Source organism: Amblyomma americanum, chromosome 7 (genome assembly GCF_052857255.1).
Source record: "Amblyomma americanum isolate KBUSLIRL-KWMA chromosome 7, ASM5285725v1, whole genome shotgun sequence".
In the NCBI taxonomy this organism is placed as follows: Eukaryota; Metazoa; Arthropoda; class Arachnida; order Ixodida; family Ixodidae; genus Amblyomma; species Amblyomma americanum.
In genome coordinates, this window is record NC_135503.1 from 51,530,913 (window position 1) to 51,673,113 (window position 142,201).

Consider the following 142,201-nt stretch of genomic DNA (forward strand, 5'->3'; position numbering starts at 1 on the left):
GTCGACGGTACTATCGATCCTATATACAGGGCCCTATGCGACATCCTATATATGATGTACAGGATCCAGTAGACTTTGTAAAGAGGAATCCTACGGCGGCTGCTTTGCCTCACCCACCTCACAGCGTGGACATCCCGCCATCAGTCCTCTGGCTGTTTCTCCAGATGACGAGGCATCCGCACGGCACGCGCTTGGCGGCCGCAATGTATGTTACAATGCAGGATGCAAAGCATACTGAACACCCCTCGTACGAGAAACCTGAACTGATAATTCGCGTCCTGGTCAGCATGCCCTAAGGGTTTGGGATGTCCATGGTCAGGACAGCTGGCTAAAAACTTTCACCAGTCGAATTTTCCAGAGCGCGTTGATGCGTTTAAAAGCTTTGCACTACTTGACTAGAGCAGCCTGTATAGGTCAAAGTGAAAAGCCATAAGTGTATGATGGATTTTCAAAGATTGTCTTCCCCTGCCTCGTGTATTGAGGCAAAGCCCGCTTGTCACGGTATACTGGCACTCGTGTAACTTCTGCATCATATCGCAGTGGCTGCGCCACTCGTGTGTGAGTCAAATACCGTTTAATGCATCTTAACGCGCGTTTCAGGTGCCAGCGAACAACAGTCTTTACTGCATTATAAGCTACTTACACTACGACTGCGTTCGCTCGACGCCCATAATTACCGGACGCATGCTTTACTGTCGGCGAAGTTGTCAGTCGAAATATATTAGCATCCCAGTCTCCATGTTTTAATTACTGCCGAGCCATGCGTGTACCGGAGATCGATTCGCCGTAGTGTTCCATATACAGGAACACTAATTCGCCGGACCGCTTAGCTCCATCTATCGGAGAGCGAGAGACAGCGCAAAGGGCGTCGTTGGCCGCGAAAGACGTCGCCTGATGACGGGGGGCGTCTCAGCCGCCGACGGCGGGCGGATAATGACGGCGTGACCTGAATTGTCGTGAAACTCGACCGCGGACAGCGGTAATCCGTCCGCATCATACGCCGCACCTGCAGAGGGGGTTGAAGTAACGGTGTGTGTGTGTGTGGGGGGGGGGGGGGGCAGAAAAAGGTTGGACCTTGTTCACCTGCCTCTCCTACTCCACAGCGGCGAAATCCCTTTGGACTAAACTACGTTTTTCGTGCATGCGTCGACACCAGAAGTTAGGAAGTTCTAGCCCAGCGTTACCGCATACTGCTACCGCCAGTCGACAATAGTGTGTGCGTAGATGAATGAGGAAACTGTTGTCGCTACATTTCGAAGGGAAGTGATAAGTTTGGGACCTTTACGTATTTCAATATGGCACATATCGCGCATGCACATTTAGAATCACGTAGCGGAAGATGATTTGTAGGAAATCTTCAGGCTGGGCTGGTTATTTCAGTGTCTTAGAACGGTCTTCTGCAGCGCAACGAGACGACAATGAGAGGGAAGACAAAAGTCAACAAAGCGACTATCTGTAGTGACAATCAAACCTTAGATTTCATAGCTAAAAAACAGTTCACTTTTTCATGGTTTACACTTCACTTCATGCACTTCTGCTCAATCACCCTTGGAGTTTACCAGGACGCAGGGATACAGCCTACAAGGAAGCGGCTGATATGCAGATTCGCACCCTTCAACACGGATGCGAGCTCCAGAAACACCCCTCAGAGACAACCGTGTTCCGTGTTTCGAGCACGCGAGGCGTCTTGTTTACTGCGCATAATTTGGCAGTTTAAGGTTGCCTCCAAATAAGAAAGGAAGAAAAAAAGATGTGGAAACGAAAGCCTGCACTGCCGGAGGTCGCGGTCGGGGCGAGCAGCAGAGACCCCCACGCTCGGTCGTCCGAAACGTCTTCACCGCCGTTTCGCCAGCCTTATGTACGCTGCATGGCTGCGTCTCCCACTGGAAGAGGTTAAAAATAAAAACGTAGAAAACAATACGTGCCAAAAGTGAAAGCGCCTGTCGAAGAAGAACGAAAACGGGTGTGTATCCCGAACATGTCAAAGGAGGTTTCAGGGTGAAAGCGGGCAACCCTCTTCACGAAGCAATGCAAACAACCTTGTCTCCAGCGCATGGAAGACGAAAGAAGAAAATTTCAGCAGTGGGCAGCTTTCTGCGGTGCGAATGATGTAGGCGTCGTAACCTAAAACTGCCGCGTTCCCCTTCAAGTCAGTAACGGTGCATCAAAGAACAATCGAAACTAACTTCATGTTCTCAGTGCAATTCAATTGTTTGTCCTTTAGTGGCTCCACGGGCGTTCTTGAGGCAGCAAAAGACGACCACCACTTTTAAGTGAATAGCGGTATGGTCTAGCCTCGGAAATCCTCGTTAAAAAAAAAAGATCTTGAGGCCATTGCAGTTTGCTCGCGAAACCAGCCGGTGGTGGCAGTACCTGTAGAAGTCTCTTTATAGAACACGGTAGTCACTAGATACGGGTCGACTTGCATTTGTCCTGTGTGTCCCTTTAACTTGCGCGTCACTTCCCACTAGAATGTGCCATCAGTCATTTTGTGATTCGGGAGGCCCAGGCCTGTCCTGGAGTCGGTTTACACTTGACCAACACTTCTCCCACTTCGAGTTATTGATCAATTCGCTCTCGCCCTACCATAAGCTTACCGTCCCGGTTAGCTCAGTTGGTAGAGAGATTGCTCCGGCGAAGCGGTGGTCCCGGGTTCGAACCCCGGACCGGGACGAATTTTTCTTCAACTAAGAAGTTTCTAAGAAAGCTGTATAGCTTTCCTTTGTTTTGGCTGCGCTCGGGTGGATATAAATGAGTAATTACTCCCTTATTAGAGTCGGTTTAATAATAATAATAATTGGTTTTGGGGGGAAAGGAAATGGCGCAGTATCTGTCTCATATATCGGTGGACACCTGAACCGCGCCGTAAGGGAAGGGATAAAGGAGGAAGTGCCGTAGTGGAGGGCTCCGGAATAATTTCGACCACCTGGCGATCTTTAACGTGCACTGACATCGCACAGCACACGGGCGCATTAGCGTTTTTCCTCCATAAAAACGCAGCCGCCGCGGTCGGGTTCGAACCCGGGAACTCCGGATCAGTAGTCGAGCGCCCTATCCACTGAGCCACCGCGGCGGAGCAGAGTCGGTTTACACTGTTTACACTGATGGCTCTGTGAGCAGGCATGAACAGACCTGCTCAGCCGCATTTGTAGAGCCTGGCCCTGAAATATCCGGGGTTGGACGCCTGCAAAGAGTAGTGTCGTCCACTTCGGCTGAATCGTTGGCCATTGCAAGGTCGCTTAATCGTCTCTCTTCCGGCAGACCCCAGATAGTCGCCGTTATGTCTGACTCAAAGTCGGCACTACAGCGCCTACGACGAGGGACACCCGGTGATAAATCTAGCCCCTGTGCTCTCTCCTGGCTGAGGAAGGTACAGTTGAAAGGACTTCAAGTTTGCTTCCAGTGGCTACCGTCTCACGTTGGAGTCGCTGGTAGTACGGCTGCAGACCTTCTTGCCCAAGAAACCCAGTCGTATACACCTTCAGTGGCTGTCCGAAAGGACGAGAACTTCGCTAGGAAGCTAGTGGTGCAACGCTTTTCTTAACTTCGGCCACTTTTGCACTTCCCTTACGTTACGCGAGGCATATCGCTCGACAGAGCCACTCTCTTGTATAGAGTGCATAGAATTCACCGCGCCCCCTCGTCTATGTGTGTACACTGTGATGCTGTGGGTGATGTGAACCATTTCGTCTTACCGTGCCCGCGTTTTTGTGCTGAGCGTGAGACGCTCCCGGAAAACCTGAGGAGGCTGAACGTTCCCATGGACGACGTCTCACGAATCGTGTACTCTGAGGGCTCCCGAATTGAGCGACGATTAGTGCCATGATCACTATCGAAGGTTTTAGAGGGCACTGACCTTATCGAACCGTGGTAGAGATGCAATCACTTAAATCAGGGACACAGGCGGAGCAGCTGCCGACAGACCACTGTAATTCTAATCATGCCTGTACATTTACACCATCACCACCATCGATACCAGTCTCATTAGGGACGGATGTGGGAAGGGGGTGGAGGTTGATTATCATGCAGTTATCCGTCCTTGCGAAAATTTCGGAAATCATAGTTTATTTGCGACTGCAAACACAGCGCGAAAAGCAACTCCGAGGTCAAACTAGAGTGCAGCCTTACAGCGAAAAGCTAATTATGCCACTGGCAAGAAAAGTCCTGCCATGTGGCCTCTGTGAAGAATGCACTTTTTATATGCATGCCTCTTTATTTTTATTTATTTTTTTCACTGGGCACATCCTGCAGATTAACCACTGGAGATGCGCTTCGCTGCTCGAATGTGTCGTTTTGATCACTAGAAAAAAGATAGGCAAAAAGAAAAACGCACCCGCGCAATTCGCAAAGCAGCTGCTTATTTGACCTAGCTGCTTAATTGTGCATGTTTTTGCGAACAGCGCCTGAAGACCGAGTCGTGTCTGTCACACACGGGCAGATGCACAGCTACCGCGTTCGGCTGACTTAAGATAGTCTCGCTACCGGGAACACGCATGCGCCGACCTTTACACACATCCTTCATTAATACGTTTATATGTTACAAGGGCGTCAGCAGAAGCCGCGATGCACGCACAAGAGCTCTTATAGACTCTCCTCGAAAGCAGCTTGTACACAGCTGTCTCCCTCCGCGCGCTAAGTGTTAGTCGTCGCTCGCGTCTTGTTCCGTATACGCGCGACCCTTCGTCGTTCACCGAAAGCGCAGAAATTGCGATACGAGCGAGCACAGAGAGTGGTGGGCGTGCGTGTTGTGTATGTGCGCCATATACGTCTGGGCATGCATATAGCGCCGTATCCGCGCGACGATTCCGCGAAAAAAACGAGCCGTCGTCACCCCCGCCACCGCCAGTGCCGAGATCTTTCCGAAAGCCCGTCGTATGCAGCGGGCAGAACTCCTTCCTTGACACCGATCGCGGCGCCCGCGCGCGCGGTTGACGTGCATACGACACGACGTCTGCGTCGTCTGCGTCGTCGTCGGAACTGTCTCCCGTTATCCGCGTTTTCGCGTGGCAAAAAAAGCGAAGAAACATAGAAACAAAAAACGGAGATCTCTCAGCAGCAGAAGCTGGAGAACCAGCAGCATCCAGCAGCTACTGCCTGCATGCATGCTATTCGGCTGGGTCGCACAAGGGGTCGCTGCTGTGTCTTCTCTTCATTTTTGTCGGTCCGTTCGTCGTCGTTTTCTCCTAACCGCCCTGCCTTTCTTCCCTCCCTCCTTACGCCGACCGTGGCGCGGTATATGGCTCTTCTATAATTCATGGTGGCTCTTTTCTCGAATGCCTAATTGAATGCAACCATGCACGCGCCCTCCTGTACGCGCGCCGGCGTTGGCTGCAGCTAGGTGTCGCGACGACCTTGACTGCCGCCTTTCGTCACACCGTGGCGCCACGCGTGAACCCTGCGGGCGAAAAAGAAAAAGGAACCCGCGGTTTATAACTACGCCTATGTGGAGGGGAAGGCCTGACTCAGCCGATTCTATTAATATAGATTCTCCCCGACGTTCTAGCTGGTCTCTCTGTGCCATACGGCGCGCAGCCTACGCACGCGTCTGAACCCGTTAGACCACGCTCGAAGCGTGCACTCTTCTTCGCCGAGTTGCCCAAGAGCCTTATGCCTACTGTGCCGTGCACTTTGCGTCGAGCCTTTAACTGCGGATAGAGGGACGTGTAAGTGCTGAGGACGTGCGTAAGTGCATCGGCAACGAAGCTTGCGAGACGTGTACGGTGACTCACAGCGGTGGTCTGACCCTGCCGAGATGAAGAAGAAAAAGAAGAAATTACATGGGGTGCGGGCGGATGTGTGTAGGCTCCAGGCGGGGTTTCCCCCGGAAAGTACGCCAAGTTCACCTGTTTATCCCAGCAATCTCATTACGCAAGGCGGGGCATTTGGGGGCTTACCAAAATATTTGAAACACGCGGTGGTGACGCCCTTGCTTCTTGGCAAATTTAGATGTTAGTTGTTATATAGATGTGCTAGAGGGCATGTGGTTTTGTGTAGCCTCATAGGGGAGAAGGAACTGACAATGTAAAGGCAGGACCCACATTTCATGTAATACAGTGCTTAGGCTATGTGTGGTCGCGGTTACCCGCATAGTAACTAAAACGAAAACAGCCATCGAGACAAGCGCTGCTGCTCATCTTGGAAAGCCTCAACGATTCAAGAAGACGAAGAGACTGTAGTGCGTAGATACGAAGAAACTACTACCCTTCTGACCATCGGTGGAAGCACAGATGTGACTTATAGACAGCGAATAGACTATCAAAGAGTTTGGAACAGGAAAGTTTGAATGGACTTGTACGGTCTGATAACTGCATACCGTGCCTTCAGAGCAGGCCGATGATTGTCAAGACAGGCCAGCGCGAGGAGCAGGCCAGGCGCGTCCTTTGTGCTCCGTTGTCGATCTCCTTTTGGCTCTAGATTGAACTGCCAAATAATGTAATTAGTGAGTGGTACGCAGTAATCATGGTACGCACTTATGAGCCGTCGCTTATGTGTCACCACAAGAATCTCTAGAAGCTTAATCTTAGCGCGGCTAAAGAGTTCCGGATAATAGTCAGGTGTGCTTGCTGTTGCGTGCCTAAGGTTGCAGCGACAGTCAAGCCTCTCATAGAAATGTGTGCCAGCATCACCCTTGCTAGGATGAACTTGTATTTGTGCATGGTGTGCATACCTCCGAAGAAAGACTAACAGGACAAATAGATTACAATCTAAGCCAGAAAAAACCGAAAATGGTGCAGGTGTTAGTTATCAGGAGACCAACTGCCCAGGCACAACTGACCCCTGAGAGCAACCATTACCATCCCACGTGCAGCGACTAGCTGCGAAAGAACAGTAGCTAGATTTAATGAGGATTTTGGTCTGGCCTAGTTGGTTCATTGTTTTTCGTCGACAGGTTACCACATCGCTATGGAACACGGACACAAGAAGACACGCCAGACAGGAAAGCGCCCGTCCTGTCTTGCGTGTCTTCAACTTGTGTCTGTGTTCCATATCGCTGTGGTAATCTGTGAATGGTAGCAAGAGTTGGTCCCTTCAGGGAATATCAGTTCCTCGCGAAGACTAAATGGTGAATTTAGTCCCATTTTAATAGGGATATGCGAATAGGGATTTTTAAAAAGCCGAAGTGAATACGAGTAGCACAGCTAAAACCAATTGAATACAAATCGGGTTTTTTTAGAAATATTCAAGACTTGAGCGAATATTTGTACAAAACGAATAATCTTGCGAAACAGCGAAACGCTTGAAGCGCTGCGGAGGTATACGGTGTGGCGTTATAACCATGTAGTATGAGTTGTTTTTCTTACGTACCTATAACCCATAGAGCGACAGCGATAACTGCTAAAAGATGGAACACTGATATCTACTATATAGGGTACGCAACCCTAATTCAGTATATTAATTCTATGACTAGCATTTCATACGAATACAGGAAGATCACTTCTTTGCTGCTGATGACAACGAATAAACTAGCACCACTTCTCAGTAGTTAAGGTAGGCTAGAGCTACGCATCAGCCACGGCATCTGAAACCAGGCATCAATACACGGTTCCTTAAGCCTAATTGAGCAATCCTCTATAACTCAATCTTATAGAGGCAGTGTATGAGCTTTGTGAACATGAACAGACCATGTGATGGAACTGTATCCTCCATCGCGCGCAGACAAATCGCGGCAGCATGTTTTATGGCGTCGGAGTGGAGATTAATTTTGAAACAATCGTCGGTGGAAACAACGGCGTGCCTTTTTTGAACTTCGCGGCAATTATTCGAAGATCATAGGAAGATCACGTAGGAACGTCCTGTTATACCGCAAGTGCCACGTAGAATGTAATCGAACGGTGAGGGAGGCAGCTGTGAGAAAACCCTCTTATGCTTCCTACGGCATCAATACTGCCAGAACCGCTGTCCTCGTTAAACTGTGCGCGGTTCTTTATGATCCACATTTAAAGGCAGCCAACAGTCATTGAAACCCAGGAAAGCAGAGGGTAATGTGTGCTTTTTTTTTTTGTAGAGTTGATCCCAGGTAATGTCCTCAGTAGTGGACTCAATGCCGTTCGCGTACGGGGTCGTCGCCTAAAAGAAGGCGCACTGTCAGTCTGGAACTTGAAGAAAGCGCGAGAACAACGACGTTTTTTTCCGGGAGAGAAATCTATCAGGCAAGCTCCGATAGAAATTTCAGTTCCCTCTACTTGACAAAAAGCAAACAGAACAGAAAAATAATAGGCATTCAGAAAACTGCTTGGTCGCGCCACAGTCGAAGTTACACCAGCCTTTCCTGGGTCAGAGGAGTGCCAGAAGCCTTCTATTGGTCGCGAAACAACATGCAGAAAGAAAGAGGATGATCTGTGGTCTTCTATCAGCTGTCAACACCTCCAGCATTTATGGACAAGAAGAAGATGGGAAAGGTAAGAATGTGAGGAGGGGCAAGCAATAAATCTGTGAAGCAAGAGTCGACTGCAGTCCTTCATCGTCCATAAGACCTCTCACCGCTCGCTCATCAACAGATTGCCATGCCAGCACCCAATGTTCCAAAGCACTTGCGCGCGATGAGCTCATTGTGTTAAGCCCGTGAGTCACGAAATGTCATTTTTTCTCCGTTGCAGCTTGTCAAAGACATTCCGGGCTGCAGCAGGGGCACAGGAATAGTACCCGCAGACAGACAAAAGCGGCTGAGCAGGTTTAAGGAGGGTCGAGTGAGGGTGTTGGCGGTAGGTCACCACCTTCAAAAGCGAACAAGACCCGGCGAAAAATAAGCCGTCTCCGCGCCTTTGTTTCCAAACGTCAATGAAAGGGGGGGTCCTGTTCGTTCGTCAAACTCCATTTGTCATTTCGCTTTCAGTAACGAGCCTGCGGTGGCCACGAGACCTCGCGGCAGGGTAGCAGCAGCAGAAGCGACGCGTGCGAGCGAAGGTCGCCACGGACCAGTGGCAAGTCTCGGCCCCCTCTCCCAACTCTCTCTCTACCCTTTAGTTCAGGGCTGCCTTGTGTTCTGCGCCTTTGTTTTGGACGAGACTAGACGGGTCGGGTCGGCCCGGCCCTTTTGTTTTTGACCGCGGGACAAATATTTGCAGCCGTATACGCTGTGGCCACCGCCGAACGACGCGTGTGCGTCTCTTGACAGTGAAAGGGAAAAGAGCGAGAGAGGAATAGAAAAAAAAAACTTCAGAGCGAAAGAGAGGTCAGGCATAGGCGTACTTACACCGCCACATCTGTCGCCGACTCACGAGACCGAACGGCGTAGCTGCCGCTGCTACTCGTAACTGCTGATGTTGCTAAAGGGTATCCATCACCGCCGCTCGCAGCCTCCTATTGCTCCGGGCGCGTGCGCACGGCGAAGTCCGACGGCAGTAGCCTCGAGAACACCGCACACGCGCGATCGCTGTAACGAACATTTCGGGAGCCCTTGCCAGACGAGCCTGCTTCCGATTGTTGTCTGTCGATTGTTCGTCCTTCTGCAAAGGAGCCGCGGAAAGATCACTTGCGTGTGCAAGACGGCCACTGAACGAAGAATGGTTCTGCGTCTATCCTCCGCCTGCCCCGCAACTACGGCACCGTATGGGAAGTCGTACGGAATCGTTGGCTGATCACGCGCTGTAAGAAGGGCCTTGGCATAGCTCGACGCCGCAGACCTGAATAGCGTGTTCAGCGCGCACGGCTCCTGTCGGAACCTTGCAGTCGTTCGTATCGTTTCCGTGCGGTCTTGCGTATACAGGGGAGAAAGTACGAAGCGCGGGTGGCCGACCTTGGACGATCGCTGACGAGAATCTGACAGCACCGGCGTTTGATGAAGCAACGGCGGAAACTGGCGCAAGCAAACTGATGGGCTGCTCTGGTTCGGGCTATTTGGTGGCCTGTGCTCATCTGGACTGCGCGAGTTCACGTCATTATTGTTTGTTGTACCTGTATGTTTTGCGCGTTGCCCATTCTATATCTAAAGCGAGGAATAGGCATCACCGGACACTCGGTCTATGCGCGCAGTAAAGGATCTCGTAATAGTACAATATACCCGTTCGCGTAATTCGCACTGTCGCGTAAATGAAACTTTGCTATTTTTGCTGCGCTGGTAACCTGTCCTAAGTGCTCTTCGCAATATTTCGCGTGTTACGGTAGTCTGTGTTTAAAAATTTTCCGGCGATGGCGGTATGTCACCGTTGTACTATACGTCACAAAGGAGAACTCCAGCTCTCAACTGCTGGTCAGCGTAAATGTTATCCGGATGCCCAGGAAACATGCTAGCACTAAAACCCCCAGTCTTAGATTTCGCCGAATTTTGTATTTCCGAAGCCTCTGGCCGGTGACAACCAGCGCACCGCCCGCCGTGGAGGCCACTGGTTTTGCCCAAGCAATTGTCTAGACTGAGTGCAACAGTAGTGTAGTTCGTTGTGCGTTGAAGTTGCCTGCTGCGTGCCCGTTGGATTGAGACCTTTTTTCGGGGTGTGCCCAGCAAGCAGTTTTACTGTTTCGTGTCCCTCGGGTGTGCTCTCGTTGATGCCAGAAGCACTGTGTGAAAAGCGCGGCGGAAACAAGAAACGCGGCACACTTCAGTTTAGAAAAATTACAAGTTTGACTGAGATAAATGCTTACTCTCACGAAACTTAATTGCCAAAATGCTATAGAAACTGAACTTTTTATGAGCATATGTGCTCGTAAAAACTCGCAGTGCAAAAAAAAAGTGCAACATACAACCGGGCCCATGGGGAATAAATTCATACGTCCAGAGAGAGTGAATCCACGGGACATCCACGGGTTCGCTGTCGTCGGGCATCGGCTGGTTAAATAACAGTGGACTTAGATTATTGCCAAGCAGATACATCCAGCAGACGTCCCGTGAACATCCAGTGCGACCCGCGGGCATTCGGTGGGCGGGTTGTGGGCAACCTGTCAGCAGTCTTTGCGGCCATCTTTATGGCCGCGAGTGGGTTTCGAACCCGAAGCAGCGCGAACAGATCAGCTTCTCTGGCCACTGCATTAGTCCACCGCGTAATTGCCGCAGCCAAACATTCCGGGTGTTTAACTGCCAGTCTCTCGCGCCGTGCTTTGGATGTCGTCGCTTTCATAAACTTCCATCCGTGCGAAGTATCCAGGACACACCGCTATCGCATTGCCATCTTATACCGAGCCTCGAACCAACACCGAAATCGAAGTGAAAACCGAAATGCGAGTGTACCTAATTCACATTTGGTCTAACCACGCTAAATCGTCCGTCATTGTTCTTGTTACTTGGTAACTCAGAGTAGTAAGCGACAACAATGCTTCCGTTGTTGAAACTGGTTATACACGGGCATTGCTAGGACGTTTGTTCGAAATTTCAGCGTATTTCTGCTCGAAAAGCACGAAACGGTTCGTGTTTTGAACTATAACCGGTTGTATTAGGCGGAGTTGAATCATGTGTCGAAAAGACTAGAATGGTTGCAGTATGTCATCGCCTAAAGCATGATTAAACGGCCTTAAAAGCTGAAAGCTAAATTGTGAGGGCGAAAGGTGAGCGCTCTGTGCATACAAAATCAATTTATGCATTAGTTGCCCTTTTTCTCAATGGGAATGTCTATGGGAATGTTGATTGCGGTTAAATCAAATTTTCGCTAATCCAATTATGCATGATTGTGATAGCGAAGATGTGAATCAAGTATTGTCGACTGTGTTTCGCACAAAGGGGATAGCTGAGGTGTGCAGCGTCTAAGCTAAGCCTGCAAAATTCTGCACTAACGATAATTAAGACCCTAAGAAGGAACTCTCCTTGACCCGCCGCACTGAGCCGGAGTGCTGGTGTTGGAACCCGGCCACGGCGGCCGCGTTTCGATGGAGGCGAAGCGCTAAGGCGCCCGTGTACTGTGCGATGTAAGAAGATCCCCAGGTGGTCGAAATTATTCCGGAGCCCTCCACTACGGCTACTCCTTCTTCCTTCCTTCTCTTTGTCCCCCCTTTATCCATTCCCTTACCGCGGTTCAGGTATCCGCTGATATGTGAGACAGATACTGCGCCATTTCCTTTCCCCCCAAAAAACAATTTAAATTTCAAGAAAGAACTCTGACACGGAATAGCCATATTCCTATGGTGCGAAAAGTGGACTGCACTGTTGAACAAAACAAACTAGGTACAGTTTTTTCCTTGGCGGCTACAATCGGTCTTCGCTGCAAAAAGGAATACCAGACGGAGAAGCTGCACTCGAGAGCGTTTGCACCGAGTAACAGACGCCCGTTTTTAAAGAATGAATTTTAATCAAGGTGAGTATTATTTTTTATGCGCTAGCACTAAAACCTCCAATCTCAGATTTCGCCTATGTTTGTCTGCCCAAAGCATCTGTCCGTGACCTTGAGTTTGCTCTGGAAGAGCAACCTGGGTCTCACAAACACCACCGGTGGCAGCACCTGCCATCGCAGGGCAGTGGCGCATTGCTTAACCGCTGCACCACTGAGCCAGCAGTTGTATGACGACTTCCAGGGATCTAAGTTTAAGTGTAAAGTCGTGAATGGCCAACTCCGCGTCTGTGGGCATTAACCAATTAACGCTATCACGTCATACCCTTAAGGCGGAGCCAGAAAAAGGCAGTGTTTGGTGCGAGGAGAGACAGAAAGGCAAAGGCAGCATTCTTCAAATCTTACTCGCTGCTTCAGGTGTTTCCGGGGACTTCAGCACCATGCATTCATTAGTAGCATTATCAGTGAGTTTGTCTGCGACGTCGCCTCAACAATGCGTGATTCAAAGAATTGCAATGGCGCTGATGCTTCCGGTGACATCAGCCAATTCGAAGAGATTCGAACCGACCGGGGAACTAGATAAACACCTATACAAGCGTAGACAGATTCAGCGGAGGAAGCGAACAGGACTGCGAATTTCCATTATCAAATGCGTGGCATTCTCACCTGGCAGACTGGTAGGCAGGCAGGTATATGAGGGCAGCGAGGAAATCGCAAAAGTCTCCGAAAGCAAACGTTTATTGGGCTAACCAACAAAGAAAAAGAATTGAGATCCAGTAAGGAACACATCAAGTGTCCGAGTATTTGTAACTTGACTTTGTTCGTTGACCGCCGTCCCCCAAAGCGAGAATTTTTCTGTATGAAAACCGCATCTACGCCTTTCTTTTCGACGAAAAAAGGTACAAGAAATGCGTGGTGCAAATAGGACAGCATCCTCCCACCCACCTACTCCAAGACACGCCGTATCAAATACATATGCTGAGGTGCAGCACAGCGATTCAGCAGTTTATACTGCCGAGGAAGTACTCACTGATTAATAATAATAATTGGTTTTGGGGGAAGAAACTGGCGCAGTATCTGTCACATATCGTTGGACACCTGAACCACGCCGTAAGGGAAGGGATAAAGGAGGGAGTGAAAGAAGAAAGGAAGAGAGAGGTGCCGTAGTGGAGGGCTCCGGAATAATTTCGACCACCTGGGGATCTTTAACGTGCGCTGACATCGCACAGCACACGGGCGCCTTAGCGTTTTGCCTCCATAAAAACGCAGCCGCGCGGTCGGGTTCGAACCCGGGAACTCCGGATCAGTAGTCGAGCGCCCTAACCACTGAGCCACCGCGGCGGGTTTACTCACTGAACGCAAGTGCTCATTTTTTGCTCCCATGCAAGTATGCTTCAGCGGCACCGGAAAAACCAAGACAAGAGAATTTGCCGCACCGAAAACGACGCTGCTCGCAGTGAGGAGCACATACCGCTCCGAAGTTTGTACCCGGTGAGTTCTACTTATTGCAACTACATTCTGTCTGACTCATCTCCCACGGTCAAGTCGCCCTCAAGTTTCGACTGCACTGTAAAGAAGCCAGCAGAGCGTACAAAAACCGGTCAGCTGGACTACGAAGTGTTCGGTGAACTCTGAATATCCCGGAACAGCTAGTGCTCTGATAACTGCACGCGCGCTCTAAACACGAATACGCCTATAAGGGGTAAGAATGGAGTAAGCTGCTCTGTAGCGTGTGCGCTACAGGGTAGCTTGCTCCATTTTTTACTCCTTTCTGTTTTGAGTGCAGTACCAAACGTGATCGTGCCCAGAGACACAACGCGGGTAGTCCAAATAGGGCCATATTCGTTTTAGGCCACGAGTGCATCAAAGGGTGTTCGGTTACGAGAGGCGGACCCATGTCTGCTCTACACTCTAAACAAGAATATGCCTTTACTGGAGTAAAAAAGAGAGTAACATGTCCTCTACCACACTCCCTTTTAAGTGAAAGGTATATAGGCTGCCTAAGTTTCGGAGTGGAGGAGGAGGAGGAGGAGGAGGAGGAGGAGGAGGAGGAGGAGGAGGAGGAGGGGGACTTTAATGGAACAGGAGAGGTCTGCCTGGTTGTCGGCGTGGCATGCTACTCCAGGTGAGGGTGAAAGAAGAGAATAGTAGAGAATAGGATGGTGAAAAAAAAAAGATTTCCATCACTAAATATGCGGAATGCTACCCCTTGGCAACGGATGTACAGTTCTACAGCAATTGGCATAGTCACTTGATGCAGTTAGCAATGGGAGGAGGGTTTTAAACGCGGCGCCGGAGGTCATGAGGTTAGCAAATAGAGGAGATTGAAACCTCGGTTAAAATACGTAACTGCTAGAGCTTCGCAAGTTTTGGTTAGGGAATTGGTTTCCGTTGCCAATCATAAGTATTGCGTATTTTTAGTGAAGAAAATTTACCCCACGGCTTGGGCAGCATACCCTGCCCCCTAACGAGAGTGCGCTAGAAAACAGCTTTCTCTCTTTTTTACTCATTTCGTGTTTAGAGTGCAGGCATCTTCCGATTCTCGGAACCTGTCCGTATACTACTGACATGCGCTGCCAATCACGGTTGCCGATCGCCTGCATTCCCTAGTTGCTCATGAAAACTTTCACGCACATAATAATAATAATAATAATAATAATAATAATAATAATAATAATAATAATAATAATAATAATAATAATTGGTTTTGGGGGAACGGAAATGGCGCAGTTACTGTCTCATATACTGTTGGACACCTGAACCGCGCCGTAAGGGAAGGGATAAAGGAGGGAGTGAAAGAAGAAAGGAAGAAAGAGGTGCCGTAGTGAAGGGCTCCGGAATAATTTCGACCACCTGGGGATCTATAACGTGCACTGACATCGCACAGCACACAGGCGCCTTAGCGTTTTGCCTCCATAAAAACGCAGCCGCCGCGGTCGGGTTCGAACCCGGGAACTCTCTGAGACGAGCACCCTGTTTTTAACTAATTTTCCTCTTGACGAGACTATAGAACACCTTCTTTATAACTGCCCTCGGTTTCAGCGTGAGCGTGCACTCCTGGCTGCAACACTCCGCCGTTTAGATCCTCGGCCCCTAACTGAAGCCAGGATTCTGGGTCCTTGGAGTAAGCCTTCATCGCAGAGGACAGCTTTGAAGGCACTTTTCAAGTTCTTAAAGGACTCAGGACTGAGTGCAAGATTGTGAACTATCCGTGTGTGTCCTGTGTACCCTTCAAGTAACGGCCAACGGACGTGCGGAAAAGTGATCATATCCCTTTGTTCTCTCCCCTTTCTATCTCTCCCTCCGTTCCCCTTCCCACGTGTAGTGTAGCATACCGGGCGCTGCCTAGTTAACCTCCCTGCCTTTCCATTTGACTTTCTCTCTCTCTCCTCTTGGCGCATAGTACGCAAAAACCGTTTCCAACTTTACCACAGAAGCAGCCAGAAAATTCGTCTTTTTTTGTGAAAACTGGTTGTTCCCTTTCATATTGGACGGACCCATACATACGCAGACACCGAGCATAGAGGCCGTAGACTTCTCTCTATTCGAAGCCGCGCGGTCGAGGACTGTACCGTAAGAAAGCCTCAACGTGTGCTTCATCGCGCTGATGGGAAGCTCCAGCCGCGTCCACTGCAACGCGATCGTTACTTTGTACTTATCACTGATCCTCACTTCATTCGTGTGTCACACACGGGCGATTGTCGAGATCACGAGGGAACGCCCGCAGCTGACGAGTAGCAGCTAACGCAGCGATCGACTAGCCGGACAAGAGGCATGGAATTTCATCGCGAAGGTAAGCGTTGAAATATTTTTCTTTCCTCTTTACGGATACAACTACAAAAAATGACTTTCTCTTCGACGTAGTAAGCCGTGGCCTAAAACTTTCTAGTTCAAATGCTTAACATTTAGTAGCGTATTCATGGGGGCCTGTGAAATTTTGAGTGAACGAGGCCGCTATCCATGTGCCTGGATGCTCTGGCCATCGAGGCACCCTAGGTAGGAATCGCCAGCTGCGGAGATGCTGTTTACATGTGCTTGGGCAGCGCCCAGATAGCTCCGAACATTAAAATAACGTTCTAAAACTTACGTAATTTAAAGTAACGTTCCATGTTTCATTATTGATATATTGATTATTACGATGTAATATTACGATATGCGAGAAAATATTGTTCATAAACAACTTCCCTTTGGAAAAATGCGCTTGTCCAGGTCGAATTTCTAGGCATGAGTATCTCTGGAGTTTGGATGCTGACCGGCGGAAAAAGTGATAACAGTTTGATCATTGAAATTGCAGAAGGTTCTAGTTAACTTGGAACAACTAATAAAATAAGAAGGCGCGTTTGCATCGGCGGGCACGCGATTTGTCATCATGGCATGCTTTTGGGAAATCTTCATATTTTTATTTCATTTACTCATTTGGCATCTCCAGCTGGATTATAGAACCGGCAATCGCGTCCCGGGTTCGAACCGGACCGCGGCGGCTGCGTTTTTATGGAGGAAAAACGCTCAGGCGCACGTGTGCTGTGCGATGTCAGTGCACGTTAAAGATCCCCAGGTGGTCGAAATTATTCCGGAGCCCACCACTACGGCACCTCTTCTTCCTTTCTTCTTTCACTCCCTCCTTTATCCCTTCCCTTACGGCGTGGTTCAGGTGTCCAACGTATATGAGACAGATACTGCGCCATTTCCTTTCCCCAAAAACCAATTATTATTATTCAAGCGCGTCTGGTTCAAATATTTATTTCCAGCTGGAAAATTTCTACTTCCAGCTAGCGTCAGTTGGAATACTTTCCACTTGCTGCTAGTAGTGGAAATGGAAGCGCCCTTTCCAGCCACTCCACCAGGAATACAGCTAGTAGCCCCGTAAAAAAAAAAAAAAACATTGGAACCAATTGGGAATTCTAAATGCATCCAAATGGAACTATGGACAGCCAAATTGATACAAGTGGACTTAAATGAGCATGGCTATCCAATTAGTTTGGCAGATTCCAACTGGCTATTCCAATTGGTCTCCACGATTCCAGTTGGAAGAGCTGAGAACAATTGGAAGTTCCAAAACTAGTTGGACAAATCTAAATGGTATTTGACGTTCCAATTGGCTACTGAGATTTAAATGACCGATGTCCCATTTAAAAAAGTTCGGCGCCAATTAGGCTTTGCAGTTATAAATTTCAAAGTTGTGTACTCTCAAGAAACTGGAAACTCCAACTGGAATGTCCAATTGGATATTTCAATTGGTTATGCACGACTGGAAATATTCTAATTGGAATTCAGTGATTACAGAAATTTTCCAATTGGAAAGCCATCTGGAAGTCACTGATTGCCTTGACTGGGATCTACATGTTGCTCTTTGTCAACACACAGCACTGAACTAATTACTAATCAAGTTTTTTGTAAAAAAGATAACACCTTTACTTGCTGAATTGTTTCCATCGTTTCCACAATCAGTGCAATAGTGGTTAAATGAAATAGCTTCGCTCAACGGGCAAGTACCACTGGCTCCAGCAGAAGGAAGCAAAAGTGTGGTATGTGTACATTAAGGGACCCGCCGCGGTGGCTCAGTGGCTAGAGCGCTCGGCTACTGATTTGGAGCTCCCGGGTTCGAACCCGACCGCGGCGGCTGCGTTTCGATGGAGGCGAAACGCATAGACGCCCGTGTGCTGTGCGATGTCAGTGCACGTTAAAGATCCCCAGGTGGTCGAAATTATTCCGGAGCCCTCCACTGCGGCGCCTCTTTCTTTCGCTCCCTCCTTTATCCCTTTCTTTGCGGCGCGGTTCAGGTGTCCGCCGGTATGTGAGACAGATACTGTGCCATTTCCTTTCCTCAAAAATCAATCATTTCATTTCTTGTTGAATTAGAAGAGCGCTCTTTTCGGCATCATTGACAGCGGCCAAGTACATCAGAATACAGCTAAGACGTGTGAACTAGCAGGCTCGCTAATTAATATTGAATAGTTAACTTTTTAACCATTACTGTTTGGGTTCTTAATTATTGAGAGGCCTCTAGCTCACCTTAATATCCACATTGGTTGGAAATGACGCTGTAACTGTCTCACATATCTTGGTGGACACCCGAACCGCGCCGTAAGCAAAGGGATAAAGGAGGAAGTGAAATACAGGAAGAAAAGAGGTGTCGTAGTGGAGGGCTCCGGAATAATTTCGACCACCTAACGATCTTTAACATGCACTGACACCGCACAGCACACAGGCGCCCTTATATGTACTATACATATCAGTTTATATAATTCTGAAAAGGCGGTTACCCACGGCGCTGTGGCCCAAGAAATTTTGGCTATTTCGACGAGTTACGTATATGCACTGGAGAGGTTGCTTTGCGTGCAATCTTCTCGAAAGCGCATGTATTTTATCGCGATGTAGCCAAAATTTGTTGGTCCACAGCGTCGAGGGTAACTACGTTCTCGAAATTCTAGGAACTGATATGGATAATACTTGCGGTTGGCTACAGGTCTCAATAATTAAGAAGCCTAACTGTAACAGTTAAAAAGTTGACTATTAAGTATTAGTTTACAGCCTGCTAGTTAGGACGTCTTAGCTGTATTCTTATGTACTGCGCACCACTATGCCGAAAAAAGCGCTCTTCTAACTCAAAAAGCCTATTTTTAAGGAATGTGTAGTCTTAGGTGAAACGCCCTGTATATTGAGCTTATGTTCCTTCTGTATTATTCAAGCTTGTTTCTTTGGCAGCACTTGCCTTCAATTGCCCTGCAAGAATGTTGGCACAGACACAATGTCCCCTGCAGTCCTGCAAGGAAATCCAGTTGGTTCCGATTGGAACCAACTGATTTTTGGACATCACTGAAACCAATTTTATCCCGCTCAAGATTCTGAGATAAACATTGAAACTTTATGACGCGACGAGAAATCCCTCTCGCTCTCTTGCTGATAGTGATGTATCACGAGAGCCTGATGAACTAATGCCTTTTCTCCTGATCAGGGGTTCTCTCAGGAACTGAAATTAGAGGGGCGTCAAAATTTCTAGGGGGGAGGATGTCTAGAAGGTAGAGGAGAAGCTGTAGTCATTTTTGGTTGCCGTCACTGCAACAAAAAAAAAATCCTTACGTATTAAGAAGGTGCCTTCAAACGAATAATGGGGTGTGTAATGAATCAGTGCTCCTGGCGCAACACCGGTACCGACGAGCGCCCCCGATAACAGCGCCGCAAGGCAGCGCTTCCGCTCTGATCACGGTGGTGTTCCGGCATGAGCATAAAAACGAACACCCTTTTATAAAACGGTGCACGGTAGAGGACAGCTTACTCTCTTTTTACTCCTTTCTGTTTAGAGTGGGCCACGGTTGCGGTCGGGTACAAAGTTTTTACGAAGACTATACTATGTCCCGACCTGTCGTTACTGTGACAAAGCAACGTGCGCAACGTCCGCTGAGTACGGAGAACACAGCTGACGATTACCGGCGTACGCTGGAGGCAGATGGCCATAGGCACCTGTGCGAGATAACTGCAGGCCGAGCATGCACGCGATAACGATGCGATTTCGACGAGACTAGGATTCGAATTAACCGGAAGTGTTAAGAGTTCAAATTAGCGAGGTCCCGCCTTGCTTTAGACAGAGCGCAAGTTATCAAACTTCTGTCGAACGCTGCCTCGAGGAGGTTATCCTGGTATGTCTCTGACCATTGCTGCTGCTTTTCGACGAGGAAATACCCAGTGGAAAGCAGCCTGGTGGCGCCATCTTACGAACAACAAGCGAGACTAAACTTAGCGCGGGAAGTTTCGAAAAAAAAAAACGGGGGGAGGGGGGGTCATATTGTTGAGACCATATCTTGGCTGCCCTTGGTTAAATTGTATGCACAAATACTTAGTGGTACGACTATTTTCTCCAAACTAAAAAATAATCTATGCATGTTTCTAATTAACCCCAATGTCCCAAGGCATGCCTGTAGACCCTTATCAAATGAAACTACGATTTCACAAACGACTGTAGTTCAACTAGTTAGGCAACTGAAGGATTCTGCACTGCAAGTGGCCAAACAACGCCTCAACAGTGACACACCCACTCGCTAACTTATCTACAAAAGGGTTGCCCTTTTTGCTATCAACCATAACTGTTTCCTTGCAATGTAGTGTGTTGAAACAATGCTACACCGCAAAGCACTGCAGCAACAGATGCAGTAAGCATGACCTTCCCTTGAAAAGTTTTGATACCAAGTAATGCACACCAATTCTATCCACTCCATAAGGCTAAAGATGTATCTAAGTAGGACATTTCCATCTTTGGTGACGTTACTTTTACCATTCTTGGGGACATCATAGTGAATCCCAGTTACGTATATGGAACCTTTCTGCCTTGTTCCTTAGCTTTTGATTTTTAAAGAGTTTAACATCCCAAAGCAACTCTGGCTACGAGGCAGGACATAGAAGGCGGCTCCAAATAATTCTGACCATCCGAGGTTCTTTAATGTGCACCAACAACGCCCAGTACACAGGCCTCTAGCATTTCGCCTCTAACGGTTCCTTAGCTTTCATCTGTTGATACACAAAACCTAGAAACAAAACTCCAGAAATCCTGGTTACTCGGACTTTTGAATACCGTAATTAATAAAGTGCATGTCATTTGGGCTGCAGTATCTTCAAATTTGTCCAAGAAAGAGTGTGACACCAGCAGTCACCTTGAAAGTGTCAGAAGTACAAATTTCCCCATTGAAGTTCATCACAATTTTACCATCACATTAATGAAGAAAAAGAGCGCAAACGATCAGTATTCCATCACCACTTACCGTACCATAAAAATTTTAAACTAGCTTCAGTAACACTGAAGACATCAGCGATTAAAAATGATGCTGCTCCTTGCTCCCGTCAACTCATACAAGCTGATGTGCCACCAAAAAAAAAAAATAAGCAAGTCAAGACAGCAACCTGCCATGCCCAATTTGGCCCATGTCAACTGGGCAGGCCCAATGGGAAGGCTCACCCAAATTGCCCATTCATGTCACCGGGGCAAGGATGGCTAACAATGCATGATGACGGGTTGCCCCATCTGTTGGGGGTAGCAATTTTTAATTTGTAAATTGCAGCGTGCACAGAGCTTTCAACTGTGAGACCACCCATGCACATCTGTTGCATTAGAATATGGCAGCCCTTCTCGGTTGGTCGACGTAGAACGTGTGCAGTTTTCCCATGAGTAATCGCAACTAAATGTTCACTGTTCATCTTATGGCCAGCTTGCAGATGTTGCTCCAACTCAGTTACAAACGTACACAACCCACATAAACTGTGTGCCTCTATGCCACATAAATTCATGCTCCAGTACACCTTGAATAACTGGTTGACTTCTCACTCTGCTGAACACAGTAGCTGCGTTACAGTCTACAGAAAAGACCGGGCCTGTGCTTCTGAACTGTAGCCTGACATGCTAAATTCCTCAGGCATCATGGCAGATTTAAAACACTGGGCATGCAATATTAAACTGGCCAATATGCAAAGATAAATTTTTGTCAAACTACAAAATTTTCAATCAAACAACAAATTCAGTATTCGCTATACAACTCATTTAAACCAAAGAAGGCCAAAGTAAATACACAAAGAGTCAGAGGCATAGGAGCCATCCAGTGTTCTTTCACTGTTGTGTTGGAGGTCAAATGTGATTTGTACAAGGGCAGCCAACAAACTACAAGCAGCAGCTGGGAACAGCAACGATGGCTACTGGGCAGCCCTGGCCTAAGGAGCCTCAGGATCAGTTCTGGGCCTTGGCCAGCTTGTCCTTGAGCGACTGGGGCATCTCGGGGGGCGGGGGCCGCGGCAGACGCAGCCACACCTTCACACCGTCGTAGATGAACCACTGCAGAGCCGTCAGCGTACCGATCATGATGATACGCGGCGTCAGACCCTTCCACAGACCTGCGGAAGAGAGAGGGAACTGTTAAGCCACAGAGGCAGGACTTCCCAATTAAATTGTAAACTCTGGTGCTTAATGTCCCGAAGCGATGTATGGGTGGGTCACAAGCGACACCATACCAGAAGGTTCCCTTGTGCATGGTCAAGAAATTTTGGGTACAACATCTTGAAATAAATAAAACTCAAAGTAAAGCACCAATTTACTCGACTAACACACACCCTTTTTCAAGGTGAGAAAAAAAAAGCAAGAAGTGCAATGCCTTCAACCACAGCGCACACCAGACTTTTGGTCTTCGATAAAGAAATTAACCTTCTCACAGGGAACAACCAACCGCAACCACTCTAATGTCACGAACTAAACAGTGCCAACGCTTCACTCGTCTTTCCCTATCTGACTAACAAATAGTCATCCCTCATTATCACTGTCGGAAGCCTCCTTTTCACTCTAAACAGCCCAAAGCATTTCATCCTCTGCGCAGTTCACGGCATCTCAAATCCCGCACTTCTTGAAACCTTGTAGACCACGGCAGACAGGGCTGTGCCCCATGCTTCCTTCACCCATTCCACAAAATCCTGCAATGAGGCGCGCTTCATCCAGTTGCCTGGCGTTTCTGGAAAGTGGCCCTGCGGGCTGTCGAAACGCTTCCAAATTTCCTTGCTGGAGAAAGTCTCCCTGTCTTTGCTTCCGCCAATCACCCACAAAAGTTTCAAGAACACCGAATGCATGTGAGGCAGCCCGACTGAGACTGACACTTGCTTCTGCGCACAAAAACACCTTTCTTTCAACCTGGCATCGTAGTGAACACGGCGTGTCTTTGCAACCGGCACTTCTATGTTGGATCAAGTCCATGTCGAACTGATGGAACACTTCCGATGTTTGAGTGGCCCATCAGTATGTGATATGGCAATATGGACCATGATACTGATGCATAAAAAATACCAAGCCACCATTTGTGATATTATTGACAATAAGGTGTCACTGGCAGTTTCATTTTTGTGTTAGATTCTAATGTGCATGTCATTTGTTGATTACTTTTTTTCTAGAAAAAAAGGTGCGCATTAGAATAAATACGGTACTCCATAACATGCTATAGACTACTTTCGTTCAAATGTGTTAGCCACAAGTTTCTTCAATGTAACATAAACATACTATAAACACCATTCACATCAATCATTCCGGTGAGGTGTACCTCCTGCGCACAGAATCAGCAAAATAAATCTGATAGAAGATAAATACGGTTGCGTGCCAGCTTTCAAGAATGAACAGAGTACTAATATTCGTGGCTATATATATATATATATACATATATATATATATATATATATATATATATATATATATAGAGAGAGAGAGAGAGAAACAGACATCACTTAACTAGCAAATCGCGATTTTATTCTTTCATCGACTTTTGTGCCTGGATGTGAAACCTTTCCGTGCCAAGCCTACACATGCAAACATGCAGTAAAGCAAATCAAGCCTGAACTCACCAGCCATGCCGAGCTTCTTGGCAGCCTCAATGGCAGTGCTGCCCTTCTCCTGGTTCAGCTTCGACACCACAGTGTCAGCGGGGTGGGACACCACGGCACAGAATACGCCAGCTGCAAGACAGAAAAAATGAAATGTCAACAACTGTTCATTAGTCACACGCCGTCCCAATGATAAAGAAATTGTCTCAATCTGGTTAGGGTCTTTTCTCATCACAAATTAGAAGCTCAACCAAAGAAAACTAAAAGAGATGCTACAAAATTCGCCCACAGTAAACCTCAACGCACATTAGAATATTAACGGCAAAGACAGTGCTAAAGTACACCGACAGTGCACTTTAGTAGTCTAGCAGAAACAGCCTATGTAACCAGTAGTCATCAATTTTGATCAGCACAGTATTTGCATGAATATGACATCAGTTTTTTTCCCACAGTTCACTGGCTTCAGTATGCTTCTCATGTTACATGTGGAACAAGGTGCGAATATCATGGGTTACACGCATCGTCACGAGCGCCATGATTGAGTCTAAGGCATAGGCTCCACAGTGCAGGCAAGAGCAGGTGGCGATAGGCAGATCAGGAAAACACACAGGTTTCAGCCATGTTCCTGGTCTCAAACATGACAGCTGCTATGATGCCGGTGAAACCCACTTATAACGAGATTTTCTTTTTCTCGCTACTCAAGACAGCTAAGGACTTTCACCACAGGACTCTCGAGATATTAGGAGAAGCCAACTTTTTGATGACCTTTGGGACGAATGGCGTGCATGAGAAAGTAGAGGGTGGCTATGAACATGGAAGGAAGGCAGCGCTAGTCAATAATAAAGAGGTGGCACTGAAAGAGTTTAGAAGGAAAAGGAATGAAGGAGCAGTGGGCACAGGACTGGGCAGCGCTAAACACGGAACGGCAGTGGCAGACTCAGCTGCATACAATAAAGTGTTGGAGGCTTTTCAAAGTGCTGAATGGTGTCGCGTGCATTTCTAAAATGTGCCCTCAAAAACCAGTACCGGCATATCCACTGCTTCTATACTTTTGCGTGCTGTATATGTCTTTCTCCGTGCCCTCGGTTGTAGTTAACTTGAATAGGCCGAGATCGTGTTATAATCAAAATGCTTTTCTCCCGTTTTCATGAGGTCTCGAACACCCACTTCACAAATTTGTGGTCATGCTACATATGTGTAAATATGGTATACTACTTTGTTTCATACAGCCATCCGATATCACCACTCGAGAAGTATCCTGTTTGAGATTAGCATTTAGCTTTTTCTGGAAAGCAAAGTTCTGAAGAAAACCAATGCTCGATTACACAGCAACAGACTTGATTGCTGACGCAGCTGCACACGCAACAACTTCCAATTGATTTAGCCTTTCAAGTAATGTGGCTGCATACCAATGTATCCGGCAATGAAGGTGACAACCAGCTGCTCTGGCTTGGAGCACTGGTCACGTGGCTTGGGCACCACATGCTTGTAAAGGAGCTCCACGGTGCGCTCAAAGCAGGCGAACTTCATCATTGTGTATGGGATCTGACGCATCCATAGCGGGCTGATACCCTTGTAGAACCTGCAAGGTTTCATTACTACATTAAAAAGGCCCCTGAAAAAGTATTGTGCACACATACACACTGTAGCACTCTTCCTTTCAACCTCTAGCCTTTCTTCGACTCTGTTGCACATCAGGGTGCCTCATGCCACCCAGGTGCACGCCACCAGGTGCAAGCTATTTCATTTGTGGTCATTTTGGGTCTTGAGGGAGAGGCGTAAGTGTTGCAGTGAACTAAAACGAAGCAGCAATAATTCTGCAGCTTTTTGTTCAGGTTTCAGTTGTTGAAACTGAAACCAAAACAGCCCGAGAGAAGAAATTCGATAACAAATTATTTAGCAGTCATCGGCTGATATCACAAGGTGATCATGTATACTTATGTCTTAAGCATCACTGCAAAGAAAACATGGAACCAAACATTTGATGTCTGAATGCTTTTAACGCTTGGATAATGATGATGGTGGTGGGCAGCTCGCCACCAACTGGTGCCCCACACGGAAAGTTAGCCGCAGTAATTGAAGCATTGGTAAACTAAATGAAGCTCCCACAGCTACACTATTCCAACATTGCTCAACTACTTTGCCCACTGCCCCCATCAGTTAGAAACACCACTCGAAGCATTTAAGCTGACAGCCCCTCAGGTTGAGAAAGATATTGTGTTTCATTACAAGTTTCAGTGCAGTTTCAAAACATTGCCTCATAGCCAGCAAAACATTACCCCTAAGCATATAGTGCTAAAAGGAATATCTCCAAACTTTGCCTGGTCGAAATTATTCCGGAGCCCTCCACTACGGCACCTATTCCTTTCTTCTTTCAGTCCCTCCTTTATCCCTTCCCTTATGGCACAGTTCAGGTGTCCAACGATATATGAGACAGATACTGCGCCATTTCCTTTCCCAAAAAACCTATTATTATTATTATTATTTATTATTATTAACTTTGCCTCTACCAACCTTCTACTATTCATCTCAGCAAATCTGATGTCAGGACATCGACACCAGTGATTACTTAAACCTCAAACCTTAAAGGGACACTGAGGAGAACCCTATCAAAATTTTTTTGTTAGCAATATCTGATAGTTCGACATTTCATGGCTTTGTTGACGCTTGTCCGGGAACGAAAGATGCATTTATTTCAAAAAAATTTGGATTCGAAGTTGAAAAATTTTTTCCCGCCGCTCCGATTCAAACTCGAGAACTCTTATGACGACACGGAGAACTCTTATGACGACACAGAACGGAGTGACGTGAAATGTGACGTAAACCTTCCGTGCGCAACTTTCCTTTGCAAGCCTCAGAGATTAGTGACATCCATGAAGTAAGGAAAATTCCTCCATGGTGGCGCCTCTTGTCCTAGGAAGTCATCACGCTTGTACTTGCGAGATTGGCCTGTGGCGGCGATACCTGTATTTTGGTTCTTGCTATTTTCTACATTACAAGAGCTTTGTTTTCAGTAAGAGTGGCGTTTTTGTGATCAGGAGCTGGTATTCTATGGATACAAGCCAACTTCAATTTCTCCTCAGAGTCCCTTTAACAGGTAGGCTTCTAGTAAAACAGTGCTATTACTAGTTGCTACAAACTGGTAAGAGTGCACACTTCCTACATTGTAAGAGCAAATGGTACCAAGGCAGACACTACACCCACTCAAGCATGCAGTAACTCCGCAATGATGACGCTTGACCTGCAAACACCTACCCACGCAGTCCTTCCTCTTTGTAGATCATTGGCGCAACCTTGGAAAGGTATGGAGGGCAGCCAGCCAAGGTCTGGATGCGCACTTTAACCGCTTCCATGGGGCACAGGGCAATGTCGGCAAAGAACTCTGCCGAGGCACTGGCTGCCAAGTACAGGGATGTTCGCCATAGATAGGACAGTTCCTAGTGAAAGAAGGTATGGTGCGAGCATTAAACACAGCCGGGCCCTTTTGAATAAACACAAAACGCCTCATATCTGTACCCAGCGCTTTGAAAACACCTGCACGCAAAGGTTTACGGTTTAAGGGGGTTTAACGTCCCAAAGCGACTCAGGCTATGTGGGACGCCATAGTGAAGGGCTCCGGAAATTTCGACCACCTGGGGTTCTTTAACGTGCACTGCATCCGTTTAAATACAGCCTAAACCTCCTGATCAAAACCCACCTGTGGGCACAAAACAATGCCACAGGATCCCGAGACCCCCCCATTATACAGTGAACATACAAGAATAATGTTCTCAGTTTCTTGCCCATAATGCATAATGATGTCCTTGGAACTTCCACGTTCCATGTTTAAAGAAGAATTGGTTCTTACTGCCCAATCAAGATTTTAAATTTTTTTGCACCCATTCAACTCAGTAGGAAATGACTACCACAAGTGATTTCCGAGGACAAGTTGAAACAAGGTGCTCAGAAGTTAAAACAAATATGCGAGCTGATCGGTGCTCAGCATTAAAAACTGAATATTACCTCTCCTAGCATGTTGCTGTACAGGATCTTGAAGACCTCATAGAATCCAAACTTGCCAAGCCCTTGCAACGAGTAGCCAATGGCTGTTGGCGCCCAGCCGCGGCCAAGACCCCTCGTGCCTTCCTCTTTGATGGTTACGCTAAATCCTTGAAATATGCCCTTGTATTTCCCTGGATTGGTCTGCAAGGCAAACACAAACAAACGAACAAAGTAAACTTGAGAGACCAGGCTCAAGAAACAAAAGCATAGGCAAACGCCAAAGGAATGAACGCACGCGCTTTACCTGTATTCTGCATTTCACAAGGTCCAGAGGGACGATGGCGGTGTGGGTGATGCCGCAACTGAGGATCCCTCCGAACCCGCACAGGGCGTAGTACTTCATCGAGCCGAACACGACGGGCTCTGGGCAGCAAAAGAATCGCGAAAAGGTAAACGCAATGCACTACAGTCGTCACCCAGCTGCATGGACATTCGCATTCTGTCATTTTCTAACGCTTTCCTCGTAGGTAGGGCGTAAAATCCACGCAAGAAAGTAGTCGACAAATCTCGCAGCGGACTTCACAGTATAGAAGGAGGGAGAAACCCATATCCCCATCATACACTGAATTAATACGCTGGCATAATCAATCTCTTCCGTCAGAGTGAAAGCTTATTTGTCATTCAGAGGGTCGCCCCCCGTCGGCTACCTGCCCTCTATAATTTTAGTACAAGGTCAACCAACAACTTGCACTAATATGTGCTTGATGCGCAGAGTTAAACATCCTAGACGAAACAGTCTGATGAAATAGAAAAGTACTCGGCAAAATGCTTCAAAGAGCTTGAGTCCGGCTCACCGTCCGCAGCGCAAGCGCTGAAAGTCCTTGGGACCACAGTCGTTGGCACCGGCATCAACTCGGCCGACGAGTCGCACTTTGCCGAGAATGGCCTCGCAAACGGGCTCCGCTTAGCGGTTTCTAAAAGCTGACTAAAACTGTTCATCTTGGAGTGTAATAAAGTCCAATTGTTCGCAGACCAAAGCCAGAAAAACACAGGAGGACACTTTGACCGGGTGCTCAAGCCCGACCTTATGCCGAACTTCTGTGAAAATGGCTGACGACCGGGCAAGAGGACACGTGATGTAGTTTTTCGCGTTGCCAGCCCGTCTCGCACTAAGTTCCCGCCAAAACTGGCGCTTACAACTCCTTAATTGGCGCGCCAAGTCAATGGTCTTCTTTTCATTCTCAATCGTCTATGAAAAACATTTTAGTTTGAAATTTTGAACTTGCCGATTGTATATGTTCAAAAAGCATTTTTTTCTTTTTGGTTAAGCTTTGATATTTTGGTTCCACCGGTTTCAACAACTTGATTACTGCCGCTCTTCACAGGCGCACTGGCTAAACAACCGTACAACCTGCACTGTGAAGTAAAATCGGCATAATATTTTATCATGACTGCACGGGTTTCGTAGTCTGACAGACCACTACGAATGCCACTCCTTGCGCCGCTTCGCAAGGGGCATAGCCAGCGTAGCCCCATCTACATGGACATCTAGCAAGCAGCAGGTCATTGCAGCAGGTGGATGGGCGGCTTTAGCTTTAGCATCGGGTCGAGTTGTATGGGGTTCGTTTACTTGTCTTGAACTGTTCCGTTCAGTGTACAGCGCTTTCCGTTCTCGTTTCTACAAGATAATGCAGCTGGGCTGAAAGGGCCCTTCGAAATCGAAACGAACGAACGATGGACAAGCTGAAGAGAGCGCTGAGCGGCGGCGAAGACCGCGGCGATGAAGAGCAAGGCATTGTGACCCAGGTAATACGTCGACATATGCGAGACGATGTGCGGGGACGGTCGGCTTGAGCCTCATTTCGGGCTGTTTTCAGATCGTGGACACCTCGACCCTCAGCTGGTCGACGCGGGTGAAAGGATTCGCCATCTGCTTTGTGCTGGGCTTCGTCTTCTCGTTGATGGGTGCCGTGGCTATGGCGTTTCCAGGCGGCCTCAAGATGTTTGGCGCCTTCTACACCCTGGGCAACATAACAGCCCTGTGCAGCACGCTGTTCCTCATGGGGCCTGCCAACCAAATCAAGAAGATGTTCGCGCCGACGCGAGCCATCGCCACCTGCGTCATGATAGTGGGTAGACCCTGTGTTATATAGATTTGGCCGATGACATTTGTCCATGTTACCAGCTGGCGGGCTCTCCTCGAGACTTCATCGAATGAAATATAATCGCAATGAAACTTGCCGTAAATGTGCCGGTTGACTAAAGAGCCTTTGAACAAAGTTGCCAAATTCACTGCTTTGTAATATGAGAACGGCATGACTGCTGATGAGGTAGTGTGCTTGCTTAATGGACACAGCAAACGAAACGAGCGTTTCGGCAAGCAGACCATTTTGCTGTCGGGCATGGCTGTGATGTCGTACTCATCATGTGCTCGCTTTGCAGGGATTCTTGGTCCTGACACTAATGGCTGCATTTTGGGTGAGACACTTTCACTTAACACATATTCAGCGCTAGCAGTATTCCTTGGGGAAATCAATTGGTCATAATTTTTCCGATAGAAAAAGTTCAAGAAATGCATTGTGCTTATAGAACCACCCCTGCCAAGAGTTGCCAATGAATCCGCCCCTATTATATAAAATAACCCTGAATGAGTGATGGGTGGGATATGTGACTTTTTACTTCTGGGTGTGGTACTTCTATGCTGTGGTGTGACATTATGTTGGTTGAGCTCCATTAATGAATTCAGGGTATTACAAGAGCCACCCCCTTTCCTTTGTGTGTGTCAGCCCATACGTGAACATGTACCAGGCTGCACCCCCTATTTGGCTCTTCTGAAGGTGCACTGTGACATTTTAGCTGTAGTCACCAGAATCACTTCTCATAAGATCAGACACCAGGGCTAAGTACGTTAAGTAGTTGAGTGCTCAATCGGTTCATGAATGTATGTGTAAGCAACATCAATACAAATTGCTCCCATTCTATAAACCTCTTTGGTGCACCAAATAATTTGCATCGGCTATCAGTAGCATTGTGTAAGGCTACTACTCAGCTAAGTGCCACACGCCAAGTTTGACATTACACTGGCCATTGTAACAGCTTGAAATCAAGGCAAAGCTCAATGCTTTACTTTCTATAGGAGGTATTCACTCAAGCCATAGTGGTCGCCATTTTGGTGTCGACGTAGCACGGCAAAAGGCTACAGTGCGTGTCTAATCGGGCTTATCCTCCCGACTGCACAGCTGAAGCTGGGCGTTGAACACCAAAATGGCGGCCGTGACGTCACGTGAATACTTTCTATAATTCTAAAAAGGGCATCTGTTAGGGGTGCTTGCACTCACGTTTTCACTTTTTGGAATTTAAAAATGAGTTGATTGCTTGAAGGACATCCATGCCTTGTGTGAACACTGTGACATTCACTTTTCCAGTGGAAGAATGCACTGCTGACTATCATCTTCTGCATCATCCAGTTTTTGGCAATGACATGGTACTCGTTGTCGTACATCCCCTTTGCCCGGTAAGCAGCACTCAACCATTAACCTGCTGGGTCCAACGTGTTCAGCCAGTATGCAGTGTTCAGCTAGAAGCAGAAAATCTGCTCTTTCTAATGGCATGGTGAAGTCAGGGCTGGATAAGAAGCTGAAGACTGGTAAAAAAAAAAAAAAAACGTGCATTTGGCAGACTTTTGTGGTGCGAAGGGGTAGTTGCAGTAGTGTGTGAAATGGAACGATTGAGAAGACATTCATAGCTTGCTTCCTCTGGCAAGAAGGTAAGATGCCTGAGGAAGGAGCTGTGAGCTTGGTGTTCTCAGTTGAGCTCAGGGGACCTTTGTGTTGTCTCACAACTCAGCTGAGATGTGAACTTGTTACACTCACTTAACCTACATGCTGGGCATGCTGAGCCAATGACAAGTCCAAACGTTACTTCGGAGTCTGTGGCGGTGGCAGCGGTGCTGTAGTATGTGTTAGCCAAGAACTTCGCACTTACGTGCTGGCCAGGGAGAATTTTCATAACCTGGTGGACACAGGTCATTCGAACTGGAAACCAAATGCTCACTTGAATTGGCCACTGTGGTGGTGCAATGCATGTAGAGTACCAGAATGGAATAATAAAAGGAGGAAAATCATAAAGTGGTGAAGTTTAAGAACTGGGTGAACTCTGGGAAAGGAGCCATGCAAGGATTTGTATAGAAGGGGTAAAGGCATTTGGAAAGAAATCTCTTTATGATAATTTGTTCGTATGAGATCACGGCACCCTAGAAGATGGAGGCACAAGAAATATACTCAGGAGGATGACTCGTGTAGACTGTGTGGCAAGTCTGAAAAGGCATTGAAAGGTATTGAACATATTCTATTGGAATATCATTTCATTTATTATTAATACCCTCAGGGCCATTACACCAATACCCACATAGTATCCATCGCAGTGTCAATGCCAGCCAGATCAGCATCTCTGAGGCACTAGGGTTCATGGGTAACAGAGGTAACCTGAGGGTGTCCATGTTGGAGGCCAGTGAAGAAGGTGTAAAATTAAAGCAGGGAGCATGCTTTCGTGTTCAGGGACAGGGTCTACAGGAGTCAAAATCTGTATATCCTTGAAGCATTTGGAATTTGTACTTGAAAGAGTGGTTAATTTCATGATAGTGATTGTTGAGGCTAAGAAAAAAGATTAAATATTGAATTCCGAGGCTGGTGGCATCTTCCACTGTCCCATTTCAAAGGGGGTGCTCATATGATCCATCTATCCAGCTGCATTGCAGTTTTTCGCGAGCGTTATTGTTCTGGAATGAGGGTGAAAGTCGGGGAGCTTCTAGCCTATTACTCATGTTATTAATGCAAAAATAATTCTTTGCTTCTGCCCTGTGCATATTTGAGTACAGCGAAAACTCTTTCAGTCCTGTTCATCGCTTTCGGTTTGTCGCCTTCTATGTTTTCGCCGTGCAGCCTTGTGACAGGCATGAATGTGGAGGAATGTGTTAGGCGTGCCCTGTTCGTGCGTCGTCATCCGAATCATAGCTCCTTGGTATACCCTACCACATGCTTTCGTATTCAGCTGTTAAAAGACATGACGGTTCAACAATGCCAAAGAGGAAGGCTTTTGCACAGCCATTAACAAAGCTGCCCTCAACGTATTGCACCAAATTACTAATTTTTAAAAAAAAAAAGTTCATGCCCTGTGTAAAATATGAAACAACCTCATAATCCATCAGCTTTTCTTTTTAGCTGCTGTATCCTTCCTCTCTGTGCCTCGCTCTCTCTAGCTTGGCATTTTCCCTCTGACAGGTTAAAGATCCCCAGGTGGTGAAAATTATTCCGGAGCCCTCCACTACCCCACCTCTTTCTTCCTTCTTTCACTCCCTCCTTCATCCCTTCCCTTATGGTGGGGTTCAGGTGTCCAAGGATACATGAGACAGATACTGCACCATTTCCTTTCCCCAAAAACCAATTATTATTATTATCCCTCTGACACTACAGTGTGGCACTCTGCTACAGCGTTCCCTTTCTGCCCTGTATATTTCTCTCACACTGCTTGATGTCGTGGCCCTCCACCTGCTCTTTCTCCTTGCCATGCTCTACATTGCATCAAGCTTCACACTCTTATGCCGCTGCTAGGGCGCCGCGAAGCTGACGGATATGCTGATTAACATCTATCGCTTTAGAAGGAAAGAGTGAGGGCAAGAAAAGAAAAGGACTGAATTTTTATTCTTGAAGACTGCATCAGACATGTGTAACCCCGAAACATTCGGCATATTTAGAATAGTTTATGTGGGATGCAGCTTTGAAATCCACAAAAATGGCCGAGAAAAAATTGCTTTTTTAAAAGTTGTTCTGTCCGCTTATTTACGTCGGTTTTTATGCTGTCCCGAGGTTTCATTGCTGAAATCGGCTGGGAAGTACCCTAAAAAAAGCTCTGCATTGCGGGCAAATGCTCGAACAATGGGTGTTTTTTTTCCATTATGGGTTTCTGCCTTGATACCCACTTTGCAGAGCAGATGTCTTCTGAGCTGTTTTATCTATTTTCACCCAGTTTGTTTCGTTGCACTCCTGGACTGTAACTGCAGGTCAAGACTTTTTGTATCTCAAATTTCTTACTTTAGATGCGTCGACAGACAGCGCACCGCAAAAATTCAAAATCGAAATTTGTGCTTTGCGAAGAGAACAACTAATAACGTCTCCTGTAACACACTGGAAGGAATGCAGTGAATATTGAGCCAGCCTTCTGCCTCATTTTCTGAACTCGGCACCCTTTTCAAAATATTCAGAGGAAAACTATATAATAGAAAACAATTTACTGTGGATATAACAGTGAAATTCTGTGAGAGTAGTAGCAAAATTACTCCCAGTGTGCTTTAAAAATTTGGTGTATATACATCAAGAAATAAAAAGAAATTGCTGAAAGCCAAGTCCTCCCCACAAGTTTTTCCACATTGCAATGGAGTGCAGTGGCCGAATTAACCAGCTGTTGTCAATGCCTCTTTCTAGGGACGCCGTCAAGAAGTGCTTCCAGTCGTGCATGGGCTGAGCTGACATATGTGTCGTGCAGTGGTGCCTTTCCCTCAAGTTGTCACATTTCCTGGGGTTGTAATTTTATCTGTGTGACGTCGAGTTGCTGTTTGTGCACATTATACCACACAGTCATTGATTTTTCAAGAGACTTATTTTTGATACAGGACTGTTGTATTTCAGCCAGGAACAACACAAGTGTTGCATGATCAGGGAATAAACTAATCTGTGTTGTGTGTGTGTGCCCTGTCATTTTGCACTAATTAAAGGAGTTGTTGAATGAGTCAGTGGAAGCAGTGTTGTTCTGTTTGTACACTTTTTAGTATCAGTCAATGGAAGTGCAACAGTCCATGCTCGCACTGTTCAAGTGTATCGGCCAGTTTTTTTTTTTTAATACATACCTTATTACAACTAAGCCATCTGAATGCAGCAGACTCCCATTAAGACAAACTTGAATAAAATTAATAGCGGATAAGGAACAGTATGAAAACATTTGGTTGGTTTCAGGACTCTGTGCAAAAAAAAAACCCTTCGCGTGACCCTCTGCTAAGTTAAACTTTCGCATCGACCAGGGATCACTGCTCTCCATCAATGGTAATTAGATAGCATTCACATGTTGCTTCCAAGGCAAGAAAGCAAGAAAAAATGCTTTCCTGAACATTCGTGGTAGGTGCGGGAAGCTCCTACGTAAGCCATTGGAACCCATGTATTTCGCTCATTAATACGGACAAAAATGCAAATCTCTACTGTCTCATCCGGACGTTTCCTGTATTTTGAAAGCAGGATGCCAACGAAAGCCAATGTGAAAGTAAGAATGCCCGAGTGATGTCCTTTTTTTTGTGCTTTCATGTTTTATATGGTGCCCAGTTGGTGTGCCTTACCATTTCCCGTATAGCATAAATTAATGGGAAGAAAACTGTTTGCAGCTTGTGGTATGCTGGGAGCCGCATTAAGCAGCTACCAGCCGAGAGTACAAGCATGTACTGCATGTACTTGAAAGTTCCAGGATGTGAACACTCTTAGTAGAGACTTATCGTGAGAAGCCATTAAGAGTAATGGACCACTAAGCACTTTGAACTGCACTTCACTATTTAGAAGATAATTGCAACCAGAATAATTCACTTGCAGCTCCCCAGTTCACTGCCAACCACTATGCACAAATGCAGACCTTTATAAAAGTTCTTTTTTTTTACAATACAATTCAGTATTATGTACGACTCTCTTTATGAATAGTTTAGCTTGGGGACCAAAGTGTACACAAGGCGCGACTACAGTAGAACCCTGTTAGGACGAAATCTTTTAAGACAAATTCTCAGATAAGGTAAGCAAGGAGACCATTCGGTTGGTTTCCCATATAATTCGATGCAAAAAAAATTGCTTCAAAACTACCTTTTTCGCACGATTCTGTTATGCCAAACTTTTGCAGTGGCTACGAACCCCGGAGACCGCACGTGACAGCACTGGTGGGTAGTCGGCTCTGCAATTTCAAGCAGAGCAAAGAATATATGAAACGCTTCTTCCTATTCTAACACCATGGCTTCCACGCAAGAAAGCGCACCCCAACAAGATGGCTTTCGCGCAATCTCGCACAACTGTGCAAAGAAGCTGTCTTGTGGGGAAGTTTTCTTGCCGTTGGGGGAAAAGGCAGGACACCTCTCCTGCCTCTGCGTGTCAGAGATGCCAGATCTCGGTACTGTGCGCGTGTCACGTGCCACACATTGCCACTGGCGGACTAATAGGCACGGAGTGCACCCGCTCATTGACTTTGGTCCGAAGTGGTTGGGAGCCAAATATTCAACCAATATGGCGTTGCAACGCATTATTGCGGTGTAGAGATGGCCAGATATCGGCGCTGCATGTGCATCAGCCTCAGAGATCAGGACAGCCACCCTGCTGAAGAAGCAAAAAGGGCACACGGCTACCTACACCACTAGAGCACTTGAAGCCTCAAGAACAAAGTCAGCAACAAAAAAAAATTTGGCACAGACACACAAGACTGCTTACGTACGAGAATGCAAAAGCATTGCTGTCCCTGGGTGTATTGTTTGTACAAGTTGTTTTCTACCAGTTTGTGTTTGCACATTGGCTGCGCACCAGGCCGCAAACATTCGGACCCTCTCGCTGCATGGCGACGCATGCACACACGTGCACATGGCACCACCCGGAACACTGTGCAATGGTCAAAAATTTGGTATGAATGTCGGGGAAAACTGGTGCCACATGGAGGTTGGCCAGTGGCGAGTATTTATAAACAAACAAAATGTATAGGATTGTCTGAAGTGGTGGTGCTCTGCTTGCTGTGTGCATCATACGGCCACTTGATGACATAACCCTATTTTTCTTGCGATCACCGGGATTTTCTGTACCATCTGCGAGTACACACGCACACATTAAATCAACTCACTTCATGCGTACGCCATATACACTATTGCAACTTCAATGCAAGGTCATCTTATTGTTTTTATGTAACATATTTGGACATGCATTGCATGCTCTTTCTTTGAGGGCACTTCTGTCAAGACAAATTTTCTGGTCCCTTCAAGTTCAATCTTAAATGGAGCCTAAGAGACTAGCTTCATTTGCAAAGCTTTAAAGCACGCTTGAGTTCTGCACCATTTGTATGATTATGCAGTCAGATGCAAATTGGCAGAAACACCACACCCCCAATGTTTGGAACAAACCAAGAACTTAATAAAGATGCTCACTTGCCTAACAAGCGAACTCAAAATAAAAACCCATTCAAAAATTAATCAGCCAATGAAACAAAAGGCAAGAATTGGGCCATGCTGAACCAGTGCACATACGTATTAGCCAGTGCCAATAGCATCATCATCAGCTTGACTACACTCACTGCAGGGCAAAGGCCTCTCGCAAGTCTCTCCACTTAACCCTGTCCTTTGCCAGCTGCGCCCACCCTATGCCTGCAAACTTCTTAATCTCATCCGCCCACCTAACTTTCTGCCGCCCCCTGCTATGCTTTCCTTCTCTTGGAATCCACTCAGTTACCCTTAAGGACCAGTGGATATCTTGCCTTCGCATTACTTGCCCTGCCCAAGCACATTTCTTCCTCTTGATTTTGAATAGGATGTCATTAACACATGTTTGTTCCTTCACCCACTCTGCTGCCCGCTTTCAGAAAAAGCAAAAAAGAAAAATGCATGGCATTATGCCAAGGTGACAGTCGGTTTGAACGTGCATCCGAAAAAAAAAAAAACATCTTGCACAGTGTGTGCGGAAGTGCCTCTTGCACAATCTTCGTTGCATAAGTGAAGAGAATAGACCTTTCACACTGGAATAGATTGACTTTAAAACACAGAATTTTAATCACAAATCTAGTGTGCACAAATGTCTGGTTTTCAATGCACCATAGTGTGCAAGGTATGAAACGGGAGCAATCACAGTTCAGGAAATGAATTATATAATTATACCATTACACACTTTCGAGTAGTCCATCTCAGAGTAGGCGAATGCACAAGATGCAATGTCACACTACTAATGTGGAGGATCTGCAGCTTGTAGGTCTTGAAGAAAACTGCACCACAAATGACACCAACACAAGGGCTTACAGTACAGCCCTAGCACTCCAAACTCCTATCATGCAAACAAGTCTCCATCACAGCATAAAAAGGTATAGCCATAAATACCTGCAAAAATGCGGCAAATCGAAAGATCTGCGGTTGGTATTTATTAGTCAGGTATACAAGACTGTCGCATAGAAGAGCCAGCAAAGCAGGACGAGACGTTCCAATTTCCAGTAGTGAACATCTTTAATACAAAGTGTAAAAAAAGCAATAGAAAGGAATCGAAAGAATAGGGAGGGGGCTTAAAACCGATGCTATAAACATTCTGTACATCAAGTGCTGTACAACACTCAAAGAGAGAAGTGCTGATCTTGTGTTGGTGCCGAAAAGGTGAAGCCCTCGCTGCTAGCTTCAGGCGCCAGGCTGTAGTCCTCCGTCTGCAGAAATGGGGGGGGGGGGGATAAATGCATAAAAATAGCTCCTCCTGCAAATCCACTATTTCCCTCAAGTGAAAGGGAGGGAAGCAATTGAACACGAACTGACCAAAAATAGAGGTGTGCAAATATTTTAAAGCGAGAGCGTTAGTGCTCCCATGTTCGAAAAAACTGTCCAGCGGCGGCGACTGTTTCAAGTGTCACAGTCGGAGCAACCGGCCGTTCCGGCAACCTAAGGTGGGTCACCTAGGTCATGTGACCTTGTGGCATCGCCACAACCTGCCCACTGGATTGTGAGCAAACAGACTACCATGGCAGGTGGCAGATAACAATGATTGGCCACGAAAGGGTGTTGCGGAAGAGCAACCTTGGACGCACAAGCCCCACTGGTAGCAGTACCTGCCATCGCAGGTCAGTGACACATTGCCCAACCACTGCACCACTGTGCCAGGAGTGGTATGAGGACTCCCAATGATCTATGAATGTAAAGCGAAGAATTACTAATTCCACATATAAGAGCATTAACTCTTTCGCTACCGCGCCTATTCAAATCGATCAATTTGATCGACGCATTTTGAGTTCAAATTCTCGCGCGCTCGCGCGGTTTACGGACGCCTAGCGCCATCTAGGTTAGAAAGGGAGAAACAAACGACGTTTTCCGCCTTGTTTTGTCGATGTTTTGCTTTTGGGCTCTTCTCCCTGAGCCGCGGAAAGTTTTGGGTTGACGGGGAGCGCTTCGATCATGGCGTCGTCATCACGTGCGGCCGCTCCTAGAAGACGTTGTGTTTCTAGGCGATCGAGCGCTTCAGGAGCAGATTTTGCTGATGCAATCAGCAGTAGTGAGCCGGAAGAAGACGTGGACACGTCAGATTTCAGCGCAGATGACGAGGATGCGTCAAGTCAAGCCGGAACATCCAGCGGGTGAGTGTCGGCTCTATGTGCCGCGCACATTTCGATTACTAATAAATAGTTATGAGCGGCGCAGCATGTACTCACGGCTATATAATTTATTTTCAGAGTCTCAACGTCATATGGACGTTGAGACTCTGAAACGCGTGCAGTTTTTGCCTAGACGAATCCCGGGAGTCGAAGTTGGCGGCACGGTCCGGAGTAGCGCACGGCACTTCGTGCGGGCCGTCGATGTCTTCAAACTCTTTTTCACCGCAGAGCTAATCAACATGATCTGCGAAAACACGAACAAATATGCGTGGATGCATATTTTAGAGAGGCAGACGTACGCAGAAAAGGACGGCTCATGGAAAAATTTCAGTCCCGATGAAGTGATGCAGTGCATAGGAATTCTGATCTACATGGGAATTGTGGAACTGCCTCGCCTCCATCTATACTGGAACACCTCAGCGTTATTTTCGGGCCTCATTCCTCAAAGATTATGCCCAGGAGCCGATTTTTCGCGTTCCTTGCGTTTATCAGTGTCATGGACCCGGAGAAGACTGACCCCGTCCGCGATGGCAAGCTTCACAGGATCTCACATCTACTGCAGCACATGAATGACGTGTCACGTCAGCATTTTCAGCCATACAGAAATTTGTGCGTGGATGAACGGATGGTGAAATCAAAAGGACGATCGGGCATTCGGCAGTATATGCGTGACAAGGGAGTCAAATGGGGGTACAAGCTGTGGGTCCTTGCTGACTCTAGCACAGGCTACACTGTACAATTCAGCGTTTACACCGGGAAGAGAGAAACACCTAGCTCAAAGGGACTGGCTTATGATGTAGTAACCCGCCTGTGTGATGAATATTTGGATCAAGGCTACATTATCTACCTTGATAACTTTTACACGTCTACCTCCCTCTTTGAACACCTTCTTGAGAGGAAAACTCTCTCTTGTGGAACAACGCGCAAAGATCGTCGCGGGTTTCCCTCCCAGTTGAAAGACACCGCTTGGGAGAAAAGATCAAATCGAGGGGACATTCGCTGGCTGCGCTGCCGTGATGTGCTGTATTTGCAGTGGAAAGACAAGCGCATTGTGAACATGATGAGCACAGCACACACTGCCAACAATCACGTCACAGCAGTGCGAAAAGTGAAGAGAGGAGACCAATGGACAAAGATACCCGTCATGAAGCCGCTATTGATAGACGACTATAATAAGGGCATGCTTGGTGTTGACAAGTCAGATCAACTGATAGCTTCTTACAATGTATTGATGAAATGTGTCAGGTGGTGGAAGACACTGTTTTTCCACTGCATTGACATTGCTGTCGTAAACAGCTTTGTCATCTTCCAAGGACACAGGGAACATCACAGCGAGATAGAGGAGCTCACCAGACAGGCTGGTTTTGACCACCTCGGATTCCGAATTGAGCTGGTCAACCAGATTTTTGGGATGGACGACAGAGCTGTCCACCCTCCACCTCCTCCAAAGAAGCCCGAGCACAAGCCCCAGGTGCAAGAAAAGCGTCACAACTGCAAGCTCTGCTACGGGAAGAGCAAAGTCGAAAGAAAGACGGCAGTTTTTTGTGAGCCATGCAGTGTGTATCTGTGTTTCATCCCGACAAGGGACTGCTTTGGAGAATGGCACGCCACACACCCATGCTAACTTTTTTTTTTGCGGGAAGAACAGTTTTCGGTAATACCCTCTGCAAATTGTGTTATCGCTTTATGATATAATTACCTACAGAATGTATATCTTGAATTTTTTTCACTCTTGATATTTTTAAAGTTGTGCTCCTTTTTTCAAGCAGATCGATACCATTACTGTATAAATTTTGACAATATAAACTTTTTTTCATTAACTTGTGTAATAAATATATAGGCAAGGTTTACGATCCTGAACAGCAAATTCTTTTAGCTACATTTTGATATCAAACAATATAAATGACGCATTACTGTCTAGCCGCCAAAAAATATTTCCTTCCACCTAGTGAAAACTGCCCTTTTTCCCGTGGTAGCGAAAGAGTTAATCACATCATACGTTTCAGGCAAAATTTAAGTGTCCTTGCCAGTATTTTTATTGTGCATTCAAATACAGTAGCCGACAGGTAATTCAGACTCCAATAATTCGGTCTTGTAGGATATTTCGGAGGACCTCGATGAGGCGCCGTCAGTCACCCCATAGAAGCACATACATATTCGCGACAGATACTTCGGACATCAAAAGTCTGAAAGTTCGATTTTTCGGACTAATTTGAGGTGCCTCCGGGCGAAAATCGGCCATCTTATCCCCTTTTCGCCGGCGCAAATGGTGCCATCTTGATTGAGGTGGATTTACGCTGCAGTTGGATTGGCTTGACATACTTTTGGTACCTCATTGTTGCCAGTAGAGGTCCCGCGATCTCTGACACTTCGAGGTGGCAGCCGCATCGTCATCAACTTGTTTTTGTCGCCGACGTTGTCGCGGGTAGTTATTGCTTGTCCCATACGTTGAAAATTGGTTGTTGGGGGAAGGAAATTGTGCATGAGCTATCTCGCATCTCGGCCGGAAGGAATAAAGGAGGGACTGAGAGAAGGAAGGAAGAAAGAGGTGCTGTAATGGAGGTCTCCGGAATAATTTCGACCACCTGGGGATCTTTAACATCGCACTGCACACGGGCGCTTTTTTTCGCCTCCATCGAAACGCGGCCACCGCGGTCGGGATCCAACCCGGGTACTCCGGATCAGTAGCCCTAACCACTGAGCCACCGCAGCGGGTCTCATACGTTTGCCATTCGTCATTTTGTCACTTGGGTTTCTCTGACCGCGTCGACCGAGTGGCGCTCAGTCTTCACGAAGTTACATCCGTTCGCCGTTTTGTGATTGCGTCCGGCGGTTCCGCCTCTTTGAACGAAAAGTGCCTTATCTTTGCGTGTGTTTGACGAGCAGTGTGGTGCACACTCAGGTTGTGGACAACATGGCCCCGACGGGTCCGTCAAAGAAGCGTGGGAAGTATTCCAACTAAATGCGGCGACCTTGCTGTCTAGCGTGTACAGTGAAAGCACAACTTTGGCGCAAATACAGGCACAAATCGTCGCCAGCAAGAGAAATTTGTCGCGAGGTAAAATCAGTGACATTTTTAAGCCGATTTCATCTCAATAAAGTTGTTTTTTTTGTACTTCACGAATTTTTCGGAATGTTCGATTATTCGGACCATTTTCAGGGTCCCTTCGTGTCGGAAAAATCGGTCGGTGTCTGTATTTAGGGGGGAAGCTGGTCTTAGAAAAAAAATGTTTATTAATGAAGTCACGATTATGCAATCTTTGGGGAACATGTATTTTTGCGTGCCGATTCCAAATATGGAATTTAATTTAATGTACAACAAGTCCTTGTGGACTTGATGCAATATGTTATGTAACTTTTTGTGGAGAGCTTTAACAAAATTTTGCTGCAGAGAACTTGCTGGAATGTATGCCGTCCGCTTTTTTTGACAAGTTGTGCAATAAGGGCAAAATTATTATCCTGCCTATCACAGAAGTTGAGTTACAGGGTTTTGAACTTCGTACTTTACAAACGGGAAGAAAAATTTGTCTTCCTGTTTGTGAAGTGACAACTTCAAAATTCTATAACTCAACTTCTTTGACAGTCAGGATGATAATTTTAGCTTTATTGCATAGCTTAATGCCAAGAGAAACCAATGGCATGCATTCTAGCAAGTTTCCTGCAGCAGGATTTCTTGAAAGCTCTCCACAAAAAGTTACATAATATATTAAATAAGAGCTCAAGAAATTGTTGCACATGAAATTAAGTTCCATATTTGGAATCAGCATGTAAAAATACATGTTCCCCACAGATTTCATAATTGTGACTTCATTAATAAAAATTTTTTTCTAAGACCCTCTTCCCCCTTTAAATTTACCGCGAATTGAACTCAATATTTTCAAATAATTTTGAATATCAGTGCAGGTAGTGCATAAAGACGAATGTTTTTCCACAGATCACAGTAATGAAAAGAAACATACCGCATACCGCGGGAGTTGGAAAAATCCGCATTATAAGCGGTACTGTACTGTAACCAAAACGTAATTTTTCCATGCATTCGCAATTTCAGAATGGCCAGCCTACCTTTCAAAGTGCACCTGACAATGCATCAGACGCACAACACTGCAATCAACATAGAAGTTTATTTGATATTTTTGTCGAAGTGTCGTCCGGCGCTGCGACTGAACTGCGTTGCTAATGGCTTCATCTTCAAAAATAATGAAGCACTTAAGAGCTTGCTTGCTGAGGTTTCTCTGAGCGCAGTTTCTTGCAACTGTCAAGCAGGTCTTTGCACGAAACTTCTGTTGCACTTTCACTCACTTCGTTCGGCTCATTCTCGGATAGAGGCTCATCGCGACCGCGCACCGCTGCCACGATGTCTTCATCTGATGCGGCTACTTCACACGCAACGCCATCAGGGTCGGCGACGACGAGCTTATCTCGTGCCGGTCCTTGAAACGCTGAATATAGCCATTCATTGAGTTGAAACCATCATGCCCCAAAATGCTTGCAAGGCACATGGCCTTGGCTTGCAATATCGAGCCACTCACAGGAACACTCTGGGCCCGGACCTCGTGAAACCGTCCAAACAAAGCGGCGACATCATTTTACTTTGACGCGCGGAGTCTTCCCGCAGCTGCTGCCGCAACTTGTTGCTGTTCTTCCAAATGGCAGACACAGTAACGTTGGCGACACCGTACTTTTTTGCCACCGTAGTCTTTTTCAAACCGCTCTCGACGTTCCTAATAATGCTCTGCTTGGTGTCGACAGCTTGCCATTTCTTGGCTTTCGGAGGAGCTGACGCCATCGGAACTCAAGACAGCCGAGGCTGGTAGACTTGCTTACATTGTCAACTTTTCGCTACATGCGACGACACAAATCTCGCTCATCGGCTCAGGCGTGACAAGACACTGCTAAACGCACGCGTGGTACGAGCAGCGCTTGCTGCGTCATGGCGCGCACTCACTGCCGCCGCTCCAGCATGCTCGCCTGGCTAGACTGGCCGTGCCGTCAGGTGCTTTCAAGTTTTGTCCAATCAGTGTGCCCAACGGAGGCGCATAGGAGAGCGAGAAGAAAAACGCCTGCTTTGCGACTTCTATTTTTTTTTCTATCCTCTCTTTCTTTCTGCCTCGCTTTGAACCCCGCTGACAACGCTCCCCGCCCCGCCTGTTGCCGCCTTCTGGCGCAATCTAGGAAGCACCCGAGTGATAGGTTAAGGGTGCGCAAATTATGCGCGTAAATACGGTAATACACTGTTCATGATTCCTCTGACGACTGCAGTCAATGAAAAAAGTCCAATATACCACTGTTTGCCTTAATGCCCACATCACAAAGCAGCTGAATGCCATCACGAAGCACTGTAAGGTAGACATGTTACCTCCTTACCAGAGGAGTGGTGTCAACTGTGGATTATGGATTATGGGAGGGGAAAGGCGCAAGGCACTGCCAGAAAAACCCTGCAAGACAGGTCACGAAATGGGGCTCACGAAACTGAGATAACAGCAACCTGAACTACAGCACGAGCAGGCTGCGGAATTTCGTCCCAACAGCAGCGTTCACAATGACACACAGCCCACGTAGCCCTCGCGTATCACTTTCACCGGACTACAGGCACCATGAAGGGCCAAACGCTGTTGCAAACTAAAGCCGCAAAAACAAAACCACGTTGTTAGATACCCCAGCACAAGGCCAGTGGCATGCTAGCTTCCAGCCTGATGTATAGTCACCCCCCCTTTTCTTTTCTGTGGCCTAGTGCATGAAGTTTCTAGGTTCTAAATGACAAGAACTGGGATCGATTAAAGCGGTCACAGCTAAACAACCCCAGCAGCAGACACGGCCCGCGATTTTGCCCCTTTCGCTATCCTCCACAAGCCGGGCCACTTCCCCATATGTGCCCCATCTCTCATTGTAGTGATCTAAAAATGAGAGGTTTGCAGCCAGTCAGATTCATAGGCAGATGTGGGCTGCATCGTGGCATGACGCAATGACGTGCCACATGGCGCTGCACTTCTTTCACAGACCCACGAGCACATAGCAGCCACGCTGAGACAGTGCACTGAGTCAGCACACTGATTTATTCAAGGCCGAGCATTACCCCATGTGGACTCTTGCCGCGGGCTGGCAGTAGATTCTATGAGGACAGAACAATTAAACCCGTGTGGTAAGCGCAAGATAATGCCATTTCAAAAAATCGCCATGTGTTGCCGAGAGTTTAGAGGAAGAAGAAATTCACAACTTCTGAATGTTTAGGAGGTTCAAACACTTTTCAAACTATTCGAAGTTTCAAATATTCGCACACCCCTATAATAAAGAACTATAAGGAGAAAGATACTCCCCGGGACCCTGTCTGAGAAACCCTGCCCTAGACCACTGCGCTAGTGGACAGTTAGTGCACAGAGCTTGCTTGACTTCACATCAAGCATGTGCATCATGTCCTCACCTCATCAGAGAAGTACTCCTCAATGATGCTCAAAGAGGCACGGTAGACATCCGGGTTCTCGTGATGCTGTAGTGCTTCGATCTTGTCGAGTCCGCCAGCCTCCTCAACCATGACACAGACACGTGAGCGCTCGTTGAGCCGGTCGCCGGCTGCCAGCAGGTTGCGGATGGCATCCAGAGCCACGAGCAGAGTCTTCGGGTCTTGAGCCGATAGCAGGTCACACACCGGAGGCAGCACGCCTGCTTGCAGCGCATAGACCACCTGATGGTTGGTGCCAGGGGTAAAAGAAATACAACAGAAGACACTCATTAAACGACTGCAGCAAACTTTAAATAGAATAAAAAATGAGAAGAGATTTAGTGGCCTCATTTAGACAGGTGGCGAGAGTCGGGAAATCAACAGCTATGACAACCAAGGAACACCGACCTGGTCAAGGGAGCCGCCCGAGGTGAGATTGGTGACAGCCCAAACTGCTTCTTTCTGGCTGCGGGCGTCGCCCGTGGCGAGCACCTCAATGAGGGGCTCGATGAGACCCGCGTCCACCACAGCCTGGATCTGCTGCTCGGTGCCTGCAGTGATGTTGGAGACAGCCCAGGCGGCCTCCTTCTGCAGGTTGGTCTTCTGGTGGCGCAGCAGGGAACGCAGGGGCAGCAGGGCGCCCGCGTCCAGCACTGCCTGAGTCTGGGCGTCACTGCCTGTCACCACATTGCCTAGGGCACGCAGAGCAGGTGTCACCACCGACACAGGCTGGCCCAGCAGCTCCACCAGCCGTGGGATCACGCCGGGCTGCTGCACCACTTCCTCAATCTGCTCGTTGGCACCGTCCGTCAGGTAGGACAGGGCCCAGCACGCATCTGACACCACCTCACGGTCTGCAGGGCAGGAAGGGAGAGCAGCACAACACAGCACTCTCAGGGCGGAAGAAAAGAGAACACGGAAAAAAAATGATCTCCACTCAACCGCAGAAGACAAGAGGACATGGAAAAAAATGATCTCCACTCAACCTTCTTATGGCGTTAGCTACTGTAAACCTGATTAATATGTTTCTAAAAAAATTGCAGAAAAAAACAAGTATTATCTTGGAAAACATGTGATCCAAATCGCCTAATTGTGAATGTAATTCTTAAATGAGGTGCGAAGACACTAACAATTTCACTTCATAAATATGCCGATTAGCATTTCATGGCACAAGATCTGAACTGATAATTTTCTAGTGCTAGCAGAATTCAGTCCGCAACTGCGTTGTGCACGGAAAGAACTTTGCAACACAACCGGTCCATTGACAACAATAGCTAAAGTAACCACGATCTCTTCCTCGTCATTTTCAAAGGCTTCGCCCCTTTGCACCAAAGCACTGCGAAGAAGCCACCGCGGCAAGCAACTGTCGCAACGATTCTATTTTCTACACTGCACTCCTCAGACCCGGCCCACTCGTATGTAAGCACATCGTTGTAGTTCGTAAATGCTTCACCCCCTTACCCTTATGTGCTGCGGAGAAGCCTCAGCTTTTCTCCTCTTCATGTCACATCCCCAAGAAAAAGCAGCTCTCTCGAAACAGCAGTTTTTGTTGCTGCTGTTGTTGATGGTTTGGTTTTTTGGGTTTAACGTCCCAAAGCGACTCAGGCTATAAGGGATGCCGTAATGAAGGGCTCCGGAAATTTCGACCACCTGGGGTTCTTTAATGTACACTGACATCGCACAGTACACGGGTCTCTAGAATTTCGCCTCAGTCGAAATTCGACCGCCGCGGCCGTGATCGAACCAGTGTCTTTCGGGTCAGTAGCCGAGCGCCATAACCTCTGAGCCACCGCGGTGGCTTGCTGTTGTTGTTGTTGGTGGTGGTGCTTTGCCCCTAAGCACAGAAGAGAAGCTACCATGGCGGTTGACTAGCTACATTCCGGCTCTTCATGTTGTGTACCCTCATATTCAGGCCACTTGTATGTTTGCACACGTGCGGTAGGTCAGTAAATGTATTATACAACCACAATTTGTCAAAATTTTAAGCGTACTAGCCGAGAAATCGTGTTATCCAGGAACATATTAACTGGCAGAAATATAGTGAGACTCAATGTCTGCAATTTTGAGCATACGAACAAGGAACTCCTATGACCAAGGAACGTATCAACAACTCAGTGCTTATTTAAATCTTCAATGGTCCTCTAGATGCCCTGCTGCCACAGTGAACTTCAAGCATCACTGAGTAGTGAGCATGCGATCCAACAGGTGGCGCTAGGGGTAGCAGCAATGAAAATGCTAATACAAGTAGTAATGAAAACGATCCTAATAATGAAGTAACTGTTATTTTCAATTTAAAATTTCTTTGAAAAAAGCCATTCAAATACTTCACAGTTTAGCACTATCCACAGACTCGATGGCAGGGTGACAACGGGCAACGAACGATGTGGACTTAGTTTTCAGAAGCACTACTCCACTGTTCCACTGCCCTAGCCAGTCAGTATGCACCGCTCGAAAGCAGCACTTATTGAGGTAGAAGTAAAAACATGCGCCCAGGTTATGAGCAGAAGAAACGAGAGGCCCAGTGGGGGCTGCAAATGACCTGGTCACTGAAACTCACCAGTGTGGTGGATCAGCTGCGCCAGGGTGGGCAGGCATTCGCGGATGGCTTCGAACGGCGGCGGCGGATTCTTGTTGCGGCACAGGTTGGAGAGGGACCACGTCACGTTCCGCAGAAACGGTGCCTGCACCAATGCCTCATTACATCAACAAAGGCCACCAGCACTGCAGATGCCAGCCCACACACTAACTGTTGGACTACTGGTGGGGCAGGTGCAGACAGTTCTGTTAAAGAGGCCAGCTCAGCTGCCCTCTTGGCTTCACACTTGTCAGTGCCTCAAGGCTTGGGTACAATACCACATTTTGGCTACACTGTCTGCCAATTTCGTTAAATAAAGCGGCCAACTACAAGCAGCAATACTTACTCAAAAGTGGCAAATCTGAGAGCATTAAGGCAGAGAAAAATGTGCTAGAAAGTTGAAATGCTTGCCGTTTTTCTTGTTGCTTCCTTAGGCTGGCAATTCACCACACTACGAGCTGACTGCAGCAGCCAAGCTGACAGGCAAGCCCGAAAGTCTGACATGGGAGCACACAAAAGCCTGCAATTTAGATAGGTAACTACTACAACAGCAGGCATACTGTACCACTGAGAATTAATATGAAGGGCCACAACTTCACCCAAAAAAAAAAAAAAAAGATCAATAGCATCGTGGGCAATTCAAACAGCTCAAGGAAGTCGCACAATGGCAGCATCAGGCAGCCTGCTACACAAACATCCCCTTGCACTTGGTGCATTTTTTTTTTTTCACAGTCCAAACTTCTCACAAAGAAAGGCATTAGAATTTGTTATTACGCATGTGCAGACAACTAAACACAGCAAGCAATCTGTACCGTCACCACCCATGAAGCAAAGCGCAGTGTGGAGAGCTCCTGTTCCCAGCCATCAGGAGCTGATAATGCATATGACCCCTTCACTTTGCTTTCCCATCACCTCCTCGTCCTCCTCTGAATAAAAGGAGCTGCCCTCTTGTGTTGGTTGTAACTGAGCTAGCTTGCACAGAACAGTAATGGGAACAGCTCAACGAATGGGCAGGTATACCGAAACAGCAAGACACAAAGCTATCACGTCACTTCTATATTAGCTGAACAGACGACAGGCCTGTTTAGCAGATTCCAGCAACACCATGCACCTCAGTTATAACCACCACAGTTTTCAGCCTTAGGACATGTCTTTTATGACTGCCTGCACATCAGTTCAGCTGATCACATTCAGAGGGCAATATGTTCCTACCTCATATTCTGCACATAGATCGCAATTACCCGAATGTACAGCAACCGAGATTGTAATGCAAGGGCTGCTTTTACCATCATGAAACAGGAAAAAGGTACTAAACTGTTCAGTAATATTAATCATATTAAGCAGTAACTTTTCACTCCTATCACCATATAAAAAAAAATTATGGTTGATTAGCGTAGTTAGGTCAAATGGAATTAGGTGCTCTAGCTGTTCAGTTTTCCCTTTGGTTCCCCTTTTCAGATCCAGAGTTCACAGATGGCATAATGGGTTAGTGTCCATATACGCAAAATTGGTCATTCTCTACATTCATAAATCCCTGGGTGTCTTTCTACCAATCCTAGCGCAGTGATGCAGCGGTCAAGTGACACGCCAATGCTCTTCTAAGGCAGGTGCTGCCATCGGTGGGATTTCCGTTGCTTGGGTAGGGCTGCAATCCATGTTGCTGTTCTCGAGCAGCCTCTCACCTCCCGCCTGACATGGTGCGCCTGCCACGAAACTGGCTTCAGACAAACACACAACGGCTAAATGCGGGGAGTAGTCACTGTAAGCGCTAGCGCACTAAAAAAATTGGCAGTGGTTTACCTCTGGTTAAACCTGGAGTGACGCGATAGCTACAGCTGGCCGAGTGGAACTTGCTCAGCTGAATTGCAAAGTCAGTCTTTCGTCACTCCGTTTCACTGGGCGTTCCTTTTTCATCTTCGTCCCACTTGACACGGCGCATGCGCACAGCTGTTGCAGCTCCGCTTCGCCGGCAGCAGCAGCTCCTCCACACCACGTGGCTGGTCATGTGACCAACCACGTGCCACCACCATGCTGAAGGCTCCCGTAATGCTACCGTAATGCTACCGTAAATGCTACTGTAATGCAGCTATCGCTGCAAAATTGTGTTTTATCCGAGCAATTATAGTAGACAGGTGTACTCACAGGTGCATCTGGGCGGGCAAGAGCCAGTAGAGGCTTGAGGATGCCCGCCTGCAGCACGAGGTCCCGTAGGTTGGGGCCGTCACCGGCAATGTTGCCCAGCGCCCACACAGCCTGCTCACACACGTTGACGTGCGACGAGCCCAGGAGCCGCACAAACAGTGGCACCGCGCCAGCCCGGACGATAGTGTCCGTCTGCTCGGCCGTCCCCGAGGCTATGTTGGTCAGTGCCCATGCTGCCTCGAATTGGAGTGACGGGCTACACAGATGCAAAGCAATAAGGAGATCAGGGAAGGGCAACATGCAGAGGTAATTACAGAGACTTGTTGAACTCTGCAGGCACACCATGCACTGCAGAGAAACACAGCAGTGCTTGTATTGCTGCTGGCACGCACACACAATGCGGATGACCATACGGTTTCTCAAAACTACCTATAAGGAAAAGGGGCACCACTGTCTACGAGTTTCTTCATGAGCACTTCATCCACTGTGAGAATAGGAAGATGCGGCTTTTTATTTGGCTTTGCTGGTGTTGGGCCGGAAATGCAGATTCTGCTACAGAATCACTGCTGTGCCGCGGCATGGTCACTAAATCTGGCCACCTTAGCCACGACGGTCTCCACTGTGTGCACATTGAATTCTCTTGGCAGGGCATTCCTTTTTCTGTAACAGACTTAACATAAATGAATGACTGATATTAGGTTTGTATGGAAAGTAGCAAAGCATTGCTTTGAGGCTTCCATCGAGAAAAAGTCTTATTGTTACAATTTAATCTACGTTTTCATCCCAACACTAGCCAAGCCAAATATGAAATACCATCACTTCCCCGCATTCCTGCAAGTTACGGTTAACTGAAGTGCCGCGTCGCTACATTTCTCTCTAGGTACGCATCAGACGCTCTATGGCGGCAGACGGCCTCGTGATGAGCGAAAGGCAGCTTTATGCATAAACTGCCTAATGCACTCTGCTTCACAGGCCACAGGTTTGACAGTACCGATATCCACAGCACATCATTTACTTAGAGGACGTTTCCCAAGCTGAAAAATAGACTCCGTGCAGGCAGTTAAAAGAAAAGCCTAAGGAACTGCCCAGATAGCCGGCTAAGTCAAAACAGAACAGCTCACAAAAGGAGCCGGGTCACAGAGCATTAAATGGTGCTGGTGAGCAATCTGCAGAAGTGACCTGGCCGGGCCAGTGTCAAAATAGACAGTAGAGCAGAAGGCAATTGGCGTCCAAGGATGACGGAACGTGGGAAAGAGCTCACTGCCAAGGACATGCATAATTCTTCCATTCAGAAACACCAACAAACTTTAACTGAAAGATGAGGAAAAGCACGAAGTTATAAACAAGGCTTGCACTGCTGACGCTGACTTCCAAGCTAAGAAGTCCTCACACAAGTTAAACTAGATAGGCAACCAACCATGCCCTGCTGTACAAAAATTAAGCACGTGGGAAATCTTATCCGCCTGTTGTAGAACTGTTCTACCTGGGTTGCCCCAATGACCAGGGGTCCTCCCATCAGCTAACCAAAAGAGAGGCCCAATTTGAAATCTGAGATGAGGACATCCCAGTAGTGCTCACCATGAATCCTTGGAGAGGGCATTCACCAGGATGGGCACCACACCAGCCTGGATCATGGAGTCAATGGGTGGGTGCCGTTCCCGTGACAGCATCTTGCGCACAGCCTGTGTCGCACCCAGCTGCACCTCGGGGTCGGGGGCAGTCAGTCCGGCCACCATCTCATCCACGGTGTTGAATCCGCCCTGTGCCACAGACACCCAGACGTAACACAACCACTAAGGCGTGGAACGGATCACGGGGTTTAGTCCCACAATGCACGCCGCACCGCATATGATAGAGATGGTAGAAGTGGCAACAGTTTGTGTTTGCAGTTTACAAAACTCCTCACAGCATTGTATAACCATTTTCCCCACCGTATTTATAGAGATGGTAGAAGCGGCAAAAGTTTGTGTACGCAGTTTACAAAACTCCTCACAGCATTGTATAACGATTTTCCCCACCGTATTTATAGAGATGGTAGAAGCGGCAAAAGTTTGTGTTCGCAGTTTACAAAACTCCTCACAGCATTGTATAACGATTTTCCCCACCGTATTTATAGAGATGGTAGAAGTGGCAAAAGTTTGTGTTCGCAGTTTACAAAACTCCTCACAGCATTGTATAACCATTTTCCCCACCGTATCTATAGAGATGGTAGAAGTGGCAAAGGTTTGTGTTTGCAGTTTACAAAACTCCTCACAGCATTGTATAACCATTTTCCCCATCGTATTTATGAAACAAAGAAGGAAATGTCAGCTGCCAGGGTTGCACAAGGCATGCTGAAGGACCACTCACTCAAAAAGCTATCCCTACCAGCAAAACCACAAAATTTCAATGACCGTACCGCCAGAGTGGCAAACGATGAAATCATTTTGAATATTGGCACTTCATGCCTGAATACGTGTGCAGTTTTATCGTTAGCCTACTGCTAATTTTATTTTCACAGAAAGCATGTCTTCTTTTCTTTAATGCACTAGTGTTTCATATTCCTGCAACACAGGAGCCACTAGTAATGAAATCCTGGATGTTCATGACCATTACTCGATGCTTTCATGCACACTCACCTCGAATTCAACGGGAGTACTAATGGCATTCGGCAACAGTAATCTAAAACTACAGTAGTATTGAATGTCAAACCGCAGCGGTGGCCAAGTGGTTGAGCATCCGCCTCGCATGCGGGAGGTGCGGGGTTCGATCCCCGGTGCTTGTACCGGTGATACAATGGGTACAAGCTTTCGCCTGTCCTGGTGCTCGGCTTATGTGGGGTGAAATGCTCCGAAAATGGGTCTCTGACCCAGATATATATAGAGGTAACAGAGTGCTCATAAAATGGGAAAAAAATGTATCAGGGCCTGTAGAGATACAGCGGGGGCTTAGACAAGGATGTCCTCTGTCCCCTTTGTTGTTCATGTTGTACCTGCAAGGTTTGGAAGCCAAGCTAGAGGGGAGTGGACTAGGCTTCAACCTATCTTTTTTCAAGCTAGGGGAATTGATTAAACAGACATTACCGGGACTAATATACGCGGACGATATAGTGATAATGGCTGACAACAAGGAAGACCTGCAGAAGTTGTTAGACATATGCAGTACAGAGGGAGATAGATTAGGCTTCAAGTATAGTAAGGAAAAATCTGCAGTCATGATATTTAATGAAGAGGGCGGCGAGCATAGAATACAGGAATTCGTGCTAAAAGTAGTGAATGAGTACAAGTATCTTGGGGTGTGGATAAATAACAGTGCTGAGTATCTGACAGAGCATGAAAAATATGTAATGAATAAAGCTAGTAGGAATGCAGCTGTCATGAAAAATAGGGCACTGTGGAATTACAATAGGTATGAGGTGGTAAGAGGGATCTGGAAAGGGGTGATGGTCCCTAGCCTGACCTTCGGGAATGCGGTCCTGTGTATGAGGCCAGATGTTCAAGCAAGGCTGGAAATTAGGCAACGGGGAGTAGGGAGGTTAGCTTTGGGAGCACATGGCAATACACCAAATCAGGGGGTACAGGGGGATATGGGATGGGCGTCTTTCGAGAGCAGAGAGGCTAGCAGTAAGATAGCATTTGAGGAACGATTGAGAAGGATGGAGGAAAAGCGGTGGGCTAGGAAAGTTTTCAGATACCTGTATATAAAGAATGTTGACACGAAATGGAGAAAGCGAACTAGAAAATTGACAAGCAAATATCTGGACAGCAGTAAGGGGGCAAATCAGCAATTATCGGTTAAGAAAAAGGTTAAAGGAACAGAGAGAGCGTTGTGGAAAACAGGGATGCTGACGAAATCGGCACTGGAAACATACCGGACCTTTAAACAGGAAATTGTCAAAGAAAATATCTATGATAATTGTAGGGGAAGTTCTTTGCTGTTTGAGGCCAGGACTGGAGTTTTGCGGACTAAGACGTATAGAGTCAGGTACCAGGAGATAGACACTTTGTGCATTGCGTGCGGAGAGGAGGAGGAAACGGCTGAACACTTGATACTTTTCTGTAAAGGGCTTCACCCTACAGTGGAAGGCAGCGGGGCTGACTTACCCAAGGCATTGGGGTTTAGGGATAGTGAGGGGAAAGTGGATTTTAAGAGGTTAGAAGTAACCAAGCGAAGGTTATCTGATTGGTGGCTAAAAGCAAGACAGGAGTAAAATTTCACAAGACATGGCTAGGTGGCTTGAGCCACCGCCCGATGTAAAGGGTTCAGCCGTATCCATCCATCCATCCATCCAGCTCCTGCACATTTGTTCAAAGTATTCTCGTTAAGTCAGGATTTCGCGTAAAATCTTGTTTGGGCTAGAAGTTTTATGTGAAATGTGAAGTTTATAAAATTGTTATCGTAAGTTGTTAATTCTAATAATTAAAAGCAATGGCCATGAAGTAACGGCAAAGTAACGTGCGGTACTTTATTTCGGTAGCGGTAACGTGTTACCTTTTTTTGTAGGTAACGTAGGGCGGTAACGCGTTCCTTTTTTTTTAGCGTAATGAGCAACGTATTTAGTTACTTTTTTCGGTAACGCTTACAACACTGGTTTTTGGTAAGTTGTCAACCAGCTTCCACAGTTCATCGAGGACAGATTGATCATTGGCATGACTGAAGTCTTTAACAGTTTTACAACCTTTAATGTCTTTTTTCTTGTAGTTATCAAGGCTGCAACTGAACAGCCCAAGCTTATGGTCAGATATTCCCTCCTCCACGCAAACCTCGAACTCTAATATTCTTGCTAACAAATACAAGATCCAATATCGAGCTAGTGTCACCATTTTTGCGCGTTTTCAAGTATGACTTGTTTTAAGTCACTTGCAAGAATTATGTCAAGAAGAGGGCTATCGACAAGCTGCATTTCAGGCCTATGTAGCCATAATAATTTGCCGGTTTTGCAGCGCAGACATGTAGTCATGCACTGAGATCAAGAACTCGAGAGGGGATGACGGTGGCCTATAAACTGCACATACCACAACTACGTGTCCCCAACGGTTAATCTTAACAGACTTTCATGGTTATCAATCTGGGGAACCATTTCCGGACTAATCCTGCTTTTTAAATTGATAGCAATACCACCGCCCTTGTTCCGAAATATCTGTCGCTGCATGTAGCCACGCTTCTGTGACAATTGCAATGTGCGGGTCATACTTGAGGAGAAGGAATTCAAGTTGTTCTGCCTTATTTACTATACTTCTAGCATTGAAATTTAGAACTCTCAGATTTTTAGAAATGATGCAGGTGTTGTGTCATTCGTTATTAGAAGTTTGGCATTTGCAGCTGATGACAATTCGTTGATTTCAATTATCATCCCAAGCATAGAAGCAGCCATCAATTTTCAGTTTATTATTGATAAGAAAAGCAAAGAATTTTGCCTCCATTGAAATTCGACCACCGCGGCCAGGAATTTGTCAGCTGAGGCATCTCTACTGCACTTTCGATGCAAAGAGCGCCATGTTTACCTGCACCTCTGACACTATCAGCGTGTGTGCTGATACGCGAGTTTAGGGCTACTTTTTCTGGTTTTCAAGCATGAACAGCGACATTTCTTGCACATTTTTAATTACATTATAACGACTTTGCCGAGATATTGCACTCGTTAGAACTGTTTATATAATGGTGAATTTTGACTGCCTTGTATGCGTTACCGTCATCGTAACTTTCGCGTAATGACATTAAATGTGGACGGGTACCATCAACTTCGAAAATAATGACATTAACAAACTTAAGGTCTTAAGCACCCATTGCAATTTCTTGTGCGCGTGTGGCACGGGCACAACATTCAGCCACTGCAACTCATTTCGCTATGAAGAGGAGCGGTTCAAGGCGGCACAACAGCGTTCAAAATGGATTACCAGTAATATACTAAACTTTTTAAACAAATGGCGATTGTCCGGGTAACAAAGTACCAATTTGTACTTACAATTCTACTCATCTTTTTTTTCAATTTTGGTCAAAATTTTCACGTCAACTAGCTGGATATCTACGGCGATTCACCAAATTGAGCAAGTATTAAACGTTTAACATTTAAACCAAGTGGCTAGGGCAACTTGTGGGTGACACCGGTAGTACGCGAGCAGTGCGGACTGTTACGAGCATCCGACACAATGCACGCCACCATACCTTGTTCTGTTCTTGCAGGGGGCTCACAGGATCCTCGCTGAAGCTGACATTGCGTCGCTTGAGGATCTGCTCATCCTTGCGCTGCTTGCGCAGTTCCACGCTCACTTCGTTCCTTCGCCGGCGCATTTCCTGCAACAGAGCGGCAGCCGCTCAAACTGCCGCTACTTGCTACCACAAGGCTACAATATTACCTGCTGGTCTTTTCCCTTGTTCTTGAAGTTCACAATTCGGTTTTGGGTCGGCATGGTTAACCTGCGCAGTAAACAAGCCGGCCGTCACCACGCGAGCCGCAAGGCAGCAATGTGTCCCGAGCTAAATATTCACCGGCTGCGGCAAAAAGCAATCGCAAACAACTTCCACAGGGCTCAAGTCCAGCGACAACCACAGTGACGTTCTTCTAACCAAGTAGCGCGTTCTCGCTAAAACCAAGCGACCAGGCCCTGGGTCACAAAAGATTACGGGTTCACGCAGCCAGCACACCCTACGCACGTTTTATACGTTAACCCTAAAGGCGGACTACGGAAACAGTTTTCGGATAGCAAAACGAGTGACTACTTACAGATTTAGATTCTGCTCCGGGTGTAGAGATGGACACAAAGAAAGCTTCGGCAAAGTCGCCTGGTGTCAAGATCTGCGCGCCAAGCTCGCAAGACAGCTAGACGGTCAAAACGGGCGAAATTTCAAACACCACCAGAGTAGCAGCTCAACGCCAGCCGCTCTCTGATTGGCCGAGACGCAGAACCGACAAACAGAGCGTCTTTTGTTATGTTAGTTGCGAAACTCCTTATTGACTTTACGTCCTTACTAAAATGCGAAACAACTCCACGTCTAAATTTTGCAGATTGCAGCGCTACCTGGAGAGTTTAATAAATACTGCAAAATTATTAAATCGTTGATGTAGCTTCTACTCACGAGACGGCGCAGTGGCTTCTTGATATCAAACGTATCAAACGCTCAAATCCACTGATCTCTACTAGCCCCCTAGTGGAGATCAGTGCTTAAATCACTCAAACCTTGATACATATGGCCGGCTTCCGAAGTAATTGTGCGCAGCGCGTTTAAATAGCCGAAAAGCTCTTCCGTTTATCGCGCAGTTCTATATCTAAATGAGCTTAAAAGAGCAACATTTATATGCTATTTATTTTTAAACCTTGCTAAAGAGCAGTTTAATTTTATCCATATATGGGGCGACAGCTTAAACAGCTGCAGCCTTTTTGTTTGTTTTGTTGGATATATTTTTTTAACTACTGCTGCATGACTGCTAGGATCCGAGCGAAAATGCACTGATCTCCACTAGCCCCCTAGTGGAGATCAGAGGAAAAAATGCGGACTGAATCAATGCGCCCCCTTCAGGCATAAACGAATCCACGCTGTAAATACAATAGATGGAAGAAATATGCAAGCTTGTTGTGGAGTGGCATAGTTCCTGTGTTGAACGTGGGCGATTATTTAATGGGATCAAGTGGCATTAGCGGCACCGCCACTAGAAAAGCATTAATCGCTTTTGGCCAATCACAATGGGGGTTGAAATTGTTCAGCGTGGTTACATAATGCGTATTGCTGGTCAGATTCCGGCCTAGCCAGTAGTTGAAGCAGTTGTCTATCGCTGGCGATCAGTTCATTCAAGTAAAAGTAGCAAAGCTTGCTGCTACTACCTATACCACCGCTAGTAATCCACTACACTGCCCACACTACGCCTGCGTAACTAATCTAGCTCGCCGCAATCTCTGATCGCTGCCTCCTGTCAAGTGGTCCGGAGAGCTGCCCCTGTGTTTACATCACGTGGAAATCTGGCTGGCGTCACTTCCGCACACGCCAGCTTGCAGCATGGCAGCGATTCTCAGCAGCATGTTTTAGAACAACCCGCGATCGGTTTTCCGATGCAGTAGGCGCCGTTAGAGGCTCGGTCGCCGACCAGCATGTTCACTCGGGTCAAGAATGCCCTGTACAACGTGGTGGGCGGCCTCGACGCCCTGCCAGCGGTGAGGGACGGCGAAGCACCCGGCGACGGTGACAAGCTGCCACTCAAGTTCAAGTACACGAGGCCTAGCTTCCTTCAGCTGACCACCGACGACGAAGTGCAAGTGTCGGCCGACCATGTCATCCGGCCCATCATCGTGCCCAGGGATGTGAGCAAGATTCCGTGGAACGCTGGATATGCAGAGTGAGCATCGCGGGAGGCGGGAGGGGAGGGCAGATGGCGGGGGGGTTTGATCCAGTGCGCCCATTCATTCCGCGCTGGGGGTGGTCGCTGCTGCCGGTGCAGGACCATCAATGCAGGCAAGAGCCTGCGCAACGAGGACCAGGCTGCCGTGTACCGCGGTGCTGTGCGGCGCGGGGCACACGGCGACGGCGCGGAGCTGCCGTGGGTCTACTTCGCGCTCTTCGATGGCCACGCCGGGTCCGGAGTGGCCGTGGCCGCGTCAAACGTGCTCCAGCGGGTGCTGCAGGTGAGATGCAGCTGCAGGTACCAGGCCGTAAGCCACACGTCTTGTGATTCTCCCGGGCTTGTAGGACAAGCTGATGAGCGTGATGGAGCTGCTAGTGCCGGACGGCGGTGGTGTGCCGGCGGCGCCCGAAGGCGGATTCCTGCCATTCGGCGACCGCAAGATCACCGCCGACAGCCTCGTGATCGGCGCCCTGGAGACTGCCTTTTGGGACATGGACCAGCAGATCGCGCGCGACAAGAAGCACTACAAGATGACGGGCGGCTGTACCGTGCTCGTGGCGCTGTTTATCCTCGGAAAGCTGTACCTGGCCAACGCCGGTGACAGCAGGTACGAGGACCGGTGCCTTGTCTCTTTGCACCTGCTGCTCGCGATCAAATGTTGACCCACTGGCGACCAGCTGTAAAGCAGCCCAGCTGTTTATGAGACTATTCCACGCGGTTCCTATTCAAGTGCCGCACTGTTTTCCAACTCCAAAGCTCTACGGTTCCTCATAAACAGAAGCCCTGCTATTAGATTTTGTGTGGGGGAAGCGTTAGAAGTGGGCTGTGCAGTGAATGCATAATGCACTGTTTTTATTGGCGGCCAATGAAGCACAGTGGTCACTGGGAAGTCACCTGTCGTGTCACTTCATATTTAGCAGTGCCTTTTGACGGTGCATAGTTTGGAGCAGATTTACAGCAGCTGTGCTGTTTAACTCGGTGAATACTTTGCTGGGGTGATGTGACGTAGTGTGAGGCACTGGACTGTTTAGAATCACCAGATAAATCCTCACGAAAATCTCTCCACTAAAGTGTGCAAGACATGATTGTTGAGCAGATTAATTGTTTTGCTTAGCAGAACAGACTTTTTAAAAGCTCCATTTCAGGCACTGGTATTCTACTGCTTAATTTTTATACTTTCAATTTTTTGGACACGACAGACATATCCTCCTTGTTGAATACTAGCTTTTAAGCTAATTGGTCATGTGGTGACTTGAGATATGAAGCCAGTGCACATTGGCATGATGTCCTTTTCTCAAGCTGTCCATCAGTTTCGTTCCTTTAAAACTGAGCAGCCAAATGTCATATAATTTGCCATCTCAGGGCACGTGGATTGAAAGATCCAGTTAATCTTGAGAGTTTATACTGTATAGAGAGATGGTCTTTGCGATTAGGAAACTTCCCGTGACCCAGTATGAGAGCATAGCTCAGCACCGTGTGCATACTCCTGTGTATTGGTCATTTCTCATAGCATGCGGATTGTCAGTGTGCTTCGGTTTCCGTGAATCAATTGTAAATGTTAAAAATTGGATAATCAACAGCTGCGTCTTCTTCCTTACTGCTGCATTTAAATGGTGATCATGGGCTGACATTTTTCAGGGGTAACTGGAGTGGCTCGACATCAAGTGAGCTAACAAACATGAATTGAATGCCAAAACGAAGTTATACTATACTGGCATGTGTAGTTTGGAGTATTTCTGGGTTGTAAGAGAGATGAAAGACCTCATAGGCAGTACAACATGTAATCACAACTTACCATAATGAATGCTGTTCTGAAGACGTCTCTGAGAAATTCATTTTAAATGCAGAATTGATATATGGTTCCATGCACAGGGTTATTGATTTTTTATAGGTTATGTCAAAATGCAGTGAAGTACACAGTGCGCAGTATGTAAATCTGTAGAGAGGATACTGCATATGCTGGAAATAGCGAAGGTAAAAACTGCTTAGTTTTTTGCTGGTGTCGGGGCATTTTTTTTTTTTTTTAAGAGGAAGACGTAATCTACGCTTCATCTGGTCTGAACAGCAGACGGAATCGGAAGAATGCGGGTAATCTAAGCCAGGATATTCTGCATGCAGTATAAGCATGCATATGCACACAATTTTTTTAATTACAAGATTTCCAGCAGTTACCCTTTTAACCTGAATTAGCAGATATCTGGCATGTTTTCGTTTCGGCTCTTGCTGTAACTATATATGTGCTTTACACCTGTTCTCAATCAGCAATGTTACGATTAATAGCATTGTCATTTCTGTGAATGACAATGTGTCTTCTCAGAAGTTAGGGATAGCTAGATGAGCTCATGCAGTTTGTTTTAAGCATTGCACAAAGTAGCCAATGGACCGAGCACATGATGTGACAGCATTGTAGGCCTTTGTCTTGTCATCCTTTTTCCCCAGCCCATTGTGTGGTTTGCACACTGCCCTATTTTTTTTTTTTTAACTTAGGGTTAAGGGGGCTTTTTTTTCCTGGCATGGCATCTTTGAAAATTGTATACTTTTATTACTTTTTTTTTGGCCGACCAAAAACAACCTTATTGCATGCATTTTGAGACCGAAAATTGTAGGGAATACTTGCATACACAACGGTGACTCTGTGTCTGTGCTCCAACCACTGGCTGTCGAATGGCAACTGTTGTTTTTGGATTCATCTGAAAAACTTGTTTTTGAATAAGTGCGGTGACATAGGTTGGATTGGGCAGTCTAAAAAGAAACAAAACTAAAGCGCCCTGTTCACACCACCATAGGCAACACGGCCTCAGTGGAGTTACATTTGTCAAGCTGAGTGATAAAAAAAATTGAGAACAGTGCTCCGCCCGCACCACCTATGTCAGTGCAGTTACACTGGAGTGCATGGGGAAGACTGGAATGCTTTCTTTATCATGCACATTTCCAACTTGGACGTGAATCTGAAGACGCATGTTTTGCCCACCTCTGTATCTTGTATAACTGAAGCAATGCGAGTGACAGGCAGCAGTTTTAGCAAGTTTTTTTTTAGAGTCGTTACCTTGATTGTGCTTTATGGGAGTGGCAGGTAGAAGACAGGCTGCAAAGACAACTTGTGTACTGCACTTTAGGTGCAATTGAAAACCCCCAATATTGAAAAAATTAACCAAAAGCCCTTCTCTGCAGTTTACTTGTGGTAACCAACATGTATTTGGCCCCGGGACACAACACTTCTCCTGTTTGGTTCAAACTACTAGAGCATGTTTCAGGCATTGTTATACCACTTACTGTTGCACCACATAGCAGCTATCAAGCAAGAATATTTAGCGGGATATTTTAAGTATTGAAAGGAAGGGCTGCGCAAGAGGCACAAAAAAAAAAAATGAATGTTGTTTCTGAACCCCTTCTACAACATAAACGAAATCCACTTTCTCCTAAAGTCAGTAATAAACACTTTTCACAAATCATCTCAGTTAACTGTTTAAGCAGAATATAAAAATACTCTGTGGAGCAGCACATGACATCAAACAATACTTTGTTGGTTTCATCTAGCTGTGGCTGACCACTTTTTTTTTTAATCTTTGACTCAAGGTGGTGAAACATCATGTATATGATGTTTCACCACCTTGGGTTAACTAGTTTTTGGGTGCCAATCTATTGGCACCCAAAAACTCAGTCAGTAAGGGAATGTCTCTGTTTGTGTCATCAGGTGCTGCCAGATTGGCACATACATTTCACAGTAAATTATTCAGTCATTTGTCTCTGCATACCATGTAAATCTTTTTACTTCTGTACATTCTTTTCTTGCAGATATCAGAATTGTATCAAAAGAGACTACCACACTTTTTTAAATGTGTCTGTGTGTCCCACAGTGTCAATTAAGTGCCTGTTGGCAACAGCTAGCCTAATAAAAAAAATTATATGTTTATGAGCAGTTTGTCAGAGCTCTTTCCAGTCACTAGATGCCACTAGCAAGTGGGCCAGCAGCTGTGGCTTGCTTGAAGCGCCTGCGGCACCATCAGGTTATGCCAAAAAGCAGAGTTTTATTATTCTTCTATCCTTGTGTATCCTCGTCCTCTGAAACTTGCTGTTCTGCCACTGTTACGAATGGTCTGTGTGTATGCGCATACTGTGTGCAGGGCCATCATCTGTCGTGGAGAGCAGGTGATCCCGATGTCCTGTGATTTCACGCCTGAAACAGAGAGGTCACGAATCAAACACTTGGTGAGTTTTAACCGGCCACTGATCCGGAGTTCCCGGGTTCGAACCCGACTGCTGCAGCTGCGTTTTTATGGAGGTAAAACGCTAAGGCGCCTGTGTGCTGTATTAAAGATCCTCAGGTGGTCGAAATTATTCTGGAGCCCTCCACTACAGCTCCTCTTTCTTCTTTCTCTCTCTCTTTTATTCCTTCCTGTATGGTGCAGTTCAGGTGTCCAAGGATATATGAGGCAGGTACTGCGCCATTTCCTTTCCCCAAAAAAACCAACCAATTTTAACCCTAGCAGCAACACATACCCAATGGCTGTGGCAGGTGAGGTACGGGACGACGGTGCACAGATTGAAAATTAATTTTTGTGTGCTCAAAATTTAATTGCATTTTTTTTTCTCGTGCTCGACTAGATCAGCAGTACCCTGGATTGTGTGAGCTGACAACCCATGCTGGTTTAATAAAGAATGACTGCTTGTTTATTCAAGAATGCAATTGCTAACACTGTATAAATAGCAATATTTTCAAACTACTCTGCTCATTATATTATATTCTGTTGTATTTACTTTTGTGCAACCGCTCCCCTCTTTAATGTACACTTCTCTATGGAAGTTGTTTTTGAGCTGCAGATGTCTTACCTTTGTTCTCATGTGATCACTATGGCATATAGGCAGCACAATGTTTTGCATCACGGAAATTTGTTTCTTAAGGTATTAAATTGGTTGCTGTTCTCTCTCGCATTTTTAGACATCGTGCCACTTAGCTCAGAAGAATTGTGAATTTTTGTCTGGTGTCACAGAGCTAGAAACGAGAAAGATTAACTTCCTCCACATCACGCACATATGATATGCTGCTGTAAGGAATCATAATCAATATGTATATCCCATTTTGTGTCTTTATTTCTCCTTTTTTTTACTTTTACTAGTACCATTGCTTTCATCTCGTATCATCTCCAAGTCCAATCACCAAATAACTTTATTTTTCTAGTGCCACTAAGATGTTGGCAGGCACCCATCTCCATTCTTCTTGTTCCGCATCACGCAGCTTCATTCCACAGTTTTAGCTTGTAGCCAGAGCCAGTGATGTTTAAGTGTGCTTACTTTTTATCACTTTCTTTTGTACACACACTTTCTCTCTGAAGCTACATCATGTGATCAAACCCACAGCTGTTCGCATTGTTTAGTCGAGCAGTTAGTGCAGCTGACAATCGTGCCTACCTGGTTCAACTACTATCGTGGGATAAAACTCAAGAACAGAGCAGTAAATGCCCCTCAAAGGAAGCTCCCCAGCCAGGCACATAACCAGAAATTTTTTTTGGGAGGAGCCCGAGGCAGTTGTATAGAGCGAAGTTGTTTGTGGCGCCTTCATGGAAGAGTGTGAGAATTCATCTTCTGCACAAAAAAAAATGGTTGAAAACGCGTATTTAGGAACACTGCCGGCTTGATCCATCTCCACGGGGCACCAACTACATGTACAGGATGGCAGGCTTGCGCTTGCAGCTGCTGCATGCACCTATTGCCAACACGGACCACATATGCATGCTAAAAGCTTGCAGTTTTTTTTTTCATCCAGTGGACAGGAGTAGGCGATGTGGGAGAGACACATGCGCAGAGTAGTCATGTGAGAAAGGAAGATTGGCTGCGCGTGATTGATTGATTGATTGATGTCCCAAGCCACAGCTTCCAGTGTTTTCAAGCTTTCTGTTCGTTCATCATGTCTGCGATCTGTTCAAGCCCTGACCAATGTGTGGGGAGTTTCAATATGTGATGGCTCTGGTAAATGTGTCCAGCATATTGTTGGAAGGCAACATTCGCTAGTCACACTTGCCATGTTGGTGTTTTTGCAGGGTATGCAGTGTCCCGAGCTGCTGGGCAGCGAGTTCACCCACCTGGAGTTTGTGCGACGTCCCGTGCGAGCTGACCTGGGCAAGCGCCTGCTCTGTCGGGATGCCTTCATGACTGGATGGTGAGCTGCCACCCTTTTCGGGCATTTGGGTTTGGGCGGTTCAGCTAGTAAGACAGCGGTGCCTCAAAGCCATTTTAGTTACAGTCACAGAGTGAGAATGAACAGAGGAGGAAAGGGCGATATTTACTTGCCTAATGAGCGCACTTTTTATTTTTGACAAAAAGAATGGCGCTAATTTAAAAGATGCATTTATTTAAAATTTGTACTGGTGAATTAAACTTTTTCCAAGTTTCAATGAGTAATGCAGGGTATATGTTTATTATGCGTGTGTGTTCGTTGTGCAAGCAATTGTGGTACCCATCGATGCAGACGTGAGAAAAAGCTTCGTAAGATTACATAAAAAAAGTGCTAATAAAAGTGCACGCACAAGCAGCACTTGCAGGTGTGAAACGCAAACCTCCCACATTGTGCTTCAATAGGAAGGCAACACCCCAATGTGTACCACAAATTTTAAATTTCAAACAAAAATGCAAAACAGATTTTCTCATGATAAAAATTTTTCAGCACAGGTGTGGGCAGGTGTGGAAAATGCAGGGAAGCAGTTATCTTTCTAGTTGCTTGGCCCAACAGCAGGGGATTAGTTTGACTGCTCGAAGCAGCTGTGGCATGTTTCACACCTTGCCAGTAGGCAAACTTAACCATCCAGTATATTTCTGATACATAAATGCCATTCCATTTCATGAGTGTTGGCAGTGTAAAAAGCACTTTGCTGTTAGTGCAAGCATTTTCTCAGTACCTCACTCGGTTACGGCAAGTCGTTTTAGGTAATTTATGTGGCCTGGATGAGTCCCTGGAATCGTTTTTCTTCTCATTGTTCATTCCGGTGCTTTGTGGCAGCCTAAGGCAGCAGTGCTGATTGATTGAACCAGAAGGGTTCTGTACAGGATAAGATTCATGGGCAGTATAGATTTAATGTTGCAAAAAACCTGCATCCAGTGTGTAATCTCTTCACAGCTGTACTATTTGGCAAGATGGGCTTTCAGAACAGGGAGACGTTTGTCCGAGAGAGTTTTTGAAATGTGTTGATTCAGTTTTCAAATTACCCACCTCAGAGCAGCCCATGTCTATGCAGAACAACTTATAAAAAGCCTATTGTACATGTGGCTTTCTTGCACAATTCTGATAACTTCTGAAAGGCTTCAGTTCCGTACTTTTCATCTTGTCATGTTCTGCAACAAGCACATGGTCGCAGTGTGCAGAAGTTGGTGTGCAGTGCCATATTGCAATCTGCCTGAACTTAATGTTGCTTATGCCTTTGCCACTGAAAAGAAAGAGTGTGGTTGATACTTGAGCTTGTTATTGTTTATAATTTTGGTCGTGTGTTCTTTCTTTGTAATAATACTTAAGCCAATAATAAGCATTAATTAGTACTTGGAATTTGCCTACATCCAGTGGATAATTTAGAAATTCAGTTTTTCTCTCATGTTTCAGTTTTGGTTTCAACAGCCAACAGTGGCTGTGATGTCAGTGTTCAGTTCAGATCACGTGAGGTGGACATAAACAGCAGTATAGCAGCTGCTTCTTCGTTGGTCATCATTTTGTCTCCTATAACAGGCCAGCATAAAAGTTATATTATATCAGAGTTCTTTTATACTGTACACAACCTGAACTGAACTTTGACCCATCATAGCCATTGATCAGCTACTGAAACCAAAACTGAAACAGCATGAGGGAAGAAATTCAGTTATAAATTGTCTACCAGGTATAGGCGATTTCAAATCTGTGGTCCATGTGCCATTCCAAAGAAGGAAACACTCTGTCAAGAATTAGATGTGCACAGCTTTGGGCAGTTCACACAAATTCAGTCGGCAGGTCTGTTATCCTTGCTGTAAAGTTACCAACAATACATGTAGTAGTGAAGCATGCTGTTCTGATCCTCAATGTGCAGGGCCTACAGGACAGTGACACCCGAGGACCTTCGCTTTCCACTCATTTACGGAGAGGGCAAACGAGTGAGTGATTCTCTTTTTATGATGCCTTTCAACGTTTGTCAACCTCTTATATGTTGCTCATTTAGGGAGAGCGTACAACTTGAGTAGCTGCAAGGCCTAGACCTAAAAGCTTGTTTCCACTCTAGGGATGTCTTTCAAATTGTGTTTGAAGGGGAAGTGAAAGAGCAGTAAGGTTTGCTTGCCTTATGCTTGCAGGTAAACTTTTTGAATCTTGATGCATTGGGGTTATTAGAATCTATGGTCAGCATTGTTTTCTGCGTTGTGTTCACGGCAGTACCGACAAAGGAAAGTCTTACTGAACTTTGCTGCTGAAGGAGAGTCAGAGATGGTTTATTGATTTTTGTGTTCTTCCTTAAATTTTAACATCACCTTAAAGCAATACTATTGAAATTTTGGTTTATTTGGCCAGCTTTGTGGCAGGCAGTGCATGCCACTTCTTGAATTCATGGCCTATTGCATTGCGTGCATGTTTTCGAGTCGGGCTAGTAAACATAGGGTTGGTGTGAGCTCGTGCCTTTGGTATCCTTGACAGAGTCGAGTTTTGGCAACAATCGGAGTGACACGAGGTTTTGGAGACCATGATCTCAAGGCTCAAAGCAGCAACGTTGACATCAAACCATTCCTGACCCCCGAGCCTGAGGTAAGCCTCCAGTGAATTGGCTGCTTGCTCCAGATTAGCCTGTCGGGTCAGCCAGATCAGTCTGCCAATTCAGGCATGAACAGAGTGAGCTCAGCGGTGCAGTATTAGCAGTGTAACATGTGACATGTATCGAACTGTTCAAATGTCTCTTCTCAAATCCCATGCAAAGGTAGAGCAGTGTCGTTCACATTTATCCAATTCCCGTTCAGCGGAACATTCAATTACAGTGTAATCTTGGTATCGGATAAGAATCTCACGGGGCCAGGAACAAATTTGTATCTTCTGAAATTATGTATCATTCAAACGGAACAAAATTCATATGCACAAGCATAGAAAATCCATTCAAGCAAATCTATTTATTGTTGATGAGATTTATTCGCGACCGTGCGGCCACAGCTCGCTACTTGCGGTGAGTACAGCGCGACTGGCAATCGCAGCGTGCCTTTGATTATGCACGGGCAGCGCTTAGTGCTCAAAAGTGCGTTCGCAGCTTGCTCAATCATATCATCCCGAGTCGCGCGGGAGAGGTTTTGGAACATCCGGAATTCCGCACATTGTGCACAATGCGCTACGGCTGGAGAATTTTACGAATTTGTATCATCACAAAATATGTATCAACCATGTCCGTATCGGTAAGATTCTACTGTACCAAACTGCGCGTTGTGCCCGTGCAAGTGGCGCTTCTCCAAATGGCACTGCCACGATCGCTTTTCGTGCATGAAGCCGGGTCAACTGCGTGTCCTTGATGACCTGCTAACAGCGCTAGTGCTGTAAAACTGCGTGATGAGGTGAATGTGGAGTGTGCTCGAGGGTGGCCTTCAGTCCAGCATGTTTATTTTCCATATGACACTTATCCCATGAAGGAACACAGAAATCAACTTTACCCTAGCTTTAATTGAGATATTATTGCGTTTGTAGTGTACCAGTAACAGAATTAGACCTCTTATGATTGGCAGTGGCTTTTTTCAAAGCGCCGTTTGCTGTGGCTTTGACGTTAAGTGAGCTAGGCCTAGTTACACCCAGTGAGTGCTGCAGAAAGCATGCCGCTAGCTTGGGTACAGCGTGTTCACTTCTTTGGGTTACAGGCTGACCTGTTGCTATGTTTTATATAAGGAGAACGGTTCTCCTTAAAAGAAAACTTTTTTTTTTTTTTCAGCCTTCTGTCATGCCACCAGTTCTTCCATCTTTTTGTGCAGAAGAGTGAAGGTTCATTCGCACTTGTGAACTGGGCTTACCTTTGTCTTCTTATCAAATGAACTGGAAGTGCAGACGTTGCCCTCTGCCTAAGGCTTCCATCACCATTGCATTGTTATTGTAGCGACAGCGTGCAAAGATTGTCTATTTGCTTTTGACCACCATAATTCTAAGATTATAACCTCATCCTTTCCTGCTTTTTCCAGCCAGTAAACAGAAAAGGTGAAAGGTATTTATGCAGGAAAAAGAGTCCATTGTATTTATTGAGGATTTGAGCAATGAACACGGTCAGTTCCGACTTGATTCGCGCACCCTGTAACATTGGTGCAGACCTTTGTTGACAGGTCATGGTAAGCTTTAGCCATGTCATTTCTTGCCTATCGTGGTTTACATTTCTGCGTACTAAGAAAAGGTTCCGAGGCTAAACAGTTGGTAATGTGTTGTCTGGCGGCTCCGCACATGAGCACCGCACAGGACCAAGGTGGTAAGCGGCTCTTTCACTGTTGGGCTTAGAAATAAGGAAGCTGCGGAAATGACTCAGGGGGAGTCGGTCGGGAACTGCAGGGGAATAAAGATGGTAGCTTAATGTAATTTTGTTCATCAACTAGACCTGATGCCATGACAGTGCAGCGTGGCCGGTGTTGCTGGTTTGAGGTTTCACTGCTTTATCAAGCCTTCGGAGGCAAGCGCTTCCAGACACAATTTCTTGCTTAGGCATAAGTGGTAAGTTAGCACCAGCTCAGTCACATAATTTGATCTGTTGCAGGTTCGAGTCTTCGACGTCTGTTCGGAGGAGCTCACCGATGGTGACGTGCTCGTCATGGGCACGGATGGTCTCTGGGACGTGCTGCCCAATGATAAGGCAGCCCAGATTGTGCTCAAATCACTCGACCACTTCCCAGCAAGTGATACTCAGCGCTACAAGTTCAGGTAGGCCGACACACTTTGATCAGCAGCACACACCAGAGTGATTGCAGGTCCACTGGAGCCCTAATGCCATATATACTCAAGTGATCACTTTGTGCGACAATTCACATGGTGCAGCATCCAGCAGATTGCTTTGCGATGAACGGTGTTCTTTATCATGACTGCATTTCTGTTGTTGCTGCTAAATGGCCCTACAGCAACCTGATAAAGTTGGGCACGAGAAGTAAATCTAAGTGCTTTAGAAGGTTCCATGTGTTGTACCATTGGCTCACAGACTAGACTCAGCTGATCTGCACAGAATTATACTACCAGTGCTGCGAGTACAGCAGTGTCGTCAATTGCAACACAGTTATGAATTTAAGGATCATCATCGTCAGAACAACTACATTCACTGCACGACAAAGGTCTTGCCTATTCAGATCCAGTTAACTTTCCAATCTCATCTGCCCAGCTGGCAATCTGCCATACCCTCCTCGGTTTGCCTTCTCATGCAGTGCATTCCTTTTCTATCCACAGTGTGATAGAATGGCTAGAACGTAATGGCTCAGCTCTAAAAATGTGTTGGAATGTAGAAGGAAACTGCAACGAAAACACATGCAAAAAGAATTTTTTATTAGTTTCAGTTTATTTTTTTTAGTAGCTGCTTTATAATGACAGAGACAATACATTTACAAAAAAGAAAAATGGATATTTCATCCTTGTGCCATTCTTCAACGCAACAGTGGGCAAGAACGTTGGGGACCGTATCATCCTAGTGTTTCACACATTATAACAGTGCTATTAGCTGTTTGTTATTTCCCCCATCATTGCAAGGTTAATTCCCCATGCTGCTGAGCTGCAAATTGTTGCATTTGAGAAATTGCACGGCTTGCTTCGTGGATTGTGCTGCCTGACATATTGCACACAACCAAGACAACTATGTTTGCTTCGGTTCGCCTTTCCTTTTTTCACATGCCGTGGAAGCTGCCAGTTTTCTTGCTAGGAAAGCACTCATTCTTCCCTGCCCCTCATTAATTCCTCACATCATGGTTGTCAGCCAGGATGTTACCGTATTTACTCGCATATTGGTCGATACATTGTGTAGGTTTACCCCACCCCCTTTACCTCTCCCCAACCTCTGGGCTTGGAAAAAAGGAAAACAGTTGGAATGTCATATAGATTGACCAGCAAAAGTTGCCAGCATGCAGTTAGGGTGACTGGCGCAGAGTGTCACATAATGAAGATGCAGTGGCGCAGTGATATAAACTTGCCACCAAAGACTGCACATTTCTGTGCTGAGCATGAATTCAACACTGTCTCAAGGAATGCGCAATGGGACGTGCCAGGCATAAACACTTCATTTCACTCTGCTAATGCTCATGGGCTGCGCATTTCTATTTTTAGTACTTTTTTGGGACCCCACCCCACTCTGTTTATAAAGTTTGGCGGACACCGAAGCATAGGTAATCTTTGCTAATGGCGGTAATCATGCATGGGTGTGTTAAGAGCTTGATATTGTTATTTCAAGCGAAAATGTATTTTCGCCGCTTTCCCCAGTATCTGGCGCTTTTTGGTAATGTTGAACTCGCACGCTGCCGTGCAATTTATTTACGACTCTGCATGTGAGTTGACAGCTACCGAGAATGGTCATCAATGTTTGGGAAACTTGATTCGCCGCTCGGCTGTGAAACGGCAAGTTTTGTTTTTACAATAAGACCATGGTTAGCACGACTTGACAACATGACAGGGCTGCGTGGTCATCTTCACATTGGCCTTCTCTGAGAATCCTCTGCACAGTTCTCTTGGAAAAGGAAGGGTGCCGAAACCATTGTGCAGCTTACAGTGGCCGCAGCTGCTGGTGAATTCTCAAAGGTGACCAGAAAGTAAGGCCTTCTGCTTTAGAATCATTGGCATCGCTCTCCCCTTTCTGTTTCTGTGTTTGGAGGTGCATATGCGGCATGGTGTGGCCATCATTCATGTACTGGTCAACCGCCGAGTTTAGAGAGTGCTATGTAGGGGGAAATAAAAAAAATAAAAACAGATAAACCCATACGTGAGTGAACACTGTACCACCTCCACCATTCAACGGAAACCCATCCCACTACTAGCAGCTCAATTCAACTCTGTAGGAACCATGGTGGCCGCAGCAATTCACTCGTATATTGTTCAAAATATTGTATCGGTTGACCCCCTCCCCCCACCACCAACCTCTGGGCCTGGAAAAGAAAAACAGTTGGAATATCGTATAGATTGACCAGCGAAAGTACTGTGACAATGGAGATTCCAGAAAATTTGTGATGGAGGGGAGCAAAGCTTCACGGGCACAATGCCACTGTTTTAACTGACTTTAACCTAAGGCATGGAGGCAGGGAAACACTGGAAGGGAAACTCCCATCTTCTGGCGAGACGCAGTTAGTGTCACATAGGCTTAGGTGGTAACGACGACAGTGATGGTGCCTGTGGCTGCTCCTTCGAAACAGGCGGGCACTTGTGTTGCACCCTGACCCTAAGAAATACACACTGACAAACTGGAAGGAAGAAAGCGAGAGAGAGAAAGAAATATAAAATAAATGCGCATACAAAAGGAAAATGAGAGCAAAGAAGGTAGGAGAAGTGGTTGCCTTATAGCAGGAGACAATGGACCAGACACTGTTCATTGGCGGAGCCACTACTTGACATGCAGGCTGGAAGCACAGCTGAGCCCTTACAATCTTTGCCCTTTGAAGTCTTTTTTTTTTTTCATATATATACACAACCTCGGTCAACTGCCTGCTCGTGCTTGTGGAGTTCCCCCTTTGTGCAGTCTTACTGCGTGGTTGGCCTAAGGCTAATGATTTCAAGATTGTTAAGTGTCGTAGATTCTGAAAAGGATAGCGGGCCTGGCTCGACGAACACCAAAATGCCCTCTTCGTACCTTAGGAGTCTAGTGAGCAAGTGAAAGGATTAAATGGCTGAAATAAGTGTGGGACAGTGCCTGTCCTCTTGCCTTCGCATTATCCACCTCACCTCTGTGCATTGTATATTTGCTTTGGTGTGAAGTCACGCAGAACTTTAGACACATAATAGGCATTAGCCAGCAAGAGTGCCATTAAAGGCCTGAGATAAAAAATAAACTGTGTCCTGACAGTACATTTATAGTAATGAATCTTTGCTTCAACTTTCTCTGTTAGAGGTGCCATAAACTTTTATCCTAGCAATTTCATTGCTTTTGCGCAGTCAAATTGTTCGGGCCCCTTACTGTTACCTCTCTGTTCGCTTGGTGCAAAAAAGCTTTCTTTCTTTTTTTTTTTTTCTTAGTAGTCTGCTATTCAGAGAATGAATTCGTATTTCACACTATGGCAATCAAATTTGTGACCTTTAGTGAGCCACATGCTACAACCTGGCAGGCCAATGTAGCGTTCTTTTTCGCGCTTATCAGGCTTTTCTTTCTTTGTGATTTCTGTCACGTAATTCTTGCCTTGCTCTAAAGGAACTGCTCCAGGCAACACGAAGCACTGTAATTTAGTGCATACATTTCACAACACACAGCCATTCAATATGCTGTCGGAAGTTGCCATCATGCATAGAGTGGAAAACTGTATAGTAGTTCACTGTGCATGTATGCATTTACAAGTCCCTTTAAGGAGGTTTGACTTGAGAACAGTACAAAGGATAGGAAAATAAAGGGAAAGTGCTGTGACAAAGCTTGCCTGCCCTTCTGCCCCCTCCTTTCTAAAGAGCTCCGTTTGCATTGGGAGATAACCTTGATAACTTTTCTCCAAGGAAGTGTAGGAATGTGTGAAAAGAAGTTATTGCTGGACTGAATGTTCGCCCCTGCCTCAGCTATGTGGAACTACCGTAACGAGCACCTTATGATACTGCATTATGACACCTGAACTCTGTGGGCTTGCTTATGAGTAGCTTACAAGAAAGTGTTTTCCTTTACTCGGTACATTCTGGCTCATCGCTGGCACTTCCACTTTCCACCTTTCTGTCAGTCATAAAACTTCCGTATCCTATTTCTGTGCCCCCTAAAATACAAAGAGCTGTGAAGACAAAATAACAGCCTTTTTTAAAAAGCTCGAGGAACAACTCATCACTTGTGTTACAAGTCGATAAATGCATAACTTGTGATAGTGGTGCACCTTGCATGGAGTAGCTGGAAAGTGACTTAGTTACGTAAGGTCAGCAACCCTAACTTCGCCGACACTGTCGAAGAAATATAACTGCGGATTATGTTCACAACCAGGTAACTCTACAGCTAACTAACTTCGTTGCACTTTGAAGGCAGCATCCTGCGATAATTCTTGGCTCCGTACAAGCGCTGTGCTCTTAGGTTGGATGAAGTACTATTAGACAAAGGGCAAAAAGTGTGCCTCGGTTGCTCACACAAGGCGCAAGGATGCATTCCGCTTGGCTTCCTCTTCTTTTATGTGTTCCCAACCGGTCTGTGTCATCCATCCTCTCCCGACATCAAGTGTTGATATCGCGGACGCTGTCATTTTCCTTGCTAGGTTTTGGCAGTAAGGCTGTCTTCTCAAGCAGGAGTGGGAGAGAGGGGACATGGGAGTAGCCGGAGGAGACACCAGGCAACTGGGAAGAGAGCACAGACTACCAGTTTTTTTTTATTTTTCCCGAAGAAAAACGCAGCAACAGTTTATTCACCCGAGACGGGAGCAACAAAACGGCAGAAAAATTTGCGTCTGTTATTTATACACATGCGCTAACTGGCTCGCCACTGCGGGGTACAAGTTGAGGTAGCCAATCTCATCCTTGTGCAGCAAAACCGAAGGCGCGCTGATGCACTGAGAGCAGTACCTTCATTGATATGAGCGGCCATTAAACTTGATCAGCGAGCGAGTAATTTGACAGATACTACAGGCCAGTTTGCTCAGCACGAGTTATTCTGTACATGCATAATGCGTCTCCTGCTGTCTCACGTGCAGCCATCTGGGGGTCTGTCTTGAAAGCTTTCTCAGGTCTACCTACTACATATGATGAGCAGTGACTGGCTTTGGAGAAAGTGAATGCATCCGAAAGGCCTTTTTTAGATTAGCATGACGGGGGGACTTTTTTACTATGTTCAAGTAGGCAAGCCAGGCTTTGTACAGTGAGTAAGCTTGAGGGAAGTTGACGTGTTGCGAGTTACAGTGTAAGTAGAGGCGTTTGCCCGAAAAACTGCTCATGCCATAGATGCTGACTGAATTTCAGCTGCTTGCAATTTGCTGGAAGGGAGTAGAGGCAATGTTATAGCTAACCAGATTGTCCTGTGTAACTGAAATTACACCAGAAAGAAGTGTCACTTCCTTACACACAAAGTTAAACCTTTGTCATCTCTGCAGTAACAAAGGAAACATACTGTCACACTTGCCTTATTTTACCTGAGACTCAAGGCTTAAATTTTTAAATCAGTGGTGGACGGAAATAACTTACAAAATTTGAGGCATGGTACAGAATGAAGTTGATAGCAAAGAAAAAGCCTTTGTAACATCCAGAATATACATTTTCTGTAATTAGCATCCTTTACAGAGTTAAAAATAATTGCACTAAACTGAAGTGAATGGACAGTGTGAGCGCCAAGTCTGTGTATTGTGCTAATGCACACTATGCATCGTTGAGGCGCTTGCATGTTTCAAGTAAGAAATCGACCAATTCCAAGGTGTGTTAACTGTCACCTGCTGCAGAAAATGCGGCCAAAGTGGCAGAGGTTACATATCACGTCAAGGGCACTGTCTTCGGAGCAAGCAAGCAGCCTCATGCATGATGCAATCCAGGGAACAAGCCTTGTTTTGTTTGCATGTAAATATGGTTGTCGCCGCCTTTGCTGGCGAGACGATTGCACATGCGACATTTTGAGCGTACAACATGGAGCAGTCGCTGTTTAATTGGGGGTGGCTTTGGAGATAAAACATGTGGGCCGGCCCAACTGGGCACTTTTTACCCCCCTTCCCGTCGTGTGTGTCAGCTGATTTGCGTTGTCATCATCATCATCATCATCGTAATCATGATCAGTGTGGCGTCGGTTGCGCTGCCCAAGACCGCAGCCTCAGCTGTGGAGAAGGTGAACTGCGACAGAGGGAGAGCACACACTGAGCACAACGCACACTGTGGCGGCGTGTGGTGCAGGTACATCTCCGCCGCTCAGGACTTGGTGATGCATTCCCGGGGAAAGCTGAAGGAGCGAAGCTGGCGGACGGCCGACAACCGGGCGGCCACCATTGACGACATCAGCGTGTTCGTCATTCCGCTGAGGGGCTATCAAGATGAGCACCGTGCTTGGATAGCCAGCACGCGTCCACAGCCGCAGCCAGAACAGCAGCCACAGCAGCAGCCACAGCCGCAGCCACAGCAGCAGCTACAGCAGCAGCCCCAGCAGCAGCCCCCAGCGCAGCCTGAGCCGCAGCCACAGCAGCAGCCTCAGCAGCAGCCGCAGCTTCAGTCTCAGCTCCAGTTGCAGCCCCAGTTGCTGTCCCAGTCGCTGCCCCAGTTGCAGACCCAGTTGCAGCCCCAGTCTCCGCTGCCATCGTCTTCATTGTCGTTGTCAGTGCCCACTCCGGCACCACCTCCACCGTCACCATCAGCGGCGGCCTCCTAGGTTTTATTCCTTCTTGTGATCGCGCGTGTGTGTCATCCCCTGCTCCTCTGTTCAACCCCATGCTGCGCGCAAGACACTCCCCTGCCGCCCACTCGGTGCGCATGTTGCGCCTTTGGAAGAAGAAAGGGGCCCACCGCGGGCCTCAAGGCACTTGCACTTTCCTCCGACCCGCCAAGGGATCCGGACCGCGCCGCCGCCGTGGCTGTTGCTGCTGCTGATGCTGCGCCACCGAAGACGCCATCCTGTGGGTAACATGGCTGCATCAACTCACTGGCCAGCTTTTTTCTTTTCCTTTTTTTTTTCTTTTTAACTACTCGGGACCCTGCTCCGGACTTTTGGCACTCGCCTATAGTGAGGGGGCTCAGATCAAAGACATTCTCTTTTTCTTCTTATGGTCTGTAAAGAGTGTGTGAAGCATATATATATATATATATGTATAGTGGGAGAATACTTCCATGATGCGCAAACGAGCCCTGTTCCTCACGCTTGCCGACGAGCATCCCTGTTTCCATTCCAGGGGCTTAGGTAGAAATTGCACAAGAGGAGACGGGTTGGTTGGGGGTGCCGCTGGACGTGTACAGCGTAAGCAAGCAAATGTGATGTATGTGATGTTTTTTTTTTTTTTTTGGACAGAAAGGAGAGAAAGAATAAAATGGAGTGCTTGAACCGCCACTATGCCTTTGTTCTCTTTACGATTTCTGATAATGGAGATAAGTATGGGCCAAGTCTGGCCCAAAGGAAGAATGGGAGCCTTGAGCGTAGTCCACACATGAAACAAAAAAGAAAAAAATGTGCATCTAGAATAAAGGAAACAGTCTAGGTTTCCAACGCAGGCTGAAGGCATCTGAGCACAATGATTGTACCTTGTCCCTGTCCCTTTCTTTCTGTACGCAGTTCTTGCAGCGCACAACTAGGTGCTGTTCTACTTTGTAGGCCAAGCTGCATCCTGCACTTTTAGCTATTGTTGACTTTCTGACGACTGTCTTTGCATTGTGTGGTACTTGCCGTAAGCCAGGTCACTCGGGTCTGGGGCAGAAAAAAATTACTGGCCAGGATGGTGTTAAAAAGTACTTCAACAGTATTGCCATTGCCCTGTATGCTAGCTTATCTACATCAAAAGCGTGCACTGTGGCACGAAGCGATTGGTCCGATGAGCTACGATTGAAGGCATGCTTTTTTTTTTTTGCCACGCTTGTATGTGCATTCTACGAGAGAGAGCAGCTTGGTCACAGTTACTAATCATCACTGGATATGTTGTACATGGAAGGAACACATGAGCAGTTGTATGCCCGTCTTGTATGCCCCAAAACCTGAGAGTTCATTTTGAGATATCACGATGAGAGTCCATCTTAAAACCAGTTTACTTTTTGGCTATTGTCTTCCGAGCTCTGGAATTGGGTAATATTGGTGAAGCCTCCCTCATTGGCAGAGAGCCCTTGCTGGCAGCTCTCGCGTGCCTATGTTGTGCCTTTTTTTTTTTTTTACAGCGACAACTGTTAGTAGCTCAAACCGCGATATCTCGGTCGTGGTGATGTCAGCATCACGTGCAGCTGCGAGAGGGCAGTATGAAAGTTCGTGCCAACTGGATCCTTCCCATTCAACGTTACCATGGCTACCATCTCACAGTGGTGACGGGTAGAGTCACTAAATAAAGACTTAGAGTACCGGCACTCTTTTCTCCTATTGTTCTGTGCCGCCGCCACGATCATTGGTCAGTTTGCATCACGTGATATTTATTTGCACTGCAACGGTTCATGGGGGCTGCCATTTTGTGGCTTATGCGTTTCAGTCGGGCAACTGTGGAAGTCCTAGTGCTGCGACGCTGCGAGTGCTGCCAGTGACCGACTCAGTGACCAGGGATCCCGCGCCTCGCAGCATTTCAGCTGCACAAGAGCATACGAGGATGCCGTTTTGCTGTGTTGTTGGCTGTTTCAACTCGCAGAATGATGGAAAACGCTTCATGCGCTTTCCTCCATGCCGTACGGCTACGATCCCCGCTGCAGCGCAGGGTGGCTAACAGCGTTGTTTACAAAATGGCCGGGCCAAAGTTAGCGGCGAGGTCGCCGAAGCGGCAATCTGGCAACAATGATAAACAACAAAATGGCCGCCCCTGCTTACCGCCGTGCTGCAGTGACGGTACTCTAAGTCTTTATTTAGTGACTCTAGTGACGGGTTTCTGGGAGAGGTCATGCTCGGGCCTTCTCCGTGTTCTAAGCAGTGTTGATAAAAGCGCAGTATGTGGAGAGAGGGGCTGACAAATGCGGATGCCAGCTGTGGTTGGTGTTATACTCAGCAAGTTTTCTTGGCAATGAAGAGAAAGCCATATCGGAGTGGAGCACCTGTAACTGTGTCACTCCACCAAGTAGTTAATCTGCAGACCTGTGCTCCTGGTGGCTTCCTGCACAGTTGCCTCTCTCCGTCACAGGTGTAGCTGGCATCACCTATGCAAGTTTCTTGTAACAGGACATGGCTTAAAAATCTATTGTAGTAAAAAAAATTTTTTGCCATGACTTTCTAGCATTTAAAACTAGCAGCTATGTTCGAAATATTACCAAGATGCTGCGGGTTAAGCAAAAACGATTAACTGGAACCAGGGGCTACATTCCCCCGCATAAAAAAAGGGGGCGTGTTTCTGCTACGTACCTTTCGCTCCATTGCCACGAAAAGTTGTCATGGAGTATAGTGGGGATTGGTCACTGTTGACATGTACGATGCGAAGAGGTGACATCAATGCTCCGGAATGGAACAGCTGCATAACGTTCTTTGTCTCATGCATTAAAGAGGCCAGTTATAACAGACCTTGGAGACCAGGTACGTTCATTGCATGAACTGATGGGCGCAGAGAGACACGGACCAATGATTTAGAGGCTCTGAGGTCTACACCCGCAATTAGCCGTCTATCCCTCCTTCAGTTTTTCTTTATTGTTATTTAAATGTCGTCTATCCCATCTGCATTGAGACTATGCCAAGTTTCTTGAAGATCCAATGAGTAGAATCCTTAACAGACTCCTAGATGGGTGTGTGTCCTCTCTTTCTCATTCGAACCAACAGGCGTACTAGTTGGTAAGAAAAGTTGGCGATAAAAAACACTCTGGGCACGCGACAGGAAAATGTTCGTTTTCGAAAAACGTCTTAAAACTCAAATAAAAGCGGCGCTTGTCCTGTATGTGCCTTCCTATGTCTTTCGTGTCCCATTTGTGCTACATCTTTTTTGCCATGCTGTCCATGATCAAATCGCGTTGCTTCAATAATCACCGCATCAGCTAGTGCACGTAAAGGTGCTTCGAGTCACTGTGCCCTTACAAAAATTTTTTTAGACAGTCTATAAACTGTCCACAGACTTGTCTACACAGTCTATAGACCATTTATAGACAAACCCCAGAGAACAGTCTATACGCAATACAAATCTATAGATAATCTATAGATTTGTGGCCATACACTTTTAGTAGACTTTCGTCTATAGAGAAAGAATAAACAAAAAGAAATATCTATAGGAAGGCTATAGAGTCTATGGGAAGTCTGTAGACTGTCTATAGACCATTTCTATAAGGGTGTCCCGGTCAAACGAGTGTCAGCGCCCCTACCAAATTCACTTCCGAAGTGCACATATGACTGACCTGTAGGGGCGTAGCGATGCTGTCGGCGGTGACGCCTGCAGCATTTCAGCCGTCGACTGCGGCCATTCGTTGGGTGGGCTCCACTCGAACCGCGTTCGCCTGCCTGCACAGGAAGAACCAGCTTCATCAGCACGCCGATTTTTGTATATGCCGTGATAATGGTGAGACTGACACAGAAAGCGGGGAAAGGAACACGCCAGCAACTTCCACGTGAAGAGCAGTGCGTGGTTCTTTATAACGTGCACTAACCTCGCACATACTCGTGGAAGTAAAAGAGTACTGCAAACTCCTTTGGCAGGAGTAGACCTTTGTCCCATATTTCGCACCGCATTCCTAGCCAGTGTGCAGTACACACCCTATAGAGGAGTGGATATACTCCTATTACGAAACATTTTAGTCGATCCCGGATATATAGAATTATTGCCTATATCGAACAGTTGTAAAATCTCCTTGGGAATCACATGCAAAAGTAGTACTTTTTTTTTTTTTTGCGTTTATCGAGCTTCCATGCACCCCATATTAAGAACTCCGTGCCACTGCGCGCCCCCGCAAGTGCGCTTCTCCTAACACGATACACCCTGGAAGTGGGCTTTTCCCATCGCTGCGACCCCTGCAAATAGGCTTCTCCTGATGGAGTTCACGATCTTCCCGAAATCTCATCTCATCTGCGCGGCGCTGGCCTTGGGCACCTTCGTGCGGAGCTGCACAAGTAAGAGCCACGTGATGAGAACTCTGTGGGGTGGGAACGGAAATGGGAATGGTCATAGGGGCATGCAAGGGGCTGGGAAGAGGGAAATCGTGCTGGCCGCTGGCCCACAGGCGCCCCATTTCTGCATGCTAGTACCCCGCTGGCGTAGCCAAAACAAGTGACGCCAACTAGCTGTCACCAACGTTTTGGCCATTTTGGCTTTCACTGCTGTCGGTGCTGCTTTGGCATGTGACTGGTGCGGTACGGTGCGGTGGTCGTTCTTTTCGCTTTGTTCGCAAGGCCAATATGAGTTCTCCTGTGACTTGTGTGGTGCCGTGCGTTTTCTTCTCGCTTTTGAGGCCGGCGAGAAAAAGTCGTTGGGCGCCAATGCGTTGGGAATTCTTCGCAACGCGCGGAGTACATCCTGAAGAACAAAGCCGACGTGAAGCTAAGGGCAGCGCAATCCATTCACCCTGGAGCGTGTCGTATGCGTGCTCTGACCTAGGACAAGGTCGAGGAAGCTTTGTGCGCCTGGTTTTTAGAGACATGTGCCAGAAAAATCCCTGCCGACGGCCCTGATGCTCATGTAGAAAGCTAAATTGTTTGCTGTAGCCTTCAGAGAAGAGAGCTTCACTGATGGCACCAGTTGGCAGCGTTGTTTTAAGAGTCGCTACAGCATCGTCGGAAATACCCTCTCTGGTGACAGAGAGGCGACCAGCAGCACTGACACGGAGAAGTGGCTGTCCGAAGAGTGGCCAGAGATTTGCGATAGCTTTTCGCCGTCGCAAATGTTCAGCGCAGATGAGACAGCATTGTTTTGCCAAATGCTCTCAAATAAGGCTGTACCTGATGGGTGGTGCATGTCATGGTGGAAAGAACAGCAAAGTGCGCATCTCGACCTTGCTCGCTGCAAATATGGGTGTGTCATGCAAACTGCGGCCACTGGTTATCGGCAAAAGCAGGTCACCACGCTGTTTCAAAAACACGAAAGGCCTCCCGGTTCGATACGCATTTGAAAAGAAGGCTTCGATGACACCCGATCTTCTCACCGATTGGTTCCGAACGTGGAATGCCGAACTGGAGAAGTCGGGCTGCAAGGTTTGTCTTCTTCTCGACAACTGTTCTGCCGGTCGTCTGCCAATTGAAGCAGATCGCCATCAAATTTCTGCTGCCAGATACAACGGTGAAGCTTCAACCTCTTGTTCAGGGCATAGTGAGAGCGTTTAAGGCTGGTTGCAGACGGTGACTGGTGAATCGAACTCAAGGTGGACCTCCTCGGAGCCATACAGATGCTAGCTCGTGCCTGGAATGAAGTGAAGCAAAACACAATCGTGAACTGCTTCCACAAAGCAGGGTGTGTGGTGGCTTCAGACGACAGGTGTATAGACACAGAGGACTAACGGCGCTGGATGCCTGGACAGCGAGTTCCGTGATCTCTCAGCGTTCGCAATCGCCGTTCCAGACGGCGTAACAGCACAAGATTTTGTCAGTGCCGACGACGACGGGCAAGCCGTTGCGGATCGTGCTGATGCTGAGATTGTGGCTGACGTCATAGATACCGAGGAAGCGGACCCGAGCAGTGGCGAAGATTCAGGCTGAAGAGACCCAGCCGCCATGCACTGCGGTTGAACTGGCATCTGCATTCAGCGTCATTCGTCGCTGTTGTGGCGCAAGGGAAGGCACTGGGCTTCCTCATTTGGATACCATCATGAAGATTGAGGACAGCTTAATGAACTTTGTGGTGCAGAAGAGGCAAGCTAAGCTCACGGGCTTTTTTCTTGCCAGATTAAGTGCGGTGGTCGTGGAGCTGTGCTTTCGTTTTTTGTGGACTTTGGAGGAGCAAATCGATAAGTTCCCACTTGTCACGATCCCGCGGAAATTGTCCGATATGTGCGCAATTTTGCAATAAGCATCTAATAGGCGTATTTTGTATTTCGAATTATCGATATGTAGAACTTTCTCACAATCCCCTTCGAGTTCGATATATACGGAATCGACTGAAAAAAACACTGCAGCCGAACGTGAAATCGAACTACAGAACTCGGGATCCAGACCAGGAGGTCAGTGGCTTTTGACTACCACTGGGCTGCTTCCTAGTTGCGCACATTTTGCGGACTACAGTGGTCAAACTGGCCAGTAATCCACAGATCTCTGCCACATGCTGTAGGTTATACGGCTCACTAAAAGATGGAACAATCCAGACAATAGCTGCAAACCACAGAAAATATTCATCCGGCAGTAGTTTCATGGCGTACGGTGTGTAGAAGGTTTGCCGTTCGTGAATGAAGATCACTGGCGATCTCTTAGAGGGTTCACTGTATTTTTTGTCAGTGTATCTTCATCAGCGCTCACATCGAGCATTCGTGCTGTACTAGCGCTGCAGTGTGAAGTATTTAGAGTGATGCTTAGCGACGAATTATGAAGATTTGCGCGGAGTTATTGGAGGCGTTTTCCTTGAGCCAAAGCATCACTCATTTTTTAAGCGTTTTTCCTCGGAAGGTCGCTAGCTGTTTTGAAACAGATTAACAAAAACATGAATGGCGCCCCAAACAGCTTGGAATCTTTTCATTTAACAGCATAGCTATAATTGTATCGCGAAAACTGCGACAGTTTGAAGAAAGCCTCTTCTCAAACTTGCGTACGCAAGTGCATGCCTTCGCCGAATGGTACTTATTGAGAGCCTTTGCTGAGTTGGATCACTTTCTGCCGCTCAGAAGGAGGTCTCTTCATTCAGCGGAATCGGCGACAGAAATGTTTTACTAGAGGTACAGGTGACCACATATCTCTTCCGCGTTATATAAGCTAGGAAAGGAGAACCACCCTCCACCCCCAACTCGTTTTTCCCTTAGAGGGAATGTACATACAGGTCTACTCTCTGCCCGCGGAGTCATTTTACTCGTTAGCCAACTTTGGCGGAGTGAACTGCTTCAAAAGAGGGTAGAGCAGCCAGTTTACTCTTTGGGAGTATCAGTTTTTAAGAGTGCAGCACGGCAGTCTTAGCATTTCGCTTTCATTGAAATGCCGCGGCCGGGATTCGATCCCGCGACGTCGTTCTCAGTAGTCGAGCGCAATGATATAAGACCGGGAGTAAAAAACAATACGCATTAATTTCACTCTAGATCTCCTCCCGCGATTCTTCTTTAGGCGACTTGGTGAGGCTGTATGGTACCCGGCAGTTTATCAATCATGCATGAAAGCGTTAAAATCCAAAGCAACTTAACTAGCGTAACTACCCTCGCCGCACCCCTTTCACAGGAAAATCGTCAAAGAGCGAAACAATCTCATTCTCTTTATTTTCCAGACAGACCTCATATTTCGCTTTTACATGTGTTGACATCATGTGCCCAGAATTTTATGCGATAGCATTGTTACGCTCGGGTACCGGAGGTGTGTCGGAGTGTATCACGTCACTTGACGAAATGTATCGCATGGTCATGCGGAGACATGTTCATGACTCGGCGAAAAAACGACGTCACCAAACCAGAAGGAACTAGGACCGGATGTGACGTTCCTAACCGAAAGCGACGACCTGAAATGGCGCTACCAAAACCAGTGTTCCCACAACTTGCCATCACGGGTGGCGTGACAGTAAGTTACCATTTTGAAGTCTTATTTGCAAAACCGCCGCAGGGCTAAAGCACACTAGCTGAGTGAAGTCGGAAGTATAAGCAGGTACCATAGCACGAAAGTTCTGAAATCAAAACAACGCTTGCCGCATCGCTTTCAAAAATTTGAACCACTTGTAGAAATACAGCTTAAGTCAGGGTTTAGCGAAGACTTGTAGCTGCTGAAAACTCCTCGCCTAAAATGTATCAGTCTGCTATTTGTGCACTTCATGAACTTCAAAGTAAACGTTTACACCTGCCCCCAAGGCCCTAATTTTGCGCGCATAATGCGCTATGTCTTCTCAAGTCGCCGCCCTACGCGCGGTGCTACGATCGATCTGCAAGCTGCAAAAATACCACGCGCGAGGGTGTTCACTTGGCGCAGCAGTGCCAGAGCCATTGGAGCTTGCAGTCCAACTTTCTATATGACGGTAATATGACGAACGCGCAGCGTTCGTCAAATATATACATGAGGCTAAGGTCACTTCTGAGCCGGGCGGTGTTGCTCGTTCTTCGTCGATCGCCAGCACACCAAACCTTTCTAGGTTAGGAGGGACTATCGTCCTCGCCGCTGCAGAGGTGCCAGAGTTATCAGAGCCCCGCTATGTAAACGAAGAGCAAAACCGCTGGCCTGTACATTTTTGACAAAGGGTGTACTTACACGTACGGGCAATACGAAGAGGAATCGAACTGTGTAGCAGGAGCAAGAAAAAAAAACTGGTCATCACTCATGTTGGAGAGCAATCGCTTACTGCATGCAAATCGAGTGTTTCCTTTTATATTGCTTCTAACTGCATACTTGTCCGATGAGGCTTACCATGTTGGCGGCGCCGCTGAGTCGGTACGGGGCTGTCGAAGGAGTCCCAGTCGCTGCAAAAATACGATAACATTCGTTTTGGTACTACGCCTTCGCAAGACGTCAGTAAGCATTCGATATAATATTGAAAGTGTTTATGTAGTGCAATCCGCGTAAAGATACAGAGGAATAGAATGTAAATGAAATCTCTTTGCAGTCTAGGACCCGTAACGGTACCTTCAGACCTTTTCAATGAGGGCTTCGTGGGTGTCGCCATATTGCTCGATGGACTGTTGTGTGCATCTGGCGCGGCGGAAAGCGGAAGCGGCACCGGTTTTCAACAGCTCAGAGAGGAACCGTTCCGACTACTGCCTGGAGCGTAGCACGTGCGGCACGGCGACGTCACATTGGCCAAAGTTGGACGCTTTGTGGTTAAAAGGACCATTAACTGATATTTACTGGGGTTAGGAAAATCGCAAGAGCGATCCGTATTCCATCACTCGTCAGCACACCGCAAAAAATTTTTGAGCTAGCTATATTAATACCGACGATATCGGCGATTAAAAATGATGCTCTCCTCTTCCCCCTCAACTCATACACGCCGGTGCTCCAGAAAAAAATAAAGAAAACAGGTCGGGACTGCACCGCGCGCCCACGTCATTTGGGCACTGCCAATCAGAAGGATAGCCTAGACTTCCCACTCTACGTCGAGGAGGGGGACGGGTCGAAGAACGGTGAGTTGTCGTCCTAATTGGTTGCAAGCAGCAGTTAAAAAGTATATAAATTATTGGGTTCACACAGAGCTAAACATGATTCGAATACTCCCAAAGACCACCTCTACACATTTGTTGTATTGTAATATGACCACCAAAATCATTTCAGGGCCCCTTTAACAGGGCTTCGTGCTAAATAACACGGTGACACCATCTGTCGACAAACATTGTAACGAAGGGATTGTACGATTGGCATGTTAAACGGCTTTGTTTTCGTTCGTTTTTATTCACTCACTGAGAGAGCTACGGCGGAGATAAGATTGACGCAGCGGCACCCGCGTTTCATTAGGGTGTAACAGGGTGAAGTCGCGAGCTTCTTTTTTTTGATTTTCTCAGCAGCGCAGTCTACTTTTCGCGCAGAAAAAGAAAAAAAAACGCTTGTGGTGTGCCCGCAAAATCCGTAAGTCCAGCGTAGCCTCTTGTTTCCGCTGATGTTTCCCTCTAGTGTCCCTTCAAGTAATTTTCTGAGGACCACATTTGAAAAGCATGGAGTTCCGAGTGTTAGTGCAAGTTTTGTGATGCGATGTGTAACTTTTGTTACGTCAGCAGCACAGAAACAAACTTTTGAAGGCGGCAGAATGCGTTGCGCAAAATTATTAGTGGCGGTTCGCCAATCCGAGCTGTTGCAATCCGTTGGCACCGGCCGCGAGGCAGCGGAGGCTATCTAGGCAGATCGGAGCGCACGGCCCCGGCCTAGCTGCGGTTGAGTGACGTCATGGTTGTCACGTGACAAGGCAGAGGCGAGCGCTCGGTTTCGGCGGCGGCGGCCGAGTGACGTCATAGCTGTCACGTGGTTTCTCCTTTATTCAAGGTAAAAGTCGCGCACGCGGAGAAGAAGCTACGGAAGATAGTAAAAGTTTTCTCTTTTTTTTTTGCTATGCCCACGAATCTGCCTTGTCTTCGTTCATGCAAATCCTCCCAGAGTCATTTACTACTCGAGAGAGACTGGTCGCTTGAGTAGTGTGTGTTGTTAGTGACAATTTTTAATACTGCTCTGCAGACAAAGCAACTCCCCGCTGCAGCTCTTAGATTGTAGGCGCAGCACTTGCGCGAAAGTAGAACCGCATAAAATCAGTAGCCAGGGGCTCACGAGCATTACCTCAAAACCATCAGCTTTGCAAAATTAGATTTTTGTAGCCCTCTAAGTAAACTGCTCGAGGGCTCTGTACAAGTGTACTCAGGCTATACTTCCGGGCTCAAAACACTAACAGGACAACTGAAACGCCAACAGCATAAACGAGATTCTATAGTATTCGGCGCGTAGACTATTTCCTCTTTTAAGGTGCTATGACTGCTCTTCGCAAGCCTGTGTTTTCTCTTGAGCCGTTAACCCTTCCGTATTTTTGTGTTCGCGTTTTAATTGTCCTGTACACGTTAAATTTAACGCCGGCATAACGTGCGCAGTCATAAACACAGCTAGCTGGCTAAGGAAACGCTCGGAGGTTAGCTCAACTTGAGTCTGGTTTTATATCCTACAGATGTAAAAGGTGGAAAGGGTCAAAGAGGAGGAGGAAAGAGAGGGGTATAGTGCGCACGCAAAAGGTTGAATGCGCAGAGTTTGAGCGATCTCTTGGAGCTGTAGCTGTTGGCTGATGTTTGCACTAAGTCTTCCCCACACCTCTCCTTCTCATATCTCTCCTTTTTACTCTCTTACCACAAAAAAAAAAAAACGGCAGAGTGCCCCCAGCCGAATCAAAAGATGCCGCAGATTTTTTTTTTATGTCCCCTCCTACTCGGTTTCGCCAATGCCTTAATTTTGGACTCATAAATGTCCGCCTTCTTATATTTTCTCGACCAAAAGTGATAAGAGAGTTGAACAAAATATCGTTACTGTTTTTTCGTCGAGCTGTGTGTACGAAGTTCGAGCACGAGTTCCCGCAGCAGTTAATACATATATAGAATCAAATTTTGCTGTGTATGTATATGCACGCCAAATCTGCTGAAATCTGCTGAGACAAGCCAAGAAGATAATAATAATAATAATAATAATAATAATAATAATAATTGGTTTTGAGGGAAATGAAATGGCGCAGTATCTGTCTCATATATCGGCGGACACCTGAACCGCGCCGTAAGGGAAGGGAGAAAGGAGGGAGTGAAAGAAGGGAAGAAAGAGGTGCCGTAGTGGAGGGCTCGGTAGTAATTTCGACCACCAGGGCATCTTTAACGTGCACTGACATCGCACAGCACACGGGCGCCTTAGCGTTTCGCCTCCATCGAAACGCAGTCGCCGCGGTCGGCTGCCAAGAAGATGTGTTTAATGTTTTTCCTCGCGTCCGCAGTTGTCGCGCAGGTGTCTCAAGTGGCGTGTGAGAAAGCACCCGTGTGTGCATAGTGAACACGTACCTCTGTACGAGCAGCTCTACTTCGTCGCCGGTGTTGTGCGTGTCCATGACGCGCTGCACCTGCTCGTACGTCTTGCCGGTGAGCGGCACGCCGTTCCACTCGAGCACGCGGTCCCCTTCGCTCAGCTGGCCCAGGGTGTCCGGGCGGCCGACGCGGGCCACGTAGGCGCCCAGCTGGCCGTTGCTCATGCGCTTGCCGCCCACCACGCGCACGCCCAGGCCGCCCCGGCGAGGGTCGCGCGTGAGCAGCACGCGCCGGGCGTTGCCCCCGCCGCCGCCCACCAGGTCCAGCTCGGGCTCCTGCGACCGCGGACGAGCAAAGCTACTTCGTTCGATCGACGTGACAGTGTTGTATTGATGCTGGTGGATGATGGTTTTTAATGGCGCGTGGCCACTTTGTTCAAGGAGCGCCAAGGCATAAGGGGTTCGGTCTGTGCTAGGTCAGGTTAAAAAAGACCGCCCCCTTATTTCTTTTTTTTTCCAGCATCTCGCTCCTGAGGAAACAGAGAACCAGGTCAGGGTAAAACATCGTACACATGGGAAAGCTGGTAGGCACCTGGCGACAGTCGGGATCGAAGCTCGCGCCTCCCACAAACGAGGCGGATGCCAGTAGACAACTAAGTCACCACTGCGATGCCATTCATGTTGTAGGCCATGTGCTCGACGACGCTTGTATTCCAGTCTTTTGTCTTCCCATAATTCTGTGGTGTACAGCGTGGGCATGCCTAGTTTAGTGACTAGCACTCAGTTGGCGTAACTGCACCGCCGCATGTGAGGACTGTGTCGACAAATGATGTGCTCCTGGGAAAGAAGACGTTACTACCTCTCATCTGAATCTAACACATTTAGATTTCATCGCAGAATGAAGAAAAACTACAGCCAAAAAGCAAAGCTTATTGGAAACCTCTTTTATATCTTCTCTTCTATACCTCAGCACGCCGACCTTCTGTGTCCCGCGGCGCCTTTTCGAGCTTTTATGCTCGCTGGCAAGTCGCATCTGGATGGGGCAGCAAACTTCGCGCAAGCTTTCTTCGGCGCAAGAATCGCCGAAGTGCAGTTTCGACACAATAGGGTAGGCGGTTGTGTCTTTAATCAAGGATTCTTCTCTTAGAAATCTCTTATCGGGGAAACTGCGGAAGCCATTTGCGGAGCACTGAGGAAAGAGTTCAAACGACGGAGGACGTAATTACCCCACAATCGTCTACCAATACCAACTCCCGCTAGCAAGGCTGGATGACTCCGTCTGAAGGCTATATATATATACTCTCCCGTCGATCACTGCCTTCTCCATTTCCCCAAGCCTAGCGGGAATCTATAGGGCCTGCCTTTCAGCTCCGGCGTCGGCCCGGCGCTCTTAGTGACACCGGACAGCAGGCCCAAACCTTTGATGACCTTTTTCAGTGACTCATATGGAGACTTGCAGCAATTACAGACAACCTGGACACGTTTATCTACATCACAGAGTCGTCCTTTATTTCCCCTTCCTTTGCCCGATATCTTTTTTCACTCTTTCCCATCCAGCTCTCCTGCACTGCAGCCCCCATCACGCTACCATTAAAACGATACCGGTGGCTCTACGTCCAAGTTGTTTTCAAAAACAAAGGAAATCGTTTCCTTCAAACGAACAAGACTCTAAAGACTATAAAACACGTGATTTTGTGTAGCCTCGTCGTCGTGATCATAATTATCGTGGCTATGCGAACTTTACTGCGGGACAGTGTTTTCCACTGAGCACAGCCGTATGATGATGATGATGATAAATTTCAAAGGCGCAAGGACATCTCTGGTCAAAGAACGCCATGGTTCAAGGTGTTTTTCGGTCTACACAAGCTGGGGTCAAAGACCCATTTTCCGAGGCGTTTCAACCCGGAGAAGCCGACCATCAGGCCAAGTGAAAGCTTGTACCCTTTGGAAACCGGTAGGTGCCCGGCTCTACTGGGGATCGAACCCCGCGCCTCCCGCATGCGAGGCGGATGCTCGAGCCACTAAGCCACCTCTGCGATCCGCCAGTCGTATGAGCCGTCGCTAGTACACTTCCCAACATGCGGCACTGCATGTTCCGCTCAAGGCCACTTCCTGCTAATGTCAACTAGAACATTGTCTGCTCGCTTTTGTTCTCTAATCCGCGTTGCTCGGTTTCGCCCCCCTAACTTTGGACCTATCGTTTTCTTTTCTTTCTTTTTTTAACCCGCTGCACGCCACTCAAGTCTCATTCCGAGCTTTTTCGCCAGGCACCAACTTTGGGCACCATATAAACCACAGTAGTACCATAGTTACAGCACCATAGTATACTGCTCCACATCTTTGCACACGTACACTCATGGACAGGAGTTCACTGTGTGCGAGTTCGCAGGAAAAAGTCAAATAATTCTATGGGGTCAGGCGAAGCAGGTCAGTGAATAGCACTGAAGCACGAAGAGACATGCATACTCCATACTCTGGAAGAATACCAGCTGACTGGCTAACGAGGCAACACATGTTTTTTTGTTTGTTTTGGTTTTCATAAAATCCGCAAACTTTTGTCCATGACTATGCACTCGCGTGTGTGTGTGTGCGAGTCTGGACTGCTTCATCCCAGTGAAGATCTAGTAGTTGGACCCCCCCCCCCCCCCCGGGCCATTTATTTATTGACAGTAAAAGAGAAATTTCTCCTCACCATGTTTAACCACAACAGAAGTGTACGGCAGCGGCTGCTCCGTTAGCGTTAATGTAAAATCCCCCCCCCCCCCCCCCACGCCCCGTCAACCATTGGCGCCCAGTGTTTTTCACAGTTTTGCAACGTACGGCAAATGTTTTCACTTGGCACGTGGTGCAGAGTAAAAACGCTGCCGTGTTGCAGAAGCGCGTGGCGACTCGTGTTGCTATTTTCTTTGTGGTTGCCCGCGCGTGCTCGCTACAGCTAAGCGCTAATCGGGGTGACATGCAGGGAACTCTGCACTCAAAGGGGAATCCCCCCTGACTCATGCGTTGGCGACCGGCTCTCGCGTCGACAGCCGACACGTAGACACCGACTGCAGAGCCGGGTTGCTTTGGCGTTTGTGAGAGGGCGTTCTGTGGTGAAGTTCGCTCTGCCCGCGTCGCCTTGGGTTATCGCAGACAATAGTAAAGCCTTTCGTCTGCCTTGTATATAAAGAAATAAAAGTGTAAGCGTTCACACCACACCGATTACGAATCTGTAGCCTGATGCTTTATGCGAATGGAGCCTATTGTCATGGGCTCAACGGCAGTTAAAACTGATTCCGTAAACCTAGCTCGAAAGCCTCGACCTCGAAGAATCCGAAGGCCACGGAAGGAAGACCATGGAAAAGGTAATGTCCTCTCTGCAGTCTTCGCTTCCCTACACGAAGGTAGTATATCTACAACTTTCTGAGTTGCCGCAAACCGTTCAGTGATTCAGATCAATTTTTTTTTATCCGATACCATCGATGGGGCTCACATGCTAGCAAACACGCCTTTCGGCTCTCTGAGCGCCAGTATAGCTGCACCCTTACGATTTCTTTCTGCTCATGTCCCTGTTCATATTTGCCTTAAGCGTCGAGCTACATAGATACTTTAGACACTTGGGTGCCACCGCTCTTTCTGTCTTCAGTCCTACCCGGAAGAAATACTGAATACGGAAGCAAAGCGCCTTTTACTAAACATGGCATTTTTAACGGACGCCTGACGCAGCTGTTTGTCCTGATGTCGGCGGTTACCAGCCAAGAGCGCGGGCTGCCCGGACACTTTAACAAACGAGGCGCGCATCACCGCCCTTCCACTCGTAACTTGACTACCCTTCCATTTGCGAAGATGACCAACAAGACGACGACGAGCAGAAAGAAGATATTCCCCGTCATTTCACCACCATCAAGGGTACCACTACGGAGGCTCACCCGCTTAGGGTGATTGTCAACAACGCTATTTGGCACCCAAGCCGCTGCCGTACTGTTGGAAGTGGCAACATTTTTTTTTTTCGGGTGTGCGGGCCAAGGCGCCGGAGAATATACCTCTGCCAAGCGTGGAAGTCTTAGCCTAACTCATAATTTAGTACCTTCGAATGCACTCTACAGTTACATGTGAAAACAAAAAGCTGATGTGCAAAATGACGTCTCCCGACTGAGCTGTAGACGTCATCACTCGATCCTTGTACACTACCATCGCCACCGCCACGGTCACCTGTTGCATCATGTGGTGCAGGCGCCGGCGGCGAGGCATGTCCGGGAGCAGGGGCATGGCCGGCGGCTCCTCCTCGTCCTCGGAGGACATGGGCGAGTCCGGGAAGGTGGAGGCGATGAGCGCCATGCTTCGGTCCTCGGCGCTCGCGCCGCAGTGCATCATGCCCACCATGGACTCGTCGTTGGGCGCCGAGGAGGCGGCGGGCCAGCGGCGCCTCTCCTGGCGCAGCACCTGGTCGATGGCCTCGAGCACGCTGCCGCCGCCGCCGCTGGTCACGATGCCCAGGTCGGGCGACACGCCGCTATCGGCTGGTCGCGACGCAGAAAAAAGGGGCGTTAAGCCAACTACGTACATTTAACCATCTGAAGAAAAGTATTAACCGATCACTCATGCCTCTGAAGAATAGGATAGGATAGGATAGGATAGGACAGGACAGGACAGGATAGAATAGGATAGGATAGAATAGGATAGGGCGTGGCGTGGTACGGTATGGTATGGTATGCAGGGTTTAGAATCCTGAAGCCGCTCATGGACAGCTCGAGTCACCATGCTGGGAACTCCAAACTGGTTTCGACCGCTTGCATGGCATTCTTCAGCGTGCACTGACCTCACAGCACTCCGGCGTTCTTGCATTTCGCACGCGCCGAAATGCGGCCGATCTCAATCTCGGCAGCAAGACAGAAATAGAGTTCGTTAAAACCCGCTACACTAAATTGGAAAGGAAAGCATGGAGAGGTTGTGGCAAGTTCACGAAGGAGCCGTGGAAAAAGAAACACGCATACATTCAGACACGCAGGGACCCCAAAACAGGGGAGGCGGTCGCCCCCCTTTTTTTTTCTCCACCGAGCGCGGCAGCCGCGACTACATCTGTCTCGTAAATGATGAGACAGTTTGCTGCTTGAATTCGGCTGCATATCCAGTGAACGTATAGGCGACTCCCGTGCTTTCGTGTGTAGGAGACCAATTCCTCGCATTACAGATAAATTCTGCAAAAATGCATCTGTCTTATAGCTAAGGACACATATATTTGATGTTAATACTAATTTTGGAACTCCCGAAAGGCGCACGCTACTTCTTGGATAATTTATTGTGTTCAATGTTTTGCTGTGTTGAGTACAGAAGTACATTTAAATAATCGTTGATTGCGTTTACTTTTGTAATGATGTATTACACTGCAGTTTATAATTATTTAAGTGAATGTTCTTCAGACAGTTTGCGTATAGAATCTCCCTAATTTTCTGTGCTGAAAATTATCTTTCGATGGAGTTAAAAGTAGACTGACAATTATATGGTGGCTTCATTACCTATGTTGAGAAGCTCACCTGCAGGCTCTAAAGAGCTGCCATTAATGAGTGCGTGAGTGCTATTAATTTGCGGGACGTGCCCGGAAATTATTTGCATAAGATCTGCAATAAACAGGGATAACTTGTCGCTAGAAATAAAACGCAGTTTGACGTATGTTTAAAAAAGAAAAAGTACTTTACGGCGTGACTGAGCCAGTTTTCTGACTCCCTTCTAAACCTTTCCTTCCCCCTCTTTATTAATACGTAACGTAGTTAGGTTGCGGATAGATTCTGCTGGAAAATAAATGAAAAAAAAAGCTGGCATAGCCTTAGAGCAGTCATCGACTGTGACGAATTTCACAGTCTGTGTATAGCTTTGGAGAGCTCAGAACACAAACATGGCAACCATTAAAATTACCGTGTACACTCATACAGTAAAGAGAAATGGGCTACTATTACGGAATGTCCGTTATAGAGACAGCTTTGTGATGTTAGCCACGTAATGAAGCATGAGCTAATATTTACAAGCCGCACTTGTGGGCCGACTGGGTCGGCCTAATTAGTGGTGTTGATTTTTTTTAATTGTTGTATCCGCTTGTACACCTAATTTTTATGGTGTCCTGAAGTTCCGCTGCTGAAATCGTCCGGGAAGTACCCTAAAAAAATTGTCTCGTGACCCCGTTTGTTTCGCACTCCTGTCGGACCATACTACAGGTCAAGACATTCTTTGTTTCACAAATTTGTGAATTTTAAATTTATTGTATGAAATGTTCTTCTCACTCTAGATATGTCAACATACACTGCGCCGCAAAAATCGAAAACCGAAAGGCATTTTTTGCGAAAAAATTCTAAGAATGTCTTGACCTGTAGCTCGACAAGAGGAACGCAATGAAAGTTGAACCAGGCTTCTGCCACATTTTCTTAACTCTGCTGTCTTTTCACAAGATGCAGATAAAAAAAAATACATATTAGAAAACGAAATCGGTGATGACACACAGATACGCCGTCACATCGCGGAGCGTGTGTGCACACATGTGCCCATAAACACGTACACAAGAGTATGTAGATGAAAGTGAGATATACGTTTAACTTTCTGTCAAACTGCGTACACCCTCCAGTTCTCTCACCCATTTCTATGTTTCAGTCACGATGCCAGCACAGCAGCCAAACCTTCACCAAGTGGCAGAACACGTGCTCGTCTTCGTTGATACGTATTCTGGACTGGTTCTGCATTTACATTCAAGTGTTGCACGACGTAAACAATCTACGGCTAGCGGTTTTGATGGGGAAGCCACACCTCCAAAGCATCTCCGGAGAAATATTTGCGAATGGCGAGAAAGGTTTACGGCTGACCGACTAAGAGCTGTCTGAAAATATTTACGGTGCATGGACGCATGGGTGCGAGCCGCAGTGCTGCGCATTGGATTACGTGACACCATTTCATTAATATAAATCGGAAAGGAGCAATACCACCGGAATGTCGGCCATTAACTTTTATTTGCGCATGGTGTTGTTCCCACTCAAGTGCGAGCGAAATATTTCTAGGCGGTATGCTAGAAATCTTTCGTTAAGTATACTCCCTGTCCCTGCCCATTAAGATAGTGCGGGCGGCGATCATCGGACCATGGCCGCAGCACGTTGTCTTCCCTGAAACCGGTCCTCAAAATACCTTCCTCCAGTGTGTCCATTGCACAAACTTTTGCAGTAGCATCCACGGTTCTAGTGGACACGCAAAGTCGGCCATGTTTTGAGAAACACACACCTTGTTCGATTTCGCCAAGTGTACGCTTCAGGCTCATCTCTAGACTCAAGAGCACACACTCTTCCGAATGTGTAGTACAAGTCCGACAGATCGGCTACCCATTAACCGAACGTCTACTAGCGAAACGTACACCTTGTATAACCATCTATTTGCTCACAAACGCACATCTGTTCGAAAGTGTCAGCCCACAGCACTGCACGTCTCACTCTTTGATGGCCACCCCCAGTGAGAAGTCTCCCCTTCCCCCTCACCTTGGCGTAGCCGTGCCAGCTTGTAGAGTTCGGCGTGGAGGCGCGCGTTCTCCTCGATCTGCTGGCGCCGCTTGGCGATCTCCGCCTTGATGGAGGCCTTCCTCTGCTCGCAGCTGTCGTCCTCGTCCTCGGAGCCGTACGGCGAAGGATGCCACGAGCGTGGCTTACGGCTCTTGTCGCCGCGTCTCCGCGTCCGCCACGGGTCCGGCCTGTGCGAAGGCGCGCAGTGTAAGTGCGCAGTGCGGAGAGACATGCCGCAGCGGGCATACCGGCCTCTTACCCGGAGGCGGCAGAGCGTCGCGGCTCGGCCGTGGTCGCCCAGGACTGGTCGGCCGCGGTCGTCCGGCGCCGTCCGGACCAGCCTAGCAGAGCGGCCAGGTCTCCCTCGGAGCGCATGTCCCGGTCGCGTAGCTCCAGCAGGCGCCGCCGCTCGTCGGTGACGCTGCGCAGTTCCTCACGCAGCTGCTGCTTGAGCGAGTTCATGTACGAAGGAAGACGACTGCCTACGGTGCCCACTGTGCCTACGGTGCCCATTGTTCCCATGTTGCCCACGCTACCCATGGTGCCGCCTACCGTGCCCATTGCGTTCACCGTGCCCATGCTACCTACTGTGCCGATCGCCGTGCCCAGCGTGTTCACAGTGCCCATGGAACCGACGGTGCCGACCGAACCCAGAGTCCCGAGAGCCCCGAGGCTGCCGAGACTCCCGACCGCGCCGGCAGCGGAGCTGGCCGTGCTGACCGTGTTGGCCAGGCCGACCGAGCCGACCGTGCTGATGCCGCTCATCCCGCCGGCACCACCGGAGGACGCCGCCAGGCCCCCGTCCACCGAGCAAGCTCGCGGGGGCGGCTGCGGCCTGTTGGGCCTCTCCGGCGCCGACAGCACGCGCGCGCGGTCCTTGGCGCGGCGTGCGGGCACAGGCTCCTGGTCTCGCGGCAGCGGCGGGAGCCGGCGGCGGACCTTTGCATCCGGCTCACTGCTGGCCGGCGACTCGGCCGGCTCTGGGGTCACCGACGGGCTGCAGGGCGCGGCGGCCGCAGACAGGCATCGCGGAGCCGGCACGGGTGGCGAAGGCTCGGGCAGCCGACGCGGCGTGCGTGGCGGCGAGGCCAGGCTGAGGGCCTTGTTGAAGTCTGCCAGCATGCCCGAGATGGTTCCGCTGGTGGCTCGAGGCATGCGGCGCTCTTCGTGGAACTGGGCCATCAACTCCTGCTCGGCGGCCTCCAGCGACGGCGACACGTCCAGTATGGGGGACAGGTCGCTCACGGGCGACCAGTCGGCGCGACCCGGAAGCGGCACCGTGCGCGGGATGCCACCCGTGCTGTTGGCGAGCTTGTCCTCGGCCGCCTCCTGCTCGGCGGGCTCAGCGTTCGGCTCGTTGACCTCGGCGGGCAGCTCCTCCTCGTCGCTCTCCTCTTCCTCGACCGGCGGCGGCGGCGGCCTCGAGGCGAGAGCCTGAAGCCTGCGCTGCTGCTCCTGTTGCATGCGCTCGAGCCGGCGCTCTTGCTCCGCCTGGCTGATCTCGGCCTGGCGCTGCTCCTCTTGCTCGCGTCGGTGCCTCTCAAGCTCCTCGCGCTGGATCCGCCTTCGCTCGGCCTCCTGCTCGTCCGCTTCGGTTTGTGCCGCCTCTTCGGCCTGCGCTCCACTGGTCGCGGCCGGCTGCTGCGCGGCGGCCGCGGGCTGGGCGTCCATGTGCTGCTGGACGACGGCCCGCTGCTGTTGCTGCTGCACCGAAGTCGACTGCACGGTGGTGGCGCGTTGTTGCTGTTGCTGCTGCTGGTGCTGCTGCTGCTGCGCGACAGCGGACTGCGCCGAGGCTCGCTGCAGCGCGGGAGAGGAGGAAACTTGCTGCGGCTCGGCGTGCTGCTGAGTCGTGCCGTACGACGTGGCGGTCATCTGCGGCGTGGTAAACTGCTGCACGGCAGGCTGCGAAGCGACAGGTTGCGTGGCGGCAGGTTGCGTAGCTGCAGGTTGCATAGGTGCGGGCTGCACGACGGCCGGCTGCATGGCCCGCTGCATGCCGGATGCACGCTGCGCGGACTGCGACGTCGCGAACTGCTGCACGCCGGCGGCGGCCCGCGGGGACTGTTGCGCGGCCGCCGCAGGCGGGGGCGCCTGCGACATCGCAGCCGGGGTCTGCCGGAAGCCGTCCTGACGCCGGGCCTCTTGTGACTGGCGGAACTTGGACTGGCACTCCATGCACACCCAGGGCCTCTGCGGGGGCGGGGCAGGGGCCTCTGAGCGACGGCCGCCGCCGCCGCGGGTCGCGCGCGCTCCTCACCTTGCCGTCCGGCTGGGGCAGTGCCGAGCCGCATCGTGCGCAGGCCGCGCGTCCGCAGTCCACGCAACGGCAGGCCAGCTCCAGGTCGGAGTTGCCGCACAGCGGGCATCGCTCCCTGCGCGCAGCAGCATGCACTCTCTCGCAGTGGGCAGCAGCGGCAGCGGCGGCGGCACTTACCGCTGCGGTGGCGGCGTCGGCGCCGCTTCCTCCAGGTCCTGTGCGCGGGCCATCACCGACAGGATCTTGGCCCGCTCGGCCTCGGACAAGCTGCTCAGGTCGAGGTCGGGTGGCGCCGCGGGGCCTCGCGGCCCCGCCGCCGCCGCTGCCGCCCGGCCCGGCGGCAGCTCGGCGCTCGCCTCGTTTCCCATGCCCGCAAGATGGCCGCGCGAGGCCTGCGGCCGCCACCGCTGCGGACACAGCGCGCAGGCGCCGGTCGAAGTGCGACGCCCGCTCCGCCGTACGCCCGCGCGGAGGCGCTACGGTCGACGCGCCGCTGGGACGCCTGGTGGCATCGCGCCGAGAACGATTTCTGGGGCGGGAAATTGAACCGAGCGCCAACGACTCACGGCGTTCTGAACGATAACGAGGCAGCTTTGAAGTACTATAGCATTATTATGCCGAACGAGGGAAACGCCAGGGTGATGATATTCGGGCAATGTTAATCTGGCGAAGTAGTGTGAGGCTCAGGCTTGTAGCATCAGACCACTTCAGTAGACTGCTCACGAAGTCACTAAACAATCTCGGAAAGTATAAATCTCATTATCATTTAGTGTCAATATAAGTCAACATAGGAGCCAATTCTCGCTGGCGTTATGCTCTGCAAAACTAGCTTTTCTGCAAGCAAACGTTTATTGTGGAGAAGCCAACTTTACAAAATGTCGCGTACGGTGAGTTTGGCGTTATGGACATGTGCCCATAAGAGGTTCAAAGTAGCACTGCTGAGAGCACCGTGCTTTTAATGTTCGCTTTTTGATACCACTGATACTACATGCTTGGAAATACTGAATTACTTACTCTATATTCATCGCTTTTATTTTCTTTAAAAATTTTGTTTCTGCTGCTTTTGAAGAAATAGTTGACAACGGAGTACTAGCCAAGACGATTAATGATAAAACACTTCAGAATATTTCAGGATTGGTTATTAATCACGCTAGGTTAAAGTCCACTGACGCATGATATTTCTGTTATTTATTTTCATTAGAACTGCCTAATCGGTCAATGACTATTTGAGAAAAGTGTCAATAGTGTCATGACTTATTGAGCATCAAAACCGTTAGAAAAGGTGCCCGAGTTAAAGTCAAAAACTGTCGCGGTTCTTGGCTACATCTTGGCTTAAACTGGCTACATCGTGCCGATATACATGCGCTTTCGAAAAGCATGCAGGCAAAGCAGCCTTTCCAGTGCACGTAACTAGTCAAAAAATCCAGGTTTTGTCGAGCCACAGCGCCAGGGGTAATCGCGTTCTCAAAATTCTAAAAACTGATATGGTTGTTACTAAGGACTGGCTACAAATTTAAAACTGTAACTAGGCCCCTAACTTTGATAGTTACAAAGTTAATTATTAATAGTTTGCCTGCATACTACAGAAAACGATTCACCGGTTTTCTGGTGTCCACCAACACCGGTAATACTATGCTGAAAGAGCTATATTTTTACCTCAAAAACCTATTTTTGGAGAATTACGTAGTCTTCGCCGAAACACCTGGTATGACTTCTTTAGGCGAACATTCCCGCAGTTACCCAGCTGTCACCCAAGTGGGCTGTGGGTGCGTACTCTTAGTGAATTGCAGAATATTTTAGTTCACTATATGTCCTAGTGTGCACTGGCCACGTGACCAAGGATCACATGATCCAGGCCTTTGTAGTGGACACTGCTTGCGAGGTTTATTTTGGGTTCGGTAGGCGTCCAGCCCTCCTGTCATTCATTCATTCATTCATTCATTCATTCATTCATTCATTCATTCATTCATAGAGTTAATGGGCGGGATCTTCCTATTCATCACTGTATCGCACAATCTGTTCAGATTGAGTTGACAATAAATTTCAGAGTAAGTGACAATTGCGACACTAGGCGCAGTTGACGGTCTACAACTTCCCAAATGGAAACTTTTGCGTATCCCCAGCTGTTAAAAAGTTCGCAAAGCAACAACGAAAACAATGACTGATATGTCATTCAAGGCAGAACATCCACAATAAGTGGCAGCACATCGAGATATTTCCTGTCAAACTCTTATAAAAAAAATCAAAATATCTTCAACATGAGTACCTTTCAGTTTTTCAGATATCTATTTCCGAGTGCTCGCACCGAGTGACCAAAAAAGTCTTCCCACTACACCATCAGAATGCCAGTCAATCCTGACAGCCTGTGAGACTAACTATTCCAAGGAGCTTCCCTTTCTATCTCTCTGTCCGTCTTATGCGCCGCGTGCTAACAGAAAAGGTATTGCAGTGGGAATTATCTGGCTTCCCTGGTAGACAGCCACAATAGACGGCAATAGGGATGGCTGGCCACATTGAGTTTGATTTCATTTCTCCTCCTGCTAGCAAAATAAATTTTACAGACGTCGCAAACACACTCTTCATTAACGTAGGTATTGCTGTCCGAAGTTATGTCAGTGCCATCCATATGCTTAAAGCCATTATACAAAAACATCAGTTGCAGTGCCAGTTTGCGAACACTATTTCCTATTCGATTCGCACCGCGCTTTCACTATTAATTCGAATCTTCTAACATTCAGAAATTCATCACCATCATCAGCCTGACTACGCCCACTGCAGGGCAAAGGCCTCTCCCATGTCTGTCCAATTAACCCTGTCCTTTGCCAGCTGCGCCCACCGTATGCCCGCAAACTTCTTAATCTCATCCGCCCACTTAACCTTCTGCGGCCCCCCGCTACGCTTACATTCTCTTGGAATCCGCTCCTTTACCCTTAAGGACCAGCAGTTATCTTCCCTTCGCATTATATGCCCTGCCCAAGCCCATTTCTTTCTCTTGATTTCGACTAGGATGTCATTAACCCGCGTTTGTTCCCTCACCCACTCTGCCCGCTTCCGGTCTCTTAACGTTACACCTATCATTTTTCTTGCCATGGTTCGCTGCGTCGTCCTTAACTTGAGCTGAACATTTTTCGTTATCTTCCACGTTTCTGCCCCGTAGGTGAGTACTGGTAAGATACAGCTGTTGTACACTCTTCTCTTGTAGGATATTGGTAAGCTGCCATTCATTATCTGAGACAACCTGCCATATGCGCTCTACCCCATTCTTATTCTTCTAGTTATTTCCACCTCATGATCCGGATGAACGGTCGCTACCTGCCCTAAGTAGACGCATTCTTTTACCACTTCCAGCACCTCGCTACCAATTGTGAACTGCTGTTCCCTTGCTAGACTGTTGAACGTTACTTTGGTTTACTGTAAGTTGATTTTCAGACCCACCGTTCTGCTCTGCCAGTCTATCTCATTTATCATGTTTTGCAATTCATCTCCCGAGTGACTCAGCAAGGCGATGTCATCAGCGAATTGTAGAATATGTAGGTATTCTCCATTAACTCTTATCCCTAACTGTTCCCAATTCAGGTCTCGGAACACCTCCTGTAAACAGCCGGTGAATAGCATTGGCGAGATCGGATCCCCCTGCCTGACGCCCTTCCTTATTGGAATTTTATTGCTGACTTTATGGAGGACTATGGCAGCTGTGCAGTTCCTATAGACATCTTCCAGTATTTTCACATAAGGCTCTTCTACACCTTGATTCCGCAATGCCTGCATGACTGCTGAGGTTTCCACTGAGTCAAATGCTTCCTCGTAATCAATAAAGGCTATATATAGGGTTCGTTATATTCTGAGCATTTCTCTATCACTTGATTGATAGTGTGAATATGATCTATTGTAGAAAATCCTTTACGAAAGCCTGCCTGATCATTTCGTTCACTGAAGTCTAATGTTGCCTAGACTCTATTACGATTACCTTGGTAAACACACTGTAAGCAACGGACAGTAAGCTGATCGGTCTGTAATTTTTCAAGTCCTTGGCGTCTCCTTTCTTATGAATTAAGAATACGTTAGCGTTCTTCTAAGCTTCTGGTACGGTTGAGGTCATAAGGCATTGCGTATACAGGGTAGCTAGTTTTTCTAGCACAATGTCCCCTCTGTCCTTCAACATGTCTGCTGTTGCCTGATCCTCACCAGCTGCTTTCCCCCTTTCCATTGCTCCTAAGGCTTTCTTTACTTCCTGTTTCATCACTGACGGGATGACGTGGCGAAACATCGCGACACTTCCAAACGGCAGTACTTTGAACTTGTTTCACGAGTTAACTTGCTCTTTGCTCATAGAATCGATTTCTAGCACGCGGCAATGCCTGGCCTTCGATAGTAGACACCTTTAGCATGCCGTGTACTGTGTTACCGTTACAACGGGCGCCCGCGCGCCGTCAGTGCGCATGCGCAGGTCGCCTTGCGGCTGTCAGAAGGCGTCACATGCCCGGCACCTGCGCGCGCGCCTGCCGCATCGGGACCAATCAGCGCGTGCGTAGTGGCGGTGGGCGGCCTTCCGGTACTCCGATAACACGGTACGCGGTATGCTAAGCGTAAGAGACACCTTTAGTGTACCGTTACAGCGAAGTGTCGGGAGCCCGCCCACCGCCAGTGCTCGCACTGATTGGTCCGATGCGGCAGACCACGGCAGACGAACGCGCAGCTGCCGGGCACGTGGCGCCATCTGGCACCCGCAAGGCGACCTGCGCACTGACTCCAGGCACTCCAGGCTCCCGGTACTCCAGGCACCACGCGACACGTTACTGCGTCATGCCACGATGGAGGATGCAGTCGCCAACTGGCCTTGAACCTGAACGGCAGCGAACCTCTCGTTTTAGATACTGCGATAAGAGACGCGATTTGCGCGGAAGCGGCCTGGCTTGTGGAGGGTAGGAGAAAGAACCCAGTTGCAGCCCGCGTGCTCTCCTGCGTTAGTTTCGCGACGACCGCTTTGCTCGTCCCAAATTTTCTTCAGTTAGAATCTAGAAATTGCGTATATTAGGCCACTGAGGGGAAGCAAAAAGCGCATGACAGAAACATCTTGCTCGCCGACCGCGCAACCGCATCGCGTACATGCGCATTACAGGCGGCGCTTTTTTTCTAAACACGAATACGCCTATATGGGAGTAGAAAGCGAGTAAGCTGTCCTCCCTTTATAGCGCACTCTTTTATAAAGGCTATAAAGGGAGGACAGCTTACTCCTTTCTGTTTAGAGTGTAGGGCATCTAACGACGTAGTTTCGTTTTCACGCCTTCAGTTCGCAACTGGGTTAGGGTCCATCACGGGTCTCGCGGTCCAACGAAACCGATACGCGACGGCAAAGTGCACTTCGTTTCGTAGTGAACGCTGCGCTTGGGATGGCATTCCACAATCAACGCTTTGTCTTAAAGCGTTGCGAGGGAGCGCGAAGAAATGGTTCCGCCCATTGAGTCTGTTTCGAGAGCAGCCTTGTTGCGTTTCTGTCAGCAGTGCCTTGCGCCTTGACCTTCCGATAATCGGCCGCTGACGTCAATACTTCAGTGCGGAGATATCTGCGTGGCCAGCATACCGTGCTTCAGGACAGCATTGAAAAAAAACGGCTATAGTAAAGAGCGTCTGGCCGTGGCGACGTCCTTCCCGCGGAATGATGACAACGCAGCACGCGCGAGGCCAACATTCGGAGGCAAATGGATACCAAAGACGATAAAAGTGCTCGTTGAGATAGCTTCACCACCATACTCAGAAGTTGTGAGGAGCAGCCAACTTCTTGAAGTCCTTGGCGCCGTGAAGCAAAGCCCGCGGCGCGCTCGGGGAAAAAAAAAAGTAAAGCTAGCTATGAACGGAGAAAGAAGGCGGTGCGGGTCGTCGAGGAATGAAAGGCCGTAAAAGTGGAGTGAGGAGTAGGGAAGGGAAGAAAAGGGGCAGCACGACTGCGCGAAGCACAGGGAAGTGGAGGCAAGAAACGGAGGCGCGGCAGCACTACATGATTCAGCTTCTCAACTATGTCGCGCACGTTTTTTGACTATTGCCTATAAACGACGCTGAGGCTGCGGAAAATGTCGCCGTGTTCACGCAAAACTTCGGTTATCACATGAAATCAAACTTGCGTTACATTCATAGCCACATTGTATGTGCGCAAATGCAATACTTCTACCAAACGTAAATAAAACCAAAAACGTGATAACATATGATGTGATAACTGAAAATTGTAAAGACGCAAATCAGACGCACAAGAAATATGGACAGGCAGAATCTTTGTCGACACAGCGTAGCTCCGAGACAAGAGTTCGAGAGTGTCAGCTTCGTCTTCTTCGCAAACTGAACTGCGTAAGCTTCGTCTTCTTCAGTTTTCTCTCCTTCAGCGGCACTGGCCGCTGGAGCAGCAAACCCCAATTGTATGTCTTACAAAATAAATAATCAGTGCTAAAGGGACAATAAGAGGAGGATGGAAGGTATTTGTGAGTGTTTATTTTATAAACCAGCACTGCGTTTTGTAAGTAGCTAATTAATTACCAGAGACTATCCTCAGAGCCATGCCATCGCCAACAACTGATATAGTAAAGACCCTGATATAGTAAAAATTTTTGCTGGTCCGAGTCACTTTACTACAGAGGGGTTCTACTGTAGTTGTATCGCAACCAAAAATTGGGATATCTGCACATCTTACTTATTTCAGATTATAAATGTCACAAATTGCTTGCTGAATCCTTCTTAAATGGTTCAAATGTCTAAAACCTTAATGTTTATGGTTGTTATGAAACTGGAACTTTGAAAATTGTTTCATGTCTGTTTCAGTGAGCCTCTTGCAGGGCCCAGCTTGGCTCTCTGTATTGATGTCAATGCAGACTTGCTCCCACACTGCAAAGAAAAAATTTTGCGGGTGCTCCACCCTGAATACCAAAGATTTGGCCAAGTGTGCAAATGAGCACTCAAACACACAGAGGTAACAAATAGAGTAAGTGCAAGGCATTTAACCAAGCAGATACCCTCTTTATTGCTCACAGATTCACAAAATGAGTAGGAATTCAAGGCTTTGGCACACAGTAGGTTGTAGTGCAGTTCTGGCATCCAGGCACCCGGTCAGATGAGCAGGTAAAAGATGAATGTGGCCAGGGCCACCCAGTGGCTGGCAAACTGCAGCTCGGACCATTTCCCCAGGGTATGCTGCATGCTGTAGCCCTGCACCATGGCACGCAGACACTTGGCAACAGTCTTCACAGTGAGGTCTTCGTTCTTTACATTTCTCCTTCACAATAATTAGCCCTATAGAGGACATCCAGAGAAACATATGTTGCCACCTCCATCATTTTCGGTTAACTGAATACAGGTTTCCAGTCAGAACTGTCAGAATGCGAGTTGTCCATAACAATGAATTGAGAAGAAAAACAAAATATTGTATAAAAGAAAAAACACTTTCTGAATAAAGTCAGCTTCTGTGCATAGTGTGGACAGTGAAGGGAAAATTATATGACATCATGGAGCTCCAGGTTAAAATAATATGGAGCAGTTTAAGCACCTAGCTGTCCATGAGAGGAGCGATGCCATCTCATGGCATGTAGTACCTCCTACTATGACTGTTCGCATCCCACAAACTACTAGTATACGTCTGTACTCTGTTTGCTGACACACAGTCATTCATGCAATACAGTAATGGTGATGTGTGTCAACTGGACACCTTTGCACTGTAAAGCATAAACCCCCCCCCCCCACGCACAGACACACAAAATGCTTTCACTCAACCACTTCACATTTGCACTGCCTTTTTGCTACTCTCCTGCACTCAAAATACAGGAAAAGAAGCATCCCGTTAGGACAGTCAAGATTTTGCCCACATCGCTGTCCATATTAGCGCGACATGAAAAATAGGGGCCCCAATGGGCTCAGTCCATTTCTACCATGTCCAATTTTTGGACAGTGAGGTTCCATATTAACGAGGCGAAAATACAATGAAAAAAATCCGGCTCTGTCTTAACCATACTCTTAAAGAAGAAAATGCGATAGCATTTAGGTTGCTTGTTATGATGTCTACAATGAATTTCTAATGTTGTTCTTGCCATTTTCCCACCAAAACTCTGGTTGGAAATTGTTCCATTGCCTTTATATGGAATGCATGAGTCATCACCTTCTAAAATGTTCCAGTACAATCCACAGAACTGTGTCATATTAGATTATACTAATCCGACCCACTAATACACCTTAACCCACCCACTAATCCCCAGTATTTCACCTTAATCAATTTTTTTAGGTGGGCCTATTTCCAAAATTTTGGGGATCCTTTGGAATTTTTAGAAATATTAGGGGCCCTCAGATTTTCAAATTTGCCGATGCCCTATGGTTGGTCCACTGGTGGTCAGTCAAGTGGTGCTGATGACATCACGAGCCTCTCAGTTGCGGTCACTGATCATGGGGAGTCCTCATACCACGACCAGTGCAGTGGCGCAGCGGTTAAGCAATGCACCACTGCCCCGGCAGGTGGCCGTTTCAAACACAGCCACCAGGTTGCTCTTCCCGAGCTCCCGTAAGGCTCAAGCAGAGCGCCACAGTGGACGGGTGGCAACTGCACAGAATTTGTCCACAGTGGCCAGTTTGCTCACAATCCAGTGGGCAGGTTGTGATGACCTCACAAGGTCACGTCACCTCTCTCGACCAATCAGGGAATTTCATGACAGAGAAGCCAGAATTTTTTGTGAGACAACAACCTAAACGTTGTCGCATTAAAAACTGACAGGAAAACTACAAAACTTGATGTAAGAAAGCTGCGATAGCAGCTGAATTTATCCTCAATTGATTGCATTAATGCTCTTAATTTAATGAATGCTTTTACTGGGCGGGTGGACATGGGGTAGGGAAGCGGATTGAGGGTGGCTGTGGGTAGGTGGGCAGCCCCCGCATAGGTGGATGGGGTGGGGAGGTGGCTGGATGGGGATGGGGGATGCTTTTAATTTAATGAATGCTTTTACTGGGTGGGTGGACATGGGGTAAGGAAGTGGATTGAGGGTGGCTGTGGGTGGGTGGGCAGCCCCCGCATAGGGGGACGGGGTGGGGAGGTGGCTGGATGGGGATGGGGGATGCTTTTAATTTAATGACTGCTTTTACTGGATGGGTGGACATGGGGTAGGGAAGTGGATTGAGGGTGGCTGTGGGTGGGTGGGCAGCCTCGCCTAGGGGGATGGGGTGGGGAGGGGGCATGTGGCTGAGCAGCTCCCTAGCCAGGTGAGGGAGGTGGTTGGTGAGTGGCGCTGCCACCATGGAGAGAGAGAGAGAGAGGGTTTATTGACAGGAAAGCTTCGGCCACCGAGACTGGCGTTTTCACAGAGTGACAGTAACACTTCTTCCACAGTTAAAAAAGCTTACATTCTAGATAGACAGGATACCACACATTTGCACTCCTCTTTCACGCCACCGTTTTCCTCATTCACTACTTTTTCATTCATCTCTGCCTCTGCTCTGTAGCTGCACTGCAATGTGAAGATGGGCGACACCCCACCTGCTCTTGCAGGGACTCGCTGTCAAACATGAGTCCCAGGTAGGCCAGGTGAAAAGCTGCTAGCAGGCCCAGAGCCAGGTTGGCACCACGGACACCCCAGTTGTTGGCCTGCGCACAGATGAAGACTCAAGCAATCAAAACTTTATAGCTGCAGCTGCTGCAGTCAGTGCGCTGAGGGATAATGCTGTAATGAAAATCTAGACATATCTGTTGGACATGATAACCAGATTTGTGACATTTTCAAACAGCCAATTGTAATGACCATATGCAACAATCAGACATCACGTTCAACAGCAAATGAGGCATCTGTCAAGCTGATACTATACCCCCATCAGAAGCTTTAGGACCACAGTGTTCGAAATTTAATGTTAACGCACACTTCGGCATCGGAATGAGGGTGCAGTGCTGCTACAAGCCTCTTTGAGTACTTGCTTAGACATCTTTCTTCACATGCAGTTAGGGTTCAGTATGACAACATTCTTCAGGGTTACCTGAAGATTTGCCTTTGTTCTCACTTGCAGGATCGATATGAAATTTAAACTCGAATTATAGTGAACTCAGTGCATGAGCTCCGGTCCTCTACCTGATAACATTACTATCACTGACTACCAAGCTGTATTTGACACCCCAAATATGTCCGAAAAGAACTGAGCAGACAACATTGATAAACACCTCAAAAAAAAAAAAAGATCCATTATACTTCGTTTCAAACATCATGTGCAACGCTGTCAAAGCTAGCGCTCTTGTCTGTGCTGCCTGCATCCGCAACTAAAAAGTAGTGTGTTGTTTGTGGTGAGCAAAACATAGTAAATGCTTTGCTTGTAGGCTTACCACATGACACATTTGTCATGATCTTGATTAAATGCGCTGTTATTGCTGACAACACGCTGTCGCTTTCTCGTGCCATACACCACTCGGGCACAGAACAAGCGCGGAGTAACACGCCTCCCTTTATTTTCCTGTCCGGACTACTTCCGTACCTTTCACAGCCGTTGCACTCGATGTATGAAACGGAGCATAGGTGCTCCAAGATGTACCACTGCCAAGGCATTATACATGGTACACCTCTGTATGGTTATACAGTGGTGTACCATAGTTCTGCAGCCACTGCAAACTCATTCCAAACTTTGAACTGTATAAAGCAGAACAGTCAGAAGTGCTTTCTTTTTAAGAATACAATTTGAAGCACAGCTTAAAAGCATAGTCCTTAGCTTCACAAAATTTTCCAGTGCCGAAATATTAATAACAAGTCGCAAAAGAAGTTTTTAACACGGTGATGTTTAGTGAACGAGAGCACAAGGACAAAACAAAAATAAAATCCCATAAATTCAACCCTAGAATGGGGTAAGCAAGCAGGTCCTACCTGAAGTTTGTGCTTCTCGCAGTCAGGTCGGCACGGACGAGCTCCAATGCAAGCGTTGTAAACTTGGCTCAGCTTTTGCCGCAACACTGCACATAATTGACTCGCTAGTAAGACCGCTCGCCAGAAACATTGATCCACTGTTCCTTACCATATTCAGCATAGCTGTAAAGAGCTAGTGACAGCAGCACTGCAGCCAATTGGAAGTTGAGGCCCTGCGGTCGAACGCAAAACAGCAAGCATGAGCAAGATTCGATGGGGCATGTCACATGCCTTCTAGCCATGTTGAATGAAAATTGGAGCCCAAAAACCAAGACCAATGGACAGCCACACAATAGCTCAGTGTGTGGTTCTAATTTTCCTTTTCATATTTAATATCATTTTCCTCTGAACAGCATCGAAATCTATATGAGGCAGTATACTGCAGGAGCTGTAAAATGTGATAGGTTTTAACGTAGTTCTACCAAGTAGACATGCGAAAACGTGTGTTCGCATTCTTCGCCTCTTCTTTCTGGCATCTGCATGTGCACGCAACCATGTTTCTCACTCTTCATTTTCACACCCTCTGCACTCAGTGGCAGCTTAAACAACGTCCTCCTCTTAATCCGAGCTTACATGAGTTGCTCCGAGGCTTCACAAAAGATTCTTGGTAGGGTTCGACCCCATTAAGTAGTGCTTTCGCAACAAAACAGGATAAAGAACCACTCCCCAATAGAATTGAAAGTCTGAAATTTTCAGAGCAGGAAGTGAAAAAAAAAAGAGAAAGGAGGTGGTACAAAGAGCAAGTGCAATGTGGACCTGTTCAATAGACATAACAGAGAGCCTGGCTTTTGATAGCATTTCTTATATTTCCCCTCCTTTTATAGCAAGCAATTTCTTTATACCATAGCCTAGTTTTTCAACATTCTAAAGAGCAGTCCTAAACAGCAGGAAAAATGCAGGAATATATAGTACAGTGAAAAACGTGTGCTTTTGGCCTTGCAGGTACGACAATATGAAGTAGCATTCCATCTACAGCACTCACATGGAGGAGAGCGCTGGTCGCATACGTCAGCAACAAGGCGCCAAGGTTGCCCAAACCTGGCCGGGAAACCTGGAAAACATCTGCACACAAAGAGTCGATAAATAGGTACTTCAGAAACATTGTCACAAATGAAACTGCATGACACAAAGACAAAGAGTGAGGAAGGGCACACACTAACGCAGTCTTGCAACTGGCATTTTAGTGAAATAAAATTTGAAGCAGCCTTCATGTAATGTAATATGAATTTCAGCATCAGCTCTATGAGTAAGGGAAATGTGGAAGAAAGATTAAGACCAGAGAATGTGCTTGAGGCTCAGCTGCAAGCTTATTTAACTCTAATGACAGTTAAATTAGTGTTGTGACTAGTTTAAAAATGAGACCGATGCCAATAAGTCATGTGACCTTGCATGAGACGATGCCATTCTTGCTATAGATGTTGTGGAAAATGCAAGCGTTAATGTTTCTTTTTGAGGCATAGCTATAACCATCACAAGTAGCTCCACTAAGAGAGAAAAACATTTATTGAAATCTCAATGAGGTTAGCGGTGGGTCGTCGTCTTCATCGTGTCCACTAAGCAACCTTCTGGCCCAGTTAAATCACCCCCTCACCCACCAGCGCCCTACTTACAGTGCTTGAGCCAAGTGTGCATGGCGCGGTTCCAGTGCACTACTACTTGGACCAGTGACCGGGGTAGCTCCACGTCCAGCGGGGAGCACAGCTGCAGTGTCCTGCACACACACACAACACTGCATTCACTGCTGTTGTCCTTCGTAGAGACAATCCTTTTTGAGTAACACAGTGCGAGGCTATGAAACACTTTCTGGAGGCATGGGGATGCAAGTTCCCACACCCACAGCGGCTGCAGCTGTATCACATACTTTCTGTACTTACGAGGGTTACTTCCAACTAGTATGAAAGAACTTATGTGCAGCGTCTGGAAAAAGGATGGAAGAAAAGCCAAGGCAGCATAGCATAAAATAGTCTATTTTGAAGTATTAGAACATTGTGTCCCCTTCAGGCACTGTGTCCACAACACTATCGAATCTCTCCTACACAAGGCGTGATTTCCACAAAAGTGGAATGAACAAACCTGCTGCAGTCTGAAAAATCTTGTGTAGAAAAATGTCGAGTCAGGCATGCAAAATGAATGCAGGAATTGGCTTTTTTAAATGGATGGCGCAGTGTTTTACAGTACCTCTGGTATGGCTCCGACGAGCGTTAGTTTTCATTGTTGCTTGTTTTGCAAACATAAACACTTGTATGTGCCTAAAACCTGTTGATTTGTTTACACGACGATTTAACATTACGACAAGAATGAGTCAAAAGAAGTAGAATTGAGATATTGAATATAATGCTGAGTCACAATATGGATACACAAGGACCCAAGAGTAAATGCATAATAATTAACTTGGGAAGGATGAAATTTTTTCTGCGCAATTCTGGCATGCTCCTCACAAAAATCTGCAATTCTGAAAATTTCTCCCCCACAGGATCGTAACTCAAGCCTGAAAGAGATACAGACCTCTGCCCGTACCACATGTTACGTACGACATGTGAGAAATACCTAAAACATATTTCATTCCAGGAGTTTGTGAATTTGACCTGGCTCAAGACACAGAACCTACTTAAGACTGCCACCATTATGACGCATTCTCATGTGAGAGATAGCACTTTGCTGCCTTACTTCGCTGCGTGAGACCGTTACATGCCTTCCGAATTATATCATGTACCTATAAATAACATCACACACACTACTCCCTGCTCCCGAGTCACGACAGCAGAAGTTACAGTGGCATGCTGATGTGATCTATGTCTGCCACTATTGTTCTCATGCGCCTCTCCACTATTCAGCTAAAGAAGCTCATAAGCTAACGACTTTGTGCCACTACTGCTTTAATAATCTGACCCTTTACAGGAGTGGTTCAAAAGGCATTGCTAACTCTTGTAGAACCTGCACTGACTCTTTTATTTAGGATCTATTATGCCTATCTTCGAAAGTTCTCGTGACCATACACAAACTGTACTCTTATTCAGAGACAATACTTTATTGCTTTATGAAGTGAAAAGGTCATAAAAGCAATTTAAATTTCCAGCTCCTTCATTGCGCAGCCAGAAATTGAGAGGCGTATTGCTGTTATCAGAAATGCAGACTAAATTGAATCCACACTTTATGCTTTGGCTGTGATGATAGTGTTCAGTTTTGTACACAACTCCTGTTACACATGTCGTTTCATCCTTAATTATACAGCTCAGTTAAAAAACTAACAAAAAAATGTCAGGGCACAACAAAGGCCACAGAGAGGAACATAGGTTTCGGAACGCCCCATTCCCGTTCATAGTGGTGAGTGTAATAGAGTGCAAAGCTGCAGCTGATAATGAGGGCAGAACGACTTGCCAGGATCCATCGTGACTGACGCCCGCCGCCACAGCACTGGCCTCAGATAGGAAAGTGATGAAGTAGTGGCTGAAGCGGAAGGCTAGCGCATCCCGGTACGCAGCCAGCCACCTGCAAAGCCAGTTTGTTGAATATCAAATGTTAACACTTTAATGCATGAAATATATGCAAGAAAATAATACAGTGAAAAGGCTAACCTTCGACATTGTTATTGCGCTACTCACGGTTTACATAAACCAGAACGACACATACAGACAGGGCGCAAAATGCTAACACTCAATTTTTTTGTTGTCCAGGTTAAAAAAATGCCACTGAACCTCGTCTCTGAACGCAGGTGTGAGCATGAAGTGTTTGCAATACACAGCTTAGCACAAGGCTATGTTAAAAAAGGGTATTTAATGTTTTTATTAATGATGAAACAACTATGAAATTTTCTGTAAGCATCTATTCCTGCGTGTCGATTTCAAATATGTCATTCAATTTAATGTAAAATGAGTCCTTGTGCACTTATGTAATAAGTTATGCAAGTTATTTGTCGAGAACTTTTTAATCCTTTGTAGGACAGCAGGATGCATGTTGTTCCGCTTGCTCAAGTGGCAGAAAACAAACAATGGTGCATCTGCGTATCATATTTTCACGAATACTGCCAAATAATCAAACAAACCATTCACATTACTTTTGTTCGTTAACAGGCCTCCTTGGTGTTATGACTGTTTTTACAAGCGAGGGTGTAAAGTTTGGCGTGGCTTATATTGACAGAAAAAATAAGATCTGAAAAACTGTGACGCTTTAGAGCCTTTTCCATCAGTCAACTGCTTCACAGTACTTCTTGAAGCAATTTTCAGTTCTATTGCAAGTTTTCATGTGCATCTATAAGAATGAGGTAAGAATACATATCAAATTTTGTGTATTTTTACAAACTAATGGGTACAAATGTGTACCCCCTTTTTTCTACAAAACTAGTAGCCGAAGAGCCTTGAAAGTATGTTGTTCAATTTTTAAAGTCATTCTGAATGCAATTTTACCATCTAAGTGCATGCGAGGCACGCATACAGCTTGCATTTTATAAACGGTTAGGAAATTTTTGTGCAGGAAAGTTGCCAAAATGTATGCCATTAGTTTTTCTTGACATCAAGGTATGCAATAAATGTAAAATGATTATTGTGCCTACCATAAAACTTGAGTTATAGCGTTCTGAAGTTGCCACTTCAGAAACATGAATGCAAACTTTTCTTCCCATTTCTGAAGCAGCAACTTCAAAACCCTATAAATCTTCTGTAACAGGCAGGATGATAAGCTTACCCTTACAGAATTCCTTGATGTCAAGAGAAACCAATGGCATGCATATTAGCAAGTTCCCTACAACAAAATTTCTTGAAAGCTCTTGACAAAAAAACTTGCATATCTCATTACATAAGTGCATAAGGACTTGTTTTCCATGAAATTAAATGAGAAATTTAAAATCATCCAGCAAAAATACATGCTCCTCAAAGATTCTGTCACTGTGACTGCATTAAAGAATAATTTTCTCAGGCCCTCTAACACTGGTAAGTTCACTGAGCCATAGAAGAATGTCTTAGTATATAACAAGTGTAGCTTAGACTCATTCTGGTATGTCACAGTGTGAACAATGCTGTACTGCAATATGATATCAAGTTCTTCCCGTAGCCGAGACTAAAGCAATCTAGATAGGCTACTCAGAGAGGTGCGCTCTGTCGTCTTTATTTTTGCAAGCTTTGATGTTTGCTTACTGATGGCTGCCCAAAACTTCCACAAGAGTTCACAAGCACCTCCTTCGCCAAATTGTTAGCGTTTAATCATAGCCATACTGTATTCAAGTTCCAACAGCTATGTCATGTTGCATCAACGCAGAGAGGCTCAAACTATTACTGACTTATTAACCTGACACGGAATGAGTCAAAACAATTTTTAATTCGCAGTCACTAACACAAGATTGTAACAAGTGTTCAGTGTAGTTGGATTTAATGTGTTGCCTTGTCATATTTCATAGGCAACATTAACAACAGCAAAGGAGAAATGGGCATCCATTTTATAACTATCTTGGTCATTCCTTACTGCACAGAACAAGCTTCTGTTTAGCGTGAGTGCAAACAGGCTCAATTTGTATGCAGGCTAGGCTAGGTTAACACTGGGTATTAGCTGTCTAATTACTATAATACATAACAAGTGACCGCACGTTGGTTGAGCAGGACTTGTGGATGGGCACTTGTTGCACAACACTTGCATACAATGCAACTATTAAGGCTATATCCTGAATGGATCCTCAGCCAAGCCCAGTCAATTTGTACCCATTAGAAAAAGATTAGAGGGCTGGGCACACAGTGTCACAGCAGAAGCCTTGCCTGAGGCCCAGAGTATTGGACAGCAGCCAGGTTGACCAGCAGTTGGAGACGGTCAGGCAGGTGTAGGACAGCATCAGGCTGCGACCCAGAGCAAGCAACCAGGGCCCAAACCCAAGGCTCGCCAAAAGCGTGGGCTCCAGGCTCCTGGAGTATGTGTCATAGCCAACCCAAGGCCCAAACGGTGCAGTGCCCGCATGCAGCAGGTAGCCCAGCATGGCCACGGGACCTGGCAGTCCCAGCCGGCCTCGGTCTAGGTCGACGGCCAGCGATATGAGCTTCATGCACAGCACCAGCTGGCATCCTGCACCCCACCACCAAGGAAAGCCGCTGTTGTGGCTGCCCTAGACAGCCTTCGCTGCCTAGCAGGTATCCTACCTCGAACTTGGTGCCAGGACGTCGGCTCGACCAGCCGTAGCTCACTGCAAGAAAGATGCCACAATCAATACTTAGTTCCGTGAGACCCACTACAAGGCTAGATGTTACACATATTAACCTTGGAAAAAGCTCAAAACAAAGGCAATCATGAATGGCAGAGCATCTGAAGTCAGTGCCCATGCCACCTTTTCGTTGTGAGTGGGTGCCTTTGTTTCGCACTGCTTTTTGGGTCCGATTATGCTTAGTTCAACTGGCACAGTTATAACTGCGATCAGTTATATTGCGATAAGCTATATTAGATATCACGCAAATTCGAACGCAGTCAGACACACTTGTGCGACAGTTTGTGGGCCCACAATCTTTGCCCCAGAAGCCGCTGTCTCACCAAGTGTGACAGTGACACAATGCCGGGAAAACGACTTGACAGGCTCCTTATGCTATCACATAAAATCTGGCCAGAATCAATGGCCAATTTCTAAAGATCAGCAAATGGCAGCGCTGCCTATGAGTAAAGCAGTAAGCTGTTCACAGATCTACAAGTGTATTGAACAGCTTATCATAGTTCACATGAATGCCGGAAGTGGCATTACAATCCACTTGCCAACAAATTACATGGGCCTAATGGTGATTATAGCAAATTGTATGATCAAAGTGTCACAGTGGCAAGAGAGCCAGCGAAAGCCAGAGATTAACTGCGTGCATGGTGGTGCTGCACTCAACAATGCGCGTCACTGTTATATGATAACATTCTGCATTGCCAATAGGGAATTGAAGCTACGGAAAGATACTCAAGTGACACTGTAATTGTTCTACTGTGAAACCAAAAATCACTGCCGATAAGCACTTGGATCACAACATAAGCGACACCCTATTTTGAACTCTCAGAGATGTGCACCTAACTGATAGCACTCTTCATTCCAGAGCCTCTTCCAGATGCTCGGAGACTGGCGTCGTGAAAGCAGAGCAAAGATTTCTCCCAAGTTCACAAGACCGCGCGTTACGGCACAGTCTTGTGAGCCTTGCCTTGTAAGCCTTGTGTGCTATGGCACCGAGCTGATCAGGCAAAGACGACAACTACCAAGTCGTGCCCATGCTCATGCTCTCCGCAGCAGATGATGGAACAAATGTGCAACTGTTTTGTGAACAGATGTGACAGCCAGCAGTTCTGCATTCTCTATTTCTACGTCACAGTCCGTGTAATTGAAATCGAAACCGAAGGCAAGAAAAAAGCACCTTAATAAATTATTTAAAGGAGTATAGACACCTAATTTTGGTGGCATGTTTTCTTCTCTATAATGATGCCGAAGACACTACGACACATGAATCACCATGTGATATTCGTCTATGACCGCTAAATAATTTATAATCAATTTTTCCTGTCATGCTGTTTCAGTTTCGGTTTCAACAGCCGAAGGATGCCTGTGACATCAAAAACAAGTGCTTTTGTGTCACGTGAAGCATGGAAAAACGTCCATATAATCGCTGCTTCATCGTTTTAATTTACTGCAGTGCTGAAGCCAGCCTTCCTCAAGAGCCGGAATGACAACAAATGAGGAAACAGCGATTATATTGCAGTTTTTTCATGTCTCACATGACCTGTAAGTACACGTTGACGTCACAGTCCTCATTCGGCTGTTGAAACCAAAACCGAAACAGCATGAAAAAGAAATGCGATTATAAATTATTCATTGGTCATAGGAGAATACCAGGTGGTAATCCATGTATAGTAATGCCTTACACATCATTACAAACAAGAAAACGCCACCCAAAATTTAAGTGTCAATACTCCTTTAAAGTGTACAGGAACACATCTCCTGCTGTAATAACAATCCTAATGTCTTCATTTGTTATCAGCAAAGAAAGAAGGAAAAAGTACACAAATCTTGATGTCTCTACTTCTGTAGGAGTAATTGTAGAAGTAATCCAGGGTTTGATGGAATGCCGTCTGGCCAGGTTGAACATGGCTGAATAAGTCTTGGGTCACTGACCAATTGTCAAAAAACAAAAATGTGTTTTTTGACAATTGGTCAGTGACCCAAGTCTTATTCAACCAAATAATTGTAGAACCATCTCTGTTAAAAATTCTATTTTGCACCTGCTGTTTATTATGCGTATGAGTGCACACACAATGCTTTATGTGTCCAGACCTGACAAGCACTTTCACCACCAGGAAGGAATGCACCGGTCTGTGTACCTCATCCAAACTTCTGCCCGAATCAGCACAACAAGGATGAGCATCTGCTATAGCTGAACCCAAAATGAAAGTATAGCAGCTGGGAACTATCATGTCACTCGTTTCTCTCAGTACATTAGTTTTACTGATGAGCATTAGGCAGTAGATTTGATGGTCAACAGTGGTAGGCCCAACTAAATGGTGCAAAATACAAACCCTGTGCACTGAGATTCCACTGCATGTTTAATGGGCCCTAAGCTTCTCCACAAGATTGGCAAAGGACTATAACGTCGACACCTTGCACACTGTGAGCACCTCAGCCAAGTTAACAGTCTTATCAGGCACACACAACTCACAAAAGAGTGTAAAAGTAAGGTCTCCCAGATTGCAACTCCTCCATGGCTGCACCATGACATATACTGCAGCCACAGTTGGGGGCCAGTGCCAGCATTAACTGATGACACTGCAAGCGCTGTCACTGAGGACAGTAGAGGAGACCAGGCTGCCAAGGGCAACAGCATTGGCCATGGCCTTGGTAAGTGGAGTGATAGCTCCAAAGGAATGAGCCGAAAAAAACAGTAGAAGCTAAATAATCTGCATTTGTTACCCTTGTCCCTGTTGCACATTTCAGACAAATTCTTACAGAAAACCATCACGTATAAGGTACCTTCCAAAGCATTGTTCATGATCAGCAAGGGGGCAGTTCAGGCTGCCTTTTATAGAAACAAAGTAACTTAGCCATTCAAATTTAATCCAGGGTCCCGTGCTACGGCAACATCCACAGCCCATTATGCAGCTTTTCAGCACAACTACAGTGTACGCACTGTGCCCACTGACATAGCCTTTGCATAAAAAAATTTCCGAATCTTCAGATCTAGCACAGTTTCAAAGCAGTTGAACAAGCGTTCCCTCTTTTTTCCTTTTTCCAGCAGCCATTTGTGTGTTCAATAGCAGGTCCCACTCATAGACGCATACTTTGCTATACACTTGCTCCTGCTCCCAATCCAAAACATACAGAAAGCTCACCATACGTACAATTCATATAAACGTACAACTTACCAGGCAACAACAAAGACAGCGACCAGCAAGGCACATGCAAGGCCACGATGCTGGTGGAGTCCAGTCAGCAAGGCAGTCCCTAGCAGTGCCAGGCCAGCTACGTATGCCGTCAGGTGACCAACCAAGGCATACAGGCAGCACAGGCCAAGGAGTGCAGACAATGTGTGCACCCACACGCCACCAGCTGGCAGCAACCCTGCCATTCAACAGTAAAGAGGTATTACGACACAGCAGCAGAAAGATTTCACGTAGCAGTAGCATGTTTTGTTTTTTAACGTCCCAATGATGACAAAGAATATAAATGGGGCACCTCCATTTAGTGTGAGCCAACAATTTACATGGATGGTCAGCTTCAAAACACACCACATCGTCACTGCATAAGGCCCTGTTTTTTTTTTTGTCTTGCATAATAAGCATCACCTTCTCGCCACCTGCTAGCTAAGCACTGTTTGTTCACTATCACCCTCCACTTAGAGCAGTTAGTTGTTTAAGTAGGTTTAACAAGTGCAAGAAGGACACCGACGCAAAACTGTACATGGTCAACTCGTGATGAAAACTATCATGAGTTGAATGAGTTGAGTTGAGTTGTTGTATGCCACCGGTAGGATTAGCCTTGCTTAGTCTGCCGGCAGAAAAGTGTCATGTTCGGGCTACTGCGACAATGGAGCCTCAATTCCATCAGTGCCAACAACACAAGGACCACGTGATGCCCCGCCCTCTCACTCAGCCAAGCGCAACAGCCCAAAGAAAAATCGTCAACCTGGTTCTTAAAACTAAATTCCACTTGCGTTCTTGACTGCCGGCTGTCTCATAAGGCTTGCGATACTTTTTTAAATGACGAAAGCAATTCTTTCTACAAGCACACCTCTAAGTGCAAATTTACTAGTAAATCATGTTAATTACAGACAAACAAACGGTTCATGCCGAAAAAATCCCGAGACAGACTAAGTGATTTTTGAACATACAGAATTGCCGCATTAAATCACCGAAAGAAAGTCAGTAATTCAGTAGCGGAAAAATATTTTCCCCCAAAAGCCAAAACTTGAGTTTTAAATAAACAAAAAAAAATCTGCCAAACATTTTAATCATAAAAACCAAAAAGTCAAACCCCTATTCATGGTTTATGGGGGTTTAACGTGCCAAAGCGACTCATGCTATGAGGGATGCCGTAGTGAAGAACTCCAGAAATTTCAACCACCTGAGGTTCTTTAACGCACATTGACATCGCACAGCACATGGGCCTCTAGCATCTCGCCTCCATCGAAATGCAACCGCCGAGGCTGAGATCGAACCCGCGTCTTTTGGGTCAGTAGCCGAGTGCTATAACTACTAAGCCACCGCAGCGGCACACGCTGTGGGACTGTCCTGGCTACCATGGAGTCAGGAAAAACCAACTCAAGACACAAGTCCCACCATACAGTGAATGGACAGCAACAACGGTTGGGCCCAACCTATGCTGCTGTCCCTCTGGGAATTTGCTCACAAGGCAAGCACTGACCGTCAAATGTAATCTCCCTGCCCCCACTTCCCTTTAAATAGGCTTCCACGCCAGCCCCGTTTCAATAAATAATTACTTAAGTCAAAACACTGAGAGCAGATGCTCTTTCAAATTCAGCAGCACATAAGTGGCTTTGTGAGACTGCAAAAAATTTTTTCTCATGCAGAATCGTGGCAGTAGTCAGCACTAACTCACCCACATTGAATTCAGTAGCTGTGAAATCAAATGCCTCCTTAGCCTCTCTATGCCCTTTTCTCAGAAATTGTCAGGGTGCCTTTCCAGCTGTCTTAAAGATCCCTCTAGGCAAGCAATGACCTTTAGCAGACCTAGGCAAAGGTCTGCCACGCCAGTGCGGTGGCTTGTCCAGAGCAGCTAGCAACTTTTAAACGTGCTTCGCAGTCAAGGGCGAATTTATGGGGCGCGGAAGCTGCGGCAGGCAAGAAAATTTACACAGGGAAACTAGGCCGATTGCTGAAGTCCAAGGGGCCGACCTTCCCAAGAATAAACCCTAAATCCGCCCCTGTTTGCAGTATTTTTTTTTGCAAGTATTCGCTAAGAATATTTTCCACATATTGATTAGTTTCTTTTTTTTTTTTCGTGTGCAAGTAGAATTCCCTTACACACTGATCACCGTTCTTCGTAATCACTAAAGTGGCGTACTTTACTTTTATTTGCAAGTCTTACTATCGCTGCTTTCTTTTGTTATTATTTTTTTGCACATGACTGCTAGTTTGCAGTTCTTCAACTTTCTTCAACAACCTGATATTTTTTCTCCCCCCCCCCCCTTTCGCATGCTGCCACGGCTCATATGGCTATTTTCCGTCGGTACATGGCCCTGTCCGTAATAAATCAGGTCGCGCTAGATACAGCCAGACAGCGTAACAACCGTAAACTTATCAGTTGTAATAACTGGCACGACCTCACTCAAAAAAACCGCGCAACGAGCAACTTTTTCACACTCACTAGCGCTGACGACGGTTCTGAGGAGCAAACACGCAGGCAGCAACACCACTGCCGCGCGTAGCCCATCGCGCAGCGTTGGGACCAGGCAGTGAGTGTACAGATCGCTTAGGGCGACGACATCGCCAGTTTCTTCATCGTCGAAGTAGTACTCCTCCTCGGGGAAGTTCTCATCCTCGTAGTCGAAATCCATCTGCCGCAGTCACGACGACACGCAGTCATTACCGATGGGTGGGCACTTTTCCTGGCGTAGACTGCGGCAAGAAAGAGCACAGCGGACGTCGTTGCAGCTGCAACCAATTAAGAATACAAAACTGCGCTCGTAACTCCGACGTCAACTCCATGAATGTCAACTGCTCCTTCGGAATGAATGCGGCCATCCCGCCCGTCAGTGTTGCTGCTGAGAGCGGGCGAAGTTTGTCAAAACTAGCGGCAGGAGCAGTGCGAGCTGATGACAACAAGAAAATAAAAATTTCAAAACACAACATTTCAACTAATATAAAAATATCTCAAATACGAGCAATAATAATGCAATTTTGTTGTATAGTTGTATGGCTGTTGATTTGGTACACTTAGCTGTTTCAACTGATAGCTGATAGGCTGCTCTTGCTGGCGCGCTTATTTGACAGTGGCTTTGAGCGTCACTTTGAATTTCGTTGCATAGAGTACGGAAAGAATCTGTTGACCTGAAGCCTCCTCCAGGTCCTACTTTGGAGTGACCTATCCAGTCACACCAAAGAAGTGACCCACGACCCGGATCAGTTAAGACTCATGATCCGTCAGGCGGAGGCAGCTTACTATAAGACTCTTCGCGGTCTCCGGTGATGAGAGGCTGGGAGGCACCCCCAGCTAATTGCTGCGCCCAGACCGTGAGGCCCCATGATGACGGAAATAAAGTTCATTCATTCATTCCTTGCATTACCCACAATAAGGATTCTACCGTTATTCTGGCGAGCTGTGGAACATCCTTTAAATGCAGAAAGGATTCAGTGGCTTAACAGGGTAAAGAGGCCAGTTGGTGCGACATTATGACTGAAAAACCGCGACAGACGCAGAACAGAGGAAGAAGACAACACAGGGCGGTACTTACAACTGAAATTTTATTGAAAAACAGCATAGCTTTTACAGATGGGAAACACGTGTGCGCTACAAGCAAAAATAACAAGGAGCCGGAAAATATTAACACACAAAAGTAAAATCTACTCGGAAGATAAAAAACAACAGGTTACACGTGGAAATGAAAAAGCACAAATGGCACCAAAACTAAAATGGAAAGATCCTAATAATAATAACAACCCAGGTTGAGGAGCACAGAAGACAACAAACGCTCGTGGAAGTGATGCCACAGAATGAGCATCGATATACCAGTGTGCAACAAAGAACTCAAACTGCGAGAAAACGCAGTTCTTTTTGCAAGATAGCTACCGAAGGAGAGCTAACACATTCGTCAGGTTGTGAACGTAAAATGGCCAGTGCATCTACAATCTCTCAAGTTCACCCTTCCTTCTTCCTATTATCTGTGTACGGCTCAAATAAGGGTAACAACCTTCACAACTGCGACAGTGAACTGGAAGATTTGAGCCGCCAGCCGCCTCTTAGGAACGCACATGCTCTCTTAAACTCTCATTAAGGCGTCTGCCCAATATAAGTGCGACCACACCTGAGAGGGATCTTATAGAAGACGCCTGTTGTGCATTCCACACGCTTATTCTTTTCTAAGTGCTTCTTTGCACACTTGCCTTGTTTTAACTGATCCCCATATGTAAAATCCATGCTGCTTTTCAATAAAATTTCAGTACTTAAGTACCGCCCTGTGTTGTCTTCTCCCTCTGTCCTGCGTCTGTTGCGGTTTTTTAGTCATAATAGCGTTAAGGGTATACGACGCGATAGCTTTAGTGGGTTAACGATCATATATGCAGAATTGCTTATTCTCTTATTCTCAAGTTTACATTCATAGATCCGCTGGAGTCCTCGTACCCCTCCTGGCGCAGTGGTGCAGCGGTTAAGCGATGCGCCACTGCCCTGCGATAGCGGGTGCTGCCATCGGTGAGTCTAGTCCAATGTCGGGACGTGGCCCTCTCTGGGCTGTTGCAAACCAGTTTCGCTGCCGCTTCCACCGCGCTAGCGTAGGGTGCAAAGAGCCCAGCGAGCAATGCGGCAACGCCCGGAAGGCCCTCAATTGAAAGGTCAGTGCATCAACTGAACTTTTGATTAAGCAGTGAATAGCATGTTTGGAGGCTGGTTTGGCGGCTATGGGGCAATCAGACGAAACAACAGGTCAGCACTAAACATCGCCTTGAACTACGCCTGCTTCTGTACAGAAGGCATTAACTCACTTCTTTATGAGGAACAAAGCTGCGTCTTACTACGCTCGTTGCTCTCCTCGGAGCTCTCCTTCTTTGCTGTGGTGTTCCTCTTGCCGAACGAGTGCGATTTGGGGGCCTGTGTCCTGTTCCCTTTCTTCTTGGATCCGGCCTCTGCGGAGAGAACAAAGAAACTTAAGTTCAGCTCCAACAAAACAATTGTTGCAGCTTCGGTTCTGCGTGTTCTTGGGGAAAAAAACGCGCGTTTATTTCATCCTGGCTACCCCAACATTCATGCCACCATCCGTGTTGAGACAACTGCACCAAAGAGTTCGCCCATGATCTAATAATATTCGTGTTCTATGCCCACCGAGTCCACTCTGCTCCAGGAAAAGGGCTGCCATTTAGTATTGCAGTTCGACTAGAGTCTTGCAGCCTATTTTGCAATGCAGGGCATGAGTGATAAAGAAAGCAAATGGAGCTCTTTTTTTCTCTTGGTGCACACCAACCCTTCTCAGAGTATTGCTGGCTTATAATTTCTGTTGGAAGATCTGTACGTTTTTTCTTCTCTAGAGCTTTAGCCAGGCACGTGCTGCGTGCATACCTTGATAGATACATTGATTGCATACCATGATGTTTTCACGAGTGTGTCCCATTTCTACAACAAACGGTAGCACGATGAAATCCAGATGGAATTCCCAGCTATGGCCATTTTCATATGATAGCCGCCGTGGGACCTGTTAAAACTGGCTTGCGTGTAACTCAAGACAAAAGTGAGTTGCCGCTGCCATCTATGTGAGATTGCTCGTATGTAAGGTGGTTGTATGTGCACCTCGCACTTCGTCAGTCCTTTACTGGAATCTCGTTTTGAAGCAGATGTCTCACGCATCCTCGCGCATAGAATTCACCTTCGCTGCAATTAAGCATATTGCCGTTGTTCAGTGGTGAACATTTATAAAACCGCCGCGTGGTACACTGTTTACGACCGAGGCCCACCAAAACTAGAAGCAAGTTGACAGCGTCCACTGGGACTGAGGAGCTCGTACAAAGTCGAGACGCCAACAGCGGACGCCAACAAGATGTCACTAACTAAATCTTCGGTTTGGCTCTTCGCGCGAATCCCCCTAATTCAATCCACACAATTTCACTTAATTCATGAATGCAAACAAACAGGATGCTATGCACTTGTTAAATATTTCTTCCAATCAACAAAAATTTACAATGCCTCCATGCAGTGGCAAGCAGCGGGAAGCCCGGAGAGTAGCCACCCAAGCCCGGGTGCGTTCCGCCAAAGTGTTGAGTTGAATTTAATGCCGCATAAGCGACTAAGACTATCATGCGCCAAGCTCAAGGTATAAGAAATTGTTTTCTGTATAATTTTACAAAGGTAGAAAAATATGGCGGTGTAGAATGCCTAAAAGGTAATACCCTTCTGCCAAGTACTGAGAGCAAAACAAGATATTAAAGGTTTCAAAGGAGGCTGGGTATCCTTATCAGCCGTCCTTGGCTGGGCAAGGACTGGAGGCCCCCAACCAGTCAAGATAAAAACCTCAGCCCTTTTCTCTAGAATGCAAAAGTGGCTGAGGTGTTAAAAATCTAAAAACGCAGGACATGTCCACAACTGCATTTTCACCTAAAAGCAGTGATGGATGAAAAGTGATGCGTTGGTTATAAAACGGAGAGAAGCGCTTTTTCCGCAGCTTTTCTAGTTTAGAACATGAAATTAAAATGTGACTGATTGTCCGCCAAAGTGTGACGGCAAGGGATGCCAACTGGCGCCCGGAGACCAAGGATGCCCACGCTGCGTCTGCACGCCAGGTGAACTGCCCTCTGGCTTTTACGCAAGACGGAAAACTCTTTCCAGCAGTTGCCATGTATGAGGAAGACAGCCGAACTGCAAATGTAGCCAATGGAATCGCCATCGACACTTCATGTGTCACCAGTTAATGAACACGTGTAGTAGTAGTATTAAGTTACGGTTGGAATATTAAGAAGAAAGACTGGCATCAGAGTTTTTCACAGCCGCGAGCAGATAGGAGAGCAGTAGGAAGCGCAAGTGAAAGGGGCACAAGCAAGGATTAGACGCGCGTCGCATTATGATCCAGAACATGGCAGAAACTGTCCGAACGGACTGAAAGCTCTCAAACAAGACAAAATTGGTGGTGGTTTAGCTCTGGTTAAACCTGGAGTGACGCGATAACTATAGCTGACCGAGTGAAATTTGGTCACGTGATGAACCACGTGATAAGCCTCGCCGCCGGCAGCTGCTCCGCACTACGTGACAGCGCAGCCACATGGTGGCAGCGCCACCACGCCGAAGGCTCGAAATGCTACCGTAATGTAGCTATCGCTGCAAAAATATGAAACAAGTGGCGCAACTCTGCACGTTGTATTGACACGTTTAACTTATCAGAAAGTGCTCAGACAGAGCAGAGGCGTGTTGATACTCGTCGACAGATAGAGACATCGCAAAATGGTCTTTGTCCTCCACTGAGTATGATAGAATCACCGACGCTCACGTCAGGCACAACGTTTCAATGTGCTCTCCCTTCGCACCCTACTCTAGTCGACGCGCCTTTATGCACATTTTCTCCTATTTACCATCCTTCTCGCAGACACGATTAAACCGAGCAGCCGCCTGTTTGTATTAATTTCTACGAGATGAAATGCTGACGTCAGCAGCCGTGGCATACACCGTGTGTAGGATGCGATACGAAGGCTCATGCATTGATTGGATCAAAATTCTGAAGACAGCCGACTGTCACGCCACTTGTGGGAGTCAAACCGTCTACCCATGACTGCTTAAACAAATTTAAAACTAGCAGTGCGCCGCCAGTAGCGAACTGCACACATCACTCGCGATGCCGCCATCTGATAGCCTGCACCAAGACAAAAAAAAAAGCCGCCGCATTGGTTCTGAATTCTTTTCTCAATTGCCATAATAGAAGATAAGCGCGCAAAGCACACATAGATGTCATTCGCATTTATAGCACTTTCCCTTACAATAGAGGCCTGGGGTGGGGACTAAGAAATGCTTATAGTTTTTCAGTTGTGTGCAACGTGTGCGATTAAAAGGGCGTCCATATAGATGCAATTCGCACTTGTACTACTTTGTTTCACAACAGAGGGGGGACCTAGGGACTGTTTATAAAGCGCGTTCTTCAGTTGTGTGCAGTATGTGCGATTTAAAGGGCGCGGAGGTCACGCAGTCCTCGTTCGGAGTTTGTGAGGTGGTGCAGCGGAGGCGGTGTCCATTGCGGTGTGCGCCAGGACAATTTTTCACTTACAATGTGTTTACGCGACCCCGTTATACTACAGAAACAAGAGTCAACAAAAATGTCGAATGTAAGAGCCTTTTATGACCCGAACTAACTACGGAGGTAAAAATGTGGCTGCAATTCTCTTTGTGAAAAATAATAGCCGTACTAACTCATAACTGGAAGGCTGGGCGTCGTCTTTCAGTTTTAGCCCCTACGACATGAAATGTGAATTAGACGAACAGAGACATTAACCGAGAACAGGGCGATATATTGCAGAAAAATACAATAAAAAAGACAACCACTAAAATGTGAATTGAGATGAAGGCACATTTCTGGCACAGCACGACCCGAATTCAGGTTAAATAAAGCGATTTACTGAATGAGAAATGTTTTATTTTCGTATCGAGAATTGTTACGGTATGACTAGTGCTGCACATATTGTAAAAACATGAGTGACGAAATAAAAGCTCTGTAAAGTAACAAGACAAAACAGTACGAAAGTTCTTGCGTAGGCGGACGAACACGTGATATCACTATTCGTGCAAATAAATCCCACAAAGAAGTTCACAACACTCACACATTAAAAAAAACCTAAAACAGATGAAAGTTTGTTCGCGAACTTAAAAATTCTGAATTCACTGGTGGACGGGCCACCGACGTCATGTGTGTCTTTACAGTCTACTGCGCAGTCGTTCACCAACAGCCCAAGGGTGAAAATGTTGGCATTCGGGCAGGTTATTTACTGAAGATAATAAAAGCGCAGAATTTCCCGCTGCGAAACTACCGGAATATTACAGCAGAAAAGCCCCAAGACCAGCGTTAGCGGTTAAATTATTCGCATAGCTTAAACGTTACTAAAAATCGGGATGCAGTTTAAAAAGCTTCGACGACGCCTGCCGATACGACACTTATGAACTGCGCAACTGGTGCTGCCCGATGTCACGCTCAGGAAAGCCTCTTCTTCAAACTGGGCTCCTTGTAGTTCTTGCCGAGAGAACTCCGTCGAGCTGGACGACCACTCGAGTAACGGGGAACACTGCCCTCGTCCGTCGCGGGAGAGACTGAAAAGGGCTGAGTGCTTGTCTTTGACTTGCGGCGCGACGCCTTGGCCGTCTGAAGCGCGGCTGCTGGCTGCTCCGCCTGCCCTGACCCCGGCGGAGTCTCGGCGCTTGCTGCAGAAGGCGGCACATTCGGTTGGCCCTCACCATCTTGAATCATGTCAGCCTTTTCTGGAATGACTGGAGAGGGTAGCACTGCAGGGAATTCTGGCGACTCCACGAAGGCCTCATCCGGAGGGCACGTCGACGACCGCAGAGAGACGTCGCTTGATGCTTCGCACTCTCCCCGCATACTTCGCCCGGTTTCGAGCCGAAACGATTCCAGGGATTCGTCTGTGGACGAGTTTCGCCGGCCGTGACCGACCGCCGACAGCGAAGGGCTTCTACGCGAACCGAGGCTTCGACTACCGCTAGACTTGGCCACTGACTTCCGTGGTTTGGGATGGACACGAACCTGCTTTGGACTGGACGGCGAGTCTTCCGTGAGGCGGAAATCGTCAGCTCCCTCGGCCCCAGCGCTGAAAATCGGCGGCATCTTGCGGCCGTCGAGCTTGTGACCGTTGTTGATGCTGGCAGCAGGCGTATTAAGCGCGGAAAATGTTTCGGCGGTAGTGCTTTGGTTCACCGCAACCTGTCCAGCAGCATTGAGCATTGGTGTCGGTCTCTCACGGGATAACGTGGAAGGCTCAAGCGGGCTGACGGTGCGGCAGCCAGGAATTTTATCTAACTCGTCGTCTGTGTCCATTACCGCGGTAAGCGTCGGAGACTGGCCGACTCCTGGGTCCCGTGCGGGCACTTGGGGGGAACTACATCCTGACTTTATGATGGTCTCGTCTTCCTCAGAGATTACGGTAATGTTGCCGCATTCACTCGCGCATGGCCTACCATGAGGGTGCAACGGCAGCCCGAGGTCCTCCCGAGTGCTCGGCTCGTCAGCGGCATCGGTCAGGGTTAAGTCTCGTTCGGGAGTCATTATATCCTGCAGAAGCAGGATCGCTCGTGAGTAATTAATGCTCGCATCGTGTATGCTTTGCATACCAGCTTCCAACCAGGCTTTGAGTCGCGGCAGGGCAAGCTTTTCAATCATCTGCTCACGCTCGTTCACCTTCTCCAACCTGGACGTCTTCCTCTGGGACGCAGCCAGTGCTCGGGCTAGTTGCTCGTTCTTGCGGAGAATCAGCCGCACCTTCTTTTTGTACGTAGCCAACGCGTCCGACGCATTCATGGTAGAACTGTGGCTGTCCTTATAGCCCCACTGGATGTTGTACTTCGCTGCCTGTGGCCGCACGGCTGACATTCCAGATGCAGCAACGCCTAGACGTTCTTGTACTGTACTCGTTGCGGAACGAAGCAATGCGAGCGACGTGTCTTGAGTGGTCTTAGGTGTATCGCCGTCAGCTCCCCCGAAGCGGTGGCGTTGGGTGTCGAGGAATGCTGTTGACCGGCTGGACGTGCAAGAGACAGCACTGACGCGAACGTTGCACACGTTTCGCCGTTCGACTGCTCTTGCTGCGTGCCCTTCTGCGTTGACGACGAAGACAGCATAAGGCTCCGCTATTTTTTTTATATATAGGTAGCGATAACTGCATTCGCACCCTCTCACGGGTTACAAGGAGCGGCGCTAGCAGGCGAGACATGACAGGCCGATTCCGCGATAAACGGAACAGGCTCAGTGCCGGATAGGCCGGCTGACAACACGTGACCTCTCCCTTACGCGCTCCACCTCAAGGGAAGACAGGAAAAAGCATACCCAACCTCTAGCGGCAACAGCGGCAGAATGAAAAATGGCAGGTGGCGGAAGGCTGCACAAACGCTTGCCAAACTGAGGGTGTATTCTCAAAGGCATTTCAGCTGCAGGGGCAAAGGTAGACGCACGTGCAATAATCTTCCTTCGGTTTTGCAATCGATAATGTTGCAGTGCTTTAGGGTGCTCCGGTAAATGGCTATTATCATTGTAAGATTGGAAGCTTGAATCATGCACCAAGCTCCGCTCCCTTATCGACGCAATAAACAACAACAACCATCAGCAGTTCTTTTTTTCGGCGCCGGGCGGCAGTGACGGCAAACTACAGCAGCGCTTGGAGAGGGGGCGTATTTCACGTGACATTTCTGCAGGAGCGATGAAACGTGATGCACTACGGACAATCGCTCTCTCTGCGTGTTTTACGGGCAGGTCAAAGCGTTGTCTTTTGACTTTGTGCGAGCTCCTCAGTCCCAGTGGACGCTGTCAACTTGCTTCTAGTTTTGGTCGGCTTCGGTCGTAAACAGTGTAAAACGCCGCGGTTTTATAAATGTTCACCACTGAACAACGGCAATATGCTTAATTGCAGCGAAGGTGAATTCTATGCGCGAGGATGCGTGAGACATCTGCTTCAAGACGAGATTCCAGTAAAGGACTGACGAAGTGCGACGTGCGCATACAACCACCTTACATACGAGCAATCTCACATAGATGGTAGCGGCAACTCACTATTGTCTTGAGTTACACGCAAGCCAGTTTTAACAGGTCCCACGGCGGCTATCATATGGAAATGGCTATGGCTGGGAATGCCATCTGGATTTCATCGTGCAACCGTTTGTTGTAGAAATGGGACACACTCGTGAAAACATCATGGTATGCAATCAAGGTACCATCAAGGTATGCACGCAGCACGTGCCTGGCTAATGCTCTAGAGATGAAAAAAACGTACAGATCTTCCAACAAAAATTATAAGCCAGCAATACTCTGAGAAGGGTTGGTGTGCACTAAGAGAAAAAAAGAGCTTCATTTGCTTTCTTTATCACTTATGCTCTGCATTGCAAAATAGGATGCAAGACTCTAGTCGAACTGCAATACTAAATGGTAGCCCTTTTCCTGGAGCAAAGTGGACTCGGTGGGCATAGAACACGAATATTAGGTCGTGGGCGAACTCTTTGGTGCAGTTGTCTCAACACGGATGGGGGTATGGATGTGGGGGTAGCCAGGATGAAAAAAAAAACGCGCGTTTTTTCCCCCCAATAACACGCAGAACCGAAGCTGCGACAATTGTTTTGTTGGAGCTGAACTGAAGTCCCTTTGTTCTCTCCGCAGAGGCCGGAGCCAAGAAGAAAGGGAACAGAACAAAGGCCCCCAAATCGCACTCGGCCGGCAAGAGGAACACCACGGCAAAGAAGGAGAACAACGAGTCCAGTAAGACGCAGCTTTATTCCTCATAAAGAAGTGCGTTAATGCCTTCTGTACAGAAGCAGGCGTAGTTTAACGCGATGTTTAGTGCTGACCTGTTGTTTCGTCTGATTGCCCCATAGCCGCCAAACCAGCCTCCAAACATGCTATTCACTGCTTAATCAAAAGTTCAGTTGATGCACTGACCTTTCAATTGAGGGCCTTCCGGGCGTTGCCGCATTGCTAGCTGGGCTCTTTGCACCCCACGCTAGAGCGGTGGAAGCGGCAGCGAAACTGGTTCGCAACAGCCCAGAGGTGTGCGCGTCTCGACATTGGACTAGACTCACCGATGGCAGCACCTGCTATCGCAGGGCAGTTGCGCATCGCTTAACCGCTGCCCCACTGCGCCAGGAGTGGTACGAGGACTCCAGCGGATCTATGAATGTAAAGTTGGGAATAAGAGAATGACCACTTCTGCATATATGAGCGTTAACCCACTAAAACTATCGCCTCGTATACCCTTAACGCTATTACGACTAAAAAACCGCAAAAGACGCAGGACAGAGGGAGAAGACAACACAGGGCGGTACTTAAGTACTGAAATTTTATTGAAAAGCAGCATGGATTTTACATATGGGGATCACTTGAAACAAGGCAAGTGTGCAAAGAAGCACTTAGAAAAGAATAAGCGTGTAGAATGCACAACAGGCGTCTTCTATAAGATCCCTCTCAGGTGTGGCCGCACTTATATCGGTCAGACGGGCAGATGCCTTAATGATCGTTTAAGAGAGCATGCGCGTTCCTTAGAGGTGGCTGGCGGCTCAAATCTTCCAGTTCACTGTCGCAGTTGTGAAGGTTGTTACCCTTAATTATTTGAGCCGTACACAGATAACAGGAAGAAGGAAAGGTCAACTTGAAAGAGAGATTGTAGAGGCAGTGGCCATTTTACGTTCACAATCTGACGAATGTGTTAGCTCTCTTTCCGTAGCTATCTAGCAAAAATAAGCGTTTTCTTGTAGTTTGAGTTCATTGTTGCACACTGGTATATCTATGTTCATTCTGTGGCATCACTTCCACGAGCGTTTGTTGTCTTCCGTGTTTCTCAACCTGGGTTGTTATTATTATCAGGAGCTTTCCATTTTAGTTTTGGTGCCATTATCGCTTTTTCATTTCCACGTGTAATCTGTCGTTTTTTATCTTCCGAGACGATTTTCCTTTTGTGTGTTAATATTTTCCGGCTCCTTGTCATTCTTGATAGTAGCGCACACGTGTTTCCCATCTCTAAAAGCCATGCTGTTTTCCAATAAAATTTGAGTTGCAAGTACCGCCCTGTGTTGCCTTCTCCCTCTGTCCTGCGTCTGTTGCGGTTTTTTAGTCATAATGATTCAGTGGCATTACCTTCTAGCCTAAATCGATAGCTCCTGAGCCAGTAAAGAGCTGTCGTTTGAACACACCAAAATGTCATAGGAGACCGCGCTTTGCGCTATGACAGTCGCTTGACTTCAATACTGTTAACTTATGGGAATACTTAGCTGTGCATGTTAAATCACGCAGGTGCTCCAAGCTGTAGTTCCTAGAATATATTCTAGGCACTATATCCCAGTGGTGGGCCTTGTGCGGTCCAGGATGCTCTTTCCGAGCGGCCAATCACTAATTTAACTGCCACCTGCCGCGGTGGGCAGTTCCCTCACTATCCGGTGGGCAGGTTGAGATCATGCCGCAAGGTCACGTGACCTAGGTGACCCACCTTCCTCCTAGGTTGCTCTCCGGTGACCTTCTGCCTGAGCGATGCCCGTGATTTTGCGCTCACAACGCCGACAGCGGATTTTCTGGTGAACGGGGCCTTTAAAGCTATCGCTTTAAAACCAAAGTGCTAGCTCACCTATTCCGCATTTGGCGAGGCGAAACCCAAAAGGCGCCCGTATGCTGTGCGATGTCGGTGCACGTTAAAGATCCCCAGGTGGTCGAAATTTTTCGGAGCCTTCCACTACGGCACCTCTTTCTTCCTTTCTTCTTTAATTCCCTCCTTTATCCCGCGCGGTTCGGGTGTCCACCGAGATGTGAGACAGTTACTGCGCCATTTCCTTTCCTCAAAAACCTTTTTTTTTCTAACCACGCTAAGTCATATGCCATTTTTTTTTTAAGATCAAAAGGTTTGTATAGGAGGCTTTCCGCGGGCCTCCGTTACACGCGTAATTTGCAAACACACCGAGGTTGCATTAAATGTTCGCGAAAATTGCGCACTGTGCAAGGTAGCGCGCATTGGCCAAGCAGTGGCCTGCAGTATTCTGAAATAAAATAACCGCATACACAAAGCTGATTTTAAGAAACAACGGAAGTATCTGCACAAGCTGCAGTTATGCGCCTATTCCATTGCGTCTAGTCTTATTTGATCATGGCCATCATAGTTTGGTTTATAGGGTTTAACGTTCCAAAGTGACCTGGGATATAAAGGGTGCAGTAGTGGAGGGCTCCGGGTTACTTCGACCAGCTCCGGCTATTTAGCGTGCACTGCCCTCCGAGACTCGAACCCACGTCTTTCGGGTCAATCGCCAAGCCCCATAACCACTGACCAACCAACCAAACAAGCCAACCATCGTATATTTCAAGGAGGTAATCTGCTCCAATGACAGGAACGGCGAAGCCAGTTCTTGCGCGTTTGCACTACAAATGGCCGTCCAAAGCGGAAAGTCAAAGGAGAAGGCGAGGAGGAGGAGGTGCTTGACTCTGCGTATATGTTGTGAAGACTGCGATGGAGAGGGAGAGGTGGTGTGAACAGCAGCGTATGCGTCATCGCTCTGTGTACCACTGAGAGTGTACACAGGCCTCTATCGTCATACCAACGTCATATTTTCAAATAGAAGGCGCGAACGGGTTTCCATAGGTACGTGCCCTAGCCTTTCTCCTGTCTGTATAATAGTCATGTCCTCAAGACAAGCCGTCGAACAGTCTGCAGCTCTCTACCCAATCGCAGTGGGAGGCCGCGCTGCTCAGCTCGGACCCGGAGGTTGTTGCAAATGGGTTGCAAGCCCCAAGGGTAGCGTTGGCCTGGCGGCCTGGGGCAAAGCTGGAAACATCCGAAGGTCCCGGCAAAGGATGAGTCGACTGGCAACAGAACAACTTGTTTATTCTGGCATCGCAAAAGAGCAGCCGGTCAGGGCGACCACGTTACTCGAAGGAAGAAATCGAAGTCTCTTTGGCGTCCGGAGCAGCTGCTTTTATACCCACGGAGTCGAGGGCAAGAAGGAACGCCTCGGGATGAGTCGCACTAGACGGCGACGCGCGGACATGTACAGACGTGACGGGCGCGTCCGCCGGGCCGGCGCCGGTCAGACCTCCTCGCCTCCCAGTTGGGGAGCTCCTCTCCCCGGCTGCCGCGCTTTGACAAGCGTGGGCACCAACATGCACACACACACACACACGCACACACGACGACACGTGGCATTGAAACCTGCCTGGACGCGCTTGGCGGGAGGCGTTACGGCAGCAATGAACGGACCGCCACTTTGAACGAAGCCCCGGCGTCCGTTGCATCCGCGCCGGCTATACCGCGCGTCGTAGGCGAAACGTAACAGACCGCCCCGCCGGGAGAAGGAGATCCCGATGGTCAGGGGACTGCATCCGCTGTCCAGAGGGATGTCGCTCGATGATGCTCGTAATCGAAACCGGTCGTCCCTCGACGTTGCTTGAGCGCAGCGCACAGAGAAGGCCTCGTTCTCGGGTTCAGGATCACACAGGACACTGCAAAGTCACTTCGGGAGAGTTGCCATTTTTGTGCTAGTTCCCAGCAAGCGTTAGAACTACGCCGAAACGCAACCGCTCAGTTAGCAAGTACGAGACAACCCTCACTAAGCTCTGCCAGGCTCTTTCCCCTTTTATACTACTGCCTAGTTCCTTACAGTAGTCAAGCAGCACTCAGAACGCGTCCACAAATTGGAAAATTGCACTAGAAAGCACATAATCACTTTGAAACACTAAACAAAAGCAATATGTTAAAAATCCTGCCTCAGGAAGAAAACATCAGTAACAAACAACTTTGAGGCGGATTCCCACGTTAGGGGCTTCGACTTAAGCCCTCGGCGTTACCGTTGAGACTCCCCTTTTTGTAACGCACCTCAAAGGAATATTGTTGCAAAGCGAGGCTCCAGCGCAGGAGGCGGCCATTTTTGGGAGAGATGGTCTGCAGCCATTGGAGAGGGCAGTGATCCGTCTCAATGATAAACCTCGAGCCGGCTAGGTAGCATGACAATTTCTGAACGGCCCACACGAGACACGCACACTCTTTCTCGGTGGCGCTGTACGCCTGCTCACGACAGGTCAGCTTACGACTAGCATACAGGACGGGGTGTTCCACTTCTCCATTTTCCCGTTGGCACAGTACAACGTCCATGCCTCGCTCACTAGCATCGCACTGAACAACGAACCCTTTTGTGTAGTCTGGCGATCGTAGCACAGGCTGGCTTGTTAGGGCGCTCTTTAGGGCGCTAAAAGCTCTTTCCTTTGTCTCGCCCCAGACGACTGCTTGGGGCTCTGTTTTTCTTAGAGCATCCGTCAGGGGAGCCGCGATATCGGAGTACCTGGGGATGTACCTCTGAGAGTAGCCGGCGACACCTAAGAAGGACCGAATATCGGTCTTCGTGCGCGGTTGCGGGAAGTCTCGCACAGCGGCCACCTTTATTTCAGAGGGGCGGCGACGACCCTGTCCAATCACGTGACCGAGGTAGACAACCTCGGCCTGTGCTAATTGGCACTTGGGAGCCTTGACTGTCAAGCCCGCTTCGCGCAGGCGGGTTAGCACTGCCCGCAAGTGTGCCATATGCTCAGACCAGGATGCGGAGAATATCGCTACGTCGTCTAAATACGGTAAAGCGAATTCTTCCTGTCCCCGCAACACTTTGTCCATGAGGCTTGAAAAGCAGTATGGCGCGTTCTTCAAACCAAAACTCAAAACTTTAGGACGGAATGTTCCCATTGGTGAAATGAACGCCGCATACCTACTAGCCTCTTCTGTAAGTGGAACCTGCCAATAACCCCTGACAAGATCTAGGGTGGAAATAAACTGAGCGCTACTAACTTTCTCAAGGCGCTCCTCGATGTTAGGGATCGGATAAATTTGATCCTTAGTGATGGAATTAAGCCTGCGGTAGTCGATGCAAGGACGAGGTTCCTTGCCCGGTACCTCAACTAAAATCAAAGGGGAGGTATAATCACTCTCACCCGCCTCAATAACTCCGAGCTGTAGCATTTTCTTTACCTCAGCCTCCATAATATCGCGCTGGCGGGGTGACACCCGGTACGCCTTGGATCGTACTGGCTCTGGCGAGGTAAGTTCTATATCATGAGTAAGGACAGAAGTCCTACCAGGCCTCTCAGAGAACTGACCATGAAACTCTTGTAAGAGTTGGTGTAGTTCGGTTTTCTGCTCAGCCGACAGCGGTGCATTAATGATTAAGTCACTAATGACCTGATCAGTGTCTTCCCTGTTCGTCACTGAGCCTAGTCCCGGAAGCTCGACCGGAAGCTCTTCTAACTTTCCCGTGTCGGGCATTTCCTCTCCAGTACCTGGTGCCTTCAACGCTACAGGCTCAATTTTATCCAGTTCTGACGTGCTCGGAATATCAGCTTGCTGCGCCTCCGACCCTTTTTCATTGTTCGACAACGTCGGCCCCGCAACTACCGCCTTTACAGCGAGCTCCCGAACTCTCGATCTGGTTAAGGCCTGAACGCTAGCCTCACCAAACAAAAGCCCTTTCTCGCGCAGGAGGTGATCGGACCTGTTCGAAAATAGGTACGGGTACTGGGGGGGGGGGGGGGGGGGGGGGGGGCAGCATAGATGACACTACGGCCTCCGTCTCAAGTGCTCCGAAAGGTCCTTCAATAAGCACTTTTGCTATGGGCAGACACACGCTATGAGCTTCCAAGGCTTGCTTGATCCATGCGCACTCGCCCGTGAACATATCGGGTTCTACGTAAGAGGGGTGAACTACATCCATTGTAGCTGCGGAATCACGAAGCACTCGGCACTCTTTCCCGTTCACGAGGAAGTCTCGCATGTAAGGCTCGAGAAGCTTCATGTTCTCGTCAGTGCTACATAATGACAAACACACGACTTCTCTTTTTGTTTCTGGACACTGCGCCGAAAAATGACCCGGCTTCTGGCACGTATAACACACGCGCGCTTGCCTCCTCTCGAACCGCTTTCTGCGTTCGGCTTCGGCTGCCGCCGTCTCCTTACGTTCGGTCGGACTGCTTTCACTCGCATCCGCACTACGTGTGTCCCCCCTTGCTCTCATGGGTGTGAACTTCGGCCTCTCAGACTTGGAGCCAAATTCATCCTTTTGACCGTCCTTAGCTCCGCGAGCCCGACGCGTCACGAACTCCTCGGCTAGCTCGGCGGCTTTAGCCACTGTACTAACGTCTGGCCTATCCAAGACCCAGTACCGCACGTTCTCAGGTAACCGACTATAAAACTGTTCCAGCCCGAAACACTGCAGAATTTTCTCGTGGTCACCAAACGCTTTCTCTTCTTTGAGCCACTCCTGCATGTTTGACATAAGCCTGTAGGCAAACTCTGTATATGACTCACTTCTGCCTTTTTCATTTTCCCGAAACTTCCGACGGAACGCCTCCGCTGACAGCCTGTACTTTTTTAGCAGACTCGATTTCACTTGGTCGAAATCCTCTGCCTCCTCTCTCTTCAAGCGAGCGACTACGTCGGCCGCCTCGCCGGGTAACAAAGTGAGCAAGCGCTGTGGCCACGTTTCCCGAGAGAACCCCTGCTTCTCGCACGTTCGCTCAAAGTTAACCAGGAACAAACCAATGTCCTCTCCAAGCTTAAACGGCCGCATCAGGTCAGTCATTTTGAACGATACCCGTTCTCCTGCACCGTGTGCCTGACTTCCATTACGAGCGCGTTCCATCTCTACCTCGAGACGCTTCATTTCCAAAGCGTGTTGACGGTCGCGCTCTTCTTTCTCTTTTTGCTTTTTACGTTCGCGCTCCTCTTTTTGCTCTTTACGTTCGCGCTCGTCTTTCTCTTTTTCTTTTTGTTCTTTACGTTCGCGCTCGTCTTTCTCTTTTTGTTTTTGTTCTTTACGTTCGCGCTCGTCTTTCTCTTTTTGTTCTTTACGTTCGCGCTCGTCTTTCTCTTTTTGCTCCCTCTCCTCAATGGTCTCAAGGCATTCCGACAGCTCGTCATCCTCAGCCTCCAACTCAAGAATAGCCCTTAGCAGTTCTGGTTTTCTGAGTTTGTCTGAGACATCCAGACCCAGCTCTCTTGCAAGCTCCAGCAATTTCGGTTTGCGCAACGACTTCAAATCCATGGCTGCTCCGAATGCTGCTTTCTCTACTGCCTACTATTGTCTTGCCGCAAACTAACCCGGCAGCAACGACAACCACAATTACCAGCTCTGTTTCTGACACTAACAAAAGCCTGGCAAAACACAGAAGAAGAAAGTCCCGCACTCACCAAACCTCGCAGCCAAGAATTCAGCGCAGTCGTTCCGCTGCAGGCAACCAGTCATCACACAGGGCTCGTTGCACTGCTCCCGGATGGTCGTTGTGCTGCTCAGCATACAGTTGACCGCATATCTTCGCTGCTGGCCTCCGTTGTCGGGATCTCACCGCTGGCAACCAGTTGTTGCAAATGGGTTGCAAGCCCCAAGGGTAGCGTTGGCCTGGCGGCCTGGGGCAAAGCTGGAAACATCCGAAGGTCCCGGCAAAGGATGAGTCGACTGGCAACAGAACAACTTGTTTATTCTGGCATCGCAAAAGAGCAGCCGGTCAGGGCGACCACGTTACTCGAAGGAAGAAATCGAAGTCTCTTTGGAGTCCGGAGCAGCTGCTTTTATACCCACGGAGTCGAGGGCAAGAAGGAACGCCTCGGGATGAGTCGCACTAGACGGCGACGCGCGGACATGTACAGACGTGACGCGCGCGTCCGCCGGGCCGGCGCCGGTCAGACCTCCTCGCCTCCCAGTTGGGGAGCTCCTCTCCCCGGCTGCCGCGCTTTGACAAGCGTGGGCACCAACATGCACACACACACACACGCACACACGACGACACGTGGCATTGAAACCTGCCTGGACGCGCTTGGCGGGAGGCGTTACGGCAGCAATGAACGGACCGCCACTTTGAACGAAGCCCCGGCGTCCGTTGCATCCGCGCCGGCTATACCGCGCGTCGTAGGCGAAACGTAACAAGGTTCAACTCCGAGTCACGGAGCGCGCCGAAGAGGTCGATGTCGGTCGGCCACCTGGCGTCCGGCCTAGAAGAGGTGCCCACCGCGGGCAGGGGAACGTCACCCCAACCCGCGCCAAAGACCTTTTCTTTAATAAAGTTTACCTCCTCCTCCTCCATAGGTAAGTGTGCAGGAGCGCTGGTGTACGCTGCATGAACCAAGCAGTGGAGTTATGACATTATGACGGAGTGGTTACGTCACTACGCAGATATAAGGAGCGTTGTAAGGCAACGTATGTAGACACATGAGGGACTTTGGCTTAGTTCGCCGTTGTATACCAGAGGGCGCTGGGCACTAGCACTCTGTTTTGCGGACTAAGACATATAGAGTCAGGTACCTTGAGATAGACACGTTGTGCGTAGCGTGCGGAGAGGAGGAGGAAACGGCTGAACACTTGATACTTATCTGTAAAGGGCTTCACCCTACAGTGGAAAGCAGCGGGGCTGATTTATCCAAGGCATTGGGGTTTAAAGACAGTGAAGGGAAAGTAGATTTTAAGCGGGTAGAAGTAACCAAGCGAAGGTTATCTGATTGGTGGCTAAAATCAAGAGAAGAGTAAAATTTCATAAGTGATGGCTAGGTGGCTTGAGCCACCGCCCGATTTAAAGGGTTCAGCCGCATCCATCTATCCATCAATCCATGTGTGCCAACACTGCTACATTTTTTATTACACCACTCGCCAGATCAGTTATATTATTGAACAGCGCCCTCTACGATACACTGTCATCGTGTTTGAGTACGAGCAGGGTGGGAAAGAAATGGGTGAAGGAAACACACCATAAGTGTTAAGACCATACGTTCCATCGTCTCTCCTGTGCAACTAGCTGATGCTACGTGCTTGTGAGATAAAAGTTATGCCTGGCTCGAGTAGAGTCACAGTGTGAGCTGTTTCCTATTGTTGTGACACAGTTGCAGGGAACCAGGAGAGACCGTTAAAAGCTACATGGGCTTTAGAAGATTGAGTTCCGAAGTCCCAAATTCATGTTCTGACTCGGCCGCATCTATATACTGCACGCGCAAAACATGCTAACAGATCCAGCGGAAAGAAATCGCGAATGCAGGCCATCTGAAGCATTCGCGACTTCAAACGCAATTCACGTTTTAATTAAATGCCATGGGTAAACTGCAGGCAAAAAAAAAATAATTTTCCATCAGCATCAGTTCTCTTGAATTTAATGTTACGAAACAGCAAACGGTTTCATTGTTTTCTAGCACTTTATTTTGCAAAATTTGAGAGAATGTTCATTAAATACACAGTCAACAATGCCTGGTAACCGCAGCGAATACGGAGGGCGCGCAAAATTGCATTTACATATAGAAGTTTGTCCGAGCACAGTGACAACATGACAAGATTGGAGAAACTGATCGTGCACTTCTTGTTACGCTCAAATCTCTCACAGCCACGCAGTTTGCGCATTCTTCGACGAATACACCTAAGAACACTACCTCTGCCCGTTCTTATCTCTACCGTATCCGACACAGCCCCACTTGCCCGAATTGTCCCAAACCCTATGCTAATTTTTTTTAATTGGTTTTGGGGGGAAAGGAAATGGCGCAGTATCTGTCTCATATATCGTTGGACACCTGAACCGCGCCGTAAGGGAAGGGATAAAGGAGGGAGTGAAAGAAGAAAGGAAGAGAGAGAGGTGCCGTAGTGGAGGGCTCCGGAATAATTTCTACCACCTGGGGATCTTTAACGTGCACTGACATCGTACAGCACACGGGCGCCTTAGCGTTTTTTGGAAGATTGCCTTTTCTCCTGTCCCGTTGGCCTCTCAGTCTCGTTTTCCATGCCCTTCTCTCCCAACGTGGCGGGCTTGGCTATAGCCTCGGACCAGCTGACGGCCCTGGCCCAGGACATACTCGGCGCTTAAAGCCACATGAAGTGCCCATGTAGCATGCGGCTCCCGAACGAAAACTTCAAGTAGAACTTCATCGGAGGCTGCCTCGCTCAGTATCCGTAACAAGCTCCGGATAGCTGCATCAAGCAATGCCAGGTTTTCGAGGCCGGCATGTACTCTAAGCAGAGGCGCATTCCTGATTCGCACTGGTACAGTAACCCAGGCTCTGACCAAGCTGTGAAGCGCCTTGCTCTTTCCATTCCCGCTATCAATCACGTCTGTTAGGACACGATTGGTTCAGGTTACTGGAACGAAGTGCTTTACGACTGGCTACGAAGCCACTAGTTCAGCCCCACTGTGCTTTAAGCTAATAACGTCTTAGAATCCTAGAATTGAAGCGTTTGTCGAAAATTTGATCTGAGTGCAAACATTTGGAGACTGGGTGGGCGCTCTCCACCCCCCCCCCCCGGAGAAATGTGTGTGTGTGTGTGTGTGTGTGTGTGTGTGTGTGTGTGTGTGTGTGTGTGTGTGTGTGTGTGTGTGTGTGTGTGTGTGTGTGTGTGTGTGTGTGTGTGTGTGTGTGTGTGTGTGTGTGTGTGTGTGTGTGTGTGTGTGTGTGTGTGTGTGTGTGCGCGCGCGCGCGCGCGCGTGGGGGGGATATTATGCAGTTTAACGCCTCAAATGACTCGAGCTATGGGGACGCCGTAGTGGAGGGCTCCGGGTAATTTCCACCAGTTCAGGTTTTATAACTTGCACTGACATCGCACAGTACGCGGGCCTCCAGCATTTCGACTCCATCGAAATGCGACCTACGTGGCCAGGATCGAACCCGCGTCTTCCGGGTCAGCAGCCGAGACCACTGAGCCACCGAGCCGGCTCCCTATGTTGTTCTCTGCTTTCCTGAATTTTGAGCAATGACATTTTCTTATCCGTAAAAGCAATGTTAGTTAATTTTGAGTTGCTTAGTAGGTAATTAAGTGTGCATATAATGCAGTGTAAGCTAGTTATATTTTCAGTTTTTTTTTAGCATACTGAACCACCAAAGTTAGCAAACAAACTTCGTGTGCGCCAAGTTTGTAAAATTATATAAAAAGAAACAAAAATTTGAAACAGGCAAGAATAATCCGGCGCACTCTACGGTAAAATGTCCTCTAGAAGTTTCAGGCATATTCTTGCAAGATATTCCAAGTTATTCATAACCAAATGTGTCAAAAAAAAAAAACAAAGTGCGCAAAAGAGGTTCTCATTAGAAGTGTTTCCAGTACACCAGTAACGAACATGCTTTAATTCTTATGATTATTCATATAGCACACAGTAGCTGGAGAGAATATAAAAATATCAAAACGCAACAATTATTTAGTCGCTGTTCAAAGTTCTTCTAGTTCTGTGCTTTCCTGAATTTTGCGCAATAATATTTCAGTCTCCGTTAAAGATATGACTGAATTTTGTATTAGACACGATTCTCTGAGATGCAGCGTTTTTTTTTTAATTGGTTTTTGGGGAAAGGAAATGGCGCAGTATCTGTCTCATATATCGTTGGACACCTGAACCGCGCCGTAAGGGAAGGGATAAAGGAGGGAGTGAAAGAAGAAACGAAGAAGAGGTGCCGTAGTGGAGGGCTCCGGAATAATTTCGACCACCTGGGGATCTTTAACGTGCACTGACATCGCACAGCACACGGGCGCCTTAGCGTTTTTTCTCCATAAAAACGCAGCCGCCGCGGTCGGGTTCGAACCCGGGAACTCCGGATCAGTAGTCGAGCGCCCTAACCACTGAGCCACCGCGGCGGGTATGCAGCGTTCACAGTTTGCGGAAGTTGCTCATTTCTTCCTGTGTATATAACCCCCAGAGTTAGCAAGAAAACTTTCCTGCTAATTTACGAAATTTTTAAAGAATATTATAAAAATTTTAAGTCGTCAAATATAACTCTGCGCACTCCACGGCAGTCACAGATTTGGTGCATAAATTTTCATGCGTCTCCTCGTCATACGTCTCTAGTTATTCGCAGCCAAAGTTGGCAAAAACAGCAGTTCGCGCAGGTGTTGGAGGATCCACTGTCCGCCTTTTCGTGTTCAAGGATTTTTTTTTGTGATCCGTAATATCCTTTTTGTGAGTAAAAAATAATTGCAGATACCTGCTTTCCAATGGCATATGAAAATATCAGGTGAATCCAAGATGTCTACCAGACACCCGTTGAATGATCTTATCTGAGATCGACGCCCTGCCTGCCTTCGACAACTGAGAAAAAACAAAATGAAACGCAGCGCGAGTCCTGCACTTTGGTCCCGCATTCGGTCCCGCA

General features: G+C 47.5%; 6 protein-coding genes and 1 non-coding gene across 8 annotated transcripts; 3 read left to right on the forward strand and 4 right to left on the reverse strand.

Annotated features, from left to right (window-relative positions):
- Positions 1-2,599: 2,599 nt before the first annotated feature.
- Positions 2,600-2,673, forward strand: TRNAA-GGC (transfer RNA alanine (anticodon GGC)). Its single transcript has one exon. It is a non-coding gene; the product is annotated as a tRNA-Ala (tRNA).
- An 18,761-nt stretch (positions 2,674-21,434) lies between these two features.
- Mpcp2 (Mitochondrial phosphate carrier protein 2) lies at positions 21,435-28,637 on the reverse strand. The gene is made up of 7 exons (XM_077632199.1): positions 28,364-28,637; positions 27,814-27,932; positions 27,531-27,710; positions 26,784-26,965; positions 24,938-25,110; positions 23,550-23,660; positions 21,435-22,064 (listed from the first exon to the last, which is right to left on the reverse strand). The coding sequence occupies exons 1-7, from the start codon at positions 28,506-28,508 to the stop codon at positions 21,901-21,903; spliced, it is 1,074 nt and encodes a 357-aa protein (XP_077488325.1). The 5' UTR covers positions 28,509-28,637; the 3' UTR covers positions 21,435-21,900.
- Positions 28,638-28,934: 297 nt separating this feature from the next.
- Positions 28,935-34,302, forward strand: LOC144099111 (vesicle transport protein SFT2A). 2 transcript variants are annotated; one of them, XM_077632200.1, is made up of 5 exons: positions 28,935-29,315; positions 29,387-29,638; positions 29,952-29,987; positions 30,935-31,023; positions 33,989-34,302. In XM_077632200.1, the coding sequence occupies exons 1-5, from the start codon at positions 29,244-29,246 to the stop codon at positions 34,026-34,028; spliced, it is 489 nt and encodes a 162-aa protein (XP_077488326.1). In that variant the 5' UTR covers positions 28,935-29,243; the 3' UTR covers positions 34,029-34,302. The 2 variants fall into 2 exon arrangements, 1 of the variants encoding a protein (XP_077488326.1); XR_013307309.1 differs by having other exon boundaries at positions 29,050-29,315; positions 30,935-31,832; positions 31,896-34,302.
- A 3,002-nt stretch (positions 34,303-37,304) lies between these two features.
- Positions 37,305-56,922, reverse strand: LOC144099109 (importin subunit alpha-1-like). Its single transcript, XM_077632198.1, has 9 exons — positions 56,760-56,922; positions 56,392-56,452; positions 56,201-56,329; positions 51,635-51,816; positions 50,057-50,312; positions 47,897-48,020; positions 45,748-46,193; positions 45,322-45,582; positions 37,305-37,967 (listed from the first exon to the last, which is right to left on the reverse strand). Exons 2-9 carry the CDS (start codon positions 56,443-56,445, stop codon positions 37,881-37,883), a joined length of 1,539 nt encoding a protein of 512 aa, XP_077488324.1. The 5' UTR covers positions 56,446-56,452; positions 56,760-56,922; the 3' UTR covers positions 37,305-37,880.
- Positions 56,923-57,572: 650 nt separating this feature from the next.
- On the forward strand, positions 57,573-76,465 carry LOC144099108 (protein phosphatase 1H-like). The gene is made up of 9 exons (XM_077632196.1): positions 57,573-58,364; positions 58,467-58,650; positions 58,715-58,977; positions 62,495-62,579; positions 64,409-64,527; positions 66,416-66,479; positions 67,012-67,119; positions 69,080-69,243; positions 75,325-76,465. Exons 1-9 carry the CDS (start codon positions 58,120-58,122, stop codon positions 75,791-75,793), a joined length of 1,701 nt encoding a protein of 566 aa, XP_077488322.1. The 5' UTR covers positions 57,573-58,119; the 3' UTR covers positions 75,794-76,465.
- On the reverse strand, positions 73,803-97,755 carry LOC144099107 (uncharacterized). The gene is made up of 9 exons (XM_077632195.1): positions 97,527-97,755; positions 97,350-97,464; positions 95,349-97,282; positions 95,069-95,277; positions 91,773-92,080; positions 87,619-87,917; positions 84,521-84,573; positions 79,411-79,513; positions 73,803-76,035 (listed from the first exon to the last, which is right to left on the reverse strand). Exons 1-9 carry the CDS (start codon positions 97,715-97,717, stop codon positions 75,936-75,938), a joined length of 3,312 nt encoding a protein of 1,103 aa, XP_077488321.1. The 5' UTR covers positions 97,718-97,755; the 3' UTR covers positions 73,803-75,935.
- Positions 97,756-104,305: 6,550 nt separating this feature from the next.
- por (Protein-serine O-palmitoleoyltransferase por) lies at positions 104,306-120,446 on the reverse strand. The gene is made up of 11 exons (XM_077632201.1): positions 120,060-120,446; positions 117,599-117,794; positions 114,367-114,410; positions 113,992-114,292; positions 111,629-111,739; positions 109,861-109,961; positions 109,233-109,312; positions 108,360-108,423; positions 108,212-108,297; positions 106,849-106,956; positions 104,306-104,540 (listed from the first exon to the last, which is right to left on the reverse strand). The coding sequence occupies exons 1-11, from the start codon at positions 120,247-120,249 to the stop codon at positions 104,442-104,444; spliced, it is 1,380 nt and encodes a 459-aa protein (XP_077488327.1). The 5' UTR covers positions 120,250-120,446; the 3' UTR covers positions 104,306-104,441.
- Between the last annotated feature and the right edge of the window lie 21,755 nt (positions 120,447-142,201).

Excerpts from the sequence above, each read along its gene's own strand:
- por (XM_077632201.1), bottom strand. The coding sequence starts at position 120,249 with ATGGATTTCGACTACGAGGATGAGAACTTCCCCGAGGAGGAGTACTAC. Across the intron at positions 114,411-117,598 it reads GCTGTCTTTGTTGTTGCCTG|TGAGCTACGGCTGGTCGAGC; the intron begins GTAAGTTGTACG and ends TCTTTCTTGCAG. Across the intron at positions 108,298-108,359 it reads TTACAGCTATGCTGAATATG|TGTTGCGGCAAAAGCTGAGC; the intron begins GTAAGGAACAGT and ends AATTATGTGCAG.
- LOC144099111 (XM_077632200.1), top strand. The coding sequence starts at position 29,244 with ATGGACAAGCTGAAGAGAGCGCTGAGCGGCGGCGAAGACCGCGGCGAT. Across the intron at positions 29,316-29,386 it reads AGCAAGGCATTGTGACCCAG|ATCGTGGACACCTCGACCCT; the intron begins GTAATACGTCGA and ends GGCTGTTTTCAG. Across the intron at positions 29,639-29,951 it reads TCGCCACCTGCGTCATGATA|GGATTCTTGGTCCTGACACT; the intron begins GTGGGTAGACCC and ends CTCGCTTTGCAG.
- LOC144099107 (XM_077632195.1), bottom strand. The coding sequence starts at position 97,717 with ATGGGAAACGAGGCGAGCGCCGAGCTGCCGCCGGGCCGGGCGGCAGCG. Across the intron at positions 97,465-97,526 it reads CCGACGCCGCCACCGCAGCG|GGAGCGATGCCCGCTGTGCG; the intron begins GTAAGTGCCGCC and ends TGCTGCGCGCAG. Across the intron at positions 87,918-91,772 it reads TGCACCACATGATGCAACAG|GAGCCCGAGCTGGACCTGGT; the intron begins GTGACCGTGGCG and ends CCGCGGTCGCAG.
- LOC144099109 (XM_077632198.1), bottom strand. The coding sequence starts at position 56,445 with ATGCCGACCCAAAACCGAATTGTGAACTTCAAGAACAAGGGAAAAGAC. Across the intron at positions 56,330-56,391 it reads ACAAGGGAAAAGACCAGCAG|GAAATGCGCCGGCGAAGGAA; the intron begins GTAATATTGTAG and ends GCTCTGTTGCAG. Across the intron at positions 50,313-51,634 it reads GCCCTCTCCAAGGATTCATG|CCCGTCACTCCAATTCGAGG; the intron begins GTGAGCACTACT and ends GCATCTGTGTAG.
- LOC144099108 (XM_077632196.1), top strand. The coding sequence starts at position 58,120 with ATGTTCACTCGGGTCAAGAATGCCCTGTACAACGTGGTGGGCGGCCTC. Across the intron at positions 67,120-69,079 it reads TCCTGACCCCCGAGCCTGAG|GTTCGAGTCTTCGACGTCTG; the intron begins GTAAGCCTCCAG and ends GATCTGTTGCAG. Across the intron at positions 69,244-75,324 it reads ACTCAGCGCTACAAGTTCAG|GTACATCTCCGCCGCTCAGG; the intron begins GTAGGCCGACAC and ends CGTGTGGTGCAG.
- Mpcp2 (XM_077632199.1), bottom strand. The coding sequence starts at position 28,508 with ATGAACAGTTTTAGTCAGCTTTTAGAAACCGCTAAGCGGAGCCCGTTT. Across the intron at positions 23,661-24,937 it reads CTTCATTGCCGGATACATTG|CTGGCGTATTCTGTGCCGTG; the intron begins GTATGCAGCCAC and ends TCTGTCTTGCAG. Across the intron at positions 22,065-23,549 it reads CAAGAAGCTCGGCATGGCTG|GTCTGTGGAAGGGTCTGACG; the intron begins GTGAGTTCAGGC and ends TCTCTTCCGCAG.